Source organism: Vipera ursinii (genome assembly GCF_947247035.1).
Source record: "Vipera ursinii genome assembly, chromosome: 2".
NCBI lineage: Eukaryota > Metazoa > Chordata > Lepidosauria > Squamata > Viperidae > Vipera > Vipera ursinii.
In genome coordinates, this window is record NC_139513.1 from 273929494 (window position 1) to 274070162 (window position 140669).

Sequence of the window (140669 nt, forward strand, 5' to 3'; positions counted from 1 at the left end):
ACACAACTTCACACATCACTGTGTTTCACATAAATCCCTCAGCAAGGGAGATGGGATGGTTTCTAAATACATAAAATTAAAAAAATTTTGCACCACCTGAAATCCAAAGCAAAGGAGAATATTCCAAGTTTCTGCCGAATTGCAGGTAATTCAAGTATCTGGGTTTAGTTCTGGAATGTAATGATTTATTATAGATTCTAAGGAACTATTTTCTATGATTAAAGGAGAATATTTGTAGTTTGGGATTGAAATAAGGGATCCTTGGTGCTCTCTGAGCTTGTTTTCTTACAGAAACTTCATTATCCCAACTAGATAACACCACAAGAAGTAACTTGACCAAGGACCCCTCAGCTATTTTCTCTTTTGTGTAGAACTAGCAACAGCAAATTGCAACAAGGCAGAAAATAAAACACGAAGCCAGTTTAGCCGGTTTCTCTCTCTTTAACAGGGGTTTAAGTTGTAAAAAAAGGAGAGCTTCACAGGGTGTGAAACTAAACTGGCAGTTTTTAAATAGTGAATTTTCTATTTGAAAGGGATAAACTATCAGGTTTAGTGGGAAAGCGGGCAACTTTTAAATGTCAAGATCACTTTTTTAATATGGGAATTCTACATCTAAGCCCAATCCCATTAATAGCAGTATTCTTAGTCACTGCTCTGCACTCTTAAATGTGGGTACTTGTTTATTCTCACTGCACATGTGAACATGGGTTACTACCAAGTGATCTGCCCCTGTTTTATCTTACACTCTGAGTCTATCCAAGATAGGTAAGAAACAAACTCTGTGTGCTGTCTGTACTAGTTTCCAATGTGTTCTTTCCTGGGAGTAAGCTCCATTCAGCATAATCGGGCTTACTTCCTTTACAGCAGGGGTCTTCAAACTTGGCCCTTTTATGACTTGTGGACTTCAACTCCCAGAATTCCTCAGCCAGCAAAGCTGGCTGAGGAATTCTGGGAGTTGAAGTCCACAAGTCATAAAAGGGCCAAGTTTGAAGACCCCTGCTTTACAGTGAGGCCTGTCATCTCTGGCCTGGAGAATTCTCTAATGCAGGGGTCTTCAAATTTGGTCCTTTTATGACTTGTGGACTTCAACTCCAGCATGCCTGTCTGAGGAATTCTGGGAGAGTCAGAAAAGGGCCAAGTTTGAAGACCCCCGCTGCACTAACGATTCACTCAGCTCCCCATAAACCGCGGGCTCTTCTCGCGCAGTTTCGGAAAGGGTTAAAAGAAAACGTCAGGGCCGAGCCCCTAACCCTCCCCCATCCTCCACGGAGATCGGCGGCGCAGCCTTTGCCAGCTGGGCGCGGTTTCTTTCCAGCAGCAACGCTCAAAGGGGGGTTGGGCATCCGCCGCCGCCGCCGCCTTCTCGTGCTCCTCAAGGCCGCCGCCGCCACCGCCGCTCGCTCAGCTCCTTCCTCCTCGCCCCGCACGCCGCACAAGCCCGAAGATGGCGGCTCACCATCTCCTCGCCCGGTTGCACCGCTGCCTCTTGCCCGCCGCTTGCCGGTGGGGGTCCGGCCACGGGACGGCGTCGCTCGCTCTCGGGGCGCAAGCGAAGGTAAAGCGGCCACGTCGGGGGTTTTTGGGTCCCCGCGGGTGTGTGCGTGCGTGGGAGCTTTCGGGCTTGCAGCGGCGTTTTCTTTTTGGCCGATCCTGGTAGATTCGGGCATCCTTCCCCAAGTTCACGGCAAGCGGGGCTTGGGGTGGTTTCTCCCGGGTTGGGCCGAGGGCGCGCGGAGGAGCGCAGCCATCCGTTCGGGGATCTTTTTTCTCGAACCGGTCTCTTTAAGAGCGGCTCGATCCACAGCAATTGGCGCGGGGTCAAGTTCAGCTGTTAGCTAGGAAGAAGCTGAGCCTAGATCTGGGGTGTGTGTGTGGGGGGGGGGGGGTCAAAGCCGTCTCGCAGGCAGAACAGCCGGTCGGTCAGACGCCCCTGCTCGCCTTTCTTGGCGCCCTTCTTCGCTGTGGCGGCGCGGACTCCCTTGACCAGCGTTTTCCAACCTTAGGAACTTGAAGATGCGTGGACTTCAACTCCCAGAATTCCCCAGCCAGCTATGCTGGCTGGGGAATTCTGGGAGTTGAAGTCCACGCATCTTCAAGTTCCTAAGGTTGGAGAACGCTGCCCTTGACAACGAGTTGGGCCTGTTCCGTTGGCTCTCACCGGGATCAGGTCCACCCCCAGGGCTTCTTTCTGTTCCCCAGGCGGGGAAAATTATTTCACCCCCGCCAGGGCAGGAAAGGTGACCTCCGATCCGCTGCTTGCAGAGCGAACGACGCGCCTGCATCTTTTCTTCTGCCGGCTGGCTGGAGAGGTCGGCGCGTTACGGGGAGCGCGTCCTTGGACGGGGTTGTCTGAAAAAGCGAACTGCGCGCCGACCTGACCTTGAGGAAAAGAGAAGGCGCTTTCCAGTTTTGCTTCCGCGACGAGCTGCTGCGTTTATTTTAGAGTCCAGGGGTCTTCAAACTTGGCCCTTTTATGACTTGTGGACTTCAACTCCCAGAATTCCTCAGCCAGCTTTGCTGGCTGAGGAATTCTGGGAGTTGAAGTCCACAAGTCATAAAAGGGCCAAGTTTGAAGACCCCTGTTTTAGACGGAAGAAGAGAGACCGATGATGGTCCCGATCGAGAAGCGGCTTTAAGGGATCTCTCAGCTCGATTCTGCCTGAGCATGGCTTACTCGGAAATAAAGCTTGCTCCTCTTAAAACAGCGTTTCCCTCTGTGAGGCTTTTATCTGTCTGGAAAATGAAAATGCGTCTCCTCGCAGCAATATTTATTTGAGGACTTTTATTAAACCTGCAGTGTATGCCTCCCAGCATACACAAAGGACAGCACAGCAGGAGGCTGATGGTGCAGATCAGCAGAGGGGTTGGACAGCTCTGGGAGATAACTGCTCACTCAGGATAAGCCTAATGAGTTAAGCTGTTGACAGCCCCAGGCATGGTCAGCCTGGTGGGAAGCCAGGATCTACACCCATTGTCACCTGCACTGGCAGGAAGCCCAGGTTTGAACTGATTGGATGCCATCCACCTGGGCAGGTATAAATAGACGCCAGGCTTCCCTGTTTCCCCAGTTCATTCTGTTCAGAATAAACTCATCTTTACCCCAGCTCTGTGTCCGTCTGTATGTGAAGCACGCGACTTTACACAACCTGTGTTTTGTGACAGCTTGCTCAAAGTTGGCAACTTTTAAGATCGCTGAATTTCAACTCCCAGGATACCTGCTGGGAAATTCTGGTAATCGAAGTCCCCATCTCAAATGTGCCAGGTTTGTAAAAAAACTGGGTTGCTATATCTGAGCTGCAACAGTCTGGATGACCACAGAATAAGGAAAACTAAATTCTTGCTTGATGGTGAATTCATCAATGGAGTTAGCTTCTTAATCAGAGTATGTTAAGAATTGCAGCTACAGCTGGTTCCTGGCACCTACTGATCCGAAAAGTGGTAGTAATAAATGTTCCAATTCAGGTGGAAGTTCCAGAAAGAAATACAGATAATCCTTGACTTATGACTGGTTGCTTAGTGACCATTTGAAGTTATAATGGATGCCCTGCCCAAAGGTACTTAATGATCCGATTTTGAAGTTCTGATGCGCTCCCTGGAGTCACACGACTGCATTTGGGGGACTTAGCAACTGGCCCACATTTATGGCTATTTGCAATGCTCCCCTGGTTATGTGGCCATGGTTTACAGTGTTTTTGCTGGAAACAGGAAGTAACTATCACAGAAAAAGGTCATAAAATGCATCTGGTGATGTGATCCATTTTACGACTGTTATGACTTACGATCATAATTACCAGGCTCAGTTCTGATTGTAAATTGAGGACTACTTGTAGTTAACGGTATCTGAATTGATGGGATAATGCAGCTTTCAGCAAAACTCCCTTAAAGTGTAATAATAAAGAGAGCATGCCAATAATAAATTTAAAAGTCAAGAGTTGGAGCTACAATTAGTCATCTGTCCATCCAAGGTAGGGCTGGAAATTAATCTGCCACAAAACTAATGATTTCCTCTCTTTTGGATTTAAATAATTAAAAGATTAAATACCTGTCTTCTTAAGCCTGCAGTCTAGGGACTACACAGTTTCCCTGGACCATCCTAACTGGAATTTCTGATTCTTCACATTCTGAAGGCCATTGAAAAATAAAGCTTTAATCAGGAAGTAACTGTCTTCCTGAACATGGGGAGTTATATCATGATTGTGTGCATGCTGCTTCTCTGCAATATACAGATGCATTCCTCTTCATTTGTCCCCCCCCCCTATATTTCATATAAACCATAATTTGGTTTTTCCAGGATTTAGTGCATTGTAGGAACCTGTTCATTCTGATTTGTTAACCGTAATTAATGCTACAGTCCACTATGCAAACTAAGTGGATTGTGGCTTCATAAACCGTTGTTATCAACAATGTTCTAAATACGATTTGGCTAATGTTTATAATGCACGTTTGTCAATGTTTCACTCAAAGAAATTTGGACTTCTAAAATTGCAGAATTAATTGCTATTGCAACCTGTGAGCCTTTGGCTCATTGTTTCAGAGATATTTCCTCAATCAGATTACTCAATCCCGTCAACAGTGGCATAGCTTCCAATTTACTGCCTTCACTTGAAAAGTTGGAGATACGTTCATCTGCCTTGAAAGTAGCCCATGTTGATCTGAACAGCACAGGAAATGTTTTATGACATTTTGTATTATGTCACGCTGCTTCATGATAATGTTTATGTTTTAAAACAGTTTATGTTTTAAAACAGATAATGTTTATGTTTTAAAACCTTTTCTTCAATATGGACTCCCTTTAAATACCATTTGTAGCCACGGAGTATGGCCAATGATCCCCAAGACTTAACTCAAGATTGAAATCATAACATTTCTTCTAGCCATTGTGGGTTCCCTATGACAACATTGTGACCCCCCCTCCCAGAGGTCTGGGGACCCATAGGTTGAGAACCACCGTCTTAAAATGTTTTATAAAATTTGCCAAAATTTCAATTCCACGGGAGATATGGGCCCAGGATTTTGAACACATTCTGTAAGTTAGCCCATTTGAGGTACCTTGGTTGAAAAATTGTTACCCAATGATGCACGTTTTGCCCAGTTAAAGGTTACGGGAACAAGAGTTTTAATAGTATATAGATGGATAGATAATATAGTGCTTGGTTAATCATAAAAGGCTCTTTGAATTAGTTGGCACCATCTAATTAATTGAAAACTGCTCGTCAGTAAAAGGTGACAAACCAGTTGCTTGCCTTTTTTTTATTCCAGTATTAGTGAAACATAGCACGTGTCATGTGATTCTCCATGCCAGGGAGAACAAACTGTGAGCTGCTGCTTTTGGTTTCAAGAGCTTTATGACCTGTGTCATGCTGCCAGGCATACCTTATTAAGTCCTTCCTTCCTTCCTTCCTTCCTTCCTTCCTTCCTTCCTTCCTTCCTTCCTTCCTTCCTTCCTTCCTTCCTTCCTTTATTTATAGAACTTATATGGCTGTTTCTTTTACAGACAATAATCCTATGTAACTCACAACAAGATATGATCAGTGGTTCTGTTCTATTTGTTAATAATGTATTATATAAAGTGAACCACTTTTTCATGTTTCTTACTATTTCATGGCTAGCTGAGGAATTTTGGGAGTTGAAGTACACAGGTCATAAAGGAGCCATCGTTCCCTACCCCTGCTATAGAGCCTTCCAGGTGCATCTTACAAGAATTCCTGGCTCTCTTAAGATCCCAACATTGGGAGGCTTCCATACTGCGGAAAGCTGCCCTCAGGAATTTGTGCCAAGAGTAGCACATACTGCTCACGTCTGAGTGGGCTGTTTTCTATTGGGTGCTCTAGGTTATTACTTGATTGAGTAGATTTATGCCCCTCCTTTTATTTGGGAACACTTCCCTCTTTTTCCTCACAAGAAGGAAAATATTGTTTGGACTGAAAGAGAGTGACTGGCTCGAAGTCACCCAGAACATTAACATTTGGATTTTCCTGATCCTTGTCCCACACACAGGCTCTCAGTTGTTGATTATAATGAAGTTGTTGATTATAAGGAATCTTTTCCTCAGCAATATACAATGTCTGAATCATTTTTTTAATTATACATGTTTGGGGTCTTTCCTTTTATCAGAGGGAGGATAAGAATTATCCTCTTCTGCCCAGTAATGTTATAAAAAGTAAACATGCACCACCGGACAAAAGAATGGAGCTTTATGCAAAGATATCTGTACATGAATTTATGTGTATGATGCTAAGCTATGATTCATGTGATGTCCTAAGTCAGGCATGTCAAACTCACGACGTCATGTGATGTCACGTGACGTATCGTGACTTTTTCCCGATTGCCGGCAATGGAGAGGGTGCGGTTTCATCGTGATGCATCTGGCCTGCGGGCCGGCAGTTTTTTTTTTTTTTAATTCCATTTATATCCCGCCCTTCTCCGAAGACTCAGGGCGGCTTACAAGCTTAGCAGTAGCCTTCATTCTATGTATATGCCTGCTTATTAGGGCTTTCACACACACCCAAGCGGCATTATTACAAAGTCAGCTTAATTGCCCCCAACAATCTGGGTCCTCATTTTACCTACCTCGGAAGGATGGAAGGCTGAGTCAACCTTGAGCCTGGTGGGATGCGAACCTGCACTAATTGCAGGCAGCTGGTGTTACTTAAGGAGGCATTAGCCCACTGCTCCACCAAGGCTCTTAACATGCCTGTCCTAAGTCATAAATCATGGTTTACAAATCACTAGAGCAGGGGTCTTCAAACTCGGCCCTTTTATGACTCATGGACTTCAACTCCCAGAATTCCTCAGCCAGGCACACTGGCTGAGGAATTCTGGGAGTTGAAGTCCATGAGTCATAAATGGAATTAAAATAAATAAATAAAAAATAAAAGGGCCGAGTTTGAAGACCTCTGCACTAGAGCTATGCTCATAGACAGAATTAAAGAAAACAATTCTGGTGTAATGCGATGTGAGAACATGACTTGCTTACCTATCAAATGCTCAGATGCTTATTGCTGATCAACAACTTTTCAAGTTGCAGTTCTTTCATTTTAAATTGGATGGGGGACCTTCTACCTGACTATGCTTAGTAAAATAGGATAGATGGCCATCCAATTTCCAGTGTTTAACACTTGCTTTCTGATAATCTAATATATCTGGCATGATAATTTCATATATTTGGCATGATTTTTCTTTTTCAACTGAAACACACATATAATATGTCTCTCAGTCTATCTGTCTGTCTCTCTGTCTCTCTCACACACAGAGGTTATATTGTTTGTATGTTTTGTTACTCAGGAGCACCTGCTGTTACAGCTCATCATGAGTAAACCCACAAGATGTATAGAAACTGAGATTTTGTTTGTAACTGAGGTCTCTTAAATTTCTAAGACTTCACTGGGTTCTGTAAACTTTCATATATATCCCAATTAAACGTGGCCTCATACGTTTTTTATTGGCATAAGAAATGTAAGGGTTCTTTGTTTCATATGATATAGTTATGTTCTTTAAGATCCCTTTTTGATCTTCAACTATTTTATTTTTTTTCTATTTGATTTATATTTAATAATAAATGAAGAGTGTAAATTATTTGATCTTTTTTCTTATTTGCCATATATGTAGTTTTTATTTTTGGTTGTTAAGTTCATTAGTTCAATAAAAAGAGTACTGCATTGTATGTATGTATACGTGTGTGTGTTTGTGTGTATGTATTTGTGTGTGTATATATGCGTGTGTAGTTTAGTGTGATGTAAAGCTCTAATATGCATTTTGTGGATACTTTGCAATTCTAGATCAGTGGAAAGTGCTTTATGTACATTTATATGTGTTATACAGTAGTTATACACAATCAAGAAATCTGTTATTTGGATAAACTGTATAATGTTGCATCCATGACATTCTTATCTCCCACCTTTTTTTTCTTTCTTAACTTTTAGACTTGTGGTTGCTATTTTTCAACCAGTTCCTGTCACAATACCCAATTTTATACTGATCCAATAGAAGCAGTAAAAGATATACCCAATGGATCCACTCTCCTTGTTGGTGGTAAGTAGTGAAATTCCACTGTTTTTTCCATATAAAGTGTAAGGTCCCAAGCCCTTCCTTATATTTGAGATACCATTAAAAGTCTTATCAGGCAACTCAACAGAGGCTTCTTGAGGAAACAGCACTTTATTTTCGATCAAAATAAGTCCTGGGTGGGAACACAATCTGAAAACTGGCAGCGTTGCATTCAGAAGTGCCACATGTTAGAAAGTTAGTGAATTGCTTTATAAACTTTGTTAGCCAATGAAAATCAGACAATAGAGCCATTACATCATAAGGAAGACATCAATCATTCCTGTATACTCCCTTATTCCCTTCTCCAGTACATCCCATCCATGTACATGTTTCCCGCGCTTGCATGAAATTTGTCCCTGACACGAACTCTGATTACAAAAGCGAAATAGCAATAATTAGGCTAAACAATTTCTTTTTGTTCCAGTTACAGAACACTTCAAACTATAGGTAGTTCTTACTTACTGATATTTTAGCGACTGATCAAAGTTACATCAGTCATGTGATCTCCATTATAGCCAAAATGTGGTGTCCTATGCCTCAGCTATGGTATTCCTTTTTTCCTCCCCTTTGCAGAGCTGAGAGATTGGAGAGAAAGAGATTTCAGGAGATATGTTGCTCCTAGCCTCTGATCTAGATTATGTACATCTTAGATGTATGTATAGTACTTTGGCTGATAAAAAAGCAGAGTAAGAACTGGTTAGTACTTTATTGGGAGATGACTGTTGTGCCACTGTCTTCTTCTCAGATAGATTTAGCTTAAGTCTACAGCCCTTTGATTTAGTGGAAATCAAGGAATCAAAAATACACGTCAGAAAAAGATAATAGCAAATGTCTTCCTTACTGTTACAGAAAACCCCAACCCCAACTTACAGATGCTTGAGCAAGACTTTACCTTGTGTTCTATGTTTGCAGAACTGCTCAAGCATGTAGAAGCCGCATGGCTTAAGGAGACTGAATATATGTCAGAATCCATTTATATCATATTCATAAATGGAATGTTTCAAACATTATTCCATGGATTCTGCCATCTCCCGAAGAGAAGAGAATAGATGTGGATTGAACCGCTATTAGGCATTTCAAAGGAAAGGAGAAGCCTTTTGAACTGGGGAAACAAAAGGGGGGCTAGCATCTGGCTTTTGTCACGGAAGAGAGCAATAAACATGAAGGGTCCTAAGTTCCTTTTTCCCACGAGAGGGATGATATGAGATAAAGGATGGGGGACTGACCAAATGGGGTTAAGGGGGGTTAAACCGGGAACTCTTTATAAGGGTTTACTTCGTGGAATAATATTAAGTCCTGTCTCGTTTCCTACAACCAAGCATGTCATAGTAAAGATTCTTTTTGGAATAGATTTGACTCCAAGAATTTTGTCTTCCTAAGACGTGGTTTGGGGTGGGTCCTGACAATATACTTATTGTCATGGTTCCGATAAATGAGACAGTTCAAACAAAATGCAATCAAAATGCAAAATGACACTTATTCCGTTTATAATTTGGAGTAAAATAAAGTTGGAAAAAATACTTTTACTTTCCAGTAAAACTTTTGGTTACAAAAATTACCAAATTAATCATAATAGGAGCTTTTGTCAGTCACGTAATGTACCGGTATATTTCAGTCCTAGCTGTGCAGAAATAGACGGAGATCCAAGGTGTTAAACATCTTTCAAGACTTTTCAGTATATAACATTCCTATATATTACCAAGAAAATATTTTCTGTTTTCATTTATGGTTCAAGTCTTCTTCTTTTTCCCCATTTCATTTCACAGCTCACAGCTCATTGAGATGCTAGGGTTTTGATTATCAGTGAATTTCTGCCAGCTTCTTCAAGTCTTTTGCGCATGACAAACTATGGTATGGGGTGTCTTATTCTGATTATTGGCTGAAAGTTTTGACTGCTCCAAAATCCAGAGGTTATAGGGTGCCTTCTCCTGAATTGGGAAATAGAATTGGGTCAGTGGATCAGCATGGGCAAACTATAGTTTCAAAATAGAGTTATTCACTGCTAAACAATTTGTATCACATAGGTTTTGGGCTCTGTGGAATTCCGGAGAACCTCATAGGAGCTTTGTTGAAGACTGGTGTAAAAGGAATAACCGCTGTCAGTAACAATGCAGGGTAGGTCTTTCATTCCAGTGCCAGTTTTTTAGGATTATTTTAAACATCCCTAGTAATGCTGCATGGGGAAGGAAATCCCTTATCTTTGCTTTGTAAAGAATCTATTTTGCAACTTTAACAGATGAGGTTACTTTTGTTTTTTGCAAGTTCAATTAAGTCTGAACTTTGGCTATATTTTCCTCTCTACTTATTTTGCTGCGCCTGTTAATGGCATGATTGCATAGCAGTGGTACATATTCATGTCATACACAGGGCTGCAGTCGTTGCTATTGCAGAGTGTAAGTTATTCATTCATTTAAATATCTGCTATAAACTTCGGTTGGTCACCCATAAAAGACGTGTGGTTGAAATAATAAAGACAGTGGACGGCAGAATGCCAGAACATGAAGTGAAAGTTTGCTGTCTTTCAGACTCTGCACAAATACCAAAATATTTCAGGGTTTTTTATAAACAGGAGTTTAAAACTGAAGTTTGTACATTGCCCCCAAAAATGTTGGTTTTTGTAAAATAAAATCACCTTCTTATTGCACTCGGCTCTTCAAGTATTCATATGTAAAGCAGAGGTTCTCAAACTGCAACTCAGCAATATAGTGACTTCATAAAATGATAAAATCAATACAGCATTCATCCCTATGTATAATGATTTTATTGAGCTTAAGTATGGAAGTAAATAAATGCACAATTTTCTATAATTATTTTTTTACTCTCTATACAACAAGGAATAATATAACATTGTAGCTTTATAATATAAAATAGTTTAATTTTAAACTACCTCATTGAAACTTAAAACTGTATTTTAAATGGGAAGGATGAATTTGCTGTCATAGTGGAATGTGTCAACCTGGCTGTTGTGGCTTATTCAACAAGCCATGATAAAAATGGTTTAACATTGCAAAAGGCTAGTTTTATGAATCAGGCTTTATTTCTTGTTTAATTCAATTTAAAACATTAAAATACAAACTCAAAAAAAGAGAAAGAAAAATACAAAAAAACAAAACAAAGCTAAACAAAACTACACCAAAAAGTGCATAAACAAGACAAAAAAAACACCATATACATAAATTGTCCCCCCAGTTGAATACTGATAAATATATTTCAAAGATAATAACTCCACCCCCCTTGTGGAGCAGGCACACAATTTATAAATTTCTACTACACAATTTATCCAACCCACTTAGCCTGGCATCTGTTTAATGTATGAAAGCATAGTTAACAGGTAAAACCAACAGCTAAATTATGAATCAGGCTTTATTTATTTGTAAAAATTTATAATATATACACATAAATTGAAAATACTGATCCTTGGTCAGGGACCTCTAACTTGAATGTTCAAATGGTGCTAGGAAGACTCTCACAATAGGAGTTAGTTTTTAAGGTACTTCCTTTATTAACCACTTGTTAATCCTTGGAGGAGTAACCAAAACTTTTTGTGTCATGTCCAAATGATTAAAGCACAGGTATCTTTTTTGTTCATTTGTTTAACTAGGGGAGCATTGCCTTGGAAATAATCCAGTGCATTCTTAATTGTGGATCACTGCAAAAATCCTTGTATCATACTAGACAAATGGCTGTCCAATCTTTTTTTTTTGATCCTCTGAAATTAAAACATGTAAAATATTTTAAATGGGAAAAAACCCCTAAATTAATAACTTTTTCATTATACAATATATACAATCCTACATTTTTCTTTAAGTAAATGTTTTTATCAGTATAGGTAGGCATTTCAGGCCAAATAGTTGCAAAGATGTGAGTAATTGTTCTATGGACTAGAAAACCTGATTTAGGCTGGTTATTTTAAAACACTTGAATGTGATATTGAGGTTAAACACTTTAAAGAAATTCTCCCTTAGTTATCAGTACTACTTTTAGCAATTTTTCATTTCCTAGTTTGAATACTATTTTCAGAAACATGATACTGTGCACCAGAACTATGTGAAATTTTACCAAGATGTTTATGAAATACTAATTTTTTTCACTAATGCTCTTTGTTGAGAATTGAGAAAGATTTAGACACTGCTGTAGAACTGAGAAATTTGGCACTGTATTTTGTACTTCTGCCTTTTCAATGTTGAAATTCTTAAATTTATGGTAGTAAATTCCCTAAATTGTTATTGGTAACCATTTGTTTTCTCTTTTTTTGTTGTGACAGTTAGCTAATCCCAGATCTAAGTGTGTAGGAGAAGGAGTGGCAGAACCTGGGGTGGAATTTTAAAAGAGGAGGCAGCCTAGAGTCCCTATGTTATTCTATTCTGGCAACAGCTGTGATCTGGGGCAGAGGAGTTGGGAGTTGTCACTCAGGAAGCTTTGACAGCTTTCAGAGACTTTGTGTTACAGAAAAATGGATGCGAGATTTTGTAGTTGAAATTAGTCTGTGGGAAGCATTTGGATTTGTGGCTGCTGTATCAGCTTCCCTGTTGTGCAGCAATATGCTTGTCTGAGCTGCTTGATTCCATTGCTGTGCTGGCAATGGAGTCCCCAAGGCTGATAATCTGTGGGGATTTTAACCTGCTCCTAGATGGCATTGAATTGGGAGTGGTTCAGGAGTTCATGATAACCGTGAACTTGACCCAGATAATCAAGAGCTATGAGTCACCAGAGGTCGCACATTAAATCTAGTTTTATCTTGAGGCTGTTGCAACCCGACCTGAAGGTGGAGGATATTTGGTCTTCTGTTATGTCCAGGTCATTCTCCGATTGCTTTTTGCTTGCTGGAGATCCTTCTCCCATCAAAAAAGATGTGCCTACCCTGGAAACTGGATGGATTTCAAAATAAGCATGAGTTTTTCCTGAAATACGCTTGTCTGTTTCTCTGAGGGTTTCACGCTGGAATGGGGAGGTGAGGAGGGCCTTAATCAGGTACTCGTCACTTAATCACCATTTATTCAGTGACTGTTCAAAATTAAAGCAATACTGAACATACGGTAACTATGCTGGTTTTCAGAGTTACAGTATGGCTGTCGCAATGCCCTGGCACTTGGCAGCTTGCTTGCATTTATGATTGCAGTGCACTTCAGCTCTCCTTACCTGTCTATATCCCCCCCCACACCAATCTCTGCCCTTTTGGCCCTCCTGTACTCCACTGCCATCCCGCACCTCTACTGCTCCCAGCTACTAATGAGGCATTCCCTGGTCGAGCAGCGGTTGGCCCTTCGCAAGGCTGCACAAGACCTTACTCTTTTCACAATGCCATCAATGGATCCTGCTATCTTAGTCAATTTTCATCATCTCTCCATCTTCTCCTTTCTGAGGAAGATTGTTGAGAAGGTAGTGAGGTTGCAGTTGCAGAGGTCTCGTGAGAGAAACGTATTATCTGCAATCTTTTAAATCAGAACTTAGGCCAGGACATACCTGTAATACATAGGACTGAGATAGCACATGTTGGAGCTGGGAGAGGGGTCTTACAACCATCCTGGCTCTCCAGCTGTGGGGAAAGGCGAATAGGAGATACAGTGTTATGGTGTGTTTTTTTCCCTTTCTCCGTGACTGATTCTGGTTGGTATTGGTGTGGGAAAAAGTCAAGTCCAAGATACCTGATTTGTGAGGTGTTACCAGGCTTCATACCCTCTCAGCCTTCTTGTTTACTATCTAAATAGGACTGTTAGGAGAGATCATCCATCAGTTTGGAGTTAGGTGTCATCAGTATGCCAAGCAATGGTCTCAAGATCTTGTCCTGGGCTTTGAAGTCTGAATGGAAGGAATAGGCTGAAGCTCAACCCTAGCATGGCTGAGTGGTTGTGGATTCTTGGACCACCTAGATCTGAGGCTTTCTATGTCTGGTCTTCAATGGGGTTGCATTGCACCATTTGAGTTTGATGTGCAATCTGGAGATCCTCCCAGAATCTCAGCTCCTACTGAAGGAGCAACTGGCTGCTATCTGCCAATTGGGCTCCTTTTTGGACCAGAGGGTCCTTTCTCCTGTGTTTTGGTCACCATGGCTACAGATAGTCCATAGTGCAGTGGCCTTATAGGCAAACTTGACATCTCTATTCCATGGGCTATAATAGTTACTAGTAAGCTTCTGGGTGCAATTCAAGGTCCCACTTTCTACTACTTACATAGCAGAATTCTAGTCATCTGAAGGATGATCTTCCATCTGTGGTGAAAGCCTGTCCATCCCAAGTAATCTAACAGATCTGGCTTGATTTACAGTAGGTCCCATTAATTAAGTAATTGTATTTGATAGACCCTCTTTGTTGTGGTGCTTACTGTCTGAAACAGCATTTCCCTAGAGATTTGTATGATTTCCCATCCTGTCTACACTTAAAATAAGCTTTGAAATTCTGACTCTTCGCCATGGAATCTTCCTCCAAATGTCTGCTGTTCATTTTCCAGGCTACTATTTTAACGATTTTATGATTCATAAAGCTTCCTCGAGTTGCAGTGGGCAACCTGGAATTTGAGAAATAAATCAACGAATGAGGATAGTAAAGGGAGATTTAGTGGTCTCCCCTCTTTCTACTGAAATTCCTCCTCCTCAAAGTCTGCTCCAAAAACTCCCCTATGTTTCAGAAAGAATTGGAGAGCCTAGAATTGATACCAACTGCTGATAAATGCCTTCTGTTGACAGAGGAGACCAACTGAATATCACCCTGTAGCTTTATTTTCCTTAGCAACATATGTTGGCGGGAAAAATACATTCTGCTCGTAGTATAACTATCAATCATGCAAAGAAAAATGAACCCAAAATGTGTAACAGTGGCAAGGAAAGAAAAAGCCGCTCAATTTACTCAAAGTGAGCACTATCCTCATTGACCCATCCTACATGGAGGGCCTTTGTGTGTCCTATTGCAATAGCCTCCAGATGCGTTATGAAGATGGGCAAGGTAAATGACTTATAGAATGATCTTGATGGTTAATTCAGGAGGTAACTGGAAGAATCCCAGAATTTTTTTTAATGTTAATAAAACAGGAAATGATTTAAAAACCATAAAAAACAGGGTTTATGCTAATCCTGTGACTGGAACAGTTTCCTATGGAAGCTGTACACTGTCTTTGTTGTGGATTTAGTAAGGTTGCAGGTCATCTCGATGAATTGCATCTTCAGTTGGCAGACAGAAAATTGCAACATGCAGTCTTTGACTTATGACCAGTCGCTTAATGACTTTTGAAGTGATATCCAACTCAAAAAATCCTACGTACGACCTTTCCTTGAGGTTACTATTGCTGCAACCCCTCCATGATTGCATTTTGTGTGCTTGGCATCCTGTGGTCATATGACTGAAATTTGCAACTTTTTTGCCGTTTTCCAGCAAAAATGCCCACTGGATATGCTGGATTCACATATCTATCATGTGGTTTATCTAATGGCCACATGATTTGTTTAACAACCATGGTGACCCGCTTTATGACCATCATAAAAATGGGTGTGAAATCTAGAGTGATCATATGGTATCTCCACTTATAATGACAATGTCTTATGATCGAATTTCCTGGCTGCATTGTGGTTGTAAGTCGAGGACTACCTATACTAGGGCTTTTCAAACTTTTCACCCATTGTACCACTTTTAGGATATGGCAACATCCGAGTACGACCAGTCGCCTAGCAAGGTGTCAAAAACTTGACCAAAAAAAAAGTGATAAAGTACAGGTAGTCCTCAACTTACAACAGTTCACTTAGTGACTGTTTGAAGTTACAATGGCACTGAAAAAAGTGCCCTCCAAGCCACACCCGAGCAAGACACCCGCCTGCCTGCCCGGCAGCGCTCTTCCTCCTGTCTGAGGTTTTCATTGTTGTGAGCATTTCTGTTGAGGAGTGGCAGCAGGGGTGGGGTGGGGGGGGTGTTTGGTTTTTATTTCCCCCCCTCTGCTGGGTGGTTGCAGCAGGTTTTGGTCACTTCACATGACTCTGGGATACTGTGACCGTCATAAATATGAATCAGTTGCCAAGCATGTGAATGTAAATCACAAGACCCTGGGATGCTGTAACATTCCAGCTGATTGGCGCTTCTTCTGGGCTCAGCAGAAGCACCGGGATCAGCACCGAGCTCCAGCTGGAGCCTGGCGCTGATCCTGGCGCTTCCGCTGAGCCCTGACAGCCCCGAAGAAGCACTGATCCTGGCGCTTCCGGTGAGCCCTGACAGTCCTGCAGTTCCAGCCGTCTCTCGCTTCGGCTTGTGCGGTGCTGCCACCGGTTCAGCTCATTCCCCTCCCCCGCAATGACTTTTCTAGGATGGTTACGTACCACCTGCCAGGTGCCAATGTACTACAGGTGGTACCCGTATCTTCTGGTTGAAAAGCCCTGACCTATACTACGGTACTACAACCAGGAAAGATTATTGCATATTCTGCCATTGTCCACATATATGAGAAAAAAGGAAAAGTTGTGGAAATCTTCACAAGAAGTAAGATTTATTTTCTTTACTTGATCCATTCATTTTTGTTGCTAATTTGTCTTGGTTCTCCAAAATATTTCTGATTTGATCAACATCTTTGTGCCAATCCTGTCTGTCATCAACTGCTTCTTTGATTTCTGGCCTGCTCTTGCTAGCTCAGTGGTAGTATCTAGTCACCTTGTCTCCTTTTAGCCTCTTTGCTAATTGCCTTTGATTTTTTCCCCCCAAGCCACAGGGTCTTCTCCAAGGAGTCTTGCCTTTCTAGTACACATTCAAAATATGAAAACTTCAAGGTCATTATTAGGGCTTCCTATGAGCAATCTGTAAGGGACGCGGTGGCTCAGTGGGTTAGGACGCTGAGCTTGTCGATCAGAAGGTCGGCAGTTTGGCGGGTCGAATCCCGAGTGCCGCGTAGCAGAGTGAGCGCCTGTTGCTCGTCCCAGCTTCTGCCAACCTAGCAGTTCGAAAACACGTAAAAAATGCAAGTAGAAAAATAGGGACCACTACGGTGGGAAGGTAACAGCGTTCCGTGCGCCTTTGGCATCTAGTCATGCCGGCCACATGACCACGGAGATGTCCTCGGACGAGCGCTGGCTCTTCGGCTTTGAAAAGGAGATGAGCACCGGCCCCTAGAGTCGGAAACGACTAGCACGCATGTGCGGGGGAACCTTTACCTTTACCTATGAGCAATCTAATTTTATTTTATCTAGGATAAATTACAATACCTTACAATTCAAGGTATTATCGATAATTTTGTCCAGCATCACAATTCAAATTTATCATTTCTCTTCATTTAGCCTTTGTGATGATCTAGTCATTATAATCATTTTTACATCGGACTCTGGAATTTTGACTAGATATGCAGTATGTGCTAGACTGATTCATAGAGATTAAAAGAATGAGCAAATACATTTTTTTCTCTGTAGGTGTCATCTTGATTCATATATGTATTCATGTTGAAATTAGTATCATTAATCATATGAGTGATGGAAATATTTGTCTTTATATGAGACCAAGGAGATTTAAGAAGCTGTTCCACCTTTCAGATAGCAGGCATAAACACTGTTTCTGCAATTTCATTTTTGAAAGCACAGTTCGTAATATGCAAATTATGAATGTACAGTGTGAATGTTTTTCTGGTTGGGAGTCCAGTACATTTTTATGTTGTAACTTTAACTTGGCATACAAGCCATTATGGGCATATGTGGGTAGTATTGGGCAAGTTTCAGTGTGAACTATTTTTAATTCTCCATCAGTTGATCTGCTGGCACAAGCTTAAACATTCCTGTCTGGGTTTTGCTCTGTTGCTACACCATGCCTATGAAAACATTTGCTTGCTTTCTGCTTTCTAAGAGGACCAGCAAATACAGAAGAGAATTGTTGAATATTTGTAAAATCAAGAATGTGCTCAATAATTGAAGGGAAAATGCTAGAACTAATTCCAGTAAATTTGAAAGCAGGTATTCTCAAGACTGCCAAGATTATGTACTGCTTAGGTCAGGAAACGGTCATTTACTATACTTTATTCTGCTTTTTTTCCATCAAGAAAGTCCAAGCAGAATAGTTAGCATTGGTCCAGAAGATTCCTGTCTAGATTTCAAACAAATTAATGGCATCATGCTTTTTTTCCATCAAGAAAGTCCAAGCAGAATAGTTAGCATTGGTCCAGAAGATTCCTGTCTAGATTTCAAACAAATTAATGGCATCATCTCTCTTCAAAAATATGAGTTTTCCCTATCATATTGAAGAGAAATAGTGTCTTTTATATCCCCTATCCTGTTCACTTTCTCTAAGATGGTAAAAAGCATACTTTTCCAACATGCCTTCAGCCCTTGGACGATTTGATAATGATGTGTTAATTGGGGGGGGTTGCTATTATTTTTAATTGATTTAAATTAACAGAAATGCTTGTAAAATAAATAATTGTGTTGAAATTCAACAAAATATCCTGGCCGTGGAGTAGATGTTTAGACTTCTGTTCTCAGAATTCCCTAGATTCATGGCCATTGCTGAGAATTCTGGCAGCTGAAGTTCACAATCTGTTTGGTGACCAGATTATTTTATTAATTGTGAATGTATATATTTTTTTAGGAAAAAGCTAGAATAGTTTAAAGAATCTCCAGACTAGTTCATCTATCTTAATTTTCAAATGGTTTGAGTTGATGTTACTCCTGTAATTGGGATTAGCTGTTCCTAATTTTAGCTGGAAGATTATTTCTCAGTATGCCAGATCAAGTTCCTCTGGAATATTCCTAAAACACAGAGGCTCCAAAGAGCCTGTTTGCAGTTTGGGCTACAAGTGAGGAACGGAAACCTGGGAGATTTTCCAAGATGAAGTCAACCTCTGTACTGGGACAGCATATTTCACAGAAGGGACAATGAAGTTTAACATTGGCTGGTAGACCATATTAGATTTCACTTGCTAGGCATGGGAACGGCACATGGTGCACATAATGAATATGAAAAAACCCAGCTAACAACTGATACCTTTGTTTCCTCTCCTCCTTTGATGACCATAATATTCAGAGGGACTAAGAAACAAATGCAGAGTGGGTAGGTTTTTAGCCCTGCCTTACTTCTGATGATGTACAGGCAGTCCTTAGCTTACGACAGTTCATTTAGTGACTGTTTCAACTTACAGCAGCACTGAAAAAAAGTGATTTATGACCATTTCTCACTCTTATGACTGTTGCAGCATCCCCATGGTCATGTGATCAAAATCCAGACGCTTGGCAACTGACTCATATTTATGACAATTTCAGTATCCCAGGGTCGTGTGATCAGCTTTTGCAAACCTCCTGACAAGCAAAGTTAATGGGAAAGCCAGATTTGCTTAACAACCAGGTTACTAACTTAAAAACATCACTTAACAAATGCGGCAAGAAAGGTCGTAAAATGGGGCAAAACTCACTTAATAAATGTCTTGCTTAGCACCAGAAATTTTGGGCTCAGTTGTGGTCACAAGTCGAGGACTACCTGTAATTACAGCTTCATGACATCTGGAAGGCATTACGATGCAGCAGGCTGGCTTCAACAATCTACATGGAAATAACGGGGCAAGAAAATAAGCTTACTTCCATCCAGCCCACTGCATCCTCTGGAAGGTCTCCAGTCTTTAATTCTTAAAATTCCATCTTTAGTGCTACCTAACCAAGTCAGCAATAGATAATGGTATGTTCACTATATTCCAGGGTAAAATCAGACTTCCTTATCCATATCACTGTTTCAAGGCATTATTTCCAAGATATACACAAACTTAGAACAAACGTGTTAATAGCAGGAGGATAACAAAAGTGATAACATTATCTTATTCACTGGGCAAAGCTAATTCATACCTGTAATAAGAAGCACTTATTGCCCTTGAACAAGTACAGGTAGCCCTTGACTTAGAGCTATTCATTTAGCGACTGTTCAAAGTTACAACAGCACTGAAAAAAGTGACTTACAATTGGGCTTGCACATACAACTGTTGCAGCATCCCAACGGTCACATAATCAACATTTGAGCACTTGGCAACCAGCATGTATTTATCATGGTTGCAGTGTCCTGGGGATGTGTGATCATCATTTGTAACTTCCCAACTAGCCTCTGACAAGCAAAGTCAATGGGGGAGGGCAGATTTGCTTAATGACATAACTTATTTAACAATTACAGTGATTCACTTAACAGCCATGGGGGAAGAAAGGTGATAAAAATCTGGCACAAAATACTTGATAATTGCCTTGCTAAGCAATGGAAATTTTAGTCCCGATTATGATCCTAAGTTGAGGACCATCTGTAGGCCAATGCCATATGGCTGCTTTGTGGCCAAAGAAACCTTCAAAATGGCGGCAGAAGGTTAGAGGGACCACTTGGCATCCTTATTTATACAACATACCAGTTGAATTATTGAGAGTTCTTAGGAGAAGAGTGTAGTTTCAGTAAATAAGATTAAAAATGTAAACATAAACAGCAGCAATTGTTATACTTACCAGAAAGAAGGATGAGCCATTTTTTAAAGATAATCGTCCATTATGAAGGAAAAATTCCACAGAGAAAAGTGATCTGTTTCCATTGCTATGTTTTCAACAAATCTAAGATGACAGATTCCTTTTCAATAATTCAGGGGAATGGATTGAATGAGTCTTCAGGGAAAACACATACTTTCAGATACTTTATTTTTCTTCCTAGCATTTTTCTCACAAGTGCGGGGTCTTCTTTTTTTCCAGGTCCACCATGTATTGGTCCATTGGTTGATTAACTGACTTGTCGCCTAAGCCTGAGCTCGTGAGCTGAGAGAGAGCAACATGTCCAAAGTTATCCAGCCATAAGGCTGGAGTAGAATTCTGAGGTTTTTCGATTCTAACTTGATGCTAGATCATAAGACCAAACAAATCTCTCTCACTTTCAGATACTGTGGTCCCAAAACACTATTGTTATACCTTTTGATTTTAACCTGGAAACAAATCAGGAGCTCACGAAAACAATTTATCATACCCCAGAGTATTGTTGCTCATCTCTTCTTCTTTTTTTTGAAAAAAGCTTGAATTTAGTTCTGCTTTTGAAATATAGAAGTTGTGTATTGGTCAGTGTTTCTTCTACATTTCAGGTTATAAGCTATGCTAAAAATACATGATTGAGAAAATTTCTGAACATTGATCCCATCCCTTTTTAACATTACAAAATTACGTACAGAATCTGAGATGAAACTTTTATGAAGCTTTTATGAATTGGAGACAGGTTAAGCCAACATGTATAATAAAATATGAATAGTTATTCTGGAAAATTATAAAATAGTTATTCTGGAAAATTATAAAATCAGTAGAGAATATATATAGCTCAGGGTTCATTTGTAGAGTTCTTGGTGATCTCCCTGCTGTTTGCAGACGTTTCATTACCCAACTAGATAACATCATCAGTGTGAGTGTGTGGTTGGCTCCCTATTTGTATACTCTGGCTTGCCTTGCCAGTGTTGTTGATGGAGTGTCTACTTTTCTCCTTGGCAGTTCTTTAATTAGGATATTATTTTCTGCTTGATTGTTTGTTTAGTATTAATCCCTGCTTATCAGGGGAAATGTGTTCTGCTCTTTTTGTTTCCTTCTTAGCTTTTTTATTGTCTCTCTTGAATGGTGTGCAAATATAATTTCTTATGTGTCCATAGAACCCATGCCCATTATAATCCATATCATAAACCATGTTTTATAGTTTAAGTTTGAAGTCAATAACTTGAGAATCTCCCACCCCATTTTTGCAGATCTCAGGGCTACACATGACTATAGTTGCTGAAAAGTGATGGCATATTTTCCCATGTTTTGAGATAGGAGAGGCCTGAAATATATTTTTATAGAGTATAAAAAAACTCTTCCCTAAACTCTAAAAATCAGACATTCCTATTCTTGTCTACTGAGGTTTACTTTCTGTGTTCTCTCGTCTTCCTCCAGAAGATAACATTTTTTTTGTTACAACATGAGAAGACTATACTGTACAAGCCAGCCATTTGTAGTTTATTTGACAGACTGCAGTTAATTGTGGCTCAGTGTGACTCTTTGTTTTTATTATTATTATTATTATTATTATTATTATTATTATTATTATTATTATTATTATTATTTCTGGCCACAATATTGTAGGCATAATCTAAATTTTCCATCACTTGGTTCTCAACCTTAACCCTGTTTTCTCTGCAGAGTAGACAACTTTGGGCTCGGACTTCTGCTTCAGAGCAAACAGATCAAGCGTATGGTGTCCTCCTATGTTGGAGAAAATGCAGAATTTGAGCGGCAGTATTTATGTGGCGAACTGGAAGTTGAGCTTACCCCACAGGTGAAATGTTAATTGCCTATTCTTTGGAGGAAGGCTCCTTATAATAAATGGCACCAAGTCTTTTGAGTTCCATTCCAGTTGCAGGATTTCCACACCAGAAACTGAATGTTTCTTGTGCAACTACTGTATTGTGTGGTCCTTTTGAGTCTGTTGCAAATCATAAGGCTCAGACAGCTTTCCTCATTTCTGTCCTTTTGCAGAGGCGCCAACAGACTTCCCATCTTGGGAGTGTATTGCATTGCACCACTATAGGAAGCAGGAAACTGGACAAGATCAATCTTTGGCCAGATTCCGAACCAACCCTAAAGCCTGATTTATGTTAGAGCCCCAGGCTACAGACACACTATAATGATTACCATGCAGTATTAAAATACAAGTAAGAAAACATGGAAACTCACGTACCAGCCAGTTAAGAGTAGGAGGAGGTTTTTTTAAGCTGTTAGCATTGCATCGGCAGTCACATTTTAAAAATCCATTAAGTATTTGCAGTGTTGCGCTTGACTGATCTACACTCCATTCTTCATGCACGTTTAACTAGCTTTTTGGAAAAGATTGACTACTTGCCTGCCAGCCAAACTTCCCTCCTACACCAAAGTTAAGAATACAAGTAGCTCATTTCATATTTACCACCTTTCTTAAGTTAATCTTTTCTTAGCCCAACCACACTGAGTAAATAAGTTAACCACAGTCAGACAGGCTCTGGCTGCCTTCTCCAAATCTTCAGATTCTGGGAATATTCCTATAAGCTGAAGTAGCACTACATGTTTGAAATGTGCTGTAACTAGCATGGCAAAGAGGCCATATTTGCCTGAAAAACCCATAATAAATATACCGTAGTTGGGTAAATAGATTTGTTTATATTTTTGAGAAACAGTAACATATGGAGAAAAGGTTGGAATGTATACACATGTGTTTCAGAAGTGAGATATTGGTAACATTAAGATGCCCTGCTGATCATTGACCTTATTATTGCATAGTAATAAACTAAAAGGGTCGCATTGGCTCAGTGGGTTAGGACGCTGAGCTTGTCGATCAGAAGGTTGGCAGTTTGGCAGGTCGAATCCTGAGTGCCGCGTAGCAGAGTGAGCGCCTGTTACTCGTCCCAGCTTCTGCCAACCTAGCAGTTCGAAAGCACGTAAAAATGCAAGTAGAATAATAGGGACCACTACGGTGGGAAGGTAACAGCGTTTCGTGCGCTTTTGGCATCTAGTCATGCCGGCCACATGACCACGGAGACGTCCTCGGACAAGCGCTGGCTCTTTGGCTTTGAAACGGAGATGAGCACCGGCCCCTAGAATTGGAAATGACTAGCACACATGTGCGGGGGAACCTTTACCTTTACCTTAATAAACTAATATTAAAAGGTAGAAAGCTTCAGTACCTCTGCTCCACATTTCCTAGGAATGAGTATTCTATGCAAATCTTCTTGCTGTATTCAGGAGCTATCTCAGTGGACCTAGAAGAGCAGAAAAGGTTCCTTAACAATGTTTGTCAAAGAATTGATGTACTGTTGTGAGCTACAGACCTTCTTTACATCTTTTTTGTCTTGCCAGCCATTAAGCCTTTTGTTCTTTCTAGGGTACCCTTGCTGAGCGGATCCGAGCAGGAGGAGCTGGCATCCCGGCTTTCTTCACCAGTACTGGGTATGGGACTTTGGTGCAAGAAGGAGGATCTCCAATCAAATACAACAAAGATGGCACAATTGCCCTGGCTAGTGAACCAAGAGAGGTAAAATACCTGTGGATTTGAGTGATGTTGTGAATGAGGAGGGCGGGCACAGCCTTTTTGAAATTTTCGAAAGTTAAGACAGATTCAGGGCATATAACACACTTTGCCAGTAATACAATAGCATGATTTGAGGCCTGTTCAGGAAAACAAAGTTGAATAAATCCTAACTTAGTGTAATATATTAAGCAGATTATAAATCCACCATGCAGATCATATGGTGGCTCCTGATTTTATTTTATTATTATTTTTTAAATTCCATTTATATCCCGCCCTTCTCCAAAGACTCAGGGCAGCTTACAAGCTTAGCAGTAGCCTTCATTCTATGTATATGCCTACTTATTAGGGCTTTCACACACACCCCCAAGCGGCATTATTACAAAGTCAGCTTAATTGCCCCCAACAATCTGGGTCCTCATTTTTCCTACCTCGGAAGGATGGAAGGCTGAGTCAACCTTGAGCCTGGTGGGATGCGAACCTGCACTAATTGCAGGCAGCTGGTGTTACTTAAGGAGGCATTAGCCCTCTGCTCCACCAAGGCTTTTTTTATGTCTTCTTTATTCAGTCTGCACATTTAATTCCCAGTTTTCATTACGGTCAATGGTATTTTCGTTTCATTTCATTGTTAAATTGTAGTGTGAGCTGATAATTTAAAGAAAGCAAAGCTTTTCAAAAATATCTTAAAATGCCTTAAAATCTTCTCTCCCCCTCCTTTTTTTTATTTTTTAAAGGTGAGAGAATTTGACGGTCGGCATTACATTATGGAGAAATCAATCACAGGGGATTTTGCATTAGTAAAGGCATGGAAGTCTGATCGTGCTGGAAATATTATCTTCAGGTATGCCATGTTCACACAGCAAGCATGTTTTTAACCTTGCTTTCAAAGAGTTTTCTGGGAAATATGAACATTCTACAGCCTAGAGGATTTTTTTTTTGGTTTCTCTTAGGATGTATGTTTTAATCGTGTGCAGCAATAGGGGAGGCCCAGTTGTTCCGCTCAAACAAGAACGTCACCATGCATTTTAAAAACAAACAAAACCAGCAGCAGTATATTTTAGTATTGAGTGCAGAGTCTGTAGCCCTAGAATTGCATGCAAGCTCTCCAAAATCACTGAGACCTTTCCATAACTCCAGCACCTTTCCAAAAGCTGGTATCAAATGGGAATTGTTCATCTGATAGAAGAAAATTGCAGGCAGTCTTTAACTTATGACTGTAATGGAGGCTGACCATTATGGCTGTGGGTTGTAATGTTCATAAAGCAGGTCATCATATGACCAATCCAATTATATGACCTTTTTTTGGCAGTAATTGAGTGCAGTGGTTATTAAGCAAACTGGAGACCCAATTTGATCTAGTGGTTAAAGCACTGGGCTAGAAATCAGGAGACCCTAAATTCAGGTCCCTCCTTAGCTGTGAAAGCTGGCCCAATCACCCTCTCTCACCTCACAGGGTTGTTGTTATGGGGAAAGTAAGAGTTAGGAAGGTGTGCTGGATATGTTTGCTGGCTTGAGTTATTTGTAAAAATAATAAAGCTGAGATGCAAATAAAATAAATTGCTTGCTATTTAGGGGGTGTTGCTAAAAACTGGAAGTCAATGCCAATTTTTTGCAAAAATGTAAATTGCAGTCATATAACTGGGGGGTGGGCGGGGAAGGGGGTATCTGAACTTCGGAACCAAGTTGTAAGAAGCTTTTGAGGGATTGGCAGGTTTGGGAACCACTGTTTTAGCCTACTCGTTTCTGCATCTGAGCCTCATTCATTTTTGGAATGTGTCCACCAGTCTGCCATTGAGAATCCAACCTGAAGAAGGTTGTGGATTCCTGTCCTAAATTATGTCCCAGAATCCTTTGAAGCAATGCAAGGGCTTCTGTCTGTGCAGTGGGGCTGCTTTTCAAAAAACTGGCTATAGGAAGAAAATCTGATAATAGCAAAGCTAGGCTCTTTGTGCTCAGCAAGACTAATGAGGGCCAGGAGGCTGAAATAAGTTTCCCATTTGTGATCTTACTCCCATATTTTGCTCCTTCTACCGGTATCTCTGTGTTGCCAATGCTGCCTACCTACAGCTGTTCTTCAATAGCAAAGACCTTTCTCCAGCTTTTGCTCCTTGCTCTTTTCCACCGTGTTGAACAAACCAGTGAAACAAAAAATACCCACATGAGGGCAGTAGAAGGCTGTAGTTTTCAGCTTCTCCTGAACTAGAATTTCCTGTAGCTGTAGACACTATTAAAAAGTAGTATTCTTGTTTTATTATTACACCTTTTCTTAGTGTTAAAGAAATGTATGCCATCATTTGGAGGCATGCTGTCAAAAAAAAATTGACATCCGTATGAATTCAGTGCTAGCATTGATAAAAAGCAATTATTATAAGGCTGTGTATCTAGGACAGACAATGTTAGCAAAACAGAAGCAGAGAACCAGTGTTTGCTGATGATGTTATAAAAACCTTATTTTTTTTCAAATAATGTCAAGGTAGTAAATAGACTGAGAGCAGAATTAAGAATTAAAATTTAAAGCTATAATCTTTTCTTCCGGATAGAAATGTTGTTATTCTTTCTAAAACCCAGGAATAATGTAATTAGCCCTTGAAGACCACCCGGAGGCTTCAGCTGGTGCAGAGTGCAGCTGCACGGGTAGTGATGGGAGCACCCCGATACTCCCATATTACACCCCTCCTGCGTGAGCTGCATTGGCTACCGGTTGCCCTCCGGGTGAGATTTAAGGTGCTGGTACTTACCTTTAAAGCCCTACATGGCTTAGGCCCAGGTACTTACCTTTAGAGCCCTACATGGCTTAGGCCCGGGATACTTGCAGGACCATCTGCTGCCGGGAACGAATTCCCATCGCCCAGTACGCTCACACAGAGAAGGCCTCCTCAGGGTACCGTCAGCTAGGCAATGTCGGCTGGCGACCCCCAGGGGGAGGGCCTTCTCTGTGGGAGCGCCAGTCCTATGGAATCAGCTCCCCCCTGAGCTTCGGATGGCCCAAAATCTCCAATCCTTTCGTCGCGGCCTCAAAACACTCCTGTTCCACCAGGCTGACCTGGACTGACAGGCATTTTAATTATATTTACAATTTTTAATTTTATTTTTTATTTTTAATTTTAATTTATTGCACAGATGATTTTAATTTTATTTTTATCTTAATTTCTGTACTTATTATATGTTTTGTTGTTAGCCGCCCTGAGTCCTTCGGGAGATAGGGCGGGATATAAATCCCATTAATAAATAAATAAATAAATAAATAAATAAATAAATAAATAAATAAATAAATAAATAAATAAATAAATAGTTTCAGGACTGTTCCCAGATGTTATAATTCAGAATAGAGATAGCTTACGAGATATCTCCATCAGTGCTCAGAAAATTGTAAATTAGAGGGTGATGGAGGGATGTTGTAGGTATAGTAGGCCCTATAAACCAGTAACTTTAAGAGCTGTGGTGGTGCAGTGATTAGAATGCAGTACTTCAGGCTAATTCTGCCAACTGCCAGCAGTTCAGTTCTTACTGGCTCAAGCCTTCCATCATTCCCAGGTCAGTAAAATGAGGACCCAGATTGTTGGGGGCAATATGCTGATTCTGTAAATGTGTTATATATGTAAACAATCCCGTAATAGATGTATATATGTTCCCGTAATAGATGTATATATGTTAGCTGTTCAAATAATACTACAGCAGCAAGGTGTATAAACTAAAAGCCTCCTGACAGAAAAACACGCGGGAACTTTGACAGCTGTCAAAGTTCCCCGCACAGCGCAGGCGCCACCACTGACAGCTCGCGGCTGTCAAACTCCGGACTACGAGGAAGCCTGAGCTGTCAAAGCATCCACCGCACAGCGCAGGCGCGACCACTGACAGCTCGCGGCTGTCAAAACACCAAGCCACGCGGAAGCCGGAGCTGTCAACGGAAGACGACGCGGATTGGTCCCTGCCTGACACGGCGCCAAAATAAACACCTCTGATTGGTCCTCGCTACCAGCTGCCGGCTATAAAAGCCGGACAAGTTATTCTATGTTTGCCTTGCTCTTAAATAAACCTGTTGTTACTAGCCTGTCGTCCCGAGTGGTCCTTCGGCTACTTCACTGGCGACGAAGGTGGGATCGCTCCGGAGCTGAAGTCACGGCCGAGGAAGGAAGTTCCCGGCAAGAGCTGTCACGGAAGTTTTAACTTCCATCGGAGCAACCCAGGACAGGACGACATGGCAAACTTCGGCCGTGTGAGGGAGTTTGATACCCGCCATCCCGAGAGATGGCAATCACACCTCGGCCAAGTCGAGGGATTCCTCCTCGTCAGTAAAATCACTGACGACCGAGCAAAGGCCGCCGCTCTGCTGTACATCAGCGGGCCCCCGGTGTACGATGCAGCCGTCGGGTTGTTCAGCCCAGTGCCCATCACTGAAGTCTCCTACGCGGACTTGGTGGACCAGCTGAGCAAATACTACATGCTGGCTCGATCAGAACTGTACTGGCGGGTGCAATTCGCACAAAAGAAACAACGGCAGGACGAGCCCGCCAACGAGTTCATCGCCGGGGTCATACACGCCGCAAGGAACTGCTGCTTCCCCGACCTGGAAGACCGCATCAGAGACCAGGTGGTGATCGGTCTGAGGGACGAGAAGCTACAGAAAAAACTGACGTCCAAACCCGACATGAACCTGGCTGAGCTGACCAGGGAGATCATGGCATACGAACACAGCCACAAGAAGAAGCCGACCAACACGACCCCAGAGACCCCCGCGACCGTCTACCAGGAAAGCGCAGCCTTCAGCGACAGTGGAGAGTCGGTAGATTTCACCGACGGAGAAGCCCTACAACGCCGAATGGAGCTCCGACAGCCGAGAAGGGGAAAAACGTCGGACCGCCGGGGGTCCAGGAACCCTCCACCGCCACCACCTCGTTACGAGCAACGAGCCGCCTGTGCCAGCTGCGGGGGCAATCATGCCCGAGGAAGTTGCCGCTTTAGGAACGCGAAATGCCACAATTGCGGGAAGACTGGCCACATCAAGCCGGTGTGCCGCAGCAAGGGCCGGGACAACATCAATGAGGTGGAGGTAAACCCCCCAGGTAGGCCGGCTGCCCAGGCCAGCAGAGAACCCCACCCAGGGCCCCTGGTAGAGACAGTTGACAGGGTAAACAGCATAAGCTCTAAGGTTAAGATTTGGGTCAGAATTCAGGGGGTGCCCTGCCACATGGAAGTGGATTCTGGGTCAGCAGTTTCCTTAATTTCGCTGACAACCTATCAGGAGATCTGTCAGAAAGGCCGAGGACAAATTCCCCTGAAAAAAACTCAAGTACACCTAGCTGACTTCCAGAAGACCCCCATTCCGTTGGAAGGGAAAGCCAAGGTCGTAGTGCAGTACAAGGGGTTCAAGGGTCCCCTGGAGGTTTTAGTTACACCAGGGAACCGCACCAATTTGATAGGACTAAACTGGTTCAGTCCACTAGGCATCGCTTTAACAGGGGTTAACACCATTCTAACACCCAGCCTAGAAGCCGTTTGCGATAAGTTCGCCGATGTTTTCGATGGCACTTTAGGGAAATACACGGGGCCCCCCATCTCCTTACAGCTAAACCCTGCAATCCAACCAATTAAGATAAGAGCCAGGAGGGTACCTTTTGCCCTTAAAGAAAAAATCGAAAACGAACTTGATCGCCTCGTAGGACTAGGGGTGCTTGAGCCAACAGAAGGGGGAACCTGGGAGACCCCTATTGTCACCCCAATCAAACCTAACGGTGAAGTGAGACTGTGCGCTGATTATAAGGCGACAGTCAACCTAGCCCTCAGCCCCCATGCCTACCCGGTGCCAGCGGTAAGGGACGTATTTGCTTCCATCCGCTCTGGCGCCCTTTTCGCCAAGCTTGATCTCACACAGGCGTATTTGCAGCTGCCTGTCACTGAGGACACTGCGGAGGCCCAGACAATTGTCACCCACCGCGGTGCCTTTAAGGTAAAGAGGCTCCAATTTGGCATATCGGCGGCCCCGGGTATATTTCAGGGTATCATGGAGAAGACCCTGAAGGGAATACCCGGGGTCTGCCCCTATTTCGACGATGTTCTCATCGCCGGAGAAAACGAAGCGAACTTAGCTGACAGGCTGTCAGCTGTGCTGAGCCGGCTCAGAGAAGCCGGCCTTAAACTTAAGCGGGAAAAATGCTCTATTGGAGTCACATCCACTGAATTCCTAGGGTACAAAATAGATAGCCAGGGCATTCACCCCACCTCAGAAAAACTTCAGGCTATCCAGACCGCACCCAGCCCTAGGAATAAACAAGAGCTTCAATCCTTTTTAGGATTGTTAAACTTTTACCACGCCTTCATCCCCCATAAAGCCACTATTGCGGAGCCTCTGCATAGACTCCTAGACAAGGGTACAACTTGGTCCTGGACCAAAGAACATGAGAGTAGCTTCCAATCGTTAAAAAAGATTATCTGTCACAGTTCAACTATCACTCTTTTCAGAGAGGACACCCCACTATGCATCGCTTGCGATGCCTCTCCCTATGGAATCGGGGCTGTCTTAAGTCACATATTCAAGGACGGTACACAAAGACCCATAGCCTTCTATTCACGCACTCTAACCAAAGCTGAAAGAAACTATGCACAAATTGACAGGGAAGCCCTAGCAATAGTAGCAGGGGTCAAAAAATTTCATGATTACCTATATGGAAGACCATTTAATTACAGATCACAAACCCCTGCTAGGCATATTCACGTGGAACAAAACTACTCCACAAATTCTCTCTCCGAGAATGCTAAGATGGTCAACCTTCTTGGCAGCCTATTCCTATCAACTAATACATAAACCAGGTAAAGAATTGGGACATGCTGACTGCCTCAGTAGACTACCCATACAAACCAGGGACCCAGACCCAGCCCCAGCCAGCCAGATTTTAGCAATCTCCCAACTTCCAGAATGCCCCCTGACTGCAAACATTATAGCTAATAATTCAGCTAAAGATAAAATACTTGCCAGAATCCTCAAATGGGCCACAACAGGATGGCCAGCTCAAAATCCACACCCTCAATTCCAACCTTACTATAACAGGAAAAATGAGATCTCAACACATAGAGGATGCCTACTGTGGGGAAATAGGGTCATCATACCCGAAAAAAACATTGACCAAACATTACAAATTTTACACGAAGGTCACCCTGGAATTGTAAAAATGAAGGCGATGGCTAGAAGTTATGTGTGGTGGCCAGGCATAGATAAACAAATAGAAAAGTATGTGGGTGGGTGTTATACCTGTCAAGAGACCAGGAATGAACCACCCCAGGCACCAATCCATAAATGGGAGACTACAAGAAACCCATGGTCACGTATACATATAGATTTTGCTGGACCCATCCAGGGCCAAAGTTTCTTAATTGTAGTAGACAGCCACTCTAAATGGCTGGAAGTCACACCCCTTAGAAAAACAACGTCCCAAGCCACCATTCAAGCTTTACGGAAAATATTCGCTACACACGGCCTACCTGATACCATAGTTTCTGACAACGGACCTCAATTCACCTCTCGTGAATTTCAGATCTTCGCTATGAAGAATTGTATTAGGCTGGTCACGTCGGCGCCGTTCCACCCATCGTCGAACGGAATGGCTGAAATTATGGTACGATCCACAAAAGAAGCGTTAAAAAAATTCGTTACAGGGAACTGGCAGAGACGCCTCAGCCAGTTCCTATTAGCACAACACACAACTCCGTGCTCTACAACCGGGAAATCACCGGCGGAATTAAGATGGGGGAGAAGGCTAATAACACGTCTGGACAGACTACACCCCGATACATATCCAGAAGAAAAACAGCACCCCCACCCCGCCCGCACACTCAACCCAGGTCAATTGATTTGGGCACGATCATACACAGATAAAAACAAGTGGGTCCAAGGGACAGTAATAAAACAAACAGGGCCCATCTCATACCTTATAGCTACGCAAACACAGGGCATCATACGCCGCCATATTGATCAGCTCAGACCCAGACAACCACCACACAATTCTGAGCAACCAACCAATGCCGACATACAACCCCCACCGGAAATGCGACCTATCCCAAACCAGGAAGAAGAACACCAAAACGAGGATCCAGAACCAGACCACCCTCCACCCCTTCGCCGCTCAACCAGGAATCGGAGACCACCCACCTACCTAAAAGACTATCAGTGGGCAGGTTCAAACATCCAAGAGGAAAGGAACGCACCAGGGGAGGGGTAAGGGGTGTGTTATATATGTAAACAATCCCGTAATAGATGTATATATGTTAGCTGTTCAAATAATACTACAGCAGCAAGGTGTATAAACTAAAAGCCTCCTGACAGAAAAACACGCGGGAACTTTGACAGCTGTCAAAGTTCCCCGCACAGCGCAGGCGCCACCACTGACAGCTCGCGGCTGTCAAACTCCGGACTACGAGGAAGCCTGAGCTGTCAAAGCATCCACCGCACAGCGCAGGCGCGACCACTGACAGCTCGCGGCTGTCAAAACACCAAGCCACGCGGAAGCCGGAGCTGTCAACGGAAGACGACGCGGATTGGTCCCTGCCTGACACGGCGCCAAAATAAACACCTCTGATTGGTCCTCGCTACCAGCTGCCGGCTATAAAAGCCGGACAAGTTATTCTATGTTTGCCTTGCTCTTAAATAAACCTGTTGTTACTAGCCTGTCGTCCCGAGTGGTCCTTCGGCTACTTCAGTAAACCTCTTAGAGAGGGCTGGAAAGCATTGTGAAGCGGTATAAAAGTCTAAGTGCTATTGCTGTTAAGATGTGTGGACTGCAACTCCCAGAATCCCTCAGCCAGCACTGTTCTAAACAAATCCATGTTCAATGTAAACCATCCATAACTAGAACATTTCCAGCTAACTCTCCAGCCTCTGTCTGAGAATCACCAGTGAGGGAAACCCAGGACGTTTCTAGTCAAATTCCCGCTAGCAACAAGATTCTTGTAATATTGATTGAACATCTTGCATTGCTATAACCAAAGAAACCATTAGAGCTAGTCCTGGCTTGGTTGGCAAAGAACATGCTTCTATCTGCTATTTATTTGTTAGATTCATGTTTCATCTTTTCTCCAGAAGCTTTATGGCTTACATTTTTTTTTACTTTAATCCCATTTGTATCCCGCCCTTCTCCGAAGACTCAGGGCGGCTTACAGTCTAAGCACAAATCAAATGTGCTTAGCAATAGCCTTCATTCTATGTATATGCCTGCTTATTAGGGCTTTCACACCCCCCCCAGCGGCATTATTACAAAGTCAGCTTATTTCCCCCAACAATCTGGGTCCTCATTTTACCTACCTGGGAAGGATGGAAGGCTGAGTCAACCTTGAGCCTGGTGAGATGCGAACCTGCAATAATTGCAGGCAGCTGGTGTTACTTAAGGAGGCTAGATAGATTTCATTCTATCCCCACTACAACTTGGTTCAGAGAGGGTGACGTGTCCAAAATTATCTAATGAATTTCCATGGTTGAATCTCAATAGCTTCACTCATCTAATATTTTATCTACTACAGTACACCCATCCTCTGCTACAACTACGGGGTATGAACATTTCTTATGCATTTGTTCATAAATATACAGTCAAAGGGATATCACACATCTTTGTCTTAGTCTCTGATCTGTATTGAATCATTCTCTAAGTACTCTCCATGGAAGAATGGGACCATCCCAAGAGAGACTTTGGGGGGGGGGGGTGTTTCGGCTTGTTTTCAGCAAAAAAAAAGCTGTAGGAATACATTGATTTGCTTAAGGACTGCAGTGTTCGCTTAATGACCTCAGCAAAAGTCATATAATTGGTTCCAGTCATGTGGATTCCCCGAAGTGTGACCATTCTGATTTATGATGGATAATCTGGGCTCCATTGTAGTAATATGTTGAGGCCTATCCGGAAAAATGGTTAATTGAGAACTGTTAAAAATGAGACTGAAAACAAGGATAATACTTTACTATTAAAACTTACTCTGTTGTTGTTTTTGAGGGGGACGTACCTGTTCAGCTTGTATGTAATTAATCAATGCCTGAAGGACAGAGGGAAGTCCCTTTACTGGCTATGTTCAAGCAGAAGCTAGATATCAAAATGGGGTTGCTTTGTTTGGGATTTATGTTGGGTTTGGACCTGAAGGCCAGTCCCTTTCAACTATGAATTGATTATGCTCTGAATTTTGTTCTGCTAATGTTTCTTGACATTATAGAAAACAATAACTGCAGCTCTACTAAGCTCTTTCTTCTCAAACAGGAAAACTGCGAGAAATTTCAATCAGCCTATGTGTAAAGCTGCCAGAACAACAGTGGTAGAGGTAAGGCAAAAAAAGTTCTTCCCAGCCCCAGCAGACATTTCCTGGGCTAAATATGATTCGTCCTTCCTATTCTTCAGCGTTTTGAGAGAATGAGATTGTTGTGTTTGCAGCATCTTCTTCCTTACCAAGTATCTTCAGACATGGTTGGCTCCTCTTCACTTGTTTTTCTTTTTACATAAAAATCAGCCTTAAGAAAAATCGGGAAGAGATGAACATGTGAGAGTGCAGTATCCCCTGCTTTCATTTGACAAATGCATAGAAAGACCTACAGGCCTTGGTGATTTGATGCATGACATATCTGTATATTTAAAGCTGAGCAGTTGAAGAGAATGGGGAATTGCTGATAACTGTATCTGTGTTCAGCAGAAAGGGAATTAGCACAGGCATTTATATAATCCTAAAAAGCCGAATCCTTGTTTCCAAGAAAAGGATTGCTCCTCATTTGAAGCCTGAGCTATTATCCTTTGCATGCAGGAAAATAGATGCTGTTTCTATTAACTCTTTCTTTATACATGTATTTAATTATTGCCCCTCGAGAAACAGTTCTATGTTGGTGTACAGTACAATATAGCTAAAACAACCTTGTAAGTAAAGGAAAGATTTCCTCAAGTTGAAGTGGACACTTGACAATTGGACACATCTGGATGCTTGTCTGTTGTTTTTCTCTAGGGATTCTCTGGGGTGTGTGTGTCTCCCATACAAATGCTAACCAAGCCCAAACTTGCTTAGCTTCTGAACCTAAACAAAATTGACTATGTACGTCCAGTGCTTTTTTTGTAAAAGAAAAAGGTGCCGGAACTCACACATGTCATACAACCCACCTTGTCTACCCTACAAGGTTCCATCCAAAAAAGGTGCCAGAACTCCGTTCTGAGCGTTCTATGAGAAAAAAAGCCCTGTGTACGTCCATCAAAAAGGGTTATCATGTTGTAAAGCTAGTCTTCATGAAAAACCTGATGGGGTTGGTGGTGGTGGACAAAGTCAAATAGAAAGTTTTCTTATAAAGCTTGTCATCCATTAAATTCAGCAGCAGAGAACCACTTAGGAAGTGAGGCTGTTGAATGGAGACAGTCTGGTTTTTTGCTTGGTCTTCTGTTATCTCAATCATTTCTAAATGATATATAGTGGGAAGGACTTCCTGCCTTTGATCATAGAGAGGAGTAACATTTAATAAAATAGTTCTAAGTGACAGGTCCCACCCCAACCAACGTCTTAGGAAACAAGAACTCTTGGAGCCAGAATTGTCCAAAAAGGAACTTTTACTAAAACATAATTGTCAGTGGGAAATCTAGACAGGATCTGAAAACTGTGTTACAGGTTGGTACTTTTAAAGTGTCCCTGAGTGAAACCCCCTCCCCTCAGTCCATATGGTCAGTCCCGGATCAATTAAGGTTCACGTGTCAAAACCTTCCAAGGGAAGAGGGATCTTCCATGCCTTTACGACAGATCTCTCCCCCTTCCCTTTCTTTGTCCTTCTCAGTTCAAAGGTTCTTCCCCTGGTCTGATGACTGCCTCCAGGCAGGCTGAAATAAACACCTTTGCAACAAATGGATAAGGATAGCCAATTAACATCTTCTCTTCTCCTCCTTGGGAATGGCAGAATCCAGTGAGAGATGCAAGATTTTAGAATATGCAGATGGGGTTTTATGAATGGGATATAAATGGATTCTGACACTAAGGATAGCCTTCACCAAACTAGTACCCTTCAGATATGCTGATCTTACAGGATTTGTAGCCCAACATATCTGAACCAGGCTGAAGAAGACTTAAAGCAGGAATCTTCTTGCAATCTGTATTTCAGTCCCCATATTTGCCTCTATTCCCTCTATTTTTTTCACATTCCACTGTTTTTCTTCCCCTTGTCTTCTTCTTTCATAATGTTCTGTGCAAATTATTATTTTTTCCTTGTCAGTGGAAGAAGGTAAAATAACAAAGGACTGTATTTTCATTAATTTTTAGGAGATTCAAGATGAGTTTTGAGGACGAATAGGGTGGGGATTCTACACAGTGTAGAAAAGGCTCTTTTACCCATAACTAATTAAATAAATGTAATTTAAAAAATCCTGCAATGTATCCCAGGTTGCTTAGCAACAGCATTATTATTCTGCTCTCTCAGGTATGATGGATCTCATTACAGTGTGTGGCAGCATTGAATGAGTTCCGCTTCTCACCTAAATATTGGCATTTACATAGTTTTACTGAATGTATGAAGATTCTTAAAAAGGGTCATGCTTATGCAGTACATTTTACGCAATCTTAGTTTTCCTTAGTTTCAGGGTTACCTTTTTTCAGAATTATAAGAATTTATTTCCCAAACAAATATATAGAAAGGATCTCAAAACAACTTAAAAAGAAGTCCATAAATTCAGCTAATCTATATGATACTAGCCAGCACATGTAGCATAAATCTACCTGGTGGACGATGATGATCATGATAGTAATAGTAAAGAATATAAAAAAATAAGAGAGTACAGGTTAAGTAACTGCAGAATATGTAGACCTGGAGATACTCTAGAATCAATTTCATAATATTTTCATATGATTCAATACAGCCTTCACCAACTTGTTTGCATATGTGTTAGAAGTAGAACTAGTTGGTTCTGGGAGTTGTATACTCCATACAATTGAGGCCACCTGGTCAGGAAAGGTTGACTTATTAGGCCTGTGCCTTCCTGTCCAGCTCTGGATGGAAATCTTTTGGGATGGTGGTATATTAGGCCTGTTGAGAATATTTTATGGGGGCACTCACAGAATGAATGGCATAAGTTCTAACTTGATGTTACTAAGTTATCAGAGTTAAACAGGTATTTACTACAAACAGATGCTCACTGGGTTTACTGGGAACAGGTACTTCCTGGCCTGAAGCACAGATTTTAATCCAGGAATTCCAGGTCACAGAAAATGGATTGCAGTGGTTCATGCTGTACACTTATTAGATATGTTTGTAGGTTAAGAATTATCTGGTTTTTGTTCTGTTTTGTTCAATTATCTTTCCTTTTCAGACCTTAAAGGTGATATTATATGAATGGCTTGTGTGAATGAGGAACAGATGATTTTTGAGAATAATAACATTCATTGACTTCCTTTTCTGTTTTGGTTTTCTGCTGTATAGTGATCATTACCAGTAGTAGGCAAAGGCAGAATGGAAAAAAATAGCATTTGTCGGTTTTGTGCCGGTCAAATTGATAATTGCACATTTGTTTTTTCACTGATCTTCACTCAGATTTATTGTCTCTACCTCTGCTCATCTGAGACCATATGCAACCATTTACATCCATATGTTTATTAGAAACATAATCCATATGTTTATTAGAAATAAACAGTAGAGATCTTAGTGGTAAATGGTCCATAGCAACTAATTAGTATTGGGGAAGACTGTGCTTAGGCAGTAATTCATTGGCATTGTGTTTAAAGGATGTTTTTTAAACTAAGATTTCCCACTTTCATGAGTTAGGTTTATTAGAATATGAGTTAGGTTTATTCTTCAAATTACTGTCTTTCAGTGTATTGGGATGACAAATCCCATAATTCACATCAAGTATAGCTTTGGACTGTGTGCTAATATTTCTGGGCATTGTAGTACTAGCACATCTGGGAGAGTGGGCTAAATAAGGGAAAGCTGCAGTCTCCTTATTCTTATCGAAGTCATGTGGTATACTGTACTAAATTCTGTCTTTATCTTTCCTATTTTCCTATCATTCCAGGTAGAAGAAATTGTTGATGTAGGGTCATTTGCCCCGGAAGATATCCATGTCCCCCAAATCTACGTCCATCGTCTCATCAAAGGGGACAAGTATGAAAAAAGAATTGAGGTAACTCTTAGGTGGGTTTGGAACTGGTCTGTGAATATGGGTGTGTTTGCAAAATGTTTCCACGTGCAATGTTAGCTTGCATTTAGTGATTTAAGCGAGAACCAGGGGGACGGTTTCATATGCTGAACCCAAGTCTCCAGAGACAGGTAATCTCTTAAGTCAAATCTGATCTATGCTTTGTACAAAGCCATGTGTGAGACAGCAGATAACTTAAAAAGTCATTTCCTTGTGGAACAGTGGTAATCTTTGATTCCTTTATGGGAGTATCACTCCTAAAGAATAACTTTGGTCCCAGGATATATTTTAGGGTATGTAATATGTATTATATGTATACAGAATACAGTTATGGGGGGGCAGTTAATATGTTAACGTCAATGGTTCATAAGGTTAAACAATTAACAAACGGTACATGAGGTAAAACGCTGACAGCGGAACACGAGGGAGTTTTGACAGCTGTCAAAACTCCGGACTCGCGCATGCGCACGAGTTGACAGCTCTCGGCTGTCAAAATAACACAAGCCGCCGCACGAGGATCCGAACTGTCAAACGAACCGCAAAGCTGATTGGAGGAGAAAAGAAGCGGGAAGAAGACCGGGTAGTGATTGGACTATTCGACCGGCACCAGACTATAAATAGCCAAGTGTTCCTATTACTTGTTCGCTCTGTTCTAATAAACGTGTTAAGGTTACCTGCTGTCTGGAGTGGTCTGTCCAGCCACTTTACTGGCGACGAAGGTGGGATCCGCTTCACGAGCTGAAGTCACGGCCAGGAAGGCAGTTCCGGCCAACTGAGCTAGTCACTGGAAGTTTTAACTTCCACAGTGAAGCGGACCACCGAACTTTGACAGCATGGCTAATTTCGGACGAGTGAGAGAATTCGACACTCACTACCCCGAGCGATGGGAATCGCACCTGGGGCAGGTCGAGGGGTTTCTCCTCGTCAGCAAGATCACGGATGACAGAGCCAAAGCAGCAGCCCTTCTCTACATCAGCGGGCCACCCGTCTATGATGCTGCTGTCGGGCTATTCAGCCCCGTACCGATTACCGAGGTCCCATATGCTGAACTCATCGACCGGCTTAGCAAACACTACATGCCGGCTCGCTCGGAACTGTACTGGCGAGTACAGTTCGCCCAGCGAAGACAGCGGCCGGATGAAGCTGCGAACGACTTCATCGCAGGAGTCCGGCACGCCGCCCGAAGCTGCAATTTCCCTGATTTAGAAGAGCGGATCCGGGACCAGGTGGTCATCGGCCTGAGAGACGAACGCCTCAGAAAGAAACTCACGTCAAAACCTGAGATGACGCTTGCCCAGGTCTCACGGGAGATTTTGGCATACGAGGACAACCATAAGAAGTCCCTCAACCGAACAGTGACGGAACCCCAGAGCAGCGTCCACCAGGACGAAGCATCTTTCAGCGACGAAGAATCCATAGACTTGACCGACACGGATGCCATACAACGCCGTATGGAAAGAAGGCAAAACAGGCGCAGTGACACCAACGTCCGGCCCAAGCCAAGAAACTTCGCGCCAAGTGAACAACGCAACGCCTGTGCCAGTTGTGGGGGCAACCACGCCCGGGCCAATTGCCGGTTTAAGAGCGCTAAATGCCACAACTGTGGCAAGACGGGCCACATCAAACCCGTCTGCCGAAGCCGCCCCCGTGACAATCTGCATGAAGTTGAGGCTACCACCCCAGGTACGATCTCCTACCGAGCCAGTAAGGGTAAAATGCCAGAAGTGTTAATAGAGGCAATCGACAGGGTGCACAATTTGAGCCCTAAGGTAAAAATCAAAACTAGGCTGCAAGGGGTCCCTTGTGATATGGAGGTGGATTCAGGCTCAGCTGTAACACTAATCTCATTTAAGACATTTAGGGAAGTCTGTCGGAACAGTAAAAAAATAATACCGTTAGAACCTCCTCAGGTTCAATTGGCAGACTACCAGAAAACTCCAATTCAGCTCAAGGGTAAAGCTAAGGTCTGGGTGGAGTACAAAAAATTCAAGGGACCCCTAGAAGTAATAGTCACCAGTGGAAACCGCACTAATCTGATAGGGTTAAATTGGTTTAACCCCTTAGGAATCGCCATTACTGGCGTTAACGCGGTACAAACGTCAAACCTCGAGGCCGTCTGCAGAAAGTATGCAGACGTATTTGACGGTTCTTTAGGCAAATATACAGGTCCGCCCATCAACCTTAACTTAAACCCCGCCATACAACCTGTCAAAATTAGGGCCAGGAGGGTTCCCTTCGCCCTCAAACAAAAAATTGAGGATGAATTGGAACGCCTCGTCAAGCTGGGGGTTTTAGTACCTACGGAAGGGGGCAGCTGGGAAACCCCCATCGTAACACCAGTAAAACCTAATGGACAAATCAGAATATGCGCTGACTATAAAGGGACCGTGAACTTAGCGCTTAATGCCCATTCTTACCCCATTCCAGCAGTAAGAGATGTCCTAGCTTCTATTCGCTCAGGCGCCATTTTTGCGAAATTAGACCTCACGCAGGTGTATTTGCAGTTGCCTGTGACAGATGACACTGCGGTCGCCCAGACAATTGTCACACACCGCGGTGCATTTAAAGTGACAAGACTACAATTTGGCATTTCGGCAGCCCCAGGCATATTTCAAAGTATCATGGAAAAAACTTTAAAAGGAATCCCAGGAGTTTCCCCTTACTTCGACGATGTACTCATCGCCGGAGAAACTGAAGCCATTTTAGCTGACAGGCTGTCAGCTGTTTTAGACCGGTTCAGAACGGCCGGATTTAAACTAAAGAGAGAAAAGTGCTCCATAGGAGTTCCGTCTACGGAATTCCTCGGGTATAAAATCGATGCCCAGGGCATCCACCCTACCAATGACAAACTAAAAGCTATTCAAGCAGCCCCCAGCCCCAAAAACAAACAAGAACTTCAGGCGTTTTTAGGACTATTAAATTTTTATCACGCCTTCCTGCCCCACAAGGCTACAATTGCTGAACCGCTTCATAGATTATTAGACAAGGGCAGCCCCTGGTCCTGGTCAAAAGTACACGAGAATAGTTTCCAGTCACTAAAAAACATTATTTGCAAAAGCTCCACTGTCACCTTATTCAAAGAGGACGCCCCTGTCTGCATCGCGTGCGATGCATCTCCATATGGAATAGGAGCCGTCTTAAGTCACCTAGACCAGGATGACACTCAAAGACCCATCGCATTCTATTCCCGAACACTTACTAAAACTGAAAGGAATTACGCCCAAATTGATAGGGAGGCTCTGGCCATCGTGGCCGGAGTTAAAAAATTTCACGACTATTTGTATGGCAGACCTTTCACTATCTTCACAGACCACAAACCCCTATTAGGCATCTTTACCTGGAATAAAACAACTCCCCAAATATTATCCCCTAGAATCCTGCGCTGGTCAACCTTCTTATCAGCATACTCTTACAAACTGATATACAAGCCAGGCAGGGAACTTGGACATGCAGACTGTTTAAGCAGACTTCCAATACAGCGTTTCGACCCAGACCCAGCCCCCGCAGGCGGCATACTGGCTATCAATGAACTACCAGAATGCCCCCTAACAGCAAAAATCATTGCTGACAACTCCGTTAAGGACAACACGCTCAGCAGAGTCCTGCGATGGGTCACAACAGGATGGCCTCACAAGTGCCCAGAGGAAAGGTTCCGTCCATTTTTTTCCAAACAATTAGAACTAACCTCACACTTAGGCTGTTTATTATGGGGAAACAGGGTGGTGATACCACATTCAAACATACAACAAACTTTAAGAACCCTTCATGAGGGACACCCAGGGATGGTCAAAATGAAGCTTCTTGCCAGGAGTTATGTATGGTGGCCTGGGATTGACAAAGACATAGAACAACACGTAGGGGGATGTTATGCTTGCCAACTAACGAGAGGTGAACCACCCCAGGCCCCAGTTCATAAATGGGAAACGACAAAAAATCCTTGGTCCCGCATCCACCTAGATTTTGCGGGACCAATACGAGGACAGAATTTCTTAATAATAGTTGACAGTTTTTCCAAATGGCTCGAAGTGATTCCCTTAAATAAAATTACATCATACTCCACTATTCAAGCACTTAGAAAAGTTTTCGCAACACATGGCCTGCCAGACGTCATAGTTTCTGATAATGGGCCACAATTCACTTCTCGTGAATTTCAGATGTTCGCTTCGAGGAACTGTATTAGGCTGGTGACGTCAGCGCCATTCCACCCATCGTCGAATGGGATGGCAGAAATTATGGTAAGGTCCACTAAAGAAGCACTTAATAAGTTCATAAAAGGAAACTGGCACCAGCGGCTTAGTCAATTTCTCCTAGCCCAACACACCACGCCGGGCACCACCACCGGAAAATCGCCTGCGGAGCTTCGATGGGGCAGGAGACTAATAACAAGATTAGACCGTCTGCACCCTGATAGAACATCTAACCACCAAGAACCCCCAACACTACTACCACGAACCTTCTCTCCAGGCCAAACCATCTGGGCACGAAATTACACCAGCAACCAAAAATGGATTGAGGGGGTTATAATAAAACAAACCGGCCCCGTCTCATACTTAATTCACTCAGACTCACAAGGCCAGTTACGCCGACATGTCGACCAACTACGTATCCGCAAGCCACAAATTACACCACCACCACCACAACAACCCCTTTTACCTCCCGTCATACCAAGTATTCCACCTGCCGAAGAAGCAGGGCCACATCAACCACAAGACGAACCAGAACCCAGAAATGAGGCTTCCCTACGACGATCCGGCCGATTACGAAAAGCACCCACATATTTGCAGGACTACGAATGGGAAGGAAGTAACAAACAAACTCATGGGGGTGGAAACCAACCAGGGGATGGGTAAGGGGTGTATTATATGTATACAGAATACAGTTATGGGGGGGCAGTTAATATGTTAACGTCAATGGTTCATAAGGTTAAACAATTAACAAACGGTACATGAGGTAAAACGCTGACAGCGGAACACGAGGGAGTTTTGACAGCTGTCAAAACTCCGGACTCGCGCATGCGCACGAGTTGACAGCTCTCGGCTGTCAAAATAACACAAGCCGCCGCACGAGGATCCGAACTGTCAAACGAACCGCAAAGCTGATTGGAGGAGAAAAGAAGCGGGAAGAAGACCGGGTAGTGATTGGACTATTCGACCGGCACCAGACTATAAATAGCCAAGTGTTCCTATTACTTGTTCGCTCTGTTCTAATAAACGTGTTAAGGTTACCTGCTGTCTGGAGTGGTCTGTCCAGCCACTTTATAATACATCAAATGTGCTGATATTGGGAGGGGTGAGGGGTGAGGAGAGGGAGGTGACCTCATTGGTGTCTCACTTTGAAAATGCTCTGAATTCTATGTATACTATCCTGGATTCTGTAAAAGAAATTAGACCATAAATAGATGCATCATCTGGTACTGTAATCTTTACTTGTTGCAATTGCAGTCAAATGATTGGTTCATAGCAGATGTGTCCATGCCACTGTTTTTTGTTTTTTTTCCTTAAGAGAAGCTTACAAAAGGAAGAGATCCGTGGAATGACAAAGAGTTTTGCTCTCTCTTTTTTATATTTGGTAGTGCCCAAAATGTGAGCCAGTTTGGTGCAACAGTTGGCATACCAGGTTAGAAACTGAGAGACTATGAATTCTAGTCCTGCCTTGGGCATGAAGCCAGCTGGGTAACCTTGAGCTAGTCACTCTCTCTCAGTCTTAGCAAAGAGACAATAGCAACCCATTTCTGAAAAATCTTGCCAAACAAACTTCAGGGACTTGTCCAGGCAATCACCAGGAGTAAACACTGACTCACAAAAATGCCAAAAACATTTTAATTCTGCTGAAAAACAGCTCTTCACAATCCCAGTTTGAGCCTAGTTTTCTAATATTTCCTTCCTTCCTTCCTTCCTTCCTTCCTTCCTTCCTTCCTTCCTTCCTTCCTTCCTTCCTTCCTTCCTTCCTTCCTCTCTTTTATTTTCCTTTATTTCTTTAGCCTTCACCTTTGCCTCAATGTTGACTCCTGGTGACTGTCTGAGCAAATCCCTGCAGTTTTCTTTGTTTCTTCACATTTAGTTAAGAGGTCTCTGTGTCGATTGCCATCTTATTATTCAGCTGCATTTTCAACTACTTTTCACCTTTTCTTTTTCCCAAGTCTGTTTTCCTTCACCCATGTGACTGTTCTTTTTCTCCTCTGTTTTGAAATGTTTTATATAGCCTAGATCACGGTTGCAGCTTGGATTGATTGGGTTTACTCAATTTTTTAATCCTCCCTGAGATCCTTCTTGGTAAATAGACAACAAAACTTCAAGCTTCTTGTTTACTGAGTGGTGGGGTGTTGAAGGGAGCAGGAACTGCAGAAAGACTCTATAAAAACAGCTTCCATCTATAAGGTGCTGATTGCATTTTCAGATAGAAATTATATTGGACGTAATATAGTTTTCCATGCCTGCTGGGTGAGGATTCTGGTATAAAGCAGATTTAACTAGGCGGCATGGCTAAGAAAGATAGCCTTTATCTTATTAAAGGAGGAATAATTGCAGTCATATATCTGGCCCAATTGCAGTTGTGTGAGTAAAATAGCCAAAGAGTTACGTAAATTCTATTTACCCCATTCCCTTCCCTCCCAATAACTGTGTTAAGATATTTATGCTTTTGACATTCAAATTTCAAATAAGTAGCAGAGACCAAGAAAACAAGCTGCAGATTTAGTCCAGAAGCCTTGTCCCTGGACATCACAGTAGCAGCCTGGCCATTGACCCACAACTCTGCATAAGGCATACAGGAATATTCAGGGCTCCCCCAGACACCGTTCTTGCAACCATGGAGATGATAAAACTTCATTTCCTTTTTGCAACCACTGTTGAAAATCTTTTCTGCTAAATAAAACCATCTGTCTTGAATTAGACCAAGTAGTGATTTATTCCACCAGGACAATTAATGATTAAAAAAACCCTGCAACAGTCCAAAGATTCAGGTTGATGGCTGCAACTCCTTACAATAATTAAAGTGGATTATTTTGCTTACTGGCTCTTACTGTCTCAGTATAAATCACTTTAAGTTGAGAATTGCTCAAAGCTTGCCACACCCTTCTTGGGACCTCATACAGACAAACATCTGTTGCACAGTTCTCCGGTATGACACCAGCACTTTTGGTAATAATGTTAATAATAATAATGGAATATCAAAAGTCCAATTAATATTTGATTTATTCTTGAGTTGATTTTCACACTGAGGCTGGAAGATTTCTTGCCCTCTGTAGAGAGCTTAGAGGATGGCCTTGAAAGAGAGAAGGAGATCTATTACCATAGCAAATAAGATAAACATGGCTTAAGTCTATACATACATAAAGATTTCTGAAAATGTATAAGTCAGACTACAAGCACATAAAAAAGGGAGGAGGGTAACACATTCACACTTGCAAGGTTCCCTTATTACATCCATTCTAATCAGAATAGTTTTAGGCTTGCGTAGCGTCTGTTTCTTTCTTTGATCTACTTTGTAGGGCCGACATCTTCTGTCTTAATATAGTGATTATGTTGAATCACGACAAATATTTCTTGACATTCATTTTGGAGAATGAGGGTGAAAGTTGTGTTGTTCATGTGTGTATGCATGTGTACGAGTATTGTATTTCCTTTCTGAGCTACCATTGCAAATTTTAAGTCTAGTACATGTTGGAACATTATTCCAGGAAGATGGGGCCCTACCTCAGCCTTATCTTGAAGCTGACGTTGGAAAAGATTTTGAATAGGCTTGGATTGCTTAGAAAAAGCTGGTTGTCGGGATGAAAGAAGTAGAGTCTACATCTGAGTAATTCTTAGGAATTATTCATTTTGCTTACCTCTTGCAAATAATATACTCACTGGCATTTCTTCTTGAAAAAATTATGGAATGATTTGATGAGAAAGGACTGATATTGTGGAGCATTACTGGATTATTCTTATTTATTAAACTTGTATGTCACCCAGCTGCCAATGATTTGGGGGAGCTTGCAACCATCAAATAAAGAAATTACAATAAAATCAATAAAAGCTTGCAAGTGTGACAGACCAGATGGAATGAAGCGAGGAGCCTCATTCTCCCTTGCCGAAGGCCTGGATGAAGGACAAAGTCTTCACTGCTCTTTTGAACAACAGCTGAGACTCCCTCCAGATCTTCAGGGGAACCTCAAGTAGTGCTGCTATAGAAAAGGCACACTTCCGGGATCCCAATAGATGGCATTGTTTAATTAAAGGAATTGGAGTGTCCAACCCTATCAGATCCAATCAGTCAAGCAGATGCTATTTTGGGGGGGGAGGAGGGGGGAAAGGCGGTCTTCAAGTAATAAGGCTTTTTTTTTTACTATGTAGGGTTTTATAGGTAACAACTAGCAACTTGAAACAACTGGCAATCAGTGAAATTCATGAAGCAGAGGTGTGCTACTGCATTCTGGATCAATTGACATTTCCTGGTGGTTTTCAAGGGCAGCTCCATGTAGAATGCATAGCAGTAGTCAAGCCATGGGGATGGGTGAAGGTTTCACCTCCTCCCATTTTATTTGCTTACTTTTATAATATTCTCCAGATGTTCCAAATTAAATTGCATAAATTTAATTTGTACACTCCCTTTCTCTTGCGTGCGCGTGCACACACACACACACACACACACACACACACACACACACACACACACTTGAGAGTTCTTGAATTTGCCAATTCTTGGAACAGAATGTTGCCTTTTAATAACTGACACTGTTGGGTCTCAGTTGTCCCAGATTGGTACTAAATCCATAACATAGCAGTGATTGTGGAATGCAGAAGAGAATGCACACTAACAAATAATTTTGAGCTTTTGAGATTCTATTATTATAGAATAATAGAATATTCTGTTTTTATTGCTTGATGTTCACCACTCATATTCTAGGGAGGAGAGTAGAAAACAAATGTGAGTACTGTAAATAAATAAATATTGTCTAGCTCAGCAGTAATATTAAACCTGCCTTCCTTGTTCTTTGATCTCAGAATAGGGAATGATTATCCTCGATGCTTCTCTTGTTAGATTAGCGGTGAAGTCACCCCTAATCTAATTGGCTATTGACTTCTATCAATTAGAAGAGAAGCCCTCCCACCCTAACAGCTGTGGACTACAGAGCAATCTAGGCACTCCTTCCTGGACAAAATCTGAATTTCTGTGTACTACAATGGTGTAATCAAGATGGGACCCTCTGGAGATCTCCTTAGCCTACAGCTGATACAGAACTTAGCATAAAGCATAGACTTACAGTCTGAAGCCTCAGGGCTGCATGCAGATCCTGTACAATTTCCTGGGGATCTTGAAAATTAATGAACAAATTCTGCAGTGATCAGAAGAGCCACCCAATCACTGCCAATAAGGTCAAAATGAAGTATGAAGCCAGTTGAGTGACGGTGGACCAGTCATTCTCTGAGCCCTAAGAAGGGAAACCAAATCTAAAAAATGTTGCAAAGAGAGAGGTGCAAGGACATGTCCAGGCAATTCCTGGGAATCAAAAAAAGTCAGGTACTCACACCCAGAAATTATATCAGGAAAAGAAGTCAAATTCAAAGATGTTCATTTCATGCTGAACCATGCAGCAAAAAATTGTTTGTGGGTGTTTCCTTATTATTATTATTTTTTTAATTCCATTTATATCCCGCCCTTCTCCGAAGACTCAGGGCGGCTTACAAGCTTAGCAGTAGCCTTCATTCTATGTATATGCCTGCTTATTAGGGCTTTCACACACCCCCCCCCCAAGCGGCATTATTACAAAGTCAGCTTAATTGCCCCCAACAATCTGGGTCCTCATTTTACCTACCTCGGAAGGATGGAAGGCTGAGTCAACCTTGAGCCTGGTGGGATGCGAACCTGCACCAATTGCAGGCAGCTGGTGTTACTTAAGGAGGCATCAGCCCACTGCTCCACCAAGGCGCTCTATTTTGTTTGGGCTATGTTTTAAGGTTGTTTTCTTTTTTTCTTTCTAAATATAGGATAAATGAAAGGATAGTGGGGTAGGGTTATAGAGATATAAACGATGCAATGTAATATATACTATATACAGAGAACACATTACATACTCTAAAAAGTAAAAAGCAAGAGGTCTTGCTAGGCTGAATTTGTCTCCTAACAGATGTTCAATTAATTAAAGTCTAGCATTATGCCTCTGCTGTTATGAATGCATGGTGTGCATCATCTCCTTGGTTGCATGATGATAATAGACATGAATAATAGCATTGTCTGCATTTGCTCCTCTGCTTAGTTTAATCCAGATCCTCTCTGCTTCATTCAACATTCAGTGCAAACTTTCTTCCATTCTGTCCCTTTGGGCAGATATATTGTCTATTTTTAATTTTATTTAAATGCATTTGTTTTAAAAAAAATCAAAGTAAGCATTTTAATAACTAATTAAATTTTAAAAAGATGCAAAGTTAAAAGATAAACAAACCAATAGAAAATTAGAAAAAGAAAATGGGTCAGGAAGCAATAAAAGTAAAAAGTGCAGAAAAAAATAAGGAAAACAGGAAAACAATTGTTACTATTTTGATATAGGTATGTATAGAAGAATGCATCAAAGTCTTATTCTAAGGTTAACATTTGCCTATGTTCTTTTTGATAATCCCATATAATACTAATCATCAAATCCCAAAATCAGCTTTTCATTTCTTTCCGTTTCTCTCAAAAAGTCCAGTAATGGTTTCCAAGTAGAAATAAAATTTGCCAAAATCTTTCATCAAAGCTATCAATTTAGTCATCTCTGCTAATTTCACCAGCTTCACTATCCATTCTACCATTGTACGTATTTATGAGTCCTTCCACCTTTGAGCATTTAAAAATCAAATTAAGCTTTCGACCTTTTTTTCATTTGATATTTTTGGCATGTAGATCCCAAGACTTTATTCAAAAACCGACTACAACTTTCAACTCAGAGAAAATTGCTATAAATAGTCCAGGCCACCTAATACTATTTCTTTTTATGTTAAAGTACCTGAGTGTAAAGGAGCATCTGTTGTCATTTGCTTGTTCCAAATGTCATGGAAGAAACACCAACTTCTTGCTCTCCTTGTTTTCTTAGAGATTATCACTTCGCAAAGCTGAGGACTCCCAGAGCAAACAGAAGAAAAGTGGTGATAATGTAAGAGAAAGGATTATCAGGCGGGCAGCTCTTGAATTTGAAGATGGCATGTATGGTATCCTTTAGCTACAGTGAAAGTTCTTTGATTCCTTGTTTCTGAAGGCACAACTAAACAAGCAAAGTAGATAAAAGCTGAATGGAACCTTAACTTAATTAATTACAGCTAATTTGGGGATCGGCATTCCTCTACTTGCCAGCAACTTCATCAGTCCGGATATAACTGTGCATCTGCAGAGTGAAAATGGCATCCTTGGTTTGGTAAGGATAGAACAGTGATGGTGAACCTTTTAGACACTGAGTGCCCAAACTGCAACCCAAAACCCAGTTATGTATTGTTGGGTGCCGGGGTGGGCATGGCCCATTGCATGGGTGTGGTCAATTGCATGAGGGTGGCCCATTGGTGGGCGTGGCTGCAGTGGTAACAGCAGACTGGGTGGGACTAAAAAGTTCAATCAATCAGTTCCAACTTTGCAAGATCTTTTTTTTCCCACCAGAAGTTGAAATTGATTGATTGATTGAACCTTTTTTTTGCACATGGCGGTGGAGGCCTAAAACGAAAAGGTTTTATAAAACCCAGCTGAAGGCCTAGGACTGGGGCAATGGCGCGTGTGCCCACAGAGAGGGCTCTGCGTGCCGCCTCAGGCACACGTGCCATAGGTCTGCCACCACAGGGATAGAACATAGATAATACAGAAACCCACTCACTAGCCTATTCCAGCCAAGGCCTTTCAGATAAATAGGACTACAGTTCCTGTCATACCCTTATGTAAAATGGGACCTGTAGTTCAGCTGAGGGAAACAATTTGTTCAAGGATGCTGTAAACATGGCTGGGAAGGTTAATACTTATGGATGAGTCTATCAAATATATGGTTAGAATAAAGAGTCAATATTTGTTATTTTTGTTGTTGAATTAGGGACCCTATCCGTATGAAAATGAAGTTGACCCTGACCTCATCAATGCAGGTAACTCTTCCCCCCTCTGCTGTTTACATTTCTATCTTGATTTTTCATTCAGAGAGATTAGTGCAACCTATTGTCTTACTCCAGATAGAATACATGGGGAGGACCAGGAGCAAATCTTCTGGATATAGAGATGTAGAAGCAGAAGTAGCTTTAACATAGGGGACACACTATTATTTTTTGAGCGAAAGATCTACCTGGTCTTTTAGTAGTGTGTCATACACCATAAAGCAAACCCTAACCCATGGCAAAGACTAAACCTAATGTCGTTGCCACTTAAATATAGTTAGTAAGATTAAATTCCAACTAAATATTTAAAAAAACTTCCTCTTCTGTCTTCTGTCATATCAAAATAACAACTTTTGCATGTTTGGGTACCAAGAAATTCAGGATTCACACAAAACTAGGAGGATGTAGTCTACATGTACGTCATATGTTTTTTTTGTTGCCAGTCACTTTTCTTAACTCAACCTGGAATATCTCTGGTAATTCTTAACTATGGTCGCCAAGTTACAAAGTGAAAACATCCCAAATACCATTCTTTCTCCTCTTCCAATTTAGTACTGAATATCTCCATCCTGATAAACTACTACAATTATTATTCATTACCTCAGTATTTTTATCTCTAAGCTTCTCTTTAGGAGATGATTCTGCCTTTTCAAAACTTAATGAAGCATAAGAGAGACTTGTTTAAATGGAAGTGGTTGAACTGGGCAGTTCTATTTCCTGGAGATTTTTCATCAGGGTCTCTGACTAATTCGTGATGGTTTATTGTGAAACTATTCTCACACAGAGCTTTTCCTTTTTCTTGGTGTTCTTGGATCCTTCTCTCAATTGTAGTTTATACCTCCCTGTTTATCACCCGAACAGTCCATTGAGGTAGCTGCCTCATGGCTTTGAGCAAGCCTTATTTTTGGAAAAAGGACTTTAAACCAAACTTCCCAACTTCATTATTTAGTACATTCAACGACAGTCCTTCAGCTCTTTTGAACTTCATTTTCTGTACAGTATTTGTGCTAAAATAGCTGTGTTTAAAGATGAACCATGTAACTTATCATTTTCTTTTTTTTAAAAAAAACATGTTTTATTGGTTTTTCAGTTAAAATCTACATACGGTATTTAGAAAGCATCATGATGACTGGGTAATCAGAGATTCAGTAACAGAGTTTTCAGTACATAATTCAGGTTACATTATTAAAACATCCTCAATTTCCCTTAACATTTCATACAGCCAGTTTAAACTAATAAATTTCTAGAAATAGCATGGTCAGTTGAAAAAATTGTCAATTCAATTTCATTGAAATATATCTATGTCCTATTATTAAAGTTTACCTAATTTTAATTTTAATTATATTATTGAAATTTAGCCTTTAACATCCCAAATAATATTCACAACCCAAATTTCCCTTATTTCATTACAGCAAAAACTATAGCATCTAACATGTACGCAGTGGCTGAGTAGCTATGTTCTATCTAATAAACATCATCTGTTTCACATCCTAATACATCATTACATTACTAACAGGACCACAGCCTATGTTTATCAATCTACAACTATTTATACACAACCAGATTCTGTTTTAAATTTTAGCTAATTCTTAATTCTTAAATAGAATAATCAAATGTCTTTTAGCATCAAAGGTGGGATCTATAAACCAAATTTCCATTATGCCAGTGCACAAATTATAATGTCTAAAATAAGCCTACTATCTCATAAACATTTTCTATTTTAGATCCTAATAGATCACTGATTACTAAAAGGATAACCTTTAATGGTTCTCTAAGAACTCAGTTTTTAAATCTAACTCTGGGTTTCTTTTTTTGCCAATCAGGTTTCCAAACCAAGGCCTTTGAATTGCCAGATAGGTCGCTCCAATACATATTATTTGAATCGAAGGAGGCCATCTAGCCATCAATGATCCACAAAAACCCGACCATTTGGAATCATTATGTTGTTGCCCTGTTAGTTCTAGTCTCTGTATTTGCTCTAAAAACTTTATGTTCAGTTCGGTCTGGGTTCCTCTTCCGTCTGGGTTCATCTGCTTTAAGTAAAGAGTCTTATCCAATTTTGCAATTAATGCTTGGCTGTCCAGGCTTTCAGAAAACTGTCTTTGTTGATCTTCCACGTCCTCTATGTTAGTGTCACTATCGTGTACATAGTATACTTCTAAAATTATAGGCTCTTTTGATGGAGTCAAAAGTTGATTATTAAGTTTTCCCATAGTTTGTTGTTGGTCCTTAAGGTTATTTGCCATAGTGATAGTTCCTTGTACTTTTAGAGTTGTCGGTTCTTTGGATAGTTGTTGCTTATATTCCTCTGTCTCAATAGTAATATCTTCCAATTTTGTTATATTCTGAAGTATAAATTCTTTAGTTGAAGCAAATTCAAGAAACTTTTGACAGGGAAAGTAGACAATTAGGAAAACAAGAAGGCAATTCTCACCCAGTTTTCAAGTGCTTTCAAGTGCTTTGTTGTGCTTTTGGCTTCGGCAGAAACGGCTAAATGATGGGCCATGGGAATGGCCGATCCTTTCTTCTTCGGTTCGGGGAGTAGCTCCAAGCCGACGGGAGGGCAGCCGCCCTTCTACTGCCAACTGGAGAGACCTGTCCCGCGCTCATCGCCCCTCCAGGGCGACTTTCGACCCCTTTACAGGGGTTTCCCAATGAAGAAATCCAGGTGACACCAGGAGTGATTTCCTCGCGTGTCTGGGAGCACCGAAAGTCCGGAACCGGAAGCCGTAACTATCATTTTCTGATTCACTGGCTTCATTTTTGCATTTCATAGAGGAAAATGGTCAGCAGCCCAGGATCTATGGTTGCCTGGGCATTTGCAATACGCCCACACAAAATCAAATTTAAAACATTTGATAAAAAATGCAAAGTATCAAGTGAGTTTAGCACTCTCTTTGGGGCAGATGCCAAGTACTTGAAGGAGTACATGTTTCTCATTTTGTACTCATTTTTTTTCTCAAACACTGGAATAGGTGCCATGAAGGTGGTACATCCTCTGTACATTTTTTCTCCTTACTGAATACAGTAATCATTTTTTTCCACAGTGAGGTACTGCAAGGAAATTCTATTTAATGCAGAGGAAATGGTTTTTCTTTCTGTACTAATTAAGAATTATAATAAATAAAGTTGAAATGAGTTAAGTTGGCAGAATAGATTTCCAGTATCACCCTGGAAATTTCTCTGGTTTTATGCTTAATTTCTTTTTCAGGTAAAGAAACAGTCACTGCACTGCCAGGTGCTTCGTACTTCTCTAGTGATGAATCTTTTGCAATGATTCGAGGGTTTGTAATAATTATCTTAATTTTACTAATTGTCCAAGGCACTGTCCCAGCTGCTAGTTGAATTTATTAATTAACCATCTCAAAGGGACTTTAGGCTTATCAAAACAACCATACATAGATAGATATTTGAGCTATATTAGCAACTCCAGCAGGCTTAAAAATTGACAGACATACTCTTCTTTATATAAATCCTTCTATTTTATGAACTGAGCTTCTTAGTATGGATGTTTTCATAACTAAATATGCAATGCACACGTTATTATTTATTAAATGTTACATTTGCTTATTTATAACATTTGCTAATCAAAGTCTCTGGTACCAGCCACCAGGTACTGGTTTGTTTGTTATTGGCTTAGCAATTTGCATGAACCCAGTTATTGTGGTTTATATATCATGGTTTAGAATCCCAGCCAATTGTGAGGTATTCAATTAATGCCACATGTTAATCTATTACTGAGTTCAGACAGACATAGTCTTCTATAAATGTCTTTGGAATTTCAGTCTTATGTGTTTATTCAAATACTTTTAAACAAGGAATTCTTTAATTTCACTGCTATTTAATTTTTTAATATCTTGAGGATTAAAGTAACTAGTGTGCCAGAATTCTCTGTGTGATAGTTTTTCCAATTGTGCACTGATTTTGTGCTTTGCTGTTTTAACAGGGGACATGTTGATCTAACTATGCTTGGGGCAATGCAGGTATCTAAATATGGTGATTTAGCCAACTGGATGATTCCTGTAAGTAGAATTAATTTTGTATTATTTTATTGCCAAGAATAATTTGAAGTATGGATATATATCTACTCTATATTTACTAAAGATACTTTCTTAACATCTGTGTTTTGTATCATCGCCCCTCCCACTAGGATATCCTCAGTGTTAAGTGTAGTTCCTAATTACAGTATCAATTGATTGCTCGACTATATCGTACAGTATAAACATAAAATGAAAATTTGAAACCTGTCATTTAGTTTCAGGCTGAGGAACCAGTGATTCCAGATTCTATGGGATGAGAATTCTGTCATGGTCATGATAGAAATTGTAATCCAAGACATCTGAATCACAGAGTAGAACCAAGGATTTTATAAAGTGAGAAGGGGCTAGTTAGATCCCTGCTGAACTGATGTTACGGTTAGAAGGTTTTTTCATAACATTCAGTCAGAATTTGATTGATTCTGTAATTTAAATCATTTTTCCATGGAGGAAAGAACAGGTTTTAACCTTCTATGTAATATCTATTCAGGTTTTTGAACAGTGCTATTTTATTATCCCTCAACCATCTTTTCTCATGGCTTAATATACCGTAGTTTCCGGCGTATAAGACTACTTTTTAACCCATGAAAATCTTCTCAAAAGTCAGGGGTCCTCTTATACGCCGGGGTGCTGAAAATTTAGGGACAGGGCTGGCTGGAAAACCTGGAGCGGATCTCCCATTTAGTCTGCGCAGGAAAAGCGGGACCAATTGGAGAAGAAGCTGCAGTCTGTGATTTTTTACAGGCTGGGGTCTGGGCGTCTTTCTAAAGTTGAAGAGCAGCTGTAGTATATCCCAACTTGAAAGGCAGGTGGGGAAGGCAGCAGCCAAAGCAGCAGCTTAGCTCTAAGGATACATTTGACTCAGGAACTGGGCGGGCTGGCTGGAAAACCTGGAGCGGATCTCCCATTTGGTCTTTTTTTTTTAAAAATCCCATTTATATCCTACCCTCCTCCGAAGACTCAGGGTGGCTTACAATTTAAAGCACAAATCAATGTGCTTAGCAATAGCCTTCATTCTGTGTATATGCCTGTTTATTAGGGCTTTCACCCCCCCCCCCAGCAGCATTATTACAAAGTCAGCTTATTGCCCCCAACAATCTGGGTCCTCATTTTACCTACCTGGGAAGGATGGAAAGCTGAGTCAACCTTGAGCCTGGTGGGATGCGAACCTGCACTAATTGCAGGCAGCTGGTTTTACGTAAGGCTCTGCGCAGGGAAAGCTTTAGAGTGAATTAGGAAAAGTGAAAAAGTGAATTAGGAAAATAGGGAACGGTTGCTGGAATTGGGTATGTGTAGTTTAACGAAGAGAAGGGTGAGGGGTGACATGATAGCAGTGACCCAATATCTCAGGGGCTGCCACAAAGCAGAGGGAGCCAAGCTATTCTCCAAAGCACCTGAAAGCAGGACAAGAAGCGATGGATGGAAACTAGTCAAGGAGAGAAGCAACCTAGAACTAAGGAGAAACTTCCTGACAGTTAGAACAATTAACCAGTGGAACAACCTGCCTCCAGAAGTGGTGAATGCTCCAACACTGGAAGTTTTTAAGAAGAGACTGGCCAGCCATTTGTCTGAAATGGTATAGGGTTTCCTGCCTTAGCAGGGGGTTGGACTAGATGACCTCCAAGGTCCCTTCCAACTACTACTTCTTCTTCTTCTTCTTCTTCTTCTTCTTCTTCTTCTTCTTCTTCTTCTTCTTCTTCTTCTTCTTCTTCTTATTATTATTATTATTATTATTATTATTATTATTATTATTATTGTTTAATCCACTTGCACTGTTTTATGTTTACATGTTTGATGACAAACAGCCTTATGTTTATAAGTGACAGTTTTCCTACTAAGCACCTGCATGTCATAAGCATTTGAATTAAAATTACCATATTAAAATCAAATCTGATGTTTTTTAATTTTTATTTGGTGTGCGTTGGAAGAGGGGTAGTCTTATACGGCGAGTATAGCCCAAACCCTATAGTTTAACAGGAAATGTAGGGGGTCGTCTTATACGCCCAGTCGTCTTATACGCCGGAAAATACGGTACCCAGTTTCTTAAATCCATCTTCATAGGATTTAATATTTAATCCCTTAGTCTTCCTTCTTGCTCTCCTTTGAATTTGTTCCAGTTTCTCTAAATTCATCTTAGAATATGTTGCCCTGAATAGACAGAGTACTTGGTTTGTGTGTGTGTGTGTGTTTTGGGGTGCGGGGTGGTCGTCTGACTAAGGAGACTAAGAATAAAGAGGAATGATTATTTTTGTGATTTGGCAATTATATTTCTATTGATTCGGTCTAAGCTTAGATTTTTTTGCTTCCATGTTACAGAATACATAACACAGAATAATAGAGAATTACACAGAATTACACGTAATCAGTTTGTAATCTACTACTATTCCAAGATCTTTTTTATAGCTCCTATTACCAAACAAAGTGAAGACCTTCACGCTTCTCTCTTGTTAAAACTTCATTCTGTTACTTAGGATACTTTTCTGACTTTTCAAGATAATTGTAAATGTTATTTCTGTCTTCCAGGATTTTAAACTACCTGTAATGGTAGGGAATGTTAGGGTTCTGATGATGAAATTGACAAATGATCAAATTGACAAAACTACAGCACACAGTAACTCATCTAGTGAACCAGTTCAGTTATTTTCATTATTTGTTACATTGATAGAAAGAATTGGTTTCTATTCCAGCCGTGCAAGGCCAATCAAGGCCAAATGTTAACTAAATGACAAGCTAAGTAGAGATATACTGTAAATAGATCTCCCCTTTCCTTATTCACTTGCCTACAAAAGATCTTAGATGAAAGGTTGGAATGCAGCAACTTGTATTATAGTTTTATTGCAATAGCATTCAGAGCTCAACTATTTCACTGCCTGCAATAATAAAACTTCTATATGTGTGCAGCTATAGCTGATCTCCTTCAGGGTTAATTAAGGACTTCAGATAAAATTTAGCTTGCAATCTCTTGTGGCTATCAGAACATGGATATTTTTCTCTTCAGATACTCTAGTCCCCCTGAGAATTCTGCACAGGATAGACTGATTCTAAAAATGCAGTCCTCCTCTACCTTTGATTGTCTTCCTTAATTCCAGAAACTCTTCAGTGGCTCTGTGGTCTTCTCTGGAATCCAAGGATTGTACGGTAGCCTGCAAACCAACATAGTTTACCTAAACCCAACTGCTTGCCATTCATAATCCTCAGCTCCTTTTCCTGTTAGCTCCTTATCCCATTTCAGCTTCTTCTCCCCACTTTTCCTGAGAGGCTCTCTTTTTGTGCATGTGTCTGCAAGCTGGTTTCTCGTAATTTCTCGTAGCTTCTACATGTATTCAGATTGAGTTTACAAACTTCAGGAACAGCTTGTCTATCTGGGAAATCATACGGTAGGGTGCAGAAAGGGCTTAGCTTCTACATCTGTCCCATATCCATTTTTGTTTCATTTGCAGATTTAATCAACGTTCCAACCGTTTCTACATCCAAATCATTAATGAAAATATTACGGATTAAAGGACCCAAGGACTAATTCTTGCATTATCCTATTTGATAATAGAAGAATTTCCAAAGGGGCAAATATCTGTAGCTCTGGTTACGATGAGGGTGAAGGTTCATTCGCTGAGCTTGTGGGTAGGTTTCTGAATGTTTCGTTAGCAGGCTAGGTAATATCTTCAGCAGAGTTTAGTGTTCTTCTGTTTATAAGGGCTTCAGGTGTGGGTGTGTCCAGTGAGGGTCTGTGATGGGTCTTGTGATGGGTCAGGTGTGAGTCATCAGTGAGTCTTGTGATGGGGAAGTTACATCGGGTGAGGGTTACTGGGAGGTGAAGTGCTGGTTGCGGGGGGCTTGCGTGGGTTGGTTGAGGGTCGGTACTGTCTCTGGTTGTTTGTGCAGTTGATTTGGATTCTGAGGGGGTTCGTAGGCTGGTAGTAGGTCAATGTGTCTGTTGATGGAATTGCTTGTGGAGGGCCAGGCTTTGATGGTAGTGGTAGTGTGGCTGATGATTTTTCTGTTGCTCCAATACAAGAATTTCCCAATTTGATCAGGAACCGTTGATGAGTGCTCTTTTAGATTTGACTTTCAAGCCAGCTTTGCGGTCATTTAATTGTCATGCAACCCACTCCACATTTAACTACTTCACCAATCAATATCTAATGAAGTGTTTGCTTAAATAGTCTACTGAAATCAAGATAAATTATGTCTACAGCATTGCTGTAATCTGTTAATGCAATTTCACAATCAAAAAAAGAAGTGAAGATTCTGTACCTCTTCACTAAGCTGACTAACCATATACCCAGGAAATATAATTGCTTTCAGCAGAATCTCTTGTTACACTTTTATAATTTTATTATACAGGAATCATAAGTATGAAGCATCTCCCACACGTGAGGGCTTCTTAGGACAAAGCTCTGATATATTTTTTCGTTTTAAAAAAATAAAAAAGTGCATTGATTTGAATGTTTTGTTTGCCAGTTAAAGCACATTTTATTCCTTGTTCTGTATTTTACCTATTTCCATACCTCATTGATTTCTTTTAGGCTGGCATCCAGCTATTAATTGCCAGGTTTAAATTTTAAGTGACAGGAGAAATTTAATCAATTTTCAAATCTAAACAGTTTCATTATAAAGAGAGGTGGGGAGAAATAAACTTTAAAAATCCACTTGGCAATTTTCTACTTGCAAGAATTCTCTTTTATTACTGTGGAAGGCTGGAGTTAAGATTCAATAAATGTCTTGCTGTGAGCCAGCAATGTGTGATATTTTACTATTGGCAGTGAAGCCTTTTCATGCATCCTCATCTGACATCAGCTTAGCAGTTCAGAGAAAAAGTAGGCTGTCTCACCTTCAAGGCTTGCCAAGGGAAGAATAAAGTTGCCTTATGATTTAGATCCTCTGGTTTCCTTGTGCTCTAACAGTAACATTAATAATTGCAAGGGATCTTTGAGGTCATCTAGTCCAACCCCCTGCTCATGGAGGAGACCTATACTGTTTCTGACAATGGCTGTCCAGTCTCTTCTTAAAAGCCTCCACTGATGGGGCACCCACAACTTCAGAAGACAATTTGTTACACTGGTTGATTGTTCTCACTGTTAGGAATTTTCTCCTTAGTTCTAGGTTGCTTCTATCCTTGATTAGTTTCCATCCATAGCCTCTTGTCTTGCCATCGGGTGCTTTGGTGAATACGTTGACCTCCTCTTCTCTATGGGAGCCCTTCAAATATTGAAAGACTGCTATCATGTCATCCCTGGTCCTTCTTTTCACTAGACTAAGTATACCCATTTCCTGCAATTGTTCTTTGTATGTTATAGTTTCTAACCCCTAACCATCTTTGTTGTTTTTCTCTTTCCAAAATCTCAACATCTTTTTAGTATTGAGATGACCAAAACCGGATGCAGTATTTTAAATGTGGTCTTACTAGGGCTTTACAAAGTGGTATTGTTACTTTGACAAAATCAGTCTGCTAGCTGCATCTTTTTTTGTTTTTATGAATGTTGTCCAATATTCAGATTCAATAAATTAGTATAAGAGACAGGGCCTTCTCAGGAGAGTAGCTCTTGACTTATAACTGCAGTTGGGACTGGTATTTCATTTGTTAAGCAATGTGGTTAAATGAATCACCACACACTGAGCTCAATTTTAAGACTGTATTTACCATGGTTGTTAAACAAGTCATGCTGTCATTAAGTGCATCACGTGGTTATTAAGAAAATCCAGTTTACCCCATTATCTTTGCTTGTCGGAAGCTGGCTGGGAAGCCTGCAGACTGCAGTCACATGAATGCTGCATGCTGCAACTATTGTAAATGTGAGCCAGTTGCCAAGCACCTGAATTGCAGTCATATGACTGGGGGTGGTGCAACAGTTGTAATTTTAAGGATGTGCTGTAAGTCATTTTTTCAATGCCATCGTAACTTTGAACTGTCATTAAACAAATGGTCATAAGCCAAGGACTGTAATGGCCCTAAAACTAAACTCTCTTGTTAATGAAGATTCATCTGTCTGTTTCCTTATCTTAATCCAACTGGCACAGAATGCAGCCGCGAGAGTTGTGTTGGGAGTTTCCCGATACTCCCATGTCACACCTCTGCTCCGTGAGCTGCATTGGTTGCCAGTTGTCTTCCGGGTGAGATTCAAGGTACTAGTCATGGTATTTAAAGCCCTACATGGCAGGGGGCCGGAGTACCTTAGGGAACACCTGCTGCCGGCGTCAACTTCCCTCCGCCCTGTGCGTTCCCACAGAGAGGGACTCCTCAGGGTGCCACCGGTCAGAACATGTAGATTGGTGGCCCCCAGGGGGAGATCTTTCTCTGTGGGCGCCCCGGAGTTATGGAACCAGTTACCGGTTGAGCTCCGGACGGCGCCCGATCTTCGCTCCTTTCGCCGCGATCTGAAAACATATCTGTTCGAACAAGCCGGCCTGGCCTGAGGGTGGGATTGCTGGGGTTTTATTAGTATTTTATTGGGGGTTTTATTAATGTATTTATTGTTTTTATGGGTATGTATTTAATTACTTTTTAATTTTTGTAACTTTATGTTTTATTCTTGCCCTGTACACCGCCCTGAGTCCTTCGAGAGAAGGGCGGTATAGAAATATTAATAAATTAAATTAAATTAAATTTATATGATTACTGAAGACCAGATTGTTCTCCCTGTATTGGTTGTAAATATAAAGAAACAGGCTGAAGCTACACAAATTCTTTATGCTCAACTGTTTTTTTTTTAAAAAAAGCCTAATTGCTTTTCTTTAGCCATTGTCTCCAAATATTTTTCACTATAATTTTTGTCAACCTCAGCCAGTAATTTAGGAAGAACAGGAGTGAAGGAAGGAATTTGGCTGGGTAAGACTGGTCTTATTCTTGCTTCAAAAGTTTTAGAATGCAGTCAGATGCTCAAGTATCTTAAGAAAGCCCAATTACATATGATGATATTTGTTTCTTTAAAAAAAACCCACTAAAAACAAAAAAAGTATAAAATGCAAAAAAGCAAAGAAAAAAGTCAGAAAGGGGTAGGAAAAAAGCAAAATTGGGAAATATAAACAGAAGAGGAAAAGAGCTATAGAAAAAAAAGATCATTTGTGACTTTCTTCAGTATAGATTAAAACCCTAAAAATCAATGACCTTTTGAACTATTATAAACCATAACAAACAGTACTTCTATCATCATGAGCAAATTTAATAATCACAAGCCAATTTTAATCCAAGCTTCAAATTTTATTTCTTTCAATTTCAAACAAAAAAAAATCCAAGAGTGGTTTCCAAGTAGAAAACTCCTCCAACTCCATTAATTTCATCATTCATCCTTCCATTTTGGGTATATGTGAGTTCTTCCATTTCTGTGCATACAGAGGCTTTGTCAGTGATATTTGCGTTTTCACTGGCAGGTCAGATGGCATTGTAAAATATTTTTTTCATTTTAAGTTGTGTTCCATGTGCATAGTAGTGCAATTAGGGTTTATTAATATTTATTACTTCCCTTCAACAGAAGTCTCCCACCATGCCTAAAACACAAGTGAATTGCAACTACTACTGGGAGCATCTGCTTGAAAGATATTAGTCTAAATGTTACATTAAAAGTGAATTAAAGATTTGAGAAGTGAATTTATGTTTGCCATCTTTTCATGTGATCTTTATTGATAAACTTGTAAAATCAAGCCAGAAGCATAAGTGAAGCAGATGGTATAGAATAAGCTTCTTATAAACCAAAATAATAACAGAATAACAGAGTTGGAAGGGACCTTGGAGGTCTTCTAGTCCAACCCACTACACAAACAGGAGACACTGCACAGTCTGTTCTTAAAAGCCTCCAATGATGGAGCACCCCCATCTCCAGTGTGAATCCTGCTCCGGTGTGAATCCTGCACTTAGGAGGAAGGGTGTCCACCTCTATGTGTTTAGGTAGCTTTTTAAAAACCAGAAGCCTTGTAATGATAAATACTATTTTCTTACTGACTCATTCATCCTTCTTACACAACCACAAATTTGAATAGTCAAAAGCACCTATAGGCAGGATGGAGAAAAGAAGGTCGAGCACAAACTGAATTTTGCAGATGGAGGTTTCACATCTTTTCCACAGGGTTGCATCTTTCATGGGTCCCTGGCTTGTCATCATTTTGATGAATGAAGGACTGGGTAACTGTGGGTTTTAGGGCCTCTGGATCTGGAGAACTTCCATCATTACTTCTGGATAGGGTACAGTTCCCCCAGAAAAAAGTGTTTCATGGTCTGGGTGTCTTCCTGGATTCACAGCTCAGTAAACAAGTGGCAACTGTGGTCAAGGAGATCTTTGCAACAAATCCATTTTATGAGCCAGTTGTACCCTTTCCTGGATTGGGAGACTCTGGTCATAGTCGCTCATACCTTAACCCTTAACATATTGCAATGCAGTTTACATTGGTTTGTCTGGAAGAGCATTTGAAAACTACAGCTTCTCCTAAATGTGGTAGCATGGAAAGTTTGTGCACCCACATTATGGCCCTGTAATACCACTGTTATGTGACTTTTCATTGATTTCCAGTAAGGTTCTAAGAGCAATTCAAGGTGCTGAATTGTATAGTACATAGGGCCAAGATACTTGAGGGACCAAGAGTCTGTGGTGATTTTTATCTACGCCATCAGAGTGGGCAGGGTGAACAAGTTCTAGGTCCCTTATGTTAAATGCTGTCATCTTGTGGTACTAAAGGGACATGGCTTCCTTTCACAGCACTCGTCCTGTCGAACAGTCTCCCTCCTGAGGTTCAGATGGTCCCAACACTGAAGGCCTTAAAAACCTGACTCTTCCCTCAAGCTTAAGGGCAAGGCAGCTGGGTCTGCTATGTGTTTTTGCCTTGTGATGGTTGAGAGTTTCTTTTTTGCCTGATGTCTCTCGTGGTTCTTTCTATTTTTTTTTGTGGTGTGTATTCCTGTTTTTATTCTTGCTAGTTGCCCAGGGTTATTTGATTAGGATGGGTGGCCATATACATAAACATTTTTTTTTCTTGTGGCATGTATAATTAGGCTGTGTCCATGTAATTGACTAGGAGCTGCTTATGTCATATTCCTAAGACCACCCTTGCTGATTCTAGGAATAAATCCAGCCCTGGAAATTAGTATACCTCACGGAATGCACGATGCTTTTGTAGGCTTCATGTAGCTACTGCAGCTGTCTTTTCTGGTACCTGTTGTTATTCTCAGCTCTTTCTCTAGTAGTTTATTCATTTAATCAATTTATTAGCCATCTCGATCACTGGGGTAGCTCTAGGCTTCATACACAAATTGAAGATGTATAAAGCAGCAGAAGTGTCACACCAACAGTACCATAAAAACCATCACTGAGCAGGATTCCAGATCATTCTGCTCTATGCCTGCTGGGAAAGTTATGTCTTTGTGGTTCTTCTGAGAACCAACAGAGTAGAGGCCATATGGCCTTTGGAAAAAAAATGTCCTTCCCCACACAGGGCTGCCACGGAGAACTTACAGATAAAATTCTTTCAACACGTTGGTTCCAAGGCTCTTCTAGGTCTTACTAGAAACTTTAGAAAAGTCTTGTAGAGCACTTTACCCCCAGAATTTTCTTTGCAGGTTTCCCCTTGCCTAAAGTCATTCAGTCTATTTAGTCTCTCTTAATATAAGGGACGCGGTGGCTCAGTGGGTTAGGATGCTGACGGGTCGTTTGGCGGGTCGAATCCCGAGTGCCGCGTAGCAGAGTGAGCGCCTGTTACTTGTCCCAGCTTCTGCCAACCTAGCAGTTCGAAAGCACGTAAAAATGCAAGTAGAAAAATAGGGACCATTACGGTGGGAAGGTAACAGCGTTTCGTGCGCCTTTGGCGTCTAGTCATGCCGGCCACATGACCACGGAGACGTCCTCGGACAAGCGCTGGCTCTTCAGCTTTGAAACGGAGATGAGCACCGGCCCCTAGAGTCGGAAACGACTAGCACGCATGTGCGGGGGAACCTTTACCTTTACCTTTTTTTTAATATTACACCTTCATACACGGATTTCCTTTCCATCATGTTTACGTAAACATTTCCTTAGCTGTGTAACATTAGGTGAAGTATTTCTTGATTTAAGACCATAAATGAGCCTTCCCATTATAGTCGTGAGTCATGGTGGTCATAAAGCAGGTCATCTATGTGGCCAATTCAATTTTAAGACCAGTTTTGCAGCAGTTGTTAAGCATATGCTGTGGTCATTCCATTGTTCACTAGGGAATGTTTTTGCCCCAAACCAGAAGTAAATGCTGGTTTTAGGCAAAAACATAAATCATGGCCATGTGGTCATGATATGCTGCAAACAACCATAAGTGCTCAGCCGGTTGCTGAGCACCCAAGATGCAGACCTTCGAAACCAGATTGTAAGTACGTTTTGAGATGGTCTGTTGTAACTTTGAACGTGGCAAGTTGAGGACTATTTATAGTATAATTAATTAATAGAAGGGAGTCTATCATATTGAAGTACAGTCCATCTAACTAAATGTTTGGGGTTGTTGAACAGATTCAGAATTTTGAGTTCATTCTGTGAACTTCCAAGATGGCTGCTGGAGTGTTGTCTCCAATCACACATCCCTGATTTACCGGAAAGCAAATTGGTGAGGTTGCTTCTCTCCCCTCCCCTAGCTTCCCAGGATAATGGGAATTAATCAGAATAGAGCTAGAAGGGATCTTGGAGGTTGTCTAGTCATCAAGCAGGAGACTGTATACCATCATGCTAGACAAATCTTATTACATTCTTTGACTAAGTGACAAAATTAGTGGACCAGAGGAATGCTTTATATATAATTTACATGGACTTCAGTAAGGCATTTGATAAAGTAGATCACAACCTACTACTCGATAAGATAGAAAAATGTGGGTTAGATAGCATCACCACCAGATGGATTCGTAGCTGGCTGACAGGCTGTACTCAGTGTGTGGTCCTCAATGAAACTGCATCTACATGGAAGGAAGTGTGTAGTGGGGTGCCCCAGGGCTCTGTTCTGGGCCCAGTGCTCTTCAACATCTTCATCAACAATTTGGATGAGGGGATAGATGGGGAACTCATCAAATTTGCAGACAACACCAAGCTGGCAGGAATAGCCAATACTCCAGAAGATAGGCTTAAAATACAGGAGGATCTGGACAGACTCGAACACTGGGCACTATCTAATAAAATGAAATTCAATGGTGAAAAAAGTAAGGTTCTACATTTAGGCAGGAAAAATCAAATACACATGTATAGTATAGGTGGTACCTTGCTCAATAGTAGTAACTGTGAGAGGGATCTCGGAGTCCTAGTAGACAATCACTTCAATATGAGCCAGCAGTGTGCTGCAGCTGCCAAAAAAGCCAACACAGTGCTAGGCTGCATTAACAGAGGGATAGAATCAAGATCAAGTGAAGTACTAATATCACTTTACAATGCTTTGGTAAGGCCACACCTGGAATACTGCATCCAGTTTTGGTCACCACGATGTAAAAAAGATGTCGAGACTCTAGAAAGGGTACAGAGAAGAGCAACAAAGATGATTGGGGGACTGGAGGCTAAAACATATAGGGAACAGTTGCTGGAATTGGGTATGTGTAGTTTAACGAAGAGAAGAGTGAGGGGTGACATGATAGCAGTGTTCCAATATCTCAGGGGCTGCCACAAAGAAGAGGGAGTCAAGCTATTCTCCAAAGCACCTGAAAGCAGGACAAGAAGCAATGGATGGAAACTAGTCAAGGAGAGAAGCAACCTAGAACTAAGGAGAAACTTCCTGACAGAACAATTAACCTGTGGAACAACCTGCTTCCAGAGGTGGTGAATGCTCCAACACTGGAGGTTTTTAAGAAGAGACTGTACAGCCATTTGTCTGAAATGGTATAGGGTTTCCTGCCTGAGCAGGGGGTTGGAGTAGGTGACCTCCAAGGTCCTTTCCAACTTATTATTATTATTATTTCAGACAAGTGGCTGTCCCGTCTCTTCTTAAAAACCTCCACTGATGAAGCACCTACAACTTCTGAAGGCAAGTTGTTCTGCTGGTTAATTGTCCTCACTGTTAGGAAGTTCCTCCTCAATTCCAGGTTGCTTCTCTCTTTGGTCAGTTTCCAACTATTGTTTCTTGTCTTGTCCTCTGGTGCTTTGGAAAATAAGTTGATCCCCTCTTCTTTGTGGCGGCCCTTCAAATAATGGAATACTGCTATCATGTTACCCTTAGTCCATTTTTTCCTCTAGATTGGCCAAACCCAATTCCTGCAACTGTTCTTCATATATTTTTGTCTCCAGGGCCTTAATCGTATTAGTTGCTCTTCTTTGCACTTTTACCAAAGTCTCAGCATCTTTTTTTTTAACGTGACCAAAACTGGATGTAGTATTCCAGGTGTGGTCTCACTAGGGATTTATAAAGCAATAATAATACTTCATGTGATCTTGATTCTATGCCTCTATTTATACAACCAAGGATTGTATTAACCTTTTTGGCTGCCTCTGCACACTACTGGCTCATATTTAAGTGATTGTCCACTAGGACTCCAAGGTCCCTCTCACAGTTACTGGTTTTGAGCCAGGTTTCGTCTAATCTGTACTTGTAACTTTGGTTTTTCCTGCCTAAGTCTAAAACCTTGCTTTTGGCAACATTTGCTAGCATTTTGGTAACGTTTTGTAATGTTAGACTAGCCCTGTGCTATTAAACTTCCCACTTTAAAAGCAAAACATTAAGAGGTGTAAGAGAGACAAAGTGATAGATGAAATCTTCATATGGACTTATCAGTATTAATAACAGAAAGACTGATGTTGCTGATATAGTGCAGCAACCTAAGTAAATACCAAACCAATGACAGATACTAGGCCGAGGCTACTAGTCAGCGAATCCAAGAGAGTAAATGTGGCAAATATTCTTTAGGGAATATGTGAATATATGGAAATGTCACTTCTTACTTTAATTTGCTCTTCTGATTCAGAAAATGCTTTTTACAAGTGTTTTTCCTTGGCAAAAAAAACTTTATTATCACTCTTGCCTTACATAATTTTGAACCTTTTGATCTGTTTGCTTTTTACAGCCACCCTCCAAAATTATTCTAATCTCTCTGTATTCAGCAACGAAGCTGCTATTTCCAACTCCTTTTTTTAATCCAAGCTACAGGATTTGCCCATTGGTTATTTCCATTCTTCAAATTTTACAGAGAATTTTCTGTTTGGAACAAACTTGCTTTCAGCTTCCTTAGAAGAGGACTAGTGCTTGATTAATGGTTTCTAGATTTGCGAAAATAACATATTGCTAAGGCCTTTTTTAGATAGTTATTTTGATTTCCTTCCTGGGAAGGAAAATATAAATACATCTTGCCTAACAACTTTTGAGTACTGGTACACACTGAAAAGTGTTCTCTCACTCTCCTTATCTATTTTAATCAGCAAATCCACCCCCACCCCCCTTTCCTATCCCTTACATTTGTATACCCAGAATTGATTTTAAGCATCTACAGGATGGAACTCGGAAATAAAGGAAAAAATTGATTATACGTAGAATATGTCGGGATGATGCTAGCATTATCTGTCTCTTACAAATTAAAAATAATAATATGAAAACCTGTAAGCATAACATGTAATAAATGTAAGCATAACAAAAAAGCAATAGAATAAAATCAGTATAAATGTGAAATGTCTATGTGCTTCAAATCAACAACAAACAGGATTAATATAAACTTGTTTCTTTTTATTTAAAATCAATGAAATTTTTGAGCTGACGTCTTGACTACACTGCTGATATAAATTGGCAGATACACTGAGCCTTCAAGCAAACAAGCAAATCTTAGATTATGCATCTCAAATGTGAAATTATATCTGCTTTAAGACAGTAGAAAGTTTGTCATTTGCCTGTTGGCTTTGCTTTGTCATATTGAAATGTGTCTAGTAGTGATCCACTTCCCTTTGTCCTCTTGAGACAAAGGGAGTGCTCTTAATTGGAAGAATTAACCTTAAAAAACCAAAAACTTTTGAGATATTTGTATTTTAATTTTCTTTCTTTCTTTCTTTCTTTCTTTCTTTCTTTCTTTCTTTCTTTCTTTCTTTCTTTCTTTCTTTCTTTCTCTAGGGAAAGATGGTGAAAGGAATGGGTGGTGCCATGGATTTGGTGTCCAGCGCAAGAACTAAAGTAGTAGTGACTATGGAGCACTCAGCAAAGGTAAAAAAAAAATTTTTTTGAGTAAAATTGTGTGTTGCTTCTATTCTTTACCTACTGTATAGACAGTTTCTCTCTGTATCATGGCATTGTAGAGAGATGTGTTAGCTTGTTATAGTCAAAAATCAGGGGTTCATTCTACTCCAGATTCTCAAGATAGCCTTGGTAAGCTCCTGAATGTATGGACATGATAGCACAGAAGGAGATAGGTTGGCCTTCTCCAGCATAGCATGGCTTTGATGTGTTGGCATGGTTTTGATGTGTTGTGTGTGCACCCTAGTATAACTGGAAAGGGCCAGGCTACAGAAAACTGAAACTAATTTGTTAAAACTTACTAATGGCACAGTGGAAATTAGCAGGATTGAGAACAGGAAATGCAAGGATTAAAGTAGTCAGATTTTACAAAACATTTTGTGAGCAAGCCCTATTTTATGTAACAAATGAACCTAGACTATACAGATACCGAAATCCTCCATGTAAACTTCAAGAATAATAAAGAATTGTACTGTAGCATTTGAAAGGTAATGTGCTTCTGATTTTGAAGCTAATAGTACTCTTGAAAGATTATGATTTATTGGAGTGAAATCTGTGTTCTGTTGCAGGGCAATACCCACAAAATACTGGAAAAGTGCACTTTGCCAATTACTGGTAAACATTGTGTGGATCGCATCATAACAGAAAAGGTAAAGTACTTGGTTTGATTACTTTTACTTCAATTCCTTTCTCACATAACCTAAAGAACTTGGGAGGGCGGAGCCTTATTATCTTCATAACCACCCTGCAAAGCAGAGCAGGCAATAAATTGCCCAAGACAAGTCCTTGAATATTCAAATATTTTGCTCAAATTACCATTTTTATCTTAGTATCAGAAAACAAGGGCAAATGTCTGCATTTTTGCTCTGTGTTATTTTCAGTTCAACTAATAAGGGGAAACAGCCTGAAGTTTAGAATTAATATATAGAAATCTATATTTTTAAAAATTGTCTCTTCATTTTTTTCCTTTCCAACTCCTGTCTGCTTCCACTGTGTAAGCTCCCCGAGAAGGAGAATTAAAGTCTTTTCAACTGGAGCTGTCATTCAGGCTAGCAGTCTATTGCTCCAGGCTCCTATTATGTATGGCTTGATTCCCCAACCTGGCACGTTTTGGCTCTGCTGGCTCAGAAGTATAATACAGACCATCTGTGGGCTTTTGGCTGGAGAATATGGATTTCTGACTGGTTCAGTGGTGGGACAGTGAAAGGGACTCTAAAGGATTTTGAGAACTATTTATTTTGGGGTGATCTCCCATTTTTTGTACAGAGTTTCTTTTTCTCACCTTTTCCCCAGTTTTCTGGGAAAATATTAGACTGTTCTGCTGAAGCAAACCTTTCATTAATGCTTTGTAGTGTTTATCAACAGGTTTCAAGGAAGGGACTATAATACTCTTTTCTCATACTGCACGATAGCAATCTATTATCATCTCGCTGTTGCCTGGCTGTACCAGCTACACATTGTTGATGGGGAAGGCTGTCTTCATAATCGTGCAAAAGCTCTTGACAGATTAAAAACCAGCCTGTCAAGGAAATAACTGGGTTTAGCATTTCCTTCCATTCTTCTGGTTTTTACATACAGTGGGCTTAAATTACTTTCAGATACTTAACTCTGGTTGGCCTCCCCGCTTCCCCCATGCTTACTCTCCCTACCAAGTAATTAATAGTGGCATCATATGGCAACAAGTATGACATATGAGTTTGGGAATTCTAGCATCAATACCCAGTTTTCTTGAGTGAGTGAATTGCACATGATGCATTTAAAGTAGGTGGACGGGGGGAAAACGTAAGTGTAGTACACGAGGACTTGAGAACAGGGATTGGTTTTCAGAGATTGAATCAGCCTTCTAGGTCAGGAGAGTTTTCCATTCTAACTAAACCTCTTTACAACGTATTTCAATCCTTTAGGCTGTTTTTGATGTCAATAAGAAAAAAGGACTGACGCTGATCGAAATCTGGGAAGGCATGTCTGTAGATGAGATTAAAAAATGCACGGGTGCTGACTTTAATGTAAGTCTCTAACTAGTTAAATATAGACGAGAAATAAATTGCTAAAGAAGATGGGACTCTTTTAGTCCCTTACTCTTGGCCTAGCGCAGTGCAGGCTGATGCCTTTCAAGCATGAATGACAAAAGGTTAATAGTTGATAATAGTTCAGGTTGTTTTTTTTAAAGGCCAGTTGTGGTATAACCTGTCCAGACTAAGGAGAGGAAAATATTTGTCTATTCAGTTTGTTAGAAAAGATGGTTCATTGGCTTGACTTAGAGTGAGCCCATCTTCTAGCAATATTATAATTTTGCTATACAACGTCTTATGCTTGTATGTTTTTGATTACATTCATAAGATGCTGTGAAAGAAGATTTGTGTAACTGACCATTAAAGGAATATAATCATATTTAAAATACATAAAAGTAGCTGATTGATCTGGGTAGCAACATGGATCCACATCACCACTTTCTGGCATGTGTTATAAACTAAGGGCTCAGCAACTGAAGCTCCAAGCCTCATATCTGGCCCTCCACGAGGTGATAGCTTCTTGGCCGGCAGCTACAAACTTATAGCCATGTAGAATATACTGTACAAAAACAGGAGGGGTCTTGGCTTTAATGACTTGCTGAAAGCTTATTAGTTTTGATCTTGTGTTTTCTTCCTACAAGTCATATTCTTTTAAAAACTGATGCTCCCCAAGGCTATAAACCTTTAAATGTCAATAATGTGTTCCATCAAGCCATCAATTAAAAAACATAGTTTTAGAACTATCCTTATTTTTAAGATTTTTTTTTGAATTTTTTTTATTAGTTTTATAGGGTTAAAAACGAAGGTAAGGAAATGGGGATTTGGAATAGGGTAGCGGAAAGGTTAAGGGTAGGGGTTGGGGTATATACATATATTTGTAAAGCAATATGGTGGCTGGGTAGTCAAAAGTATAAAATAACAAGTTGTTTGTAGATAGTTCAGGTTGCATCAATTAAAATTCCCTCTGATTCCCTTAATTTTCACATAGTCAAAAGTAATTAAGTTAATACATTTCTAGTTATGAGCTAGTCAATTAACAAAGTTTTCAATATAGTTAGACTAATACATATCAAAATCCTGTTTTTAAGTTTTACCTAATTGCAATAAAAATACTCTAAGATAGCCTATAATATACAAAAAGGAGCTTACTTTTTGGGTAACCTACAATTCCCTATTTCAATAAAAAGTAATTCTCTTGTCTACAAAACTTACATTGTTCATTACAAATCATTCTTGTGATTTAACAGTAAAATCTAATTTTTTCTTAACACATCACCAATTATTAAAAAAGATTTTTTGTCTTAACCATTCAACACTTAAAATACTATCTTCTATTATAAGATTCTAAATTCTATTGTATAATTCAAAGTTTTATTCTAAAAGCTTAATTTTGTTTTCCTTTAAAAATCTAGAACCTGAATATGAAATCAGTTTATATTTTTTTAAAGATTCCCCTTAGTCTATGAAAAGAAATTTTTTAAGTTCTGTCTTTACAAATCCCCTCCAAAAAGAGACAAATCTTAAGTCTTTAAATCTAATTCTCACCTTCTTTTTGTGCCAATCAGGCTTCCATCTTAATGCCTTTAAGTTCTCCAATGTGTCTCCCTTTCTTCCTCCACCTCTTATTTGAATCCATGGAGACCATCCAAACGACAGTTTTGTCAAGCTAGTGTCCCCTTTACAATCCTTGAAGTATTGCTTTAATAGCTCAGCTTTTGATGTTTGATGTGATATGATTTTCATTATTTATTTATTTTATTTATTTTATTTTAATTCCATTTATATCCCGCCCTTCTCCGAAGACTCAGGGCGGCTTTATAAACTTAGCAGTAGCCTTCATTCTATGTATATGCCTGCTTATTAGGGCTTTCACACACACACCCAAGCGGCATTATTACAAAGTCAGCTTAATTGCCCCCAACAATCTGGCTCCTCATTTTACTTACCTTGGAAGGATGGAAGGCTGAGTCAACCTTGAGCCTGGTGGGATGCGAACCTGCACTAATTGCAGGCAGCTGGTGTTACTTAAGGAGGCATTAGCCCACTGCTCCACCAAGGCTCTTTTTTTTCTTAATTCAGTCTGATCTTTTTCTTGTTCCATTTCCATCTGGGTTAGGTAGTAAGTAGTAGCTAATGTTATCATTTGATTAGCTGAATCATCAACATACTGTATTTGGAGGCCTTTGATATCTTTGCTCTTAATGTTGCTTTTTTGGGGTATTGTTGTTTTTTGAATTGTAAGTTTTGTAGTTAAAGTTGGAGTTTGGACTTCGAAGTTCTCTGTAGGCTGTGTTTGTTGCTCTTTGAAGTCTCCTATTTTAGTATTGATTTCCACTTCTATTTGTTTTTGGGTTGTCAGTTCATCATTTAAGGTCAAAGTTTGGTTTAGTGGCTCTGAGTTGTCAGGTTTATCATGCAGTTTGTTCAGTTATAGCCAAGATTGTGTCCAATATCAATTTGTAGTTAAGTGGTGGGATATAATCATCCATTTCGTTAGTGTTTACAGCTAAGTCTTCCATGGAGGCTATTTTAATAAGAGTCAGTAATTTTCCACCTCCAATGTTTCTAAAAGTTGTTTTCAGTGCCAGGTGTTACCACACTTGTCTTTAAAGATAATATCAAGGACAGCTCTCAGCTCTCAAAATAAGCAAAAGGTTTACTTGCAATTCCACGTTTAGCCACAGGATGTCATCAGTAGCATATAGAATAAGTTGTAAAGTTCTTTCCCCCCAAATTAATATAAAGGTTTTGTATAATTAGTCCATTCTTTTTTCCTTAGTTCACATCTTAAACAGAAAATAGGGTAGTAGATCCCCACAAAAATAGGAGCTTTTTAATAAGTAGGAATGAGATTATTTAGTTTCTTTGCTTAATCAGCTAGGTTTCCCCCCCCCTTCAACGCTTTAAGGCTTAAAATGTTGATCCCCCAGGTATATAAAAGCCGTTTTCTCAAAAAGAGGGGGGAGAAATTTTTCAGAAAAGTCCCACAGACAGGCAGTTAGGGGGATAGAAAAGGAAAGGCCTCACTCAGGTCCTCCAGATTGCTTCATTGTGCTAGATGGTGCTTTTGGCTTTCGGCAGGGAGCGGCTTAGTGATTGGACATGTTGATGGCCGGTCTCTTCTTCAGGCCAAAAGGAGCTGCTCCAGATTCAAGCGGAGGGCTGCCACCCTTCTACGATCACAGGAGGGTCTCCTTGCGGTGGTCGCCCCTCCAGGGCGACTTTCGACCCTTTTCAGGGTCCTCCAATGAAGAAGGATTGGACGGCAGGGAGGGAGCTCTCCCCTGAGCGTCCGAAAGCACCGTGCGCGCAAACCGGAAGCCTCTTATTTTTAAGATTTTATGTAATGATGTGTTAATTGTATGCAATAATCTTAGTGGTGGCCTTGAGATCTTGCCATGCATTCTTACAAAACAAGACCAGAAGGAATCATTGTTTTCTAAATTGCACTAATATGCTGAAACCTCTAAATTAAATAATGCAGAAAAAGTCAGAGCATGGTAAAAATCATAATACATAATTATGCCCTAGAACAGGCATGTCAAACTGCCGGCCCACGGGCTGGATGGATCATCCTGAAACCGTGCCCACCCCATTGCCAGCAATGGGGAAAAAGTCACGATACGTCGCGTGACGTCACGTGATGTCGCGAGTTTGACGTGAGTGGAATCAGTGGTCTTAAACTGGATTAGCATCATACCCAAACCCATAAATCCAGTCACGTTCAGTCCTTTATTTGCTTACACCTATTGGACAGAATCTTGTTAAAGCTAAAACCATAACTTACTTAGTAAATATACAGTGTCTTATGATTCTAGGGTGCTTATCTAGAATCTCTTGGGGAAAAAAGATGATTTGATGGAACACATTAACATTAAAAGGCTTACAGCCTTGGGCAGCATCAGTTTTTAAAGGAATATGATTTGGAGGAAGAAAACACAAGATCGAAACTCTCCCTCACTTCTGCAGGTGCACATTCGATCACATCTAAAAAGAGCTGGAAAGAGTAGACAATTTGTGGCCCTAAAGCTGCCTTTGACTTTGGCCTAATTTCAGTCTTTCTGCCTACTCATCCATTGGAAGAGATCAATCAAACCTCCCCATTAAGAGCCCTTTGTCTCAACCTGATGCCTACTGTTTATGGGTAGGAGTGGGGAGACAAAGTGTCAGAAAGAAAAAAAAGTGTGACAAATAATGGGTGCTGACACCAAGCCCTACTGACTGCTTATTTTAGACCAGGAAGTCTTTGCCAGATTACAGCTGAGAGAAGACAAGAGAGGTTTGCCCACACTCTTGCTATTCAAGCTTATGTATTTTCAAACCCCAATGAACTCAGTGGGATTTTAACGGAAAAGAACAGAAACCAATCTATACGTGGATTAATTTCCCCAATCTAGTATCCTCCAGATGTGTTGGACCAGCTCCCAGAACCTTCATGTTAAATATCTGAAGGGCAGGAAGTTGAGGAAAGCTATTGGAAGCTTTTTGTTTGCTTCAGTGCACAGAGACAGTGGTGCATGACAGAATTAATCCATATATACATTTATTTCTGTTCCCTTCTGCTGAAATACATGAAGGGAGTTCAGTATGCACTAGAACTTTTATTGCCTCCAGCACTTAACATTTTTCATGTTGTGATTACATTGTTGTGTAGGCATCAGTCATAGGTAGAACTGTAGTTCATGGATCACATTTGATTAAAGACAGGTGGCCACTTTTTAAGAGTTGAAAGCAAGTTGCGACATGACAGCATTGGTGTTAGGACAAAGCAGGAATAGAAACTGAGAACATAAACTCTTGCTGGGTCTGTTTTACTTTGGGAATTACATTGCACATTCAAATCAGTAGTAGTAGAACAAAAATTTAGGTTTGAGACTATACTCACATCATACATGGGATGCTGTGCTTTCTAACCCAGAGCTGGTTAAAATCAGAAAGTATCCAAGGATGTATGGAGCTCTCTAAATGAGTACATGGGAGATATGGGGCTCTCTCTACCCTCCCTTGTTGCCAAAAATGAGCATTGAGCCATCATTCAAGAGAAGCAGGCAAGGTCTTTATTTTGAATTATTTTATTCAACATCGTTATTTTTGGTAATTGCTCTTGTCTTCATTCTTGAATACTTTTTCTCATGAAATAGAATTTGCATAGTATTTCTTGAGTGTTCAATACAATCTAATAAAACTGTTAATTGTTATTATCCTCACATGGCAGATAGTTTCTGGGTACTGGCAGTTTACCTAAAAACTTGTTCCATCATCAATTGGTAGTAGCTGACATCAAACAACAACAACAACAATAGTTGGAAGGGACCTTGGTCATCTAGTCCAACCCCCCCTGCTCAGGCAGGAAACCCAATACCATTTCAGACAAATGGCTGTTATGATATAATGGGGTATTGGAACAATGGAGCTGTGCAAATGAAAAAGCTGTTTGTCTAAATTAGGACACAAATGCAACTTGAGTGTCCTCCAGGTTAAGGCACTTCAACTCTGCAATGTTTTTTTTTTTGCTAGGGAATTCAGGGAATTAAAGTCCACATAGAACAGGCATGTCAAACCCACGATGTCACGCGACATATTGTGACTTTTTCCCCATTGCCAGCAATGAGGTGGGCGTGGTTTTGGCATGGTGCGTCTGGCCCGCGGGCCGGCAGTTTGACATGCCTGGTTTAGAAGGACCAAATTACAGATCTATAGATTTAGAGGCAGAACTAAACCTAAACATTTACATTGTCTCCCATAACGTGTTTGTTCTGCCAGTGCTTCATACACCTGAAAAAGCAAGGTATTTTTTTTCCTATTTATATGAGGGTTCTAAATTATTCAATCCAGCATAATATTTATTTCCAAGTTGTTTTGGTCCCATCAGTATTCTTAGATAATAAAAAAAGCAAGTGACTATAGCACAAGGCTTTCTTCGGAAGTGCCCCCCAAATCTCAAAATCAGAATTCAAGGCTTCCTGGTTCATGATACCATAATTTCTCCTCTCCCTCACTTTTCTGGAAAGTTGAAGTTGGAACAGGTTGTTATTGGAGGCAAAACCTTTGTGTTTTGTTTGTCATCTTATCACCATTATAAACACTGAATAGTGATAGTCACTGGCTGTAATCAGTAGCTAATTTAGAGGGCGGCAGCTATGCTGGGAATTAACTGTCAATTCATTTTCTCTCTCTCCTTTCTTAACAGGTTTCGCCAAACCTCATGCCAATGAAGCAGATTTGAAACTGAAATGTAGATTGGTCCTTTCTTCCATACTCCCAGGGGAGGGGAATCAAATGTCTGTTTTTGCATTTATGCATTATTCAGAGGTCTTTGTAAAGTTTTTATTTAAGTAGTTAGCATCAGGCTGACTTGTAAACATTTATTTGTATGCGACAGTACAGTACAGTTTCCAAATTTAAAATTTTATTTGGTACTTAGATATTTTTAATTATAGTATTGCAGGTTTGACTGTCAATAAACAGTAATAGAGGAAATGACTCAGTTAAGATGATCATCTTTTGTCTTCTTAAGCTGAAATATGCACAAACTTTTCCATACAGATTAAACTGCAGTTAGGTTATAGCTACCAACATCAGAGTAATCCAGCCATTTTCAGTGCCTCTGAATGTGTCCAAGGCCATATATGACTCCTTTTATGCTAATGTTACTTTTACATGCAGAAAAGCTATTTGAGAGTGCTGTGTACATTAGCTACTACTACCACTACTATACAGACACGTTCACAAATCTGAACATAAATAGGCACATATTGTTTACCTAAAATTTGTGACTCACAAGAACTTTGGACATTTACATATTATATTTTCAGGGTTGCATTACTAAAAGACTACATAAGGGCTGTTTATATTCTCTGATAAAGTAAGCATTTTTAAACCTCCCAGTTACTCATCCTATGAAATACAAATGTGAGTTTAGATGACTGGAGCATATATTTGCTTGTTGAAATCTCAGAACCCCCAAAGTCTAAAAATCTTGTTCCCAAGATTTGTAGTATTATATGGATTCTGTTCTGTGTAACATATAAGCACTTCCTGATGGGTTATCCAGTAGCACTTACCGTACTTGCTGAAAGCATGAATGTATGTATTAGAAATTAAATGTCTGGCAGGATAAAATGTGCAAGATAAATTGGGGGAGAAAATTGCTTAATTTGCAGGAATAATACTGGCTGCAACATCTGTCAGTCCTTTCGTTTGGATTGGTTTGGCACAGAAATTTATTTAACTGCCAAATATGTACGGCCCTGAATTGTATACGAAATGTACAATGAATTGTCCATCTTGCACATACCAGAAGCTTTGTTGCAATGAAACTTTGTGATGACGCTTTTACAATTACTTTCTTTTTCTTACCAACCTGATTTATTCAATTGCACATATTCATACATCTAATGTGTGGATTCCATATTTTCACTAATACCAAAAATTAATTGTTCACATAGATTTTTAATTACAACAGTCTAGGTGCTGTTTGGAATTTGACCTTTTCCTTTAGTTTTCCATATAATAGCAGATAGCATCTGCTTTTCTTTTTTAGTCTGAGAGACTTCAAAAATAATCTTTCCTTGGTCAAAGCTTCTTTCCTTATTTCTTTCTTTCCTACCTAAGCACTGATTGCAGAAGCATTAAAGCTTGGCCAGATCATTAGCATCCCATTGAGATATGTCCCTGCCTTTTTATGTGACAGTGCAAACGAATCAGGTTGGTTTTCAGTAACAGAGTGGCTATTTGTGAATGCAATCTGATGTAGATCTTTTTCTCCTTCCCAAGAAGCCCTTCTGATCTGAAATACAGAAATTAAGGAGCAACATCTAAGCAAAGATTTGGGGTGATGAGATCTGAACTTAATTTCTGTGTGATGCAGAAAGGTTTGAATGCCTGCTTATGGGCTAATGAGCAGCTAATGATATTTGTTACCTTAGGATACTGCTTCTAAACCTCGGCCACCTGAAGATGGTTGGATTTCAACTCCCAGAATTCTCTAACCAACATGGTGCTGGGAAATTCTTGGAGTTGAAGTTCATACATCTTCAAGTTGCTGAGGTTGAGAAATACTGTCCTCAGGCGGAACAAGCATTTTGCAGCAGGTGAAGACTGTTTAGGGGGAAAACATAAGAGATACTGAAAGTTATTAAGAATATGAAGCACTTCTGGCCTCTCTTTACTCTTTTTTCTCTTATTTTTCTCAATTATTAGTTTATATTAGTTTTTCTCATTCTATTTTAATATTTAATAAAGTTATGCAAAGAAGTTCCACCTGAACACAAAGATCATTATGAAACCAATAGAGTAACTTGAAGTCAGGTTCAAAGGAAGCAATCTGTACACAAAGTATAATTAGCAGGACACAGTAGTGGCTTTTTGGCATAGTTGAATGATGATAGCAAGTCCTAAGGGCACCAATAGGAATGAATAATTTGCGGAAAATTTTGAATCTTATTGTTCAAGTCATCTGGAGATTCGGGAAAGATGCATATAACATGTGAGTTTTTCCTCTAGTCTGGTCCACTGATTAATCCAGAGACCCTGACTGTACACCTAATATAATAGTCCTTCTGTCCTTCAGTAGTATATATATTTTTTGGCCCTTTTTCATGCTTTGTGTTTGTCAAATGTTTCACTCTATTCATTGATAAGGAATAAAAGTGAGCTGAATAATGAATGTGTTGTATACTGTATATTCAATATTTTGTATACAACTTTCAAAACAATAAAAGCCACAATGGTTGGGTACTGCTGTCACTGTTGTTAAGTATGAACTTGCTTGGTGGAAATGCTTTATGTCCTGCATCCAGTCCTATTCCTCTGCATCACGTTTAATAAACATGAAATACAGTAATGCACAAGTCTGGAAACCAATAGCTGTTCGGGGCATGTGAGAGATGTGCCTGGACTCACATCTTGAACAATTAGGTGGGGTCAGGACAAAGACCTAACCAGGGCTAGGCAAAAATACTGTATATATTTGAACACAAATACTATTACTTGCTATAGTTTTCCTTTTCTGTCATATTAAAATTCAGTTTAGCTCAGCCCACAGTCAGGTTTTGGGGATAGTGGGTTACGTATCTCGGATTAAACATCTAAAGCAATTTTGGTGCTTTGTGATTGCCATCCAAAATGGTAACTCTAATCAATTCTAATTGATCCCCAGCAAGTTCCAGAGCAATTTTATGCCTTTCAGTAGGGCTTATTCCTAAGTTAGTTTGCTGAGTATTCTTGGGATTTGCAGCTTCAGCTTTAACACTGCTTAAGGTCAAGTGAACAAAACCTATTGTGTAGCTTAGTCTAGCAGTGTGATACTATAAATTAATTTTTAGTTTCCTGTAGCTGTGTTGCTTGTGGAACATTTGTACTACCCAGCCTAAATATTATACACACCATATGGTTATCCTGCTTTTTGTTTAGAAATAGCTACTCGGGGGTGTATTTCAAGCAAGGCTATTTTGGCTTTGTTCACATGACACAGTTATCCATGATTTAGTCAACCACATTTTCTTAGTTTGCCACACCCTGAGTCATTAACTGTCCATATGGCCTACGTTTGCACAACATGCTAAAGCTAAAATCCGTTGAGTAGTTTATTGTGTATTGTGCCAATAAAAATAGAAAATATTTGAGATTCTTTCAGCTTGCTGAATTGGAGTTTTTACTAAGGATTCTTTTGGTGAAAAAATGCTATTCAGTAGAACATAAATTGTGAGGGGATTGTTGGTCTACAGTTACTGCTGACTGGAAACTCCTTATGGATTTTTTTGCATAAAAGAGAAAAAAATGAATTTAGGATTTATGGTGTTGTGTGCAATTGAAGTCCACACAACATTGTGGGGGAATTGGGATTTCAATTCCCAGAATTCCACAGCCAGAAGAGAGTTATAACCATAGAGTAAGAAGTAAGTTTATAATTGTACTTACTGTATAATGTACACCTTAAATAAGATTGAAACTACTACTTTGTATCCTTTTTCTTTCTTTGCTATTTTTCTTTTGCTTCTCCTCGCTTTATTGCACTTTCAGCTTTCTCTTTGATTTCTTTCTTTTCTATTTCTCCCTTTGTGAGTTTTTATCTTCTTTTTAAAGTATCTAATAAAATTATGCAAAAAAATGAAAGGATCATTTGAACTGAGCCACTGAATGGAAAAAAATAATGCAGAGAGACATAAAAGCCAATGACATTAGGAAAATTGAGAGGAACAACCAGCTCCTTCAGGCATAAAAGACAGCAATTTAGATTAAATAGCTTCCTGGTTTGGAGAGACTGCATGCAGGGTTACTCACACGACACAGCCACTCTAGCTATATACCACTGTGTAGCAAAAAAAAAATCAGTGAAATACAGTTGTTCTTGGAGTACATGCAGGAAAGTTAATGTTATTTGTCAGGTGTTATTTGTTCTATCAGAGGGAAAGCATTCCCAAATGCTTAACCACCCAAATGCTTAATAACACAATAGAGGTAAAAAGTGTATTATTGCTATAAGTGCTAATGGATGTTGACAATGGTAGTCAACTCTCCTATCACATCAGATTGATGGAAGGAAGAAAAAGTGCTTCAACTGAGTTTCTAAAAATCCAGCGATACGACAGTGAAAGAGCATCGATTAAGGAAATGAGAAATCACATTCACAGGCCTGATCACACTGAAATTTTGGCCAGCAAGAATCTTTCCCTACTATGGCAACCTTATCCACTATACAATCTTGGTTCTTAAATTATCAAGCCACCATTCCCATTTAACTGTTTCAAGGCTTGTAATATGATCATCTTAAGCAATGCTGATACTACATACCAATTCATAGCAAAGAAAGTGGGGAAGATTTGTAATGATGTCATCAAACCTGCAAGCTGTTGCTGAGTACTGAGCATATGTGGTTTATTCTATTCTATTCTATTCTATTCTATTCTATTCTATTCTATTCTATTCTATTCTATTCTATTCTATTCTATTCTATTATTCTATTCTATTCTATTCTATTCTATTCTATTCTATTCTATTCTATTCTATTCTATTCTATTCTATTCTATTCTATTCTATTCTATTCATGTGATCTCTTCTAGGGCCTTGTTTGCAAGGCCAATAAGAGGTCAATGGTATTGATAACTATAGCATGCTTATTCCCTAAAGTAGCAAATAATATGGCTGTACAGTTTGGGAGCAGTGGGGTGGAACTACAACAAAACATAAATCTTCTCTTTGACAGTAGCTAAGGCCCAAGTCACCTTAACTCTATTTATTTATTGCAACCACTACAGTATTATTGCTTGAGTGAATATCCTAAGAGTTGCTCATTTTTCACTATAGAGTATGCTAACTTTCACTCTCATGAGACTGCATGAATTTAGTGTTAAAGGACATCACTTTGAGTCTTCAGGCAGTGCAGATGAGTTAGTTCAGGGTTAGGCAACCTTGGCTCTTTTATGACTCGTGGACTTCAACTCCCAGAATTCCTGAGCCAGCATGGCTGGCTCAGGAATTCTGGGAGTTGAAGTCCATGAGTCATAAAAGAGCCAAGGTTGCCTACCCCTGAGTTAGTTCATTCTCACCCTTTATTTAATGGGATGTGCAACCAGGTAACCAGCTTATATGTCCATTTTGATGTTGAATTCATTTCTTATTTTTCTCATAATAACGTTATTTATTTTTGTGCTATTAGTTCCTTGTTTTTATTTCAAAGATATATTAAAGGTGAAAGTGACAGGAACCCTACAGGAATGCCATGTGCCCCTTCCTCATTCCTGGAGCACAAAGAGGGAGAGTGTTGGGTTGATCAACAGGTAAAGCAAAATGGCAGCTGTAGGCTTCTCATAGCAAGAAATGAGATTTTAGGATTAAAAATAGTTCTTCCTTAAATATAAGCATCATGTATGACAGAAAATGGAGACCCTACTTTTCTTTTGCCAAGTCAAAGTGCTGTAGGCTCCATCAATGTATCTTTCTTAAAGTACATCTTTCCCTCATAACAGACATATTTTACGTACAAGTGAATTAAATCAAAACTGATTTTTCATCAGCAATGATTAAAGGTAAAGGTAAAGGTTCCCCCGCACATGCGTGCTAGTCGTTTCCGACTCTAGTGGCCGGTGCTCATCTCCGTTTCAAAGCCGAAGAGCCAGCGCTTGTCCGAGGACGTCTCCGTTGTCATGTGGCCGGCATGACTAGACACCAAAGGTGCACGGAATGCTGTTACCTTCCCACCGTAGTGGTCCCTATTTTTTCTACTTGCATTTTTACGTGCTTTCGAACTGCTAGGTTGGCAGAAGCTGGGACGAGTAACAGGCGTTCACTCTGCTACGCGGCACTCGGGATTCGACCCACCAAACTGCCGACCTTCTGATCGACAAGCTCAGCGTCCTAACCCACTGAGCCACCGCGTCCCTCAGCAATGATTACAAGCTGACAAATCTGGTTATTGATACTACTATTGTGGTTCAATATTTCAAAATAACATAATCCTGGATAATTTTTCAAGGGGATAGCACAAGCAGCCCTTCTCAACCTGCACGATCTCCAGATGTTGGGAATTAAGCTTTAATTTTTAGTCTGCTACCCTGGCTATTGCTGAGAACTCTGTTAATTGAAGAACACACAATAGAGTGAAGTTGGGCTGTCTAGCAGGAACTCATTTGGATATTTTAAAATAATTTGTTTGGAAATTAAGCTGCAATTACAGGTAGTCAACTTATGGCCATAATTGGGACCAGATATCCTTTTGCCAAGCAAGGTGATGGTTAAGTGAATTGCACTTGATTTTACAACCATTTTTGCCATGGTTGTTAAGTAATTGCATATGTTAAGTGAGTCACATAATTGCTAAGCAAATTCAGCTTCTCTCACTGATTTTTGCTGGAGAGTTAGAAGTCAACTGGGAAGATTACACACTGTATGGCAAACACATGATCCCGGGATGCTGAACTGTCATTAATACATGCCAATTGCCAAACATACAAATTTTGAGCATGTGACTAGGGATGCTATGACAGTCATAAGTGCAAGGATCAGTCATAAGTCATTTTTTTAGTGTTGTCATATTTTTTTTTATTTTTATTACATTTATATCCCGCCCTTCTCCGAAGACTCAGGGCGGCTTACAAGCTTAGCAGTAGCCTTCATTCTATGTATATGCCTGCTTGTTAGGGCTTTCACACACACCCCCAGCGGCATTCATTTACTGATTTCATAGAACCATAGATTGGGAGGGATCATTCAGTGCACTGACTCCAATTTTTAGTGCAAGAGCTCAAAAGCATCCTAATTTCCTCTCAAAGACATCCAGAAGAGAACCGACTGGATTTTAAAGCTACTACTCTGTTTTTACTCTCAGTAAAAAAATTTCTAAAATTCATTTGGACTATGTGGTTCTGTATAGTCATGTCCCTGCAGGTTTCTTTTCCAAATCGTGTCTTTTATGGAACATTGAATCTGCTTCTCTTTTTGGCACACCTCGGAACACATATCTGAATATGTTTCCTTAGTTGATGCTCAGTACATCTTTATGTTTTGATGTCTGCTCTTTCAGTCATGCTTCACTTGAGCCATTTTCCAAAAAGTGTATTATTTATTTCAAATTAACATTTCATGTGACCTTTGGTGGATGCATATTGCAAGAAATGTAGACTTCCACATTTGAGAACAGCTTGTCAACAGTCTTCTATCAGATTTCTAGAATACAAGAATACAATTAGAGCAGTTCTACTTCAGAGAGCATGATCTCGCCAGGAATAATAGCTACAGGGTTTTTCCATCGACAAGCATCTTCTTTATTAATTATTTCATCTTTGCTATATTACCTCTGGAATATATTAACCACACTGTTATTTATAATTGTCATGTTCTTCTAATTTAATCTACATCAGGTGTTGTAAATTGTCTCATACACATTTGCTTCTTTTAACTTTGTCACTGAAGCTTGAAGTTCTTCATCATTTTTTGTTCATAAACATATGATAATAAAATAGATCCCCTCTTTTAAACTGGTAAATTTATAAGTATGTTTGTGTGTAAATACTTGTGTACACACACACACACACACACACACACACACACACACAAAAATATGCAAAAGTGTGGCAACAAATGCAAAATAAAAATAAGCTCTGTTGTGATATTAACTTTAGTTTCTTTATTTTCTGCAAGTTAATAAAATCTATCCATAAATCTGTGACAATAGAACAACATGAATCCCCGTGTGTAATCCCTAAATATCAGTAAACTATTTTTTTAAAGTAGAAGTTAGGGGAAGATTCTAAAATTCATGGGAAATAATAATCGTATTGGCTTATCTGATTTTCAAATTTAATATTAAGGAAACAGCATAAATTAACTTCCCTTGTTCCTCACCCAATTTTCCTTCATCCCAAAATGATTCTGTATGCTTGAAATAAAAGAGAGAACCAGAATTAATGAAATGAGTCTTTGAGCACACAAGGGAACATATTTCACTAGGCCATCCATTTTTCACTTCTGTGAAAAAGTACCAAAGCTTTGTCACTTTTTAAAAACTGTAATTCATATCCTCTTATCTTTCCTGAACAAATGTTGTTATGGAAAGTCAGAAAGCATCCAGGAAGAAGTCAATGGCAAATCACTTCTGTACAGTCATCAAAGAAAGAAGAAGTGAAGTTATAGAGTTGCATAAAAATCAGTGTCCTAGTTGAAGAGAAGGAATGAGAAGCTGCTCTTATGGTTCATTTAATAATAAGTTGGACGGGACCTTGGAGGTCATCTAGTCCAACCCCCTGCTAAGGCAGGAAACCCTATACCATTTCAGACAAATGGCTGTCCAGTCTCTTCTTAAAAACTTCCAGTGTTGGAGCATTCACCACCTCTGGAGGCAGGTTGTTCCACTGGTTAGTTGTTCTAACTGTCAGGAAGTTTCTCCTTAGTTCTAGGTTGCTTCTCTCCTTGATTAGTTTCCATCCATTGCTTCTTGTCCTGCTTTCAGGTGCTTTGGAGAATAGCTTCACTCCCTCTTCTTTGTGGCAGCCCCTGAGATATTGGAACACTGCTATCATGTCACCCCTCACCCTTCTCTTCGTTAAACTACACATACCCAATTCCAGCAACTGTTCCCTATATGTTTTAGCCTCCAGTCCCCCAATCATCTTTGTTGCTCTTCTCTGTACTCTTTCTAGAGTCTCGACATCTTTTTTACATCGTGGTGACCAAAACTGGATGCAGTATTCCAGGTGTGGCCTTACCAAGGCATTGTAAAGTGATATTAGTACTTCACTTGATCTTGATTCTATCCCTCTGTTAATGCAGCCTAGCACTGTGTTGGCTTTTTTGGTAGCTGCAGCACACTGCTGGCTCATATTGAAGTGATTGTCCACTTGGACTCAGAGATCTCTCTCACAGTAACTACTATCGAGCAAGGTACCACCTATACTGTACCTGTGCATTTGATTTTTCCTGCCTAAATGTAGAACCTTACTTTTTTCACCATTGAATTCCATTTTGTTAGATAGTGCCCAGTGTTCGAGTCTGTCCAGATCCTCCTGTATTTTAAGCCTATCTTCTGGAGTATTGGCTATTCCTGCCAGCTTGGTGTCATCTGCAAATTTGATGAGTTCCCCATCTATCCCCTCATCCAAACTGTTGATGAAGATGTTGAAGAGCATTGGCCCAGAACAGAGCCCTGGGGCACCCCACTACACACTTCCTTCCATGTAGATGCAGTTCCATTGAGGACCACATGCTGAGTACGGACTGTCAGCCAGCTACTTTTATACTTGTAGAAATAAAAGATGATTATCCTGAGTAATATGAGTATGGAAAATATTTTGACATCTGCAGAGCCACTATAATTTCTCTACAAATAGGGTTAGAGAATTGGTTGGTGCAGTACTGTAAGCAGTCTGACAGTTGAATAGCAATTATTGCAATCTTGGTTTGTATAAACAGAGGCATAGAATCAAGATCACACAAAGTACTGCAGGCAATTTTGGTCACCATACTACGAAAAAGATGTTGAGACTTTGGAAAAGTTCAGAGAAGAGTAATTAAAATGATCAAAGGCCTGGAGACTAAAACATATGAAGAACGGCTGCAAGACTTGGATTTGGCTAGTCTTAAAAAAAAGAAGAAATAGGGTGACATGATAGTAGTATTCCAGTATTTGAGGGGCTGCCACAAAGAAGAGGGCATAAAACTATTCTCCAAAGCACCAGAGGGCAAAACAAGAAACAATGGTTGGAAACTGACCAAAGAGAGAAGCAACCTGGAATTAAGGAGAAACTTAATTAAGTGAGGACAATTAACCAGTGGGATAGCTTTCCTTCAGAAATCATGGGCGTTCCATCACTGGGGGTTTTTAAGAAGAGACTAGACAGTCACTTGTCTGAAATGGTATAGGTCAGGGGTAGGCAACTTCGCTCTTTTATGACTCATGGACTTCAACTCCCAGAATTCCTGAGTCAGCTATGCTACAGTATGTTGACATCCATGAGTCATAAAAGAGCCAAGGTTGCCTACCCCTGCTATAGGTTCTCCTGCTTGAGTAGGGGGCCGGACTAGAAGACCTCCAAGGTTCTATTCTATTCTATTCTATTCTATTCTATTCTATTCTATTCTATTCTATTCTATTCTATTCTATTCTATTCTATTCTATTCTATTCTATTCTATTCTATTCTATTCTATTCTATTCTATTCTATTTTGCCTTGACACTAACTTTGTGCTGTGTTTTGAAGGCAAAACAAATCCCTGGTCAATAGTCAATGTGATTTGGATAAGTCAATAACTTTATGAAGTCAAATTAACAAATTGACGTCATAAATACTTATATAGAAATCATAAAGTTTGAAAAATAAATAAATTTGTGTCTGCTAGTTTCAAAGTTCATATGACTAGAAGGCTACTGTATCACACTTCCCAAGCTCCTGTTCTTGGCACACATATTAGCCCTGAATCCATTCAGATTGCAGCTCAGTTTGTGTGAAAATGGTTTTAAAAAATAAGAATGTGATTGCAGATGAGAAAAAGTAATAAGGGAGATTGGAAAGGAAACAAAAAATAGGATTTAGGCATTAGCATATTCTTATATATTCTCATTTGGTCTTCCATGTTAAAGAAACAGCAGATGGCTTCTTTAACATCAGTACTAGATTCAGTTTTTGGACCAGCCTCCACAGAGAAGCACACAAGCTTCCAAGTCTATTCTCTGTTCAAGGTTAAAACCAGCCTTTTTATTCTCTCAAGCCTTTTTCATTTCATTTTTCTCCGATGTTGCCATTCAAGTTTTTATTTGTCCTGTCCACCACTGTTTACTGCCTGCTGTTTGTTGCTATTTTAAAATGGTGCTATTCTCTTGCATTCACTTTTCAGCTATTTTTGTTTGTAGGTGTGTAAGTAAGCATATGATTTTATTTATTTAAACTGCCCATTTGTCATGAGTCTTTGGGTGGTTAGCATAGAGTTAAAAAGGAGGGGCCCTCAGCTTGGTTGCTTTTTTGCAGATGATTCATTAGCCAAACTAGATTATATCATCCGTGCCAGTGCTGAACCAAGCTCAGAGAGCACCAGGGACCCCTCATTTCAACCCTGAGCTACAAATATTCCTCTTTAGAGGGTTAAAAAATCAAACGGAAATACAACCAAAATCCTTAAGCCACATCATGCTGCTGTTTTTAAATTTGGACTCGTCCACAATGTTAATTTCTCATGGGATTTGGCATCAAAATGTACCTGCTTGCAAGTAATAGCCAAATGTGCCTGGCAGCTTTCAAGGTTCAAACAAAAATCCCTTTTTAATATACTTGGACCTTCAACTTGCCAGGAATACAGAGGAATATATACTTGCTCTAGTAGGGCAAAGGGGGGGGGGAATTTCATAAATATTTCATTTTAAAAATATTAAAATGAAAGCCCAATAATATTGTTAGAAATCTGGTAGATCAAAGCTAACCTCTGGGTAAAGGCAGCCTCTATTTTGGCCAAAGATGTTCAAGGAGTTTAGCTTGCCATAAAAATATTATTAAAGTAGTTATTTGTGTAAAGGATCTAAGAGGTATTATCATAGGAATCATTAAAATGTACCCTAATCTTCATGTAATCTTCATTTTAATTGCATCATCCTTGCTCCAAAGACTTAAAATAATGGAAATTTTAGTCATTAAATTATATCTAATGAAATTGCATCTATGCCATTAAGTACTTTTAATTCAAAGTATTATGATATATTTCAATACAAATATAAACCCAAGTGTTTTAACAGAGTCTGTACAAAATGTGAGTCCTCATAGTCTATGGATACTGTAAATCCCCAATTTTATTATTACATTGATATCCCGCCCTTCTCCGAAGACTCAGGGCGGCTTACAAGCTTAGCAGTAGCCTTCATTCTATGTATATGCCTGCTTGTTAGGGCTTTCACACACACACCCAGCGGCATTATTACAAAGTCAGCTTATTGCCCCCAACAATCTGGGTCCTCATTTTACCTACCTTGGAAGGATGGAAGGCTGAGTCAACCTTGAGCCTGGTGGGATGCGAACCTGCACTAATTGCAGGCAGCTGGTGTTAATTAATAGTATAACCAGAGGGTATAACCAGAGTATAAACTATAGTGCTATAAAATTTCAAACATGACAGTAGATTATTATTGAAAATAAAGTAGCCATGATATCATCAGTATATAAAAAATTATATTCAGTAGCACTATAAGATTCACTATAAGAAGTCCACAGTTAACAACTGTAATTAGGACTGGGAACTCCATCACTAAGTGACACATTTGTAAATCAAAACATCATGTCACCATGCCAATTTATGATGGCACTCCCAGCAGTTCCAGTTGTGATCATTAAGCAAATCACACAGCATCAAATATGACTTGTGACTGTGACTTGTGACCAACCAGAGGCTACCCCACTGACTTTGCTTGTCAGAAGTCAGCAGCAAAGGTTGCAAATGCTGATCAAGTCTCCTCATTCGGTGGTGTTATAACTTCAAATGGTGACTGAATGAGTGGTTGCTACCTGTAAAAGAAGAACTCAAAGGCTTAAAAAGCTAATCAAACAATTTTAAGGAGACAAAAGCATTGTTAATGGGGCCCACAACAGCAATAGTACTTAGACTTATATACTACTTCATAGTGCTTTACAGCCCTCTCTAAGCAGTTTACAGAGTCAGCATATTCTGGATCCTCATTTTATTGACCTCAGAAGGATGGAAGGCTGAATGAACGTTGAGCCAGTCAGGATCAAACTCCTAGCAATGGGCAGAGTTAGCCTGCAAAACTGCATTCTAATCACTGCGCCATAACGGGTCCTTGATGGATAGAGTAACAAATTTGTTTGTAATAATTCCAGCCTCAAGGGGAAAGTATGAAATAGTAATCTAGTAAATGAAAAATGGTGGAAAGCTATCTTTTTAGAATAGATTTGATTAATTTACCCTGAACCATGCCAAAGGCGTTTCCAGCATTCAACATAATTCAGCCAATTTCAAAGTATCAGTGGTAATATTCAAATACAATACTGAATTTGTAATTGCTGAGCAAGAAGTCATGATTTTAAAAGAGATCCCTCCAAGAATTTTAAGTAGAAGGAAGGAATTTGCTTTTTTGACACAAGAATTGAGACGACGTGATATCAAGTTCAGATGGGAGATACCAGTGGGTATGGTGGTGACCTATGAAGGTATGAGGCATCGTCTTACTACGGTGATTCAGGCACGTGATTTTTACAGTAATGTTTTAAAAGCAGCCCCCATACCACTTTTGGAATCTACAAAGAAGAAAGGTGAGAGAGAGTCTCAACGACACAGAGAGAATCTACAAGGTGCTGAAGGAACAATGCAGACAGATGAGAAAGTTACAGGAGTGGATCAAATTTCAGTGTCACTGGAGGAGGCCAGAAATTGGAGGAGGTGTGCTGCTTCTAGACGAATGAGACGAGCTTAAAGGTTTAGTTGTAGAACTGAAGGAGATAATAATGCAATAAGGATTATAAAAGGTGGTTTTAGAAGAGTAAACAGGAATTGAAATTGTTAAAAGGGTTAAATATTTGGGGATATATTTTTCACCCTCAAATGTAGAGTTATATAAAATAATTATGTTTTGTAATATTTTATGTTGTTTTAATTTTAAGATAATCATGAAAACTTAAATGGGAAGAATTGTAGTAGTGTTTACTGAAATTTTGAAGGTTATGATTTGCTATTTGGTTGGTATGTATATCTATTGTGTGATAAGAAGGTGGATAATGTGTTTAAGGTATATATTTTATGGCATGCTCTGTTGCGAGTTTGGGAAAAAGTATAGATGAAAGTTAACTTGTAAGCTACTTTTATGGGTAATAATGGAACACGTAATAGAAAATATAAAAATGATGTGATCACATATAACTGTATAATATATTATGAGAAGGAAAGATTGTATAAACTTGGTGTTAGTATGGGAAATTAAAGACCAGGTGGAAAGAAGAATAGAAAATTGGTTTTTTAATGATTGATGTAAATCTGTTTTGTCTGTAATTGTTTTTATTGGGTATTTTTATTGACACTATTGTTGTGGATATCAAGCGGATGTTGAATTTAACTACGGCAGTAAGACTTTTAGTAGGGCAATATTGGAAGAAGGAAGAACTGCCGATTATAGAAGAATGGATTGTAAAAGTTCCCAACTTGGAGGATATGGCAAAGACTTTAGTGTACTTGAAAGACTATTTGCAACAGAGAGATACTGTGGAGCAAATATGGGACTAAAAAGTATTATCCAGCATTTGAATAATTATTGATGTGATATTTATATTGTTTGGAGTTAATTTATATGAGTTAAAGCGCGATAGTTTTAATAGTCTATGATTGTTTGCATAAGGTAGATTATGATTGTTTGTATTCTTATACCCTGTACTTAGCTCTGGGAAGTCAGGGAGGGGGGAGGGGGAAGGGAGGGAGGGGTTGGGGAGGGTTGGGGAGTGGGAAGGGGAGGGGGTAGAGGGGAGGGGGTTGGGAGGAGTTTTGTTTTGTTAAAGATAAAATGTATTGTAAAACTTTTCAATAAAAAAATAGCAGTTGCCAGATGGATATTGTCAGATGCTTGTTTACTTTTTATGCATCCAGTCCTGGATAGACTTGGATAGATCAATGATGCTATTATTTTTTTGTAACTCCTTGGCTAGTGTTGCAATTGATATTTCAGCATTCACATTCAGCAAATAATTTCCACAATTAGTAGAATGTTTTTCTCTAATATAGTACTACTAGTAGTATTATGTTACAGAACTATTATTACTGTACCGTAAGCCTCATAAAGTGATGGGGAAATATAGACACATTAAATGATTAATCATGTACCTTTGACAATATAGGTACCAATAGGTCTATGAAACTTCTACGCTATACTAATGGAAATTCATAGGGGCAAGAGGCTTTCTCCATTTTATAGTTTGAATTGCTTCTGCAATTTCTCATGTTGGTGGCTGAGACAGTTGATTTTTATGTTACTGAAAGATCACTTACATTTTAATACTTCTCAAGAAATTAATAATTTGCTGTGCAGTTAGAAATGCCCCTAATTTATATAACTCTGTAGAAAAATATAAAATTGATCATTAATAGATTTCATCTTAGTTAGTAAGTAACCAATGCTGGCCAGAATTTTAAATATAAAATGTTGCTTTTGTTTCAAATCATAAGCTTATAAACTTTCCAGTTTTCTCTCCTTATTCCCAGGAGTTCAGATTAATACATCTCAAGGAATATTCAAATTGTTCTGAATTTGGTAGACCCAATTTAACCTCAGATGCTATAAATACTTGATATGATTCATCTATGGAGTTTCTGGTTTATAATAAAAATGAATCTATTTTTTTCCAGCTGTATATAATTAGCATCTCTGAATCTCTCTCTCTCTTTTTCTGAGGCAAAAGTGATAATAGATCCACAGGTGGATGCTTTAATTGTGTCCTGGGTGATTAACATATTGGTAGCATCTCAATGTATTTTTAAGACCAACTTTCCTTCTTATTATTTTCTACTACAGAAGACAGTTCGGTGAAAAGCAGAACCAATGAATGTGTCAAAGAGCAAAAAGCTGACAAGTAGACCATGAGTAGCTCTTTGAACCTATCCAGATAAAGAGAGGAAATTACCTAGCTCTAAACAGTAGCTCGTCACAAGGAGACTGCAAGACAGTGGTATTCAGTGGGTTTTGAGCACAGGGAGAGATGAGGGAATAACCATCTTGCTCAAATCACAGTTGGGATCTTTAAAAGGACACTAAGGGATCTTTAAAAGGACACTAAGGGACGCGGTGGCTCAGTGGGTTAGGACTGAGCTTGTCGATCAGAAGGTCGGCAATTTGGCGGGTCGAATCCCAAGTGCAGTGTAACAGAGTGAGCGCCTGTTACTCGTCCCAGCTTCTGCCAACCTAGCAGTTCGAAAGCACTTAAAAAGGCAAGTAGAAAAATAGGGACCACTACGGTGGGAAGGTAACAGCGTTCCGTGTGCCTTTGGCATTTAGTCATGCTGGCCACATGACCATGGAGACATCCTCAGACAAACGCTGGCTCTTCGGCTTTGAAACAGAGATGAGCACCGGCCCCTAGAGTTAGAAACGACTAGCATGCATGTGCGGGGGAACCTTTACCTTTACCTTTAAGGTGTATACATTCTTTTCTAATCACAGGTAAAAAATTGCTTATTAACTACTTCGGAAACCTTTGGATAACAAGTCTGAAAAACCCTGGGTGAGTCTAACTTCAAATCTTAATGAAAGAACATAGATCAGCTCTTTGGCAGCTACTGTACCAGAACATCAGCAATCCTGGATCTGATGGGTTTGGTGAGGCCTGGAGGTGTTGGAGCCATTTGACTGTATCGTGGCAATAGCAGATCCTGCCTGGTAGTAGCAACTTTTAACAGCAGTCAACTTATTGAGTTTAAAAAACAAAACAACAACACAACAATGCACAAGGCTGCTTGTGCATTGTGCAGGCCTGGTTTATAGAATTGCTAATAAGTTGCTGAAGGTTGTCAGGAGAATAATTTGAGGTTCCAACTAGAGCCGGGGTTGTGCAAGAATAAATAAAAATGAGATCCAGACAGAAGAAATGTTTATTCCTAAAAGCAAACAGTTTGCCTTTAGGGCCAGCTGCAGAGAAATGGAGCACAGCAGCAGATTTTTATAGGGGGAGCTTGTCCAGAGTGTAGAAATGTCTATGTGCTGATTCTAGCACAACACTTGAGGTGTGTGTGTGTGTGTGTGTGTGTGTAGGTATGTCTATGGTGTTTATTCTTCTGAATATGCAATTCTGCTGGGAGGCCTAATTTAATTAACTCTATTTGTGTTTGCAGACTTTAACCTTTGTTATGTGGATTAGGTCTGGGTAATTTATTTGGGGGTTTGAGGAAGCTTGGGTAAAGGATTTCCCCCCCCCCATTTGCTATTTTTACTTGATTAATTTAGTTTCAAATTCACACACACACACACACACACACACACACACACACACACACACAGAGAGAGAGAGAGAGAGAGAGAGAGTCAATTATCTAATGGAGACACTGATTCTCTTAATGTTTTAAGGGAAGATGGAAACCGTATGAAGTATAATATATATGTTGATATAAAACTTCTCACAAGGTTTTGCTCTATTTATATTGTATATATATTTATATTGCTATAGGTTGCTAGAACCTAATATGTTTTAGTGCCTAATCATCTGCTGAGAGATGGCCTTATATAGATGTTAAGTGGCTTTATATAAATGGCTTTATATAGATGTTAAGTAAGAATAAGGAGACAACATTATTCTTGATGACCTCCACAAAGCAATGGCCTAAGGGTAGATCTTTTCCTTCACTGAATGGAAAACCATGCAACCACATGGCCTCTACTCCTAACCCCCTGAGCCAGTCCAGAAGGATACCAAGATTGATGGACTTAAAGGTCACTGTTCAGGGAGGTCAGAGAGAGCCAGGACAGACAGACCATACCCATCCTGTCTAAAGTCAACCTTCAGCAAGATCAGTGAGGCCTCAATGCCTGAAATTGTTCATGCCTGAAATTCAACTACAAGAAATCTAAATAATTTACTTCCTCTGCAGCTCAATAATCATCAAAGGAAGTTTGGAGGCTAGTAGAGATCAGCTAATAGGTTCAGCAATGACCTTGAACAAAGACGGAGCATTGCAGGAAGAACTTATCCCTTCACTTAAGAAAAAAATAATTACTACTTGGGCTCAATAACATGTTGTCTACGAGAAACTTTAACCAACATGGATCTAATAAAGTGATAACTATGCTCAAAGCCTGAAGACTCTGTCCATTTGCTTGAGGCTATCATGCTCAAATTCCTACCAGTAATTAAGCTCGGATACCTAAGTCAACCCAGCAGGACCTACACAACCAGAGACCAGCTTAGAGCAGATCAAGGCAATTTTATCTGTCAGATGCCTCAAGCAATCCTCCCAACAACCTTTCAGATATTCTCTCACTCCTTCCCTTTACAGTGTAAGAGTGACTAGTCAACTCAAGTGCAGCCAATGAACAGAAATCTGCAGATGCAATGATAGCAAAAAGTAGTGAAAAGTAGTGGATATGTTGCCTATGTTTGTTAAGACTCCCTCCTGTTATGGGGTTAACAGGAGGAAGGAATGTTTTGTACACACAGCCTTAAGCTGTATGAAATAAAGGCAGTGTATCCATCCACGAATCAAACAAAAACATCTGAAAGTAAATTGACTGGAACAATTTTGTGTTCAGCCCAAGATGAAACTGACAACTAAAACAGGCAGTGGTACCTCACCTGCAGAAGAGAAAATTGCTGCACTGTACTTTTTATAGCATTCAGACACCCTTACCATTCTTAGATGGCAACCAATCTGAAAAAGGGTCCAACAAAAGGTGGAATGTCCACTGGAGCAGATAAGGACACAATAATAATCCCTGAGTCCTTTTACATGCTTTGGCATTTCTTGCTTGCTGTCTTAGGAGGCTCAGATTCCTAGCCTGCACTTGGTTGACCTGTTTATATTTCAAAATAAGGCAAGGAAGAGTTTGGAATTGGGCAGTTCCTGAATAGAGCAGCCTAGCCTAACCTAGAGCTAGTATGTTATCCACATCTACATGGATTTATCTAATGGAAGATATTCAAGCAGAGAGAAAAGGAAGACAGATCATTGGATGGAAGGTCAAGGTTATTCATATCACTGAAGACAGACTGATGAGATGTAGGCCATCCCAAAATACTTCTGCTGGATCAAGTTGCACATGGTTAGCTTCAGGCTGAAGGATTCTTAGCACATGTCAGTGTGGCTTCATACCATTGATCTACCAGCTTGCAATCCAACAAATGGAGTTGAGGACTTTCAGGTGAAAGCATGAATAATTTTTATAGCATTCAGAATGTTCATTTCCCAGATGAGGTTGGTCAAGAAATGGATCAAATCAGCATTTTGTTTGCAAAAGGTCAGCTGCCTCAGCAGATACCAGCATCTGGTTGAGTTTGTCTGGGCTCAGAAGCTGTAGAGCAGGGGTGTCAAACTCAATTTCATTGAGGGCTGCATAAGCATTGTGTTTGCCCTCGGGGGCGTGGCTGGGTGACCATGGCCAGATGGCCATATGGGTGTCGCCCCACCATCTCTCTTTGCTTACCTCTGGCCGCTGCAGCTGGGATGGAGCAGGATAGGTGGGTGGGTGGCTGCCTGGCACATCTGGCAGGCCAGATTGCATGCTTCTCCCCTGTGCCTCTGCCTCCACCTGCCACTTGGAGGCCAGCCCAGCAGCTGTGGTGCTCAGACCCACCTCCGCTGTGTGGGCTGTGGGACCCTGAGGTGTGCTGGATGAGGGGTGGTTGAGGGGCTGGCAGGCTGCAGCTGCTGTTGGGCAGCATTGACTCCTGTGCACTCACTGCCTTTTGCGCACAGCCAGGGGGGAACCTGGCCAAGCTGGAGTATGCCAGGATAGCAGGGGCTGGGCTGGATCTGGGCTCATCATGGGCTGGATTTGGCCTGCGGGCCTTGAGTTTGACATGTCTGCTCTAGTGTGTCAGACTTAGTTGTGTCTTGTGTGATTCTACCAGAAGATCCCAGGGCTACATGTTAGACTGAGAAGTTTGAAAACATCCCATAGAAGGCAACAGTAAAACATATCATACTGTTGTGAACAAAACTCTGTGGATGTGTCTATGGAGCTTACAGGAATTGAGTTTAACTCAGAAATATTCCCTTTTAAAAGTCCAACAGTTCTTTATCATGACTGTAAAGTTTAGCATAGCTGGCTAAAGATTTGGGAGTAGGTAACTTAACCTACAGTAGCTTGATTTCTTTCATGATAATAGGTAGATGAGAAAATGATTGAAAGATGAGATGATTACAATAGTATTCCTTTGTACTTTGAAAACAATTTCCCTTATTCCAAGGTAGGCATCGTTATTGCAGAGTAGACATGGAGTATGGGATTGTACTGGTTTAGTGACATTAGATACTGCAGCCTTCCTCAAGCTTCAGTTGTTGGAATTGGAAATTCCAAATCCAGCCCAAAATAACTAGAGAAATACAGGGAGTCCTCAATTTATGATTGTTAATGCTGCCCGGAATTTCTATTGTAAATCATGATGATCATATGTCAAGCTACCCATGTGACCAACCTGAGTTATTGACCTTTTTTACATAAAGCAAACATGGCAGTAGTAAAGCAAACATGGCAGTTGTTAAGAGAATATCATGTTCATTAAGTGAGCAAATGCATTCCTTTTTGTTTTTTGCGGGAAACTGACTGAAATGAACTGCAAAGGGTTGTAAAGGTGAGCCAGTTGCCAAGTATCTGAAAAAATATTCCTGTGACTATGGGTGTATATAGTCCACCATCAGAACTCCAGAACCAGGTTATAAGTACCTTTTCAGGGGTCGGTTGTAACTTTGAACAATCAAGAAGCAATCTATATTAAATGAGGACTATCTGTAATTGGATTACTGTGTTACTTTCCAAGGATCGGCCATAGTTCAGTAACTCATGTAGTACAGTATCACCTGGTGAAGAAGCTTTCATTTTTGATAAATGACATCAAATTATCTAAGTTGAAAACTTAAGCACACAGAAAGAAAAACAGATCCCCCCCATTTTTTAAAAATAGAATGATTGAAAATGTAGCCAGTGGAGTTTGCCATTATGTGTCAGTGCAAAATAAATTTAGTAATAATGTGTCAAATAATCTTCCTGCTTCACAGCACGTTTTCTGACAGTCATGTAAGTAAATGCACACAGCACCTGTTTCTTTTTTTTTAAAAATTGGCAATATGTTTCTGCAGTATTTAGAAAAGAAAGTCACCCCAAGAGGAGATTCATAAAGACACTTAAGTTAAGGAATTACTGAGATCAGAAAGCTGTATTTGAAACTGTCTTAACTGATAACTGCTATGTAATTAAATATCCTCTACTATGTTGAAGTGGCAATTTCCAGGATTAAAATTCTGGGAGTTCTAACTTTCAGCATTTCTACTGGGTACCAAACTGGAAAACCTAGATTAGATTACAATGAACCCAGAAATCAATTTCATATCAGTTTCAGAACCACAGTTGTAATGTGTCATCACTTCCATTTTTAAGACTGCTTACTGTACTACCTTGTGCAGAATTAATGAGAATTGAATTCTTTGAAGTTCAGCATACATAGATTATTGCTCTTTTGCTGTTTACTTTTGAGTGCTGGGATCAAGATTAGCTTAGATAACCTTTCTTGTCATTTTTTCCTGTGGGCACAATGGCACACACTAAAAATTTATTTATTTATTTATATGCTGCCCTATCTCCCGAAGGACTCAGGGCGGCTAACAACAATAAAAACAACAATACAAAAGTTAAAAAAAATTAAATAAACAGCCCCAAAATAAATTAAATGATTAAAAATTAAAAACATTTTAAAAACACCTGTCATCAGTCCAGGTCAGCCTGATGAAAAAGGAAAGTTTTAAGGCCGTGGAGAAAGGACCGGAGATCCGGGGCCATCCGGAGCTCAAGGGGGAGTTGGTTCCACAGGGCTGGCGCTCCCACAGAGAAGGCCCTCCCCCTGGGGGTCACCAGCCGACATTGTCTAGCCGACAGCACCCTGAGGAGGCCCTCTCTGTGTGAGTGCACAGGGCGATGGGAAGTCGTTCCCGGCAGCAGATGGTCCTGCAAATATCCCGGGCCTAGGCCATGTAGGGCTTTAAAGGTAAGTACCAGCACCTTAAAAATGAAATTTAGTTGCTTCCTCTCAAAGTGTACACATTCATAACACACATGTAAACATACTATATACAACATAAGTATAGACCTGCACCTTTACATATAAGTAACACATAAATATTAATCACTGTCCATCTTGAATACATAACAGAAAGAGGAAGCTTTAGAGTTCACAAGGTTAATACTGTATAGAACAAAGCTGTGACTGAATCTGGATGTTCTGCTTCGGATACCACGGAGCCCCCTCCTCCCAGAAGGTAACAAGGAAAACAGGTTGTGAAGAGAATGTGTAGTGTCCCAGACAATCTTGTGAATCCTGCTCAAGCAACACTTATATGCTATGTCGTAGATGGAAGGGAGGGAACCGCCAATGATCTTTTCAGCCATCCTCACCACTCTCTGCACCACCTTTCTGTCTGAAGCAGTGATGCTTCTAAACCAGACTGTGATGCTGTATGACAGGATCCTCTTGATCGTGCTGTTTCTTTTGGCCATTGTCAGTCAGATGGTATAATCTTTATTTCCTTAATTTACAGTCAGAGTCATCTGCAGGAGGGGGTCAAGGGGGACAAATGTTGGCCCACAACACTGTGCTGACAAAATGCAAGTTCTACCCACTTTTCATGTATGTTGGGATGTCACATAGATTTACAAAAATGGCAGATCTCGAACCCTGGTGGCACATTACTTTGGTTGTTTTGATTAAAGTAATGGGTTCTACAGATGCCCCTGTTTATAGTCCCTCTTCTACTAAAATTAATTTTACAATGATCAATGTAAAGAATAAAATTGAAATACAATATAACCAAGAAATCATTAAAAACACAGAGGAGTTTGCAGCTGGTTGGTTATAAAAGAGTCTCCTCAGTGTTTACCAGTCTGGAAACAACTATTAGATCATCCCTGTTGGGCATAATAACAATGGGCCATTTTAAAAAGACAGGAAAAAAATGTTTTGTGTAGTGAGATGCAAAGACTAACGTTAAGCCATGGAGGCGCAGTGGTTAGAATGCAGTACTGCAGGCTAATTCTGCCAACTGCCAGCTGCCTGCAGTTTGGTAGTTCAATTTTCACCGGCTCAAGATTGACTCAGCCTTCCATCCTTCCATGGTTGGTAAAATGAGGACCCAGATTGTTGGGGGCAATATGCTGACTCTGTAAACTGTTCAGAGAGGGCTGTAAAGCACTATGAAGTGGTATATAAGTCTAAGTGCTATTGCTATTAGTACAGGGGTGTCAAACTGCCGGTCCACGGGCTGGTTGCATCATGCAAAGACCACTTCCACCCCAGCTCCAGCAATGCAAAAAAAGTCATGATACGTTATGACATGTCATGTGACTCAGTGAGTTTGACACCCATGTATTAATATATCAGGCCTTTCTTTTAAAAAAGACCCTCTTGAGAGAGGGTTGTTTAAATTCAATGTGATGCACATAGTGCAGCATGCCAAATGTGTTTTTTTTAATGCCTCTCTTTCTTCCACCTTGCATTTTGTCTCTAAATTCTCAGTCGAGCTGTAAAGGACGCTAGTAACTAGGGCTGAAAGCAGTTCATATAATGACAAAGTGCTGTCCACTCCTCAGCTGCATTCTCACAAAACACTAAAAGTTGAACTGGATAAGAAGGCACATTTGGTATGTTCTCATTAGTGGTAGCACATCAAAACAATATGATAAAATGCAATAAACCCTCATACAAAGTGTTCTAGTAATCACTTCTAGTGTCAGTCATTCTACAGCAGACATGTCAAACACAAGGCCTGGGGGCTGGATCCGGCCTGCGAAGTGGTTTCATGTGGCCCGCGAAGCCATCCTGGAAACAGTGAGGGAACAGCCCCCACTGCCTTGGCCCAGAAACCCTCCTTCTGCCAGAGACCCCCAGATCTGTCCCACTCCTGCCCAGGACCCCATAGGCACCCTTGATGCGAACGATGTAGAGCTGGCCGTGCCCACCCAGTAGGCCACGCCCACCCTGGCCATACCCACCTGGCCCCCTGAGGGCAACTGCAATGCTGATGCGGCCTTCAATGAAATTGAGTTTGACACCCCTGTTCTACAGCATGAGGCCTGCAAAGGCCTTTTAGAACAATCAGCATTTTACAAGGTTCCAGAAGGCCCTGAAAGTGGAAGCCATCTTGGCTCTGGGGGCAAGCTGTTCCGAACCAGAGGAAACACCCACTGACAGAGATTGCCAGCTTTTGAGCCCACAGCCATCACAGCTGTGGTAGATGGGAACTACCAGGAGGCATTTTCTCTTCACTTGGACCATCTGGGTAGAATTTTGGTGGGATAAGCAATCTGGAGCCATATAGGGCATTATAGGTGATTACAGTACAAGTGGGACCAGGATTTCCATTACTAAGCAGGGCAGTTGTTAACTGAGTCACATCCACACCTTTTTTGCCATGACTGTTAAGCGAATCACTGCAGTTAAGTAACTCATGAGATTCACTTAAAACTGCAGTGATTCATTTAACAATCATGGCAAAAATGGTCTCTGTGGGGTGTGAATTTCTTTTGCTGGTCAGAAGAAAAAGGCGGTGCAACCATCATAAACATATGCCAGTTGCCAAGCACTCAAAATTTGATCAGATGACCATGGGAATAAGTGACAATAAGTCATAAGTATATGAGGATCAGTCATCAGTCACTTTTTTCAGTGCCTTTGTGACTTTGAACAGTTGCTGAAGGAATGGGTGTAAGTCGAGGATCAAGTACCTTAAATCTGTTTTCAGAAATATACAGCTTCCACAGCAGTAGTTTTACATGTCAGCAGGGAGGCTGCCCATTAAATGCTTTCCCTTCATTGTCATCAAGAGGCATCTGGATGAACACCCTCTGAATGGTGCAGGAGTATGAACGGATTTCCAGAAAAATTGCAGACTACAGAAACCATTTGCACCTCAGTTTGAGAGGCAGACAATGCAGACTCATCCCCAACAGCCTGTGCCTGTCTTCAACAGTGAAGGCATATAGGGCAGAAAACATCCTGCAGAAAGCACAGCTCCATCTTCTCAACGAAAGAATAAGACAGACTAATTTTACAATTGAGTTTTTGAAAGAGAGAGCAGAACACAAACTCCAAGAGCTGAAATCACTATTACCAATAGAAGTTTTGGAACAGGTCACAGAATTTACAAAGCAGTCACAACTAACACACAAGAAAATCTGGTTGCCTCTTGGGTAAAAAACAAAAAACAAAACACTTTTGGGACAGCCATGACCTGGACGACTGAGAATCTCCATAGACACTCACTGCATTCTGTATCAGTTGCAGAGGTCTCTTACTGCCAACCCTGCCAGGTAGGGGCTGACAGCACCCTGAACCACCAACTAATCAACACAACCCCAGCTTTGTCTAGCTGCATGTTCTGAAAATGCAGCCTTCCTGTAACAGTGGTGGAAAGCTATTAAATGACACTTTGATAATCAGTGCTTTGAAATGGTCTATAGCACGGGTCAGCAACCCGTGGCTCCGGAGCTGCATGCAACTCTTTGAGCCGTCTCCTGCGGCTCCCAGCCGCCCAGTGCGTGCACACCTCTTCGAACGGGCAGTGGTGCGTGCACACCTCTCCAAATGGAGAGTGGCACCGCCCGTTCCGAGAGGTGCGCGCGCACCTCTCGGAATGGGTAGCGGCGCCGCTTCTTGGGAAAGCTGCCGCGGCACGTTTGCAGGCTGCCGAAAGCGGCAGCTTTGCAGACGGGCCATCGCCATCGTGCAACCGGGAACTGGTTCCATCACACATAAAAAAAGGCAACCGAGCGCGTCCGCGCATGCGCAAGAAAAACCCGTTTTGGGCATGCGCAAAACATTTTTTTGCGCATGCGCGTGCATGGACGCATGCACGCGGCTCCCACTTTTTTTATGTGTGATGGAACCGGTTCCCAGTGGTAGTTTAATGATGAGAAGGGTGAGGGGTGACATGATAGCAGTGTTCCAATATCTCAGGGGCTACCACAAAGAAGAGGGAGTCAAGCTATTCTCCAAAGCACCTGAAAGCAGGACAAGAAGCAACGGATGGAAACTAGTCAAGGAGAGAAGCAACCTAGAACTATGGAGAAACTTCCTGACAGTTAGAACAATTAACCAGTGGAACAACCTGCCTCCAGAGGTGGTGAATGCTCCAACACTGGAGGTTTTTAAGAAGAGACTGGACAGCCATTTGCCTGAAATGGTATAAGGTTTCCTGCCTGAGCAGGGGGTTGGACTAGATGACCTCCAAGGTCCCTTCCAACTTTATTATTATTATTATTATTAGTTTTTAAGAGACAATCCAATCTCTTAATGCAAAACTTTATTGAGTACATAGTTTCAGCACGAATGAAGCAAAACCAGCTCTGGCTATTTCCTGTGTAATCCCATATAATTAAAATATAGAATTCTCCTTCCCCTTAATGATACTTATGAGTATCAAGATATCGTTATAAGAAAGTGTCTCTGTATGTTTGCAAATATCTACTGAAACGTCCTTGGTTCACACAGGTTGACTTCATGTTGTCTGGAGCCTGCATTCCATTCTTTCCTCCCCTCCCTTCTAATGGGTTGTCAAGCTGAGAAGCAATAATGGTGGCAACATCACACACATGCCTCGAGCTTGATGTATGGTTTGGTTTTCCCTGGCATGTCCTGCTGAATTTTTTGAGATCAGCTAATGTCATTTAGGTGCAGCCATAAGATGGGTAAGATGTTTTAGTAAAAAAAAAAGACTAAACAGTTAGTAGTCTGGGATCTACTGTCTCCCAGACTTTCCATGTTTCTATTAAATATGAAGGCTGGAGAGTGACAGGAACATGTGTAACCCACATATAGACAGAGAGAAATAAAAACAACAACCCTGCAGCAATTTCATTCTTGGTCACCTTGAAATTGTTTCTTTACTCTTAAACACTACAAAAAGAAATTCAAATGAAACTCTAAAGCACCCAGAGACTGAAGTACAAAAACAGAAGCTACACTTGAAGGAGAAGAAAATGTGAGGGGAGTTGAAGGACAGTGTTTGGCGCAAGTCTGAAAGAACTGCTTAAGGAATACTTTTTTAAACTCCCCCCCCAAAAGGTATCAGAGTGGGATTTTCTTGGAAAAAGCTGACTTGGTTCTCTTGTTGCCTTGATATTCACCACTCAGACAGCTCAGTTAAAGACACAGACAGACAGGAAGACTAAGTGGAAGTAAGCCAAAGTAGCATCACATATAAGACAAAAGTGGGATGGGATGGAAAGAGAATGGCCAAGACTAGGAGTGTTGCATTCAGTATTCTGGTCCATTAACAATGCAATTCTTTCCTCATTGACAGCTGGGGTGCTGAGGTCATTATTTGGCTCCTTTTCATAGTGTTAAATCAAAATCATTAAGCTGAACTAATTTGCAGTAGCAATTCGAAACCAAGATTGTTTGGCTGCTTGAGAAACCTTTTTTGAAATGCCAGCTCCATCAGACATTAAGAAGTAGGTGCCTGGCTGACAGCCACACAGCGAACCTAAGAAGAGCAGAATTTGGGATGTGTCATCATTTGATACTCGTCAGCATATTGCTCCTGTCTTGGAAGAGTTCAAGAGAGCTGCTGAGCATCCCCCTTATTAAAATCAGAAAAGACTGTCTTTTTCTCAGTAAAGAAAAGCTTTCACTATGCCAAGAAAAATAAATGATTAATTTTTAACTTGCCATAAGATCACCCAAGAGTTAAATTAGTTACCATTGGAGTTGGACATAAAAGAACTTTTCAGATTCTGCATCAAATTCATGGGTGCACAAACTGGTAGCGAAATTTCTTCAGTGAAGAAGAAAAAAAATCTTCAACAATTTTTTTTAAAGGGAAGGACTTTTCTTCCCCCACAGCTTCTGCTGTGCTGCCTCTTTGTGGTTGGGGAGTGGGGTGTTCCAGGGAGGGAAGCAGGGATGAGTGAAGAATACCAGGAGTGCACACCAAGAATATATGTTACTATCATGATCAGTCAAGTCCATCCCAGTCAGAAGATCGTCCTGTTTATTATCCAAGGCCTAAAATACAAAGCAAGAAAGCATTGCTCTTATAGTTAGTGGTGGGTATTTCAAGAACAGTACTTGACTATAATGCTTTCAGTGACAAAACAATATACCGGTAAATTAGACCTCACGGACCATTCTTTAACATGATGATCATTCAAATGAATGCCCCAAGCAATGATGCAGAATAACAGAAGGCTACAAAATTTTATAATCGAGTTTAATTTGAAACTGATAGAATTTGCTGGATAGATGAAATTGGAGACTGGAATGCCAAAGCTGAAAATGTTAAGGAGGAAATCATAGTTGGATTATATGGCATAAAAAATTGAAATGAAGGTGGGGAGGGAGAATTACCGGTTTCTGCCACTCAAATTATGTGTTCATAGCTAACAGTAATAGCATAAAAGACCTAGTCAGGTGCTGACTGCAGAACAGATCATAACTGCTGATGTGCGGAGTTCCAAGCTAAATCAAAAAAAGAAAACCAACCAGTATCCACACTATATTAATGAGCATATAGCCACTATTTTGAAGGAAGAAGAAAGAAGAAAAACACCAGGGCTTTTTTTCTCATAGAACGCTCAGAACGGAGTTCCGGCACCTTTTTTGGATGGAACCTTGTAGGGTAGGCAAGGCAGGTTGTATGACATGTGTGAGTTCCGGCACCTTTGTCTTTTACAAAAAAAGCACTGAAAAACACTAATAATTGCTTTGAAGTACTGAACACCATTGATTGAGAACCAGAGGAATTATAGAATGAACTTAAAGAAGATATTGTGTGAAATGAGACTGCCCTAAGGAAGAGAAGAGAAGAAAATAAACTGGATATCAGAACAAATTGTGGAAACTGCCAAGGAGGAAAGAAAAGCCAAGAAAGACAAAACTGTCAGAAAGGAACGTAACAAGGAGATCCAAAGAGCTGCGGGAAGAGAACAAAAATGAAATTTCAGCAGTAACTGTAAAGACATGGAAGATGGAAACAGACATAGAAAAACAAGGAAAGTCTTGTTTCTCTGAACTCAGACGGAGATTCCACTCTCAAATTGGTATACTAAATGATGCCAATGGATAGATAGTAAGCAATTCGAAGGAGATCGAAGGAGGATGGAAGGGATATTCATAATTTCACACGCTAGAAAAATAATGCTTAGGATCATGCAACACAGATTGGAGCCCTACGTGGAAAAAGAGATGCCAGATGTTCACGTTGGCTTTGACTGAGGAATATGAAACATTTCTACTGATACATGCCAATTGAGAAAGCCAAAGAATACTAAAAAAGAAGTCACTATGTGCTTCATTGATTATAGAAAGGCTGTTAATTATATTGATAACTGGGGAATGTGCTCAGAAAAATAGGACTCCTAGCCCATTTCATTGTTCTCATGAAAAACTTATATACATGTCAGGAAGCCACAGTATGGACAGAACTTGGTGAAATAGACGGCCTCCACCTTGGCAAAGGAGTGCAGCAAGACTGTATATTCTCCCCTTATTTATTCAACCTACATGCTGAATGTGCATTAAAGGAATATATATTAAAGGTTTGGAAGAATATGAGCATCATTTTAAAACTGGAGGGAGAAACACTGATAACTTGCACTATGCTGATGACACTACTGTGATAGCCCAAAATGCAAAGGATATGCAAGTTCTAGTCAAAGAGCACAAAGAATGGAAGTAAAATATAAAGATCAAACTAATGAGTATAGGTAGAACAGCCGCCCTAAGAACTGACAATAAAGGCATTTAAGTGGTAGAGTAGTTTCTGCCTTTTAGGATCAGCAAAAAGGAACAAGCTATCAAGTAACACACTACAGACTAGTACTTGAAAGCATTAGTAGTCATGAATGCATTGGAAAAGATATTCAGGTACTACTTTGGGTCTATACCAGGGGTCTTCAAAATTGGCACTTTTATGACTTGTGGACTTCAACTCCCAGAATTCCTCAGCCAGGCATGTATAGGAAGAGTATTGATGCTTTTGAATGTTGGTATTGGAGGTGACACTTGAGAATATTGTAGGCAGTCAAGAGAACTAACAAATGGATCATCAAACAAATCAACCCAGAGTTCTCATTTATGGATGTCACAAATGACCAGGCTCAAATAATTCTACTTTTGACACATAACTGTCTAGAACAGGTGTGCCCAACCCTCAGTATGTGACCTGGTGTCAGGCCATGGAAGTGGCCACGTGTACAAAGCTGCATTTGTGAAAGTGGTGCACACATGAAACCATCCCCTCTCCTCCCTCCCCATCACCACTTCTGTAGGACCACTGAGCCAGAAAGGTTGGAGACTGCTAGTCTAGAAGATGCTCTAATTCTGGGAAAGATGGAAGGAAAGAGGAAGAAGGCAACTGGCTGAAAGGTAGATGAACTCAGTTACAGAGGCGATGGATGCACCTTTGCAAGACTTCAAGGCCAGGTTAGGGACAGATTGCAATAGAGAAAATTTATGTGCCATCTAGTCAGTGACCCCATACATAATCAACTGATCAATCAATCAATCAATCAATCAATCAATCAATCAGGACTCTCCTTAGGGGTAACAGTAACACTGCTTCCTTCATAATGCCTTTGAATGATAGGGCACTCAGCCTCCTCAATAAATGCAAGAACCTCATACTCCACCTTCAAGAATTATTCTAAAAAAACCTTCTCCATGTATTGTTATCAAATTGAATGAGAACTAGTGGGAAAATATACAGGAGAATTTGTAATATTTGATGTTAAGATTATGTTCTCCCAAATGTTCATATAAAGAAGTTCTCATAAAATGAGACATTGAATCAGTGGAAAAAAATGAGTTGCAGGGTGTGATGTCAAATTCTGTAACCCAAATGCACCAATAAATGTGCACATAGATTTTTAAAATCTTATTCATGAACACTACATTACTTTAATATGTTTTCTTCCTTGTCTCATTTCAATGTACAGTGAAAACATTTTTACATATCTTCTACAACTGGATTTCTAATGTAGATGGTGGACAAAAAAACAGAAAGTTTCGCAGAAATATATTTTTTTCAGCATTATTTATTATATTATGCACAGTAGAATCGCTAGGTTGAAAGCTCAATCTAGGGTTGAAGTTCCATCATCAGCTACAGCCTGACTTAATATGTCTAGTTTTCTTCCAGTGTTGGAGTAGATCTCCTCCTTATAGTAAAAGGATTAGGTATTACACCTGTGGAAATAAGTGGGAAACACACTATTAGAACAATCACACAAAACAATTTTTATATGTCTTTTAATGTTTGGTTGGGAGCCTCCCATAATTGGTTCAAAGATGGGCAGTTATATAAATGTTAAACAAATAAATAAATAATAAGTGGTAAATGATAAGTGGTGAATGAGGACAGAAAGGGGTCTTGGGGGGAAAATGTTCAAGTGGTTTGGGTTGGAAGACATCTTGGCATTAGTATCCAGACTTTTGGCAAAAAACTGATAATGCTGGCACGAATTGCATAACAGTGGGTTGTGTTTGTTTGTTTGATTTGCATGAAGTAAATTCTTGGACAAAAAAAATAGTTTATTAGCATGAAGTGAATTCTCATGAAGTGAGGGAAATCTGTGTTTTCCTCTGATGGGTTTGGAGTTCTTCACACTATCAATAATAGGCTGGAGGAACTCTTGGGAAAATGCCTCTCCCCCTCTCCCAATATTTTCCACTTCAATCTCTCATTTTATAAGAGTTCTTGAAGGAAAAAAAAACCCCTCAAACTCACATGAGTCCTGAGAAATTCAGTATCTCACGAGGAAATCTTGCCAAATACTGAATTTCTTGTCTAACAGCTCATGAGATTTTCTATGAATTTCTATGAATTTGCGTGGTGCTCTCACAAGACTTTGCACAAGACAGCCAGCAAATCAATCCTTGGAGGGAGGGACCCAAAAGCATCAGACAAAAGGATACAGTGGTGCCTGAGAATATCAAGAAGTTACCAGCCAAAATAGGGTCCAACCAAAACACAGTTAACGAACTGGCAAAGTAAGCTGACGGCCCTTGACTATTATAAAAGGATAAACATACTTTTTCATGTATGGGTATTAAAATTTTATCTCAAAGAAAGAGACCAAGGGGATTTTTACCACATTAAATGTTAAAATAATTTGGATAATTGTGGATATGGTGCAGCGGAATAAGGAGGATTTATCATTGTGCCTTAAGCAGTTAAGACTTTTTCAACATATGAGACTACTCAAGCTTGAGTATCTAAACCTTTCTGAACTCTCCTATTTGAAATAACAATAATTTGATTAAACTGCCTGGGACATTTTCTTTGCAAACAATGCATTATGTACCAAACCATAGAGAAAGGTTTGGTCCGCATTTCTTTTAAAGAAAAAATACATTTCTGAAAATCACACCAATCTGCCATCAGTGCTTAATAAGACTGTGCTTCAATCTCAAACCTTTTCCATATGAGAGAGAGGAGGGATAAAGAGGCCTTTAGCCATCTAGGATGTCTACTGACAAGCCTAAAAATAAGCTTGGTCTTGGTTCTTAATGGACTGAAATCCAGCTGCCTTAGGGAATACTCAGATTGTTCAGCAAAATGAAGACACTTTGGATTATTCAACTGTGGTATAGATTTTGGGAGGGAGTAGGGTTTAAATATGCAGGGTTTCTCATTGCACAACGTCTGCAATAGATCTATTGGCTTAAAAGGGTTCTACTGTCGTTAATGGATTCACTCCAGGGAACAAGAGAATGGAACAGTATTAGATCAGCATTTAAAATCTTCAAGGGGCAAATTGCCCATGATGTGGAAGATAACCAGGATTCTGAATTTAGATGTTGGCCTTTATCTTGCTCTGCAATTTTTCCTATAAGCTATTGCTTCTACTCTCTCTCTCTCTTTTACCTCTTTGCAGCTGGAGCTTATTTTATTTATTAAAAACATATCAGTTTCATAGACTCAAAGAACTGCAGAGTTCAACATGGCCAATCACTCCACTGAGTCCAATTATCCTACTCAGTGCAGGAAGCCAGATTTAATAATCTCTGGCTGATGGTTGTTTAATTTCTACTTTAACACGATTTGATGAAGGGGAGCTTATCTCTTTGGGTAATTGGCTCCACCATTGAAGTATTCTTACTGTTAGGAAGTCTCTTCTAACATTTCACTCAAACTCTGTCTCCCTATAGCAGGTGTTATCCTTCAGCTGCTCTATTTCAGGCATGGGAATCATCCTGCCAAGCCTTCATTAATTATAGTTGCCACTCTGTAACAGGCCCATCTGAGATGAAGCTCATCTTCTTTATTTTCCATGCTCTTACCGAAAGGAGGTTGAGGGCTTGGTGAACTGGTGCAAGGAGAACAGCCTAGTTTTAAACATTGGAAAAACCAAAGAGATCATTGTGGATTTCAGAAAAGGCAGGCACAGCCATACTCATCTGTGCATTAATGATTTACCTGTGGAGATGGTTACCAGCATCAAATTCCTGGGTGTGCAATTAACAAGTAGGTTGGCTTGATTGCTCAACAGCGAGACACTGATGAAGTGGGCACAGCAGTGCTTGTATTTTCTGCATCACATAAGAAAAGCACATCTTCCTTCCCCTGTCCTTATCACTTTCTACAGAGGGTCGATCGAGAGCATCCTGTCATACAGCATCACAGTCTGGTTTAGAAGCATCACTGCTTCAGACAGGAAGGCAGTGCAGAGAGTGGTGAGGATGGCTGAAAAGATTATTGGCAGTTTCCTCCGTTCCATCTAGGACATAGCACAGAAGTGTTGCTTGAGCGGGATCCACAAGATTGTCTGGGACACTACACATTCTCTTCACAACCTGTTTTCCTTGTTACCTTCTGGGAGGAGGGGGCTCCATGGTATCTGAAACAGAACATCCAGATTCAGTCACAGTTTTGTTCCATACAGTATTAACCTTGTGAACTCTAAAGCTTCCTCCTTCCGTTATTTATTCAAGATGGACAGTGATTAATATTTATGTTACTTATGTGTAAGGGTGTAGGTCTATACTTATGTTGTATATAGTATGTTTAAATGTGTGTTATGAATGTATACACATTGAGAGGAAGCAACTAAATTTCATTTTTAATGTGTGCTGTTGTTGTGTCCACAGGAAAAAATGACAATAAAGGTATTCTATTCTATTCTATTCTATTCTATTCTATTCTATTCTATTCTATTCTATTCTATTCTATTCTATTCTATTCTATTCTATTCTCTTTATGAGCTAATATTCCTCCTGGTTTTCAAAAGTAGTTTAAGAGGCCTTATTTCAACAGTCACTTTCTATGGTGCACACCTCTTTATCCAAAGCACTTACTTCAAGGGCTTCATTCCCACCCCACCCCAAAAGAATTTATGTTAAAGCCCTCCAAATCAACTTCTCTGTGCTTTGATGAAAGATGCTTTTATCAATTCATGCTAGGTGCCACCCATTTCATGCCAGCCGTTGATTTAGGATCAACAGATCAAGGTCACCAAACCAAACCTTTCCTGTCCACATTATTTGTTTGTTTGTTTGTTAATTAATTCATTCAGAAAATTTACTAGCGCACAGTGACTCAAGGCGACTTACAGGAAATAAAAACACAATATAAAAGAAAAAATAATAATAAAATAACATAATAGCACCCCCAAACCTGATGACAGCACACACTTATACCAGCCATTTAATGGGCTCTATCCCACTCTGGGTTCTCCAGACCTGCTGGCAGAACTACATCTTAGGGCCTTCTGAAAGAGTGTCAGAGTGGGGACCAGTTTAATTTCTGGAGGACGGTATTCCAGAGGGAGGGAGCCACCATGGAGAAGGTCCTTCTTCTGGGTCCTCCCAGATATATCTCCTTAGGGGACAGGACCCGTAACATTCCTTGCCTCCCCACTCTAGTGAAACTGAACAGCAAGAGAAGGTCCCTCAGGTCCCAAGCCATGAAGGGCTTTAAAGGTGACAACCAGCACCGTGAATTGCACCTGGAAGCAAATTGGCAACCATTGCAGCTCCCGCAGGAGAGGGTCCACATATGCATACCAATGTCTGCACAAAACCATGTGGGCTGCTGCACTTCGCACCAACTGGAGCTTCTGGATGCTTTTCGAGGGCAGCCCCATGTAGAGCAAGTTGCAATACTTAAGATGGGAGGTGACCGTCAGTAGGGATTATCGGTCCAGGAAAGGGTGTAACTGGAACATAGCCAATTATTCACTTGAAGTATTCTTTGTTTTCTTTCTGGTCCTTTCTCATGAAATGGAAAGTTGGATGAAGTGCCATTTGAGCTCCCCCCAAGACTTGGTGACAGGGGTCAGCTGTAATTTTTGCACTGCCATTAAAATGTATCAGCTGGAAGGAATAAACTGTCACCGGCCCAAAAAAGTCTTGGGAAGCGTTTTGCCGTTTTGCGCCAGCCCAGGGATGATGCAGAGCTGCAGGTCTTCACCGCTCCCACCATTGAAATGGCGAAGGGGGACCAGACGGCATGAGGCAGCACCACAGGACCGAAACGGCAAGTGGAGGAGGAAGAGGCAGAAGTCGCCACTGGGCAGGTGATCTGCGGGCTGGGGCAGAGGTGATGGGGACCGAAGAAAGCCCACCGAGTGGCGGATGCAGCTGATGTGCAGCAGTGGTGGAGGCCTTTCGCCATCACTCTTCCCTGGCTCTGAAACAGTGGAGGGGGACCGGTTTTCCCTGCGCAGAGCCTTAAGTAACCCCAGCTGCCTGCAATTAGTGCAGGTTCGAGTCCCACCAGGCTCAAGGTTGACTCAGCCTTCCATCCTTCCGAGGTAGGTAAAATGAGGACCCAGATTGTTGGGGGCAATTAAGCTGACTTTGTAATAATGCCGCTTGGGGTGTGTGTGAAAGCCCTAATAAGCAGGCATATACATAGAATGAAGGCTACTGCTAAGCTTGTAAGCCACCCTGAGTCTTCGGAGAAGGGCAGGATATAAATGGAATTAAAATAAAAAAATAAAAAACCAAGCCTCCCCCCCCATCCTCCATAGCATGGCAGTCTGGCTTGGCAGGGGAGTGAAAGGGAAGAGGCAGGAGTCTTAACTAGGGCTTATTTTGGGAGTACGGCTTATATTAGGCCCACCCCAAAAAATCAAGCTAGGTCTTATTTTCAGGACAGGTCTTATTTTGGGGAAAACACGGTATCTTCTCCTGCCCATGTATCACACACATGTAGCCCCTTTTTAAAAAGATTGCTCTTAGACAAAGTGAAACTCGTCTTGGTACAAAAGAAAAAATATTAGTCATTTTGTTTACTGGATGTGTCATCCCATCTCTGAGATGAGAGAACTGCTTATTTTGTTACCACTTCCTTCCCCCCTCCCCCTTATCTTCTCTATTTGCAGAAATAACAAGATTTGTATTTATAATCCAAGTTTTATTCTCTCCTCTTCACACTTAAGAGTGCTAATAAACAGTAAGGAGAGGTAGGTTTTGGAACCAAAGTAGAAGTGAGAAAGAGGAACAGGTAGGGACTGGAAAATTGAGGTGGAGGAGCTGAGAAAGGGGAGGGAATGCATGCATGATTAAATAACCTTTGATTCCTGAAAAAAAAGTAAGATGCAAATATATATCGCCCAGAGCCCCTCTCCCAGGGAAATATGAAATATAAATAAATAAAATATGCAGTACATGTTACTTCCCTTTCAGCATACTGTATATTCTAGATTTTGGGATTTTATACTCCTTACCTCAGAATCACCCATTTCTCAGAAGATGACCTTGATTTAGTCTATGGACTTAGTACATTGGTGCTTATAGACCCTCCAACAAGAGAATTTAGAATGCATGAAAGTTCTTTAGTCAATTAGCTTCATTTCATGTAAACCTTGGAGTCCTTGGTGCTGTCTGAACTTGCAGACATTTCATTATCCAAGTAGGCAACATCATCTGTATTAGTGATGACAGTGCAGACTTTACATTCATTAGCACTAGTGATGCTCCCTAGTTGAGTAACGTAATTTCTTCAGGAAAACAACCAGGCTCAAAGAACACCAGGAACTTCACAGATCAACCCTGAGATAGATAGATAGATAGATAGATAGATAGATAGATAGATAGATAGATAGATAGATAGATAGATAGATAGATAGATAGATAGATGATAGATAGATAGATAGATAAGAGAGAGAGAAAGAAAGAGAGAAAGAGAGTCTTCTAGTGGAATCATGTAAATTTGTTGAGCATGCTATAGATAAGTCCAGGGCTTTTTTTCTCATAGAATGCTCAGAACGGAGTTCCGGCACCTTTTTTGGATGGAACCTTGTAGGATAGGCAAGTCGGTTTGTATGACATGTGTGAGTTCCGGCACCTTTTTCTTTTACAAAAAAAGCACTGGATAAGTCTAATAAGATTGTATTCCAGTCTTTCTTTTCAATTTGGCATGGACAAGAACTGCCCTGTCTATACAGAGAGGGAAAATGGTGAGGTTTTGGCTGAGATCTAAAGCTATTGAAAACATGGGATTTAGTTGCCTAAATAAAACCTTATCTTTACTCATTCTGTTTTAATGGAACAAGGGACAACTAGTGACCTTATCAAGTACACCCAGAGGTGACCAGTGGGAAGTGCTGGAGGTTGTGAGGATGACTGAGGATAGAGGAAGTAAGGACATGAATATAAGATGGATAATACTAAAGGCAGGAGCAGAGATTGCAGATGCTGAAATCTGAGATACAGAAAAGATGCAGAACAAGGTGGTCATGAAAATACGGTGGGAGGCAAGAGAGGGTCATTCTTGGGAAAAGGGGATTGGTTATTTGAGATTAATTCCCACTTCTTGTATCTGCTGTCACCCCAGGAACTAGGTCATCAGGTATATGAAATCCTTAGTTTCTGATTTTTGTTAATGAATGCCAAGTCCACCTATAACAAATCTGATTCACTCTTGGATAAATCATTCACCCAAGAAGATTCAATCTTGGATGAGAGAGCAGACTTGGCATGTGTTTGTGCATCCTGGTTGGGTGAAGAGGGAGGGGTTTCCCTCTTAGAAATGCGCCTCTCTGGATTTTGGATTTGGCAAATATAAAAGTACCACCTTAAAGAAACATGCCAGTGTTCCTCTTATAAAGGGAGCCATGTTAATTTAGCAGGAGAGTCTTCCGCTGTCACATGACCACAGTTGAGCCCAAAATTTATGTTGCTAAGTGAAATATTTGTTTTGCCCCATTTTACAACTTTTTAATACTGTTGTTAAGTGAATCATTACAATTTTCAGTGAGTAACACGGTTGTTAAGTGAATCTGTCTTTCCCATTGACTTTGCTTGTCAGAAGGGGATCACATGACCCCAGGACACCGCAACTGTCATAAATATGAACCAGTTGCTAAGTATCTGAATTTTGATCATGTGACCATGGAGATGCTGCAACAGTCATAAGTGTGAAAAATGATCATGTCACTTTTTTCAGTGCCCTTGTAACTTCAAACAGTTATTAAATGAACTGTTGTAAGTTGAGGGCTACCTGTGCTATTTATTGGACACCTGTCCATATAACACTATGGCACAGGGAAATAAATAAATGGCAATTCCCTGCATTATTCTCCACTGGTGCTCTAATAGCAGTGCATTTGAAACAGGTTTCTGACTGTGTTTTGACCATATTATGTAAACTACTTTGACTGGCTCCTTTTTGGAAGAGAAAAGCTATGGAGCACATTTTTCTATAAATAAATAACAACAACAACAAAACCCTCACAAAAGAAGGATATCTAAAAAGAAAAAAAATGGTACTTTTTCACAACTTTCACAATGAAATCTTCCTGTTCCAGAGCTGGACCTACTCCTTTATTATCAATGTCAAGGTTTTGAACCTGTTCTAAATTCTAATGTTTTTAATGCTATTTTTTCTTGAAGTTATTTAACATAAAATGTCCATTTAGGGAGTCTGGTGCATATTTTGCAAACTTCCTGTGTTGCTATTTCATATAAACAAACAATGAAAAAGGGTGCAGGCTTGTGTTTGTTTGTGATTTTTTGTTTGTGTGCGCATATGATGTTTAGATTGCTGGTAAATTAATTTATTCCTGTTCCCAGAGAGAAAATCAGATACGGGGTTCTTTGGCATTCATTTATTGTATGAAGGAAATATAAATAGGGAAAGAATAGCATGTATAAATAATTTAATGAGAAAGAAACGGTGTTGCTGTGCATCAGCTGAATAGAAGCCAAATAAACCAAATGCTGAAATTCACAGACTGGATTAAATTGGGAATTTCATTGGGTCTTGCAAAAAGTTTATTGACTCACAAATAGAAACACTGCAAGCAACAGCATATGTTGATATATTTGTTAGATTTATGTCACATACTTCCTTTAGGAGCTGAGTGTGGTATCCCCCAGAAGGCTAGATTATGAAGTAGCCTAGACTGAAAGAATGGCTCGTAGTCACTCAGGTGAACTTGAACTGAAGCCTTCCTGACCCTAGTCCACTGCTCTCATTTGGGAAGGGAAGCTAAAGAATTTGCAGAGAAAGACTGGTCTATAATGGATGGAGGTAATCCGGACAAAAATCACAACAATGAATATTAGTGCTATCCTTATTGTAAGATTATATCAGCAGAATTTTGCCAGTCTGAAAGTATTCCTCCCCTCCTTTCTTTTTACTCTCCAGAAAAGTAGGGAAGGTGCTTTCTGAAATGCTTCTCATGCCCTCTCTGCTTCCCCAGACTTTTGTACAATGATAGTTTAGTCTGCAGCTCTTCCCCCATCTCCCAAGGTCATTCCCATATACCATTATAGATTAATACCAAATTCTCTAACTTGAAGTCCACCAGATGTGTTGGAATTGTTGACAGGGAATTTGCAAGTTGCCAGAAGTTGCTGTCTCAACAGATTCCCTCAGTAGATAGCTTGGGGAAGGATAGATTAATCATCTGTTAAAGTAATTACTCTATTTGTCATATAAGTGAAATCAAGACTAAGCTGAGTATGCCAGAGGGATCTACATATTCCTATTCATCAAAGTAATTTACACAACTGAGTAAAGTGTTGTAAATCTAGCATTGAAATTGCAAGACTATAGAAAATTATTACTTGACTTCTGGCATTAGCAACCTAGAAGCACACAAGTGAAACACATGAACCAACAAAGACTAAGACACTCGTATGCAAATGAAATAAAAGCCAAAGGCTGCTAAAAAAAAGGTTGTTTTTTTTAAAAAAATACTTTGGGTAAAGGTTTAGTTTAAAAGCTGGAATTCTTGAGGAATTCTTTAAAATTATTCCTTGCTCAGCTACAAGACGTTTACTGATTATTTTACAAAAATACTACCATTCGTCTTTTGACATGCGAAATTTGAAAGTTGGGAAAGAAACTAGGGAATAGAAAGAAGACAAATATGAGTCCTGGAAATTATGACAATACAGAAGTGGTTGTGTGAGTTTCAGAAGCATCCCTAGTCAAATCATCAACATCCTCCCCCTATGACAGGCAACAGGCAGGATCATGGAATAGAAAGGCACAAAGCCAGGTTCCTTGAGAGTAAATGAGAACCAGCCAAGGGCTAATTAGCACCAACTGAATCCAGAAAGGATTTGAACACCCAGTGCATAAAAAGACCCAGGCTGTGTTAAAGACAACTGGAAACCATATTCACAACCAACCATCTTATTGAACATAGAAATCATGACTTTGGCGCAAGCATTCAGAATTCCAAATCCTTGTCTGCATACTTTTTGCCTTACCCTCCTAATATAGTGCTTTATCTCTGAATTTGAAGCCTTGACTGGATTTGGGCCAGTCACATTTACAACTCTAAATTGTCTGATTTCTTTTTTCCCTTTCCCTCTTCTTCTTTCCATAATTCTGCAGGTCTCTTTAGCCAACTGGGTGATATTTCTCTCCTATCTCATTATTTAGAAATATAAAAGATCATGTCTTTTAGGCAGTATATGAGAAGAGCCCTCTATTCCTTTCTTTCTTAATGCAAAATGCTCTGTGAAACATTTGACTAAAATGGATAGCCTCCAGTTATTTATCATTGCCAACAAGATTCAGGGAAATGTTTGGGGAGAAATTCTGAAATGAGTCAAAAGAATGGCAAATATCTGATTTTTTGCCCCTGAACCTCTTTCAAGTAGCAGAGGACAAGCTTACTTTGATTCTTTTTTTATTTCATTTTAAGCCCAAAGCTTGAGAGAATGGCAAGAGACAAATGGGCTACAGTAATAATTTCAAAGGATTCCTTTATTATAACTCACCCAGAGTCATTTGCAGGGAAGATGGGTGGCATAGAAATTTAAGAAATAAATTACTTGAATTGGATAACCTTTACCTGCAGAAGGCCTCACTTCTGCTTATTCATTCACTCATTCCCAGGTTCATGATAAAATTACAAACAGAATCCAGAATCCAGAATGTGTGCATGTGTATGTGAGTAAGGTAGCAGTTCCCTCTGCCCAACAGACAAGCCTTTTTTTAGATCTCTCTGTGTAAGAAATATTAATTATGCATTTTAATAGTGATTTAGAAGAGGAACTTTGGAACCTGTGGCAGTACAAATCCAGCACCTCTTCAAAGCATTTGTGTATATTTTTTCAAGATTATGTATAAAAGATACAGATGTGGCTGCTTTTAAGGTGTTGTACTTTTGTAAGCACCTAATTTGAATCATATTTGAATCATGTACAGCTATGTTACAAAACTTTGGCAGGTATGTCCCTCTGTGTTTCAACTTGCCATTAGATTAGTGGGGGATGTGTTATATTCAAGTGGGTTAGATGGAGAAACGAAACTTCTACGATTCAGCTGAAGACCGTGAGAGCCTGAAACCTTTTCAAGGACACCAAAACAGGTGTGGATTTGAAGCAGATGGTTCCCATAAAAAAGTGAACTTGTTTATATGGACTACATAAGATGTTGGGGGTTTGGCTGGTAAAATTATTGTTTAAGTCTATGAATTGGTGTTGGAACCTCAGAGTTAGTTTTGCTTCAACATTACCATGCAGTGTATTCAATAAACAGTAAGATTTTCAGAGATGGAATGAACCTGGAATTTGATTTGGATTCTCGAGCTGGATGTTGACACATATTTTATTTCTTTAGAATAACATTAATAATGTTCAGCTATCAGTGTCCCTTTAGACCAGGGTCTCTCAGTCTTGGCAACTTTAAGATGTGTGGCTTTCAACTATCAAAATTCCCCAGCCACTATGCTTTCTATGGACTTTTGGGAGGTAAAGTCCATATATCTTAGAGTGGCCAAGGTTGAGAAACCTTAGTTTACCTTCTACAAACCACATCCTGTAGATACTTTGAAAGAAGCCACCAAAACACATGGGAACAGAAAGCCAGTACATTTGTGATTTTCCACAAGAAGTTCTTAATACTACAATTCTGCAAGTAGATTGTGCTGCCTTTTTTCAAGATAAGGCCAAGAGAAAATAATTTGCTCTTAATGACTCACTGGGTTTAAAAAAAGATTGAAAACAATGTGTGTTCCATTTGCAGCAAATTAAGCATAGATCCATGCTGCCATTCAGTAACCATAGAGCAAGACGAAAACAAAAACAAAAAAAAGCTCATGGATGTAGATCGAACAGCATCTGTGAACAAACTGAACTGACTTTCAATTTTACCCTTAATAAAACAAGATGTTATTATGCAGTCAGTTGTCATTAAAACATCTCAAATACAGCAATGACACTAATCAGTTACAGACATCTATTGATTTGATCTGCTAAATGGGGATGCATTTAACTAAGAAGGCATAATATCAGCTTGGTAAAAGACAGTTTTATTGACTCTAAGGCAAAAGAGAAGCAGCTGCGCACAACTCTCTACCTTTTAACATAAGAAGCAGTACTGATAACTTGCCCAATTTATTGCATTTATGATGCCTGTTAATTGCATAGATAGAGCTATAGGACAAGGGGAGATTCATAATACTTTAGTACCAGCCAGGGAAATGACAAATGGAAACTCTCTCCAAATAAATACTTTATTTTGAAACCTTTGCTCATAAAACAATTAAAAAAGCTGGGTAACAGTAAACAAGCAAGATCAATAAACAGAGTTACTGTTGTAAAGGGCTAGGATTTTTGGACCACCAGTCAAATGAAGCCTTTCTCCCTCCTCAATCCATGTTTCTGCAGTATTTTGAGGATCAGTATCATTTCTTCCTGATAATGGACTTACTCTAGGTTATTAATATGCATTTGGTTGCCCACTAGGAAGTTGATGAAGGAAAACCTGTTCAGGTTAGGGAAGATGCTACCATCAGATTTATTTTATTATAGTTACCATATTTGGGTGGCGAACTCCAGATGACCACACTATGATAGCCAACAAATGTAACTCAGATATGGAAGCTGTATGTTATATAGTGAATACAGGAAAAAGTCCTATCCTCAATTTTGCTTAGTTTTGATTCTGCGCTCATCCACTTTGGATTCAAATTACATTGCTGACAGGTTTCAATTAAGGTAATGTTGGATTTTGACAGAAAAATACTCCTTAACTCTGTTATAAAATAAACAATTCCTTCTTCTTATAATAGAAGGAAACTAGATGAGGAAACCAATTCACTGGCTGGATTTTCACTCTTTGCAAAATCATGATTTGCAGTTTATTGAACATATAGTTTTGAAATCACAGTGTCTCATTTTACATAAAAAACAGTTTGGCTTAGTGTGATGTGGAAAACCAGTTATACTGATCAAGGAGAAAAGCAACCTAGATTTACAGAGAAACTTCCTGACTGAGGACAATCAACCAGTGGAACAGCTTACCCCCAGAAATTGTGGGTGCCCCAGCAGTGGAGATCTTTAAGAAAAGACTAGACAATCACCTGTCTGAGATGGTGTAGGTTCTCCTGCTTAAGGGGGGGGGGCTGGACTAGAAGACCTCAAAGGTCCCTTCCAGCTCTATTCTATATAATCGGCTAATATAAGACAAAAAACAGAATTTAGGATTTGATGAAAGACGCAGCACAACAACAACTTTCCTGTTTTGTTTTTCATTTATTAGGAAGCACAGTAAAACAAGCAACAATTGCTACTAGCTAATTGCATTTCAAGGCTTGGCCACTTCATTCTCCCAGTTGCTTGATTAAAAAAAAGGCCAGCTGGCTTTTGAAGCTGCCTTGCAGAGGTATTTTTCCCCCCTCTGCACTCAAGATTACAGCCTAGGTTTTTGGTGATTCTATGTGTTTGCAAACTGTGATGTTAATCTAACATGTACATACACATGGTTAGTTCTAATTACTCTAATTTCATTCTACTGTACTTTAAGGGCAAAAAAGGACTACATATATACTGGTTGGCATCCTGGCCCAGGTGTTCAGTCTCTTGGCATTCTTCAGTCATCTTCAATCCCTGAGGACAAAGGCATTTACAGAAATGGATTCTGTCTTCAAGGTGGCGGGTACAGCTGGTCCAGTGCAAGCTCTGCCCCTTTTTATCATGCATCATGAGAGGGGAGAGGGATTCAATCCTGCCTAATTTTATTTATCTGGGTTAAATAGAAAAACTCTCATGACATGTCCTACTCTTTGTTTTCAGCACACACTTCTGACTGTGCCCTTCAGATGTCTTCAAGGAACAAAGCAAAGCTTCAGCACTGTGACTTCATCTAGATCCATTTTTGCTGCTAGTCATTGCACTTTCTCCATCCCAGTCTTCCTTTCCAGTTTTTCTGATAAGTAGGATTCTTCCTTGAATGCAGATGTGTGTGTGTGTGTGTGTGTGTGTTTGTCAAAAAAATTAAAGAGGCAGCCACAACCATGAAACTGACCGGATATCCATTTAATTGATTGATTCAGTTCATACTTGCAGTGAGTTCAAAATACATTTTGTTCATCTATAAACAATGTATTTTCTAGTATTAATTTCAATGTAGACATAATCTCTGCTTTCACTTATACAAACTCTTCCAGTGTGCTCTCTCGTGCAAAAAACTCAGATGCCCAATTTCCTTTCTTATTTTTTTTATTCCTACATTCCTTCCTTGGAGATGAAAGGCATTAACATGTCTGCAGATTTTATGCTTATATAGAAAATGCTGCTCTTGATCCATCCAAATTAGAAAATGAGCTTCTTATATATGTTTAATAAAATACTTGTAAGTCCTAGGCATAGTATATTAGCATACTCACTAGGTAATATATAGATGACCCTCTAATCCCTTGATCTGGGATGGAGTTGGCGTGACTAAATGCAAGTGAGCATTTACTGGCCGGATGCCCTTCCTGATGCTTATGCTGAGTTTGCAGCAGCTATTTTCTCTTTGTACCCTGTAGACAAACACCTGTATCTGCCTAGGATTGAACTCTCAATCTTCCAATTGGGAGGCAAGTATCTAAGCCACCATGCTGCTCATGGCAACATATCGTATACCCTTGACCGAAGATCGGTACACTCCTTCTATCTGGAATGGCCGTCCTCTTCCACTGAGCATGCAGTTTCGGGAGGGATGCACATGAAGTGGTGAGGGAGGAAGGGGACACCCGCCTAGCCAGCCAGATCAGCCAAATCAACCCTGGCGATGAATGGGGTGACAGTTGTCACAGCCAGATCGCTCTCACATCTCTCGTGGCAACATATAATATTTTCTAAATAAATAAGTGTACAGGAAGAACACAGTAAAATCCCAGGGATGTGCAGAAAATCATAATCATGTAGCAATAACTCAATCAGGCCTTTGTGACTGCAGAGTGTTTATGAAGAAAGCATCAAAACCTTCTCAAGTCTTTGGATCAAATCCAGCATAATGATTGGTATTTACAGAGTGTCACTAGTTTCTTCGATGGCTCTTCACACCTTTGGAAACTGCTGTGTTACTATTTAAAAGATGATGCCTCCTTTCAACATCCAAACAACAGGAGCTCATTGGATATGAGCAAAGCCTTAGAGAACTACAGTACAGCAGTTCAAAGAGGTTTTATTGCACTACCTTGTAAATATCAATATTACTCTTTAACATTTGTACAATATTACCCTTTGAATTCCCCAAACTCTTTAAAAAATGTGTTTGTGGTTTGCTGATCCTCAGAATATGCAGATTGATAAAGATACGTAAAGGCTTCTAGAGGACATATATAAATATGAACAAACTAGACCAAGTAAGATTATAGGCATTTTAGCTCATAACTGGTTAGCCCTTATGATTTTGTTGGTTTTCCAAATGTTGCTGTGCAGCGTCACAAAGGTTGTTGACTAGTGAAAAATGCTGAGAGTTTTTCTGACAGCAATATTTGGAAGGCAGTAGATTTCCTATATACAAACATCACAGTAAGCTATGGTATAGTTAGCTATATTTGCAGAGCAAGCCATATGTGGCCAACTTCATGTAATACACTAATAAACTATGTTTAATACACCAACATTTGCAATTTGCAAGTTGGGAGACCATATACATTGATTAAATGATTGTATTTACCTAAGTCATGCTAAGTCAAAAACAATTAAAATTATATCTTATTGAAATATATGCATCCCAGTTTATGGCTTAATACAATCCTGACCCCATTTACTTATGATTTATGTAGCAAGCCATGTTTAAGGAATTGTAATTTAAGATGATAGGTGAATCCAGTTGTCAAGAATGAAACTTTGGCAGCTACGTGCCCCTCTGTTTTCATCTTGTCACTAGAATAAGGAGGGGGGAGGTGTTGCTTTTGAATGGGTTAGTTAGACCCCGGGGGTCCCCAAACCCTGGTCCATGGACTGGTACCGGGCCGTGGCATGCCAGCAACTGGTCTGCTCAAACAACCAAAACCCCATCCACAGGATGCAGTCAGCACGCAAAACCACAGCCCCTCCAGTCCGTTGAAAACTTCTCCCCACATAACTGGTCCATGGTGCCCAAAAGGCTGGGGATCTTTGAGTTAGAGAAGTGAAATCTCTCCAGTTCTACGGCAGCTTGCTGAAAGTCAGTGGTATGGAAACCTTTCAAGGACATTCTAGCAGGTGTGCAGAAGATAGCAGATGGATCCCATAACAAAGAAAGCATGTTTACATGAGCTATCTGGGGAATTTGGCTGGGAAAGTCATTGTTATATGGTATAGTCTGATGCCTTGGGATTTTAGAGTTAGTTTTACCTTGCCTTTACCAGACCATGTTCAATAAACAGTAAGCTTTTTAGAAATGAAAATAATCCTGGACTTTTATTTGGATACTTGAGCTGGAAGTTGGCACTTCTGACTGCAGTGATTCCCTGGAGGCAGCAACTGAAGGAGGTCTTCCTAGCACCAGAAATTCATCCTATAAAACTGGCTGATATGGTTTGATCTATTTTCATCTATAAGTCCCAACAAGTATATACTTCTCCAGTTCAATTGCTAATGGCACCTAAACCTTACCAGTTATGATTCAGGATGCAGCTGCCTCTATAAGTTCCATACATGGAACTTATTTTTAGCAAATTCTGGTACTATATAGAGAGTTCTGCAGTTGCTTTTTCATAAATGGACTTTGCATCTTTCCTCCAAAGTCTTTCCTCCAAAGACCAAATAGAAGCAATAATCCATTTTGTTTTTAATTAAGTAGTCTTTAAGCCTGCTTAATTTAGGATGTAGATGTAGATGTGAATCCCATGTCAGGAGTCCTTTATTAGCAGAATTAAAGCAGAATTAAATTCCATCTTGTTAAACCACCCATCCAATTTCACAGAATAATAAAAGAAGGATCTCTTTGGAGGTTTGGGATCACAATTCTAATGATCCCACAGTTCAGAAATCAGAAATGCATAAATAATTGCAGCCTGAATGGTATTCAATTGTAATTAAGGTTAATTACAAAGAATGGCAGTGCATATCTTCTAGGAAAGTCCCCAAGTATTTTAATATATGAAATGGTCTGTTCTATAAAAAGTGAAGAATATCTTGTAGTCTAACTTAGATTCATCAGAAGAAGAAAAAAAGTAAGAAATTTATCTGTTAATAAAGAAGCCTTTCCCCCAAAGACTTGTTTAATCATGGGTTAATTCAACTGATAGCATGTCTTCCAAACATTGCATACTCAAAGCAGCTTATATAAAATAGAAAACACCCAGAATATACAGGATACATAAAGTTAAAATATGGTAAAGTGGTTTTTAATATAAATTACCTAAAGTTCATGCTAAGAGAAATTAGCAACTAATAGCCTGGTAAAAAAGAACCTTATTTTTATGGGTTTTCTAAATGCTGAGTGAATGATGGGCAAAATGCAACTCTCAAAGGGGTAGAATATGCCAGAAAGATAGGCCTCTGATACTAAAGGCACCTTCAGAAGAGCATATTTTGGAAAGCTTAACTGTTGTTTTGTTGTTGTTGTTTTGTTGTTGTTGTTGTTATTCAGTCGCAAAGTCATGTCTGGCTCTTCATGAGTCCATGGAACATGGCATGCCAAGTCCCCTATCTTCTATTGTCTCCAAGAGTTTGCCCAAATTCATGTCCATTACATGGAAAGCTTAATACCTAGACATAATGGGAGACGTCGTTTAAAGGCTCTGATTGAAGGGTCCTTGGTTTCTCTGAGCTTGGTTGTTTTCTTGCAAACAACTCATTGCCAAACTAGGTAACATTGTCAGTGCATATACTCTCTTCCGAAGGGTATAATCTCCATTTATAGTTGGATTACAACTTTCACCATCCTTCACCACAGATCATAGACCATTCTGGCTAAATTTGGTAAAAGTCAGAACCAACAGCAACAAGTGGAGGCTAAAACATATAGGGAACGGTTGCTGGAATTGGGTATGTGTAGTTTAATGAAGAGAAGGGTGAGGGGTGACATGATAGCAGTGTTCCAATATCTCAGGGGCTGCCACAAAGAAGAGGGAGCCAAGCTATTCTTCAAAGCCCCTGAAGGCAGGACAAGAAGCAAAGGATGGAAACTCATCAAGGAGAGAAGCAAGCTAGAACTAAGGAGAAACTTCCTGACAGTTAGAACAACTAACCAGTGGAACAACCTGCCTCCAGAAGTGGTGAATGCTCCAACACTGGAAGTTTTTAAGAAGAGACTGGACAGCCATTTGTCTGAAATGGTATAGGGTTTCCTGCCTGAGCAGGGGGTTGGACTAGATGACCTCCAAGGTCCCTTCCAACTTATTATTATTATATTATTATTATATATTGTGCTCAATGAACTTCATTCAATGAAGTGACAGCTATATCCCTACCTGGAGCATCACTAACCCTGCAGATGATCCACAGAGGATGTTCTACAGCAGGGGGTCTTCAAACTTCGCCCTTTTATGACTTGTGGACTTCAACTCCCAGAATTCCTCAGCCAGCATGGCTGGCTAAGGAATTCTAGGAGTTGAAGTCCACAAATCATAAAAGGGCCACGTTTGAAGATCCCTGCTCTACAGTATAAGACAACCCAACCCATCCTCAACACCAATTTCAACAGTTTAAAACAACATCTGTAGCTCAAGATGTGACCTTCACAATCTGATCAAAGATGAAAGTCCTGCATGCCCAAGATTCTGGGAAAAATCTCCCTGAATTTAGCATCCTTTACAAGAGAAACATCAGTCTTCTGAGTGGCATGCCAGAAAACCCTACATTACAAAAGCTAAACAAGAGTTAAGCAAGGGGGTTGTTCCATTTACATTTAATTAAATACAATTGACATGATTAGCCCAATTATCAATCATTCTCCCCTCACGTGCATTAAAAAGTACAGCTCAGATTACTTTCAGAGGTCCCAAGAACCCTGTGAAAAGCTTTCAGAGATTATGAACTTCAGCTATAATGAGAACAAGTGACTCTCTGGAGGCCCATAGCTTCCCCATTGATGTTCTGTAGCTTTACATTCACATCAAACATTATCTTTCCTTTTCCCTCCAGCCTTTTAAGCCATTTTCAGTTGCCGTTTATCTGTTATCTTTTGCCTAGTATATTCCATCCTGCTAATTTTATAGGTATTTTTCCCTAATGAAGCAGAAAACAATACCCTAATCAAGGAACAATCAAGGAGAAAACCCATACTCTGGCCTAAACTGGCAGGGCAAGTTACTGTATGTAAGCAGGGAGCAAACTCCACACTCATTAGCATTGAGGATATTACTAGTCAGGTAATGAAATGCTTACAAGCAAACAAACAGGCTCAAAGAACACCAAGGACTCCACAGATAAATCCTGCATGGACTCTTTGATCAATTGATTGGGATCAAATCTTTTTCCCTTTGAATTTCACGGTCTCTTGAAAACCAGCCATGTCTGCCTATAAATTGAAATGGGATCTAGATTAAATCCCACAACTCCAATAAGCAGGAACATTTCATACTGAATGCTAAGCAATGGGAATCTCTTGCAGCATGTAATGTAGGTAGTCTTCAACTTAAAAAGGCAACTGGGGCTGGAATTTCTGTTGCTAAGTGATGTAATAATAAATCATGATCACATTACTTAGTGACAGCAGTACCTGCAATCCTGATTGCTATTTTTAACTGAATCCCATGGTCATTAGGCAAGGCAACTTCCTGCCAGCTCCCCACAATCACAATCAATGAAAAAACACACACACCCCAGAATGAATTTGCAAGTCCAAAAGCTGCTGGGTGGAAGATGGAGCATGGGGGTATGTGAGAGGCACCACGCCAATTGGGAGAATGTGAGTTCATAGGATAGATTTGCCAGCAACTTGCAATATACCTACATGTTTCCCCATTGATTTTATGGGGAAGTCGGCAGACAAGATTGCAAATGATGATCACCTGTTCACAGGGTGCTAGGGAACCAGTAGAAGTACAAACATGGGATGCTAAGACAGGTGGAATTTTGAGGATCAATTATAATTCCCTTTTATTCAGTACCATCATAACTGCAAATGGTCTTAAGTTGGGGACTACCTGTAGGCTTGTAGAGACCGCAATGCAGCCATTCTGGTGTGATGCCTTGGATGACTGAGACATGTCTTTCTGCCCAGATGGGATGAAGCATGAGCTGTTGGTCTTGAGGAAACCTTCTAGAGCTGAGCTAATCCAGTTTCATTTTAAATGAAATCACCACATGTGCTGAACAAAAATCATTTTAACTTAATCAGACTAACAGAACAACAGAATTGGAAGGGACCTTGAAGGCTTCTAGTCCAATCCCCTGCTCAAGGAGGAAACTCTACAACATTTCAGAGAAATGGTTGTCTAATCTCTTCTTAGAAACCTCCAGTGTTGGAGCACGTACAATTTCTGGAAGCAAGTCATTCTACTGATTAATTGCTTTAACTGTCAGCTAAATAAAGGAAACACTGTAGCCAATGAAGGAAGCTGGGTCCAGTGGTGCTTCAATGAGTTGCTTCGAAGGAGGACTTTCCTTGAAACTTTGGTGAAGCAAAGGTAACTATCAAAGATTTGTGAGCTCTGCTCTATAATGCAAAGTATTGACATATTTCAGCCAAGGACCAATATTTTGAAAAACATGGGTCATATATTAGCTACAGTGGAACTAATTTTTATAATAGCATTTTTTGAAAGTTTTTATTGAAATATATTTGAGAACTGGAGGAGTGTAACATGGAGAAAAGTTGGGAGTATGTATATATTGTATTGGCTTAACAGAAGTGGTGTCCAACTCTGACAATTCATGAACCTAACGGAAGGATATAGATCTCTATCACATTGAAACTAACTATTCGGCTTCCAATCAAAATGTAATTCCATTTGGTGATAATCTTTGTTGTGTGGTGCATTTAAAAAAGAAAATGTTTATTGTAGTGAGAAGGGTAAAAGACAGTACTGATTGGGAAGTGGAAGTATCAATTCATTCTTAGAGGTAGTTCCCCCCCTTCATTTGCTTTTATTTCCCCTCTTGTCTCTAAATATATCCTTTCTTTTCCAAGTGACACAACTGCACAGAAGGACAGTGAACTCTCAACAGAGATCTGAACTGATGTTTTGTGTGCAGTTTTGACATTGGCTCAAGGGCTTCAGGTGACTCTAGAAAATTATAGTTACAAGTACAGTCAATTTTTACTCTATGTATAACTTTTCCAATGAGAAGCCTCAGGAAATGGCAACATCTGGCTGGTCTCAGAAGCTAAGCAGGTGTGACCTTGGTTAATATTTGGATAGGAGACTTCAAGAGGCTTTCAGGTATATGCAATAGGCTGAGAAATTGAACAAATATCCAGGAAGAAGGCATTTGCAAACCACGACTGTAATATTGCCAAGAAAATTTCTTGCACGCAGTCACAGAGAAATATTGTATTATTGAAGCATACTACTAGAAAATGGGTTGTATTTATAAATAAAAAATACAAAAAATAGGTTGTATTTATAAAAAAATGCTTAAGATCGTGATAAAAATGAATGTAGAGAAATTGAGTAATCGTGTTGCCATAATTTAATTTAATGTTGTTTTTTAAAAAATAGAATATATTAATTATTGCCAGTTTTGGATTCTTTGCTACTTTTTAAAAATAAACTGCCTGATTTCTTTTATTTAAAACAGCTTGAGAAGGGAACATTTTTCATTGATGAGAAAAGGTGAACCTCACTTCCATATGGGCTGTGATCTCAATTTTCTCTGCCTTTTTTTGTTTCACCAAAATGATGCCATGTCTTGTTTTGGCTAATTCTCCATATTTGCATGAAGCTGAAATACCTTGAACTTTACTCCAAGCAAATGAACTATTTTAAAAAAATTGCTTTGGTTGCGACCAACTTCTTTATAGGTATCACAGTTAAATATGAAATGGGGAGAGTAAACCCAATGTGTTCCATCCCACAACCTTACACAGGTTGTGTATACAACACCTTCATGAGGCCAATTCAGAGTTAAAAATACATTATTAGCAACAGAGCTAAAATGATGTGCTGAGAGAAAGAATCCAGCCCATTCCTTAGTAATTTCAAAGCAAGAATTTACCTGCCCAAATCACAAGGAAGAACAGTGGCTTTTCCAGATTAAATTATAGCAAGAGTACTTAAGTCCTGTTTATACAATTGCCCAAACTAGACTGTTCAACCCCTGAGTACTCTACTTAGAGTTAAAACCTATTGTTATCTTGGACAGAGAAAGTCATGTGCAATATTGCTATATTAGAATTATAATTCTTTATTGGCCAAGTGTGATTGGACACACAACAAATTTGTCTCCAGTGCATAAGCTCTCAGTGTACATACAAGCAACAAGTGATAAATCATTATTATAAACATGAAATACGTTCATCATAAATCATAAGATACAACACTAAATGATAGTCATAGGATACTAAATAAGCAATCAACATAAATCATACTAGGATACTAAATAAAACAATTCATATGAATCATAAGATACAAACAACATAGTTATAGTCATAAGAAGATAAGGAAACAGGCAATAGGAAAGATGAGAAAGATAATAGTAATACAGCCCTATTAGGTAGGTTTGATAGCATTGTGGGAATTAGTTGTTTAGGAGAGTGATGGCATGGGGGAAAAAGCTGTCTTTGTGTCTAGTTGTTTTGGCAGGCAAAAGCCCTGTAGCGGTATCCTGAGGGGAGGAGTTGAAACAGTTTATGTCCAGAATACGAGGGGTCTGTAGATATTTTCACAGCCCTCTTTCTTGCTCAATGGAAGGCAAGTTGGTAGCAATTGTTTTTTCTGCAGTTCTAACTATCCATTGAAGTCTATACCTGTCTTGTTTTATTGCAGTGCCAAACCAGACAGTTATAGACTCAATAATCCCTTTGTAGAACTTGCACAGAACATAAGTCTGTGGTAGAGTCCATTAGAATATTGTTGATGGGTGTTCTACCTGGAACTGTCACCTGCTGGCTCACTTACACTTGAATGGAGTTAGATCTTCTTCACTGATGGACAATGGTGGACATGGACATTTAGAGATGAAAGTCTCTAAGTATAATGTTCGCCAGGTTCGCCTGGTGCGTCAGTTGCGGCCCTATCTAGACCGGGATGCCTTGCGCACAGTCACTCATGCACTCGTGACCTCCCGTTTGGACTACTGCAATGCTCTCTACATGGGGCTGCCCTTGAGGACTACTCGGAAGCTCCAGCTGGTGCAGAATGCAGCTGCGCGAGTGGTGGTGGGGGCTTCCCGATACTCCCATGTAACACCTCTACTCCGTGAGCTGCATTGGCTTCCGGTTGCCCTCCGGGTAAGATTCAAGGTGCTGGTTACGACCTATAAAGCCCTAAATGGCATGGGTCCGGGTTACTTACGGGAGCACCTGCTGCCGGCATCAACTTCCCTTCGTCCAGTGCGCTCCCACAGAGAGGGACTCCTTAGGGTGCCGTCAGTCAAAGAGTGTCGACTGGCGGCCCCCAGGGGGAGGGCGTTCTCTGTGGGCGCGCCAGACCTTTGGAACCATTTACCAGTGGAGCTCCGGATGGCTCCCGACCTTCGCTCCTTCTGACGTGACCTAAAAACATATTTATTTGAGCAAGCCGGCCTGGTCTGATGGGTTTAGGGGTATTTTAATGCTTTGTATTAATTTATTGAATTGGGCTGTTGTATTTAATATTTCTTTAAATTTTTATATATTGTATTTTATTGTATTGCCCTGTACACTGCCCTGAGTCCTTCGGGAGAAGGGCGGTATAAAAATTAAAACAAACAAACAAACAAACAAACAAATAAATAAATAAATAAATAAATAAATAAATAATAAACCAACCAACCAACAAATAAATAATGGCCTATAATATGAAGAACTGCTCATTATGACTCCCACTCAATTCAGCAAGCATGGATGATGGTAACAGATGCCTACAATGTAATTAGTAGTATGTAGTGAACTACAACTTTTCTGTTGCTGATTTATAGATTTTATAGAAATAAAAAAGAGTGGGAGGGAAAAAAACAATAATGGGAAGATAGCTTGTTTCAAAACATTGTTCTTATTGGGTGAAAAGTTCTGTGTTTTTCAGATAATTCCTTTGGCTTTCCAAGAAAGTATAAAAAGTCAAATATACAATTTACATCTATTGTATATGTTTAACAATTTCCTTTTTCTTCATAAAGAGATTTCCTGAATTGAAACTTTTCATAATAATTCTTTTGAAGTAATTCTATCACTGATATTGTTGAAAACATAGCAATTTAGACATTTTTTTCTCACAACGTTTTGAATTTCCTCTGAAGTACTCTGTTACAGGTAAGGACATTGTGAGGGAGGTCAAGAAAGTCAAGAGAGTGGCTGTTAGCATACAGCTGAAGATCTGGCTTTGTTACATGTGTTACATGACATAAAGAGGGGCAATGCACTGGATCAGCAGTTAAGATGCTGGGCTTGTCAGCTGAAAAGCCAGCAGCCCATGTTCAAAACCCGAGTGCCACGCGATGGGGTGAGCTTCCATCCTCCCATCCTCCATGCAGCTCCTGCCAACGTAGCAGTTCAAAAGCATGCAAATGCAAGTATATAAATAGGTACCACTTTGGCAGGAAGATAATAGCGCTCCGTGACATCATGCTGGCCATATGACCATGGAAATGTCTTTGGACAGCCCTGGCTCAATGGCCTTGAGATGAGCACCCCCTATAGTCGACAACTATTAGTGGAGTAAAACCCGCAGGGATTCCTTTACACGACATAAGCACAGTAGCCTCATGTACAAATGATGTGAAGGACCAGTGTGAAAAGTGAGTTTTTAAAAATTCCTCCTATACTCTTTTCTTCCCACAAAGCAGGTTGCAGCAGCATCTATGAGGTGTGTGTGTGTATGTGTGTGTCAAAATGGCAGGCAGAACATTGTGAAGCAAATACTGCTCCATTTCTCTATGTATCAAACTTGCATTCATGTTCCGAAGGCTTGCATTCTTATGCTCCATTTGCCATCCTTCTGATTTGAGCCATTACCCCACTCTGCCACTGCTCACTGCAGACTGCTAGGAAGGAGCACAGCAGGTTGGTTTAGCTATACATGACTTGCAAAGATACCTTAGATGACTTTCTCATCTTCCCATACCTTTCTCAATATGCTGTCTATCCTAAACCTTTTAGCAAACACCAGATACGAGCTGAGTTTCAGCTCCCTCAAATATTATATTGCATCATTTCCCCCCCCAAAACATTGCTAAGAGTAACCAAGCTTTCCTGAAAGATGTGATACTTATAATTATGGGGATACAACTACTTTGCACATATCCCTGTAAGTGACTTGGCAAAAACACTCAACAACAGAGAAAGGTTGAGATTGCCGCCTTCCGTGATTTACTTTTTCGATTTCACAGTCCAGCTTTCAATTCTGGTGTTCTCAAGTGGTTTCCCATTCAAACAGTAACTAAGCCTAGTTTAGATTCTGGGCTGCTATCTGTTGAGAACTTAATTTAGTTAACTTTCAATTCATGTTCCTGGGTCTGCTCCCTCCCCCAAATATTCTATTGCATAAACATTTTTTCCCCAAAACATCACTAAGAGTAACCAAGCTTTCCTGAAAGACGTATTACTCATAATTATGGGGGATGCAGGACATCTGCAAGAATCTGGTTCTTTCTGGCGTAAGAGGCCTGGTTTGGTCTCAGAGGAAGGCCAATGTGAGCAAAACAGGGTGGGTATATGTTGCCCTCTATTGATGAAATGCAGAAGTTTTGGCCATGGACAAAATCTCAGTCTAAATAAAGAGCATTCAAAGTGCATACGAAATGACTTTCATGTGTAGGTTAAAACTTCTGTGCTATTAAAATATGGAGACATACAGTATACCAAATGGAGACCTTGTGATTTTCAAATTCTGCCAAAATGATTCAGAAAAGCTGTGATTTGGCAGAAGGAAAATCCAAAATGGTTGTAGGTATTTTGACTAGAGGAAACAGTGGGGTTCAGAAGAAACTGCTTGGATTGCAAAAACGTGGACAATCATTAGGTGATAGTGAAGATACATAGAAAACTCTGACTCTTTGCAAGCTGGCGTTGGTTAGGACTTTGGTAGCTGAGATCTGTTCTATGTTCTGCTTATGGTGTCTTTGAAGTACAATGTGGCATATGATTATGAAGATGGTACATCAACTGGATATGCATCAAACAGGAACCAAATGCATGTTCAAGCTTTACACACACACACACACACACACACACAGAGAGAGAGAGAGAGAGAGAGAGAGAACTAGTATAGATTTTTTTATATATACAATTGAAATATATTTTGAAGTCTCCATAAATCAAAAAGCACAAGTAAATGCATTGCCTGGAGCAAAATGATGAATGGATGCCTAAGTCAAAAATTCTGAAACAAAGGAAGCTATTATTACACAACTTTCAGAAAAGATAACAGCTACATTGATGACAGTTTGTTAACTTTAGGTGTGATATGCATTCAGAGCATTTTTTTAACCTATTGATTGTGGAACTGTCAAAGTGCCTTTGAAGATGAAAATACTTGCTACTTTAATATAAAGGAATCCTCAATTTCAACGCTCAATTTCAACATCAACAGGGATCAAGAAGATGTACTATGTGCACACAAACAATGCACACACTGATTCTAAGCAGTAGACCAACCAAACCAATTTTTTTTCCAGTATTTTGTTTGTAAATCACTGATGTCTGACTATATTACTGCATGCCCATGTACAAAGACAGCCAATCCACATGATGTCTAGTTGGGAATTTTACATAAAGATCATCTTCTAAACAATCAGTCAATGTCATGATACTTGGGGAAGAACAGAAGACCATCTCCATGCTGCACATGTTGGTGCTTCTCAGAGGCATTGCATCCTTTTATGACCCAGATTGATCAGGGTTTGTGTCCAGCATTAACATCACATTCATGCCTGAACATAGGTAGGTCATAGTGGTGATGGAGAAAAGCCATGGTAAGAATGATATTCTGCTCTAATTCAAATGGTGCAAGAATTGGATAAATTTATATGCAGTGTCTTCCATTGTAAGCCTCAGTCTCAGGGAATTAAAAAAAATGCCAGAGGTTGAGTGACATGAACTCTCCTCCAATACAAGCCTCATTCTGTGGTTGTTCGGGGACCAAAAGGGGCAACCGGGTGTGCCATGTAGAGTCTGCCTCTTTTAGATGTGAGCCATGTTCTTGTCCCAGAATGGCTTGCTTCCCTAAGCAATGACTGGTTCATAGTATGATCCAGCAGAATTCATATCCTAAGAAAAACAGTCACCCTTTTCCAATGGCCATATCTGGTCAGTGGAGAATAGGCAGGCAGTCTTCTGCCAGTCTCTACGAGCTAGATTTCAGTCCTTCCTCCTTAAATCACACATTTGGGAAATTCAGCTCCTCATCTCACCAACATATTGTGACCAAAACATAGTTGAGATTTTCTTTGGCAAGCTATGATGTGCAACGGCATCCTTTTGTAAAAGCATTTTGTATGTGCTGTACAGGAGAAATTGAATCTGCTGGGCACATTCTTTTTCCTCACAGCCCTCTTTACTTTCCTTTGCAAAATGATTCAGTTATGCCACATTTCTTTAAATACCACAGAAACCTAAAAATTCTGTTCTCTTTCTGCTCATAGAAAAGTCAACAATGACTTCTAGGATTGTTGTAAAATATTGAACAATTGCAACACTGTCTGTCACAAGATTGATTCCACCAGCATGGTGTATCATTGTGTTTACATTTTATGCTTATTTTATGCAATAGCCAATATACCAATATGTTATTGTATTCACCACTATTGCAGATGCTATTGTTTATTAACTCTGAAGTGCAATGTATACTCCTGGGTTTTTTAGCTTTCTGATTGTACTGTTACAGTGAGAGAATTTATCTATGTGATGTGAATAACAGAGAATAAAATTTGTGTCCCTGATTTTGCATATGATAAGAGGAAAAAATAGCTCCTAGAATTTTGAGGCTTGGCTCTTCACTGAGTATTATTTTCATTTTCTCCTCTTAGACCACGGGTGTCAAACTCGTCGCGTCATGTGATGTGTTGCAATGTATCGCGACTATTTTCGTATTGCCAGAGCTGGGGTGGGCATGGCCTCCACATGATGCAACCAGCTCACGGGGCGGCAGTTTGATACCCCTGACTTAGACCGTCTGGTACCACTGAGTCTATGCATGAGTCAGAAGTGCACTACTGATGTGTTTGCTTTTGACTTACTAATAGGAAGAATTGCTCATTATAAACTAATGTGAAACAGCCAATATGGCTTCTCTCAAATACCATGGGTAAAAAATCCTGACCTAGTAGTATGCTTGAATTCAGACAGAATTTCTTAGCCTATATCACTATTGTAGGTTACTGTATGGATACAAGCAGAGGAGAGTATTATGCTGTCATAAGCTCCTGTGAAAAAAAAACCATATGAACCCAATGAGTAAATGGAAGACATTTTGTATTATTAGTATCAGAAAATAGCATATATATGAAGCCTGGATGTCATGCATTTCCTAATTCCTGCCCTCTTTCTGAATGATTGGGAGAAGCAAAACCAGCATTCAACCCTTTTGAGAAGATTCCTTGCTTATTGTTATCCAAAAACTAGGTATTGTTTTTTTAAAATAATATCTAATCAATCAGTAAACAAACCAACAGGGAACTTGGAGTTCTGTGTTGACACATTTGATAGGCTACCATTTATTAACTAGATTTTGTTCTGCACTAGAGTTTGTATCCAAGGATGCTTTAATCTGAGGGGGTACAGTGGTGTCAGTGGTGGGACTGGAGAAATGACACATGTGTGATGACATCATTACACTTGTGTCATCATCTGGTTGTCAGTGTTTGTGTGTGTGTGTGTGTGTGTGTATGTTTGATACTGTTAGTATTGTAGACACTTTTGCTCAAACAAGAATGTGTGTAGTGGTGGGATTGGAGAAATGACACATGTGTGATGACATCATTACACTTGTGTCATCATCTGGTTGTCAGTGTTTGTGTGTGTGTTTGATACTGTTAGTATTGTAGACACTTTTGCTCAAACAAGAATGTGTGTAGAGAGAATTATTGTAGCTTCTAGGAGAAAATATTTTGAGATAGGTGATTTGCATGAAAACAAAATTAAGCTTTGCTTAGGATGCAAAAGTAATAAGAAATCCTGAATTACTTAACTGTATTTACAGCTATTCAGCTAAGAGGGTCTGAACAGAATTAGGTCAGAGACAAAAAAAAGAGAGAATTAAACTGAGAGGGGAAGAAAATGCTGACAACTATAAGAAAACCATCAAATTAATAAGAGGCATAGTATAAAAAGACACGGAAAATAAATGTTTTAGTCAAGGAAAGAAGATAAAAAGTGAACCATGTTCTTGCAAACGGCGAATAAGCAGGACACTGGTTCCTGTCAGTTTTTCTTGCTACATGCTCTTGTTAAGTTTCTGTCTCTTTGAATTGTAGAGAGGGATAAATGTGCAGACTACTAGATCAGCCTTCCAAATGGATTGGAGCTAAAATGCTCAATGGCAGTCTTGATCCAACTAGAAGATTCCAGGCTGTAAAAAAGTTACAGCCTTGACTTTAAACCACAATTGAGCCTGGAATTTTGGTTGTAAGTCATTAACAACAGTCATTGCAGTTGTTAATAAAACCAGGTTTGTAAGTCTGACTGCACCTTATCCAATGGATATTTTTTTGCTGGAAAACAGCACGAAAGTCATAAAATGCGATCACATAAATGTGAGCCAGCTGGCAAGTGCCTGAAATGTGATCATGTGACCATGAGAATTAGGTGGCTTCAAGGATGGGTTGTAACTTTTTTGTAACTTTGGTCTTTAAACATTAAGTCAAGAACTACTTGTCAAGGGGAACAATTGGAGACACCAGCATCACTTTCCCATCTTGCTGTCTGGGGAACTAATGAATAAAGATTTCTCTATCAAACAGAATAGAGCTAGAAGGGACCTTGGAGGTCATCTAGTCATCAAGCAGGAGATCGTATACCATTTCAGACAAGTGGCTGTTCAGTCTCTTCTTAAAAACTTCCAGTGATGAAGCATCTACAATTTCTGAAGGCAAGCCGTTCCGCTGGTTAATTGTCCTCACTGTTAGGAAGGTTCTCCTTAGTTCCAGATTGCTTCTCTCCTTGATTAGTTTCCATCCATTGTTTCTTGTCTTGCCTTCTGGAGCTTTGGAAAATAAGGTGACCCCTCTTCTTTGTGGCAGCCCTTCAAATACTGGAATACTGCTATCCTGTCACCCCTAGACCATTTTTTGTCTAGATTGGCCATACCCAATTCCTGCAACTATTCTTCATATATTTTTTGTCTCCAGGCCCTTAATCATCTTAGTTGCTCTTCTTTGTACTCAACATCTCTTTTATAATGTGGTGACCAAAACTGGATACAGTATTCCAAGTGTGGTCTTACCAAGGCTTTATAAAGCAGTACTAATATTTCATTTGATTTTGGTTCTATACCTCTGTTTATACAACCAAGGACTGTATTATTTTTATTTTTATTTATTTATTATGGGACTTATATGCCGCCCTATCTCCCAGAGGACTCAGGGCGGCTAACAGCAATAAAAAACAACAGTACAAAAGTTAAGAAAAAAAATTAAATAACAGCCCCAAATATTAATTACACAGTTAAAAATTAAAACTTTTAAAAAACCCATCTTCAATCCAGGTCAGCCTGATGGAAAAGGAACGTTTTGAGGTCGCGGCGAAAGGACCGGAGGTCCGGGGCCATCCGAAGCTCAAGGGGGAGTTGATTCCAAAGGGCTGGTGCTCCCACAGAGAAGGCCCTCCCCCTGGGGGTCGCCAGCTGACACTGTCTGGCCAACGGCACCCTGAGGAGGCCTTCTCTGTGTGAGCGCACTGGGCGATGGGAAGTCGTCCCTGGCAGCAGACGGTCCTGCAGATATCCTGGGCCTAAGCCATGTAGGGCTTTAAAGGTAAGTACTAGCACCTTAAATCTTAAATTAGCTTTTTTGGCTGCTGCTGCACACTGCAGACTCACATTTAAGTGATCGTCTAGGACTCCAAGTTCCCCCTCACAGTTACTGTTTTTGAGCCAGGTTTCGCCTAATCTGTACTTTTACTTTTGGTTTTTCCTGCCTAAGTGTAAAACCTTGCATTTCTTCACACTAACTTTCATGTTAGTGTGAGGGTCTTTTCAGGGTGCCGCCGATAAAAGATTGCCAGCGGATAACACCCAGGGGGAGGGCCTTCTCTGTGGGTGCGCCTGCCCTCTGGAACCAGCTGCCCGTGGAGCTTAGGACTGCCCCCGACCTTCGTTCATTCCGCCGGGACCTGAAGACCTGGCTCTTTGAGCTCTCCGGCCCAGGCTGAGAGTTTTAACTGGGGTTTTTATTTTAAGGGATAATTTGATCTTTTTAAATTGTTTTTTAACTTTTGTATTTTGTATTGCTTGATTTTAAATACCCTGTAAGCCGCCCTGAGTCCTTCGGGAAAGGGCGGTATATAAATCTAATAAAAATAAATAGAATAAAATAAATAAATGTTGTTGGATAGGACCCATTGTTCTTTTCTTTTACCGTTTTAGCATAGAAGAAATGTTCCTCTAAGCAGAATCAGATGAGTAAGACAGTTAGAAGGCTGTTTCTTCCATGGCCAGCTGAGATGTTGCAGAGAAGGCTGGCAAGCATGTTGGGACAGTGGTTCTTTCTCTCCAGAGCACCATCTATTTAGCCACATTGCCTGGGAAGGGTAAGCAAGACATAGAAGTTGGAAGATCAGTTCTTTTTCATTTGCATTTTTGTCTTCAAAAAAAGAAGAGATGGCATCATTGGCTCCAGTCTTCTCTGTAGGCAAATAATGCTTGTCATTTTCTCTGCTCATCTGCCCCTTCATTTCCAGCATGGCATCCATATGTTTACAGATACTTATCTCAGAAACTGTAAGACTCCACCTTATTTAATTTTAAAATATTGTTTTGAATTAGAAAACAAAAAGGAAAGGAACAAAAATGGGAGACCAGCCAGCTGCAAATTAAAGCACCAGGCTGTGATATAATCTGTATTCCAAGGATACTTCTGGGTCCCACATACATGCCAATTTGCAGAGAATTCTTGGAAAATGAAGTGGCACAAGACTTTGGAAGAGATCCCACTTGTCTACAAAAAAGACAAAAGAAAGTTGAACTTTGAAAGTTGAAAACAGCAATCTGGGAAAGTAAAGATGGTAAGGATCCCTTTGCCTTCTACTAGAGTTGTGCACAATTGTGATCCAGTCCAGCATAGAGACCCCACTGTACTTGTCTTTAAGGAGATATTGACAGGAACAGCCAGTTTGGTCTAGTGGTTAAGAGATTGGCATAGAATCTGGGAGATCACAGAACAGATTTTTGTTATTTGGGTAAGATTACAATCCACAAAAACAATAATAAAACCAAATAAAATAATTAATATATTTGTCAGAAAAAATACTGTAAAACTTGTTTTAATTTATTTTTCCACCTTTATTATTTTGATAACACTCAAGGCAGCTAACATACTTAATACCCCTTTCTCCTCCTATTTTCCCCAAAACAATCCTGTGAGGTGAGTTGTACTGAAAGAGAGTGATTGGCTCAAAGTCATCCAGCCATGTCTAAGGTGGGAGTTTCTAGCCTGGTGCTTTAATCAGTTCACCAAACTGGCATATCAATAGTAAATAGTACAATTATAATAACAAACTAGTACACTTCATAATAATGAAGAAGACATACTAGACATCCCTTAAAACATAATGAGTGTGAAGTCTCAGAAGTAAAAGAAGACCATTTCAAAGAATGAGTATCACAACAGAGAAGACCCTCATTTCTCCCTAAATTTAGATGTGTAGCACTGTGAAGATCAATCTCTGCAAATCTGAAGGATCTGTGGATATGCTCTTGGACAAACTAAACATGAAAGCTGTTTAAACATTACTACGGCACTAGACCTTTCAAATTCACCTGCTAAGCTCCAGGTAGCCCGTACAGTTGTAGACAGTGACAAGTGCTCTTCAAAGGGCATAAGATTTGCAGCCATGTTGAGCATTACCAGCAACTTCCCAGTTGTCTTCAAAGCAAATCTCCATAGGACACATGGCAGTTGTCAAAACTGAAGCTTGGAGGACAGTAGCTAAGTTATCTCTGTGAAACAAAGAAAGAAAATGACCACTGTTTGCAGCTACCTATAATAACAAAATGTCTATAATGATGCCACAGTGCAATTTCATACCTTTTATACTTGTTGCAGGCAAATACCTAAGGGGCAGTTTGCATTAATTACAATGGCCTATCTCCCAGGCAGGGTGTGACAAGATGGCACTCCCAATGGTGTGGTTGAATCTTGAAGGCTGCGTTCACCCAGCATGAACCCGATCCCAATAAACCACTTGAACGATAGGGTAGG

General features: G+C 40.1%; 1 protein-coding gene across 1 annotated transcript; it reads left to right on the forward strand.

Moving 5' to 3' along the window:
- Positions 1-1320: 1320 nt before the first annotated feature.
- Positions 1321-79154, forward strand: OXCT1 (3-oxoacid CoA-transferase 1). Its single transcript, XM_083356823.1, has 17 exons — positions 1321-1555; positions 7923-8031; positions 10071-10161; positions 22160-22295; positions 23874-24023; positions 24752-24858; positions 34247-34307; positions 38012-38119; positions 49188-49302; positions 49411-49505; positions 50163-50211; positions 53429-53501; positions 54164-54239; positions 68262-68351; positions 68951-69031; positions 70286-70387; positions 76584-79154. The coding sequence occupies exons 1-17, from the start codon at positions 1445-1447 to the stop codon at positions 76617-76619; spliced, it is 1590 nt and encodes a 529-aa protein (XP_083212949.1). The 5' UTR covers positions 1321-1444; the 3' UTR covers positions 76620-79154.
- The last annotated feature ends 61515 nt before the right edge of the window (positions 79155-140669 follow it).

What these genes read in the sequence shown, in the direction of transcription:
- OXCT1 (XM_083356823.1), top strand. Translation starts at nt 1,445, where the DNA reads ATGGCGGCTCACCATCTCCTCGCCCGGTTGCACCGCTGCCTCTTGCCC. An exon ending in AAAATGGCATCCTTGGTTTG is followed by an intron (nt 49,506 to 50,162) that starts GTAAGGATAGAA and finishes TTGTTGAATTAG; the next exon opens with GGACCCTATCCGTATGAAAA. An exon ending in TAGCCAACTGGATGATTCCT is followed by an intron (nt 54,240 to 68,261) that starts GTAAGTAGAATT and finishes TTCTTTCTCTAG; the next exon opens with GGAAAGATGGTGAAAGGAAT.